The sequence below is a fragment of the Cervus elaphus genome, chromosome 1, assembly GCF_910594005.1.
Source record: "Cervus elaphus chromosome 1, mCerEla1.1, whole genome shotgun sequence".
In the NCBI taxonomy this organism is placed as follows: domain Eukaryota; kingdom Metazoa; phylum Chordata; class Mammalia; order Artiodactyla; family Cervidae; genus Cervus; species Cervus elaphus.
This window is the reverse complement of record NC_057815.1, coordinates 56675628-56786178: the sequence shown is the minus strand read 5'-3', so window position 1 is coordinate 56786178 and position 110551 is coordinate 56675628. Positions and strand designations below refer to the sequence as shown.

General features: G+C 42.0%; 5 protein-coding genes and 1 non-coding gene across 13 annotated transcripts; 1 reads left to right on the top strand and 5 right to left on the bottom strand.

Moving 5' to 3' along the window:
• The first annotated feature begins 18296 nt into the window (after window positions 1-18296).
• Window positions 18297-25975, top strand: AKIP1 (A-kinase interacting protein 1). 4 transcript variants are annotated; one of them, XM_043903730.1, is made up of 6 exons: window positions 18297-18449; window positions 18664-18891; window positions 19365-19445; window positions 21629-21733; window positions 23082-23153; window positions 25543-25975. In XM_043903730.1, the coding sequence occupies exons 2-6, from the start codon at window positions 18670-18672 to the stop codon at window positions 25684-25686; spliced, it is 624 nt and encodes a 207-aa protein (XP_043759665.1). In that variant the 5' UTR covers window positions 18297-18449; window positions 18664-18669; the 3' UTR covers window positions 25687-25975. The 4 variants fall into 4 exon arrangements, with proteins under 4 accessions (XP_043759665.1, XP_043759683.1, XP_043759656.1 ...); XM_043903748.1 differs by lacking the exon at window positions 23082-23153; XM_043903721.1 differs by lacking the exon at window positions 18297-18449 and having other exon boundaries at window positions 18461-18891.
• On the bottom strand, window positions 25969-35293 carry C1H11orf16 (chromosome 1 C11orf16 homolog). Of its 2 annotated transcripts, none has more exons than XM_043903699.1 (8): window positions 35181-35293; window positions 34669-34814; window positions 34336-34520; window positions 32809-32965; window positions 30994-31228; window positions 29703-30359; window positions 26788-27009; window positions 25969-26301 (listed from the first exon to the last, which is right to left on the bottom strand). In XM_043903699.1, exons 3-7 carry the CDS (start codon window positions 34500-34502, stop codon window positions 26810-26812), a joined length of 1416 nt encoding a protein of 471 aa, XP_043759634.1. In that variant the 5' UTR covers window positions 34503-34520; window positions 34669-34814; window positions 35181-35293; the 3' UTR covers window positions 25969-26301; window positions 26788-26809. The 2 variants fall into 2 exon arrangements, with proteins under 2 accessions (XP_043759634.1, XP_043759643.1); XM_043903708.1 differs by lacking the exon at window positions 35181-35293 and adding an exon at window positions 34999-35087.
• Window positions 35294-38119: 2826 nt separating this feature from the next.
• On the bottom strand, window positions 38120-38665 carry ASCL3 (achaete-scute family bHLH transcription factor 3). Its single transcript, XM_043903792.1, has one exon. The coding sequence runs from the start codon at window positions 38663-38665 to the stop codon at window positions 38120-38122; it is 546 nt and encodes a 181-aa protein (XP_043759727.1).
• An 8622-nt stretch (window positions 38666-47287) lies between these two features.
• On the bottom strand, window positions 47288-64980 carry TMEM9B (TMEM9 domain family member B). 3 transcript variants are annotated; one of them, XM_043903770.1, is made up of 5 exons: window positions 64962-64980; window positions 60674-60765; window positions 55530-55638; window positions 52964-53098; window positions 47288-48577 (listed from the first exon to the last, which is right to left on the bottom strand). In XM_043903770.1, the coding sequence occupies exons 3-5, from the start codon at window positions 55611-55613 to the stop codon at window positions 48422-48424; spliced, it is 375 nt and encodes a 124-aa protein (XP_043759705.1). In that variant the 5' UTR covers window positions 55614-55638; window positions 60674-60765; window positions 64962-64980; the 3' UTR covers window positions 47288-48421. The 3 variants fall into 3 exon arrangements, with proteins under 3 accessions (XP_043759705.1, XP_043759695.1, XP_043759714.1); XM_043903760.1 differs by lacking the exon at window positions 64962-64980 and adding an exon at window positions 64238-64472; XM_043903779.1 differs by lacking the exons at window positions 60674-60765; window positions 64962-64980 and adding an exon at window positions 64238-64374.
• Window positions 64981-75402: 10422 nt separating this feature from the next.
• On the bottom strand, window positions 75403-103943 carry NRIP3 (nuclear receptor interacting protein 3). Of its 2 annotated transcripts, XM_043903581.1 has the most exons (8): window positions 103761-103943; window positions 103144-103304; window positions 83153-83314; window positions 82558-82640; window positions 80413-80552; window positions 78887-78939; window positions 78688-78782; window positions 75403-78397 (listed from the first exon to the last, which is right to left on the bottom strand). In XM_043903581.1, the coding sequence occupies exons 1-8, from the start codon at window positions 103804-103806 to the stop codon at window positions 78382-78384; spliced, it is 756 nt and encodes a 251-aa protein (XP_043759516.1). In that variant the 5' UTR covers window positions 103807-103943; the 3' UTR covers window positions 75403-78381. The 2 variants fall into 2 exon arrangements, with proteins under 2 accessions (XP_043759516.1, XP_043759524.1); XM_043903589.1 differs by lacking the exon at window positions 103761-103943 and having other exon boundaries at window positions 103144-103400.
• LOC122703834 lies at window positions 79091-79312 on the bottom strand. The gene has a single exon (XR_006343625.1). It is a non-coding gene; the product is annotated as a small nucleolar RNA U3 (small nucleolar RNA).
• Window positions 103944-110551: the final 6608 nt, after the last annotated feature.

Genomic DNA, 110551 nt, shown 5'->3' with positions numbered 1-110551 from the left:
CAAAGCAACCCATATTCAGTTTGGGGGAGAACGGATACATGTCTACGTATGGCTAGGTCCCTTCGCTGTCTACCACTATGTTGTTAGTTGGCTGTACTCCAATATAAAATAAAAAGTTTTTAAAAAATAAAGCACCCCATATCCACCCTGAAAGTTTTTCCATAAGCTTTAAGACTTTGGGTCAATTTGGACATAAAACAACCTCTGATTTGTAATCTCCAGGGACCCAGCACACCTCAGAAATAGCTATCAGGAGTGCAAAGGGATGAGCTTGTAACTCCCTTTGGCTTTTTACTTTCCTCTTTTCCAAGCCCTCAAAAGGCAAACAGGACTTACATTCACACACTAAGTAACTAAGTCAGCAGTACGAATCCTCATGACTAGTCTTGGCAATCAGTAAAGCATAACAGTGTGTCCCAGGATCACTAATTCCTACATCTCCTAACGCTCAGAATCATAGAAGAAGCTTGTCCAAAACAGAGATTCTGGCTCCAGTCCCAGATCTACTGAATTAGAATCTCCAAAGTTAAGAGACACTAGGCTAAACTTGTTATCTTCGTCACTTCTTCTTAGGGCAATTTTTCCTTAGGAAAAGCCCCTCTGTCACCACACATTCATACAGACTTTTAGAAAGGAATAAAGCAAGATATTGTATGAATTGAAATAGAATATAATTCTTTCCTTCACAGTAAACAACTTACTTGGGCACAACTAACTTTACTGCCTACCTTTGAAAGAAAAAAAAAAAATCCTTAACCTGAATGCTTTAAAAAGTTATTATTACTATATAGTGTTTTAAAAAGTTTAAGATTTTAAAATTGAGAAACTCACAATGTTTTATTATAGAAACACCATAGCACCAATAGGCCACTGAAACTATTTACATTTCTAATTTTTTGTAATTGAGTAAAATATTCCACAATAATAACTGACTAAATACATATTCTGTTAAAAGCTACTTAATTTTTTAAATTGTAGGGGAGAAGAATCACAGATCCCAAAATTGTGTACAAAAATTTTTACACATTGAGACATTAAAAAGCACATTAAAAAAAAATATATATATATATACATATAGGTAAGATAGATACCAGAGTTAAAAACTTCAAAAGCAGTATAAAGTAATATATAAAAAAGTCTTCCTTCCCACTCTTCTCTTCCAGGTACTCTCTCTTCAGGCAATCACTGTAATTTCTTATATATTTTTTCAGAAATGTTCAAAAGGAATGCAAAACTATTCATGTGTGCAGAATACATTTTTGATAGGAGAGGTATCAAAAATATTTTGATATCCTGTATTAAGATTTTCAAAGAGGTTCATAATCTCAAAAAAGGTAAAAAATCAGCATTCTACAGCAAGGCTAAGGGTTTAAGCTCTATCCTTATCTGTTGGTAAGATTAGCAGAATTCAACTTTCAGTCTGTTTGTGACTATTACTATGCACAATTCCAGAGTACAACACAGCTTCAGCAAGCAATGTTGGTTAACATACAGATGTGGTTTAAAAATACCACATCTGTTTGTAAATAACCTCCTGATTTTTATGTTTTTCTCAAACAATCCCTCCAATAAATAGTTCCTTCTGTTGAATGACTGACAATGAAAATCTGTAGGAAATTTCTGGCATACATACACAAAGACAATAGCTATTTTTCTCTAACAACCTGAAAGTTTTCAACAGGGATAAAATAAAGGTTTTATTTAAATCTACATAGAATTTAAGGGGGGAAATTAACTTAGTACTCATAATTAACATACATTATATTTTGAGTTATTAATAAAGATTTTAAGAACCTATCCTTTAAGATATAAATTAATTTTGTCAATATAGTAAAGCTTATTTGGATTTCAGTGATTATGACTTTCTTGTTTTAACTAGGATTTTAACATAAAATTACAAGTAAGTTACTAGTTTGTTAAAGTATTTAAGAGATAATGGAACTGACCTACTTCACTTATCCCCTTTTTCATACTAGAATCTATTTCCCTTGCCTGAATAGTGCTTTTCACTTTCACCTTCCATAGTACATGAAAGATATAGTACATAAAAGCAGGGTTCTTTTTCTATAATCAGCTTACAAATAGGTGCACTCAGTTCATCTCTTTACTTGTTCTGTAATGTTGTTTGGGGTTTTATTCCAAACACCAAGCTATTTAGTATTTATTTAAAGAAAGTACTAGGATAGTTTGACTGATGATGCTGGGTGGGCTGGATCTAAGAGAGAATAAGATGAGATGCCAGGTGCTCATTAGATGGATGACAGACAAGAGCAGGCTCAGAAAGGCTCACTAAGCCAGAAAGTCTCCACACTTGTCTGCTTTGCTGAATGGTCCTTTATCCTTTTCTCAGGTTCTTGAAGATAATTTTTGATTGGGAGATATTAAAGTCTAAGGGGGCTTTCCTGGTAGCTCAATAGGTAAAGAATCCACCTGCAGTGCAGGAGATGGGGTTCGATCCCTGGGTCAGGAAGATCCCCTGGAGAAGGAAATGGCAACCCACACCAGTATTCTTGCCTGGAGAATCCCATGGACAGAGGAGCCTGGTGGGCTACAGTCCAGGGGTCACAAGAGTTGGATACGACTTAGTGACTAAACTACCACCAAAGTCTAAGAACTTAGTGATTTGAAACACTAGTTATCAGTCTTTCTTCCAACGTTATCAGCCTCAGATCTAAGCAAATATCTCTAGATTAAAAAATGATTTGCCCTTGTCACTAAGTTCACTGAATTTTGCCCAACAAGCACCCCTGAAATAACTGTAAGAATATAATATCTTCTAGTCCATATTACTTGCAAAAAAAAACTATAGTAAATGAGAAAAAATTATATAAATATAGCTATTTATCCATTTATTCACTCAACAAGCATTTATTAAATGTCTATAATAAACTGATTTTTATCATGAGGAATAAAAGAGAAACAAACTACACAAACAAGTTTATAATCTAGTGAGGAAGATATAAACAACTAGTTAGAATAAAATAAGTGGTATAAAAGAGACAAAGAAGAGGAAATACAGGAATTTGCATAAGTAGTTGAGATTCTTACTGACAATTGAGGGAGACAGGGCTGGAACTGAACCTTAAATGTTTGTTAGGATTTCTATTTCAATAAATAGAAAAGAAGGGGAAATAATTCAAAACCAAAGAAATTGCCTGAGCTGTGGATGTGAAATAGTAGCTTTAGGAACAATGACTGGTCCTCGTTTGACTAGAGTAACACAGGCTAAAAAAGTAGATTTGGTGGAAAACAGTTTGGCAGTTCCTCAAAAAGTTAAACACAACCCATGGCTGATTCATGTCAATGTATGGCAAAACCCACTACCATATTGTAAAGTAATTAGCCTCCAATTAAAATTAATTAATTATTTTTTTTTAAATGTTAAACACAAAATTACCATATGACCCAGCAATTCCACTCCTAGGTGTAAACCCCAAAGATTGAAAACAGATGTTTAATACTTGTACACTAATGTTTGTAGCAGCACTATTCACAATAATCAAAAGGTAGAAATAGCCCAGGTGTACATCAACAGAAGAATGGACAAACAAAATGTAGTTTATTTATATAATGAAATACTATTTGGCCACAGAAAGGAATGGGTACTGATACATGCTACAATATGGGTGAATATTCAAAACATGGCTTAAGTGAAAGAAGCCGGACACAAAGGTCACCATATTGTGTGATTCCATTTATATGAACTATCCAAAACAGGTAAATCTATAAAGACAGAAAGAAGACTAGATGCTGCCAGGGGCCAGAATGAGGGAGAAATGAGTAAAAGGACTCCTTTAGGGGTGATGAAAATGTTTTGGAACTAGATAGAAGTGATGGTCTTACGACACTGTGAATCTATATAATTAATGCCACTGAAATACTTTGGCCACCTGATGCGAAGAACTGACTCCTTGGAAAAGACCCTGATGCTGGGAAAGATTGAAGGCAGGAGGAGAAGGGGACAACAGATGAGATGGTTGGATGGCATCACCAACTCGATAGACATGAGTTTGAGCAGGCTCCAGGAGTTGGTGATGGACAGGGAAGCCTGGTGTGCTGCAGTCCATGGGGTCACAAAGAGTCGGACACGACTGAGCAACTGAACTGAACTGAAGTGAACTGCACATTTTAAAATGATTAAATTTTATATTGTATGAATTTCACCTCAATTTTTTTTAAAGGTAGATTAAGTGTCTGTGGTACATACTCCAGTGATTACTAATACAGTTCCCTGTCCCCAGAAGTTTATAACATCCACTCACCCTAAAGTTTGGCAGGGCCATATTACTGTTTCAGCAAACAGGCTGTGAGCAGAAGCAGTACATGTCACTTCCTGGCCAACGTATTGAAGAACAGGCAAAAGATGCCATGCTCCCCTTCTCTGCCACATGGACCCAAAACCATGTGAGACAATGGAGAAGACTGTGTCCCTGAGTAAACTTGCCTGGAGAATTCCAGCCCTACTGACCCATGCTGGACATGTCATTTGCTATCTTAAGTCACTGAAATTTTAGGGCCTGCAATGCGGGAGACCTGGGTTCAATCCCTGGGTTGGGAGGATTCTCTGGAAGGTTTGGGCATGGCAACCCACTCCAGTATTCTGGCCTGGAGAATCCCCATGGACAGAGGAGCCTGGTAGGCTGCAGTCCATGGGACTGCAAGAGTCGGACACGACTGAACGACTAAGCACAAGCACTGAAGCATTAGCTAATCCTACTCTGACTAACATAGGGTCAGATCCAGGAAGGCCATGAGAACAATATTAAGAAATTTTAAGCTTATTCTGAAGGGTGTAGTGATACAATATTTTCAAGGAGAAGAGTGACATGATGTGCATTTGAGGAAGATAATTCTGGATGCAATGTGCTGAGTAATCCAGAAACAAAAGCAGTCTGGGTCTCTGGCACACATCAGAAATCACCTAAGGATAGTGAAAATCACTCAGTCATGTCCAACTGTACAGTCCATGAGGTTCTCCGGGCCAGAATACTGGAGTGGGCAGCTGTTCCCTTGTCCAATGGATCTTCCCAACCCAGAGATCGAACCCAGGTCTCCCGCATTGCAGGAGGATTCTTTACCAGCTGAGCCACCAGGGAAGCCCAAGAATACTGGAGTGTGTAGCCTATCCCTTCTCCAGTGGATCTTCCTGACCCAGGAATTGAACTGGGGTCTCCTGCATCACAGGCGGATTCTTTACCAATGAGCTATGAGGGAAGCATTTGAGGAAAATAATTCTGAATGCAATGTACTGAATAATCCAGAAATAAAAGCAGTCCCAAATTCTGGTGCACATCAGAAATCACCTGAGGAGAACTGTAGTCATTTCCTAATTTCTTTGTACTTCTGTAAAGAATAAAATATTTGTCCTCTGGGGGGAAAAAATCATCTGAGGAGCTTTTCAAAATGCGATTATTTGGTCCAGGATATCTCTAGATATTCTGAACCCAGAATCCCTAGAGGTAGGGTCTAAGCACTTATAATTGAAAAATATTATGTGGGAAATCCTAGACTAGAGACTGCAGATTAAGAGTCAAGGACGAGATGTCTAGCTCTGAGATGACCATATTTACATGTTTAGTGAATTCAAATAAACAGTATAAAAAAAATAAATATTTTCTTGACTAATGGAATGATAAATGTTCAGGGAATTTCTGTTAAAATACTAAGTTATTAAAAGGTTACTCACATTAATATTTGTATACTGCTACTAGGAGCTGAATAAAGAATGCTCATTTGGTATGCAGGGACTTAAGATTTGAGGGCTTTTTGTTTACTTTAGTTTTGGCTTGATTTTTCTTTTTAAAACTATGCCATAAAGCCAAATCTTACATTTTTTTTTCTTTTTCCTGTTGAACTGATGTTACATTAAGATATAGGCACAAACATCTCGTAAGTGTTTTAAATCCATCCAATTGTTTGAGAAGGCATACGTGCTGGGCCAAAGAAGCCAAAACATTAGAGCTAGGAATTTTGATGAAGATAATAATTGCTTACAGACCAGCTTGTTTTAACTTGCTGAACAAAGAACACAATTTTATACCACATTTTCATCACAGGTTTTTTTTTTTTTCTGCATAATCACTACTATGTGTAATGAACACTTTGAAAAGGAGATTATTTACAGGTTAAAGAGTAAGGAAGTTATCAATTAGATTCCATCATCTTCAAAATTTCACTTACTCAAACTTTATATTAATTAAAAAAAAACATTTTTTGCTCTCCTAAGCACTGTTTTAAATCTTTACAACCCATTTGTTTAGTGTGCACAGCATAAATCTAGGAACGAAGACACTGTTATTTTCCAGTGCTTCCCTGAGTGCTTCTATAACCTTGAGTGGTCAGTAATTTCTTTGTGATTTAGTCTATTTCTAGGACATTCCTATATAGCAATACATTTCCATCTTTCTCACATCTGAAAGCTGCATTCAGGCTCTGTGCCTATGTCATGAGTTATGCCCTCACCCTTCTCCCATTCAGTTACTTCCATCACTTGCAGACCCCATAATTCGATATTTAACCACTATTTATTAAACACTTACTCCATGACAGGCAATGCATTAAGGGTGGGGATGAGTTCAGTCCACAAGAGGATACTGATGCTAGTTTCCTGACTAACAGAAAGGATGTCTCAGTTATTTTGCCTCTTTCTTCCTCATTTTGGATTTCCTCTTCATTTCCTGTGGAGTATATAGCTGGAAGTCCTAAAAATTAAGGTGGTGTAAGTTCTTAGAATTGGGTTGTCAGTCATTTGGTGATCAGATAGAGCCACACAGTCCAAGAATCAACATCGTTTCAAGACAGAGATAAGAAGTCATGGAAGGGACCAAGGTCACCAATTCACAAGACCAAGATAACTCTTTGTTTGTGGGACCAGTGGTGACTCTAGGTTTGCTCAATCTTTTTGCCCTTACAGCTTCAGCCTCTAAGGCAGAACTCTGTGGACCTCAGCAAGCAATGTTGATTTCTGATTTCCTTAAAGCAGGAAGCCATTCATCTCAACCCCGAAGCCTTCAGTATCAGTGTTCGAAAGCAGGGTCATGACTTCCAACTAAATCTGAACCTTGTAAATGACAGAGAGAAAGGGAGAGTGGGAAGTGAGAAACCTATGTTGGGTGGGGTATTAAGGGGTCAGATTCTAATGGCAGACCTCAAGTTTGAGACTCCAGATCCTGGACATGTGCTCATGCCCCCATGTCACTGTGTTTATATGTCAATCTCTTATACTCTGATCTGTTGCTTGCCCTGAGCCTCACCATTCAAGGCCATCTGATTGTGACCCATGGCCTTGTTCTGCTCTTGGATCATGGATATGCTCCAGTCTCAAAAGCGTATCTTGCTATGGACCCCTGGCCCAGGCCTCATCACAAACTATTTTCTCGTCACCTGTGCTCATGCCATTTATTTCAGTCTCACTACACTTCTTGTGCTGCTTCCTCATTCAATGTTGCCTATAGTTTGGGGCTAGAATTTTAGAATCCTTTCTAACTCATTCTGGCAGGACAAGGGAAGTAAGTAATGATTAGTTTGTTTAACAACAGTATACAGAGTGGACCTAAATTTGCTCACATTTAACGGTAGTATGTACATCAAGTTATTATACCTTTCTGTAGCTCAAGTTTCTCATCTTTAAATTAATACATTTACCACCACATTCCCTCAAAGATATATTTATACTTAATTAAAATAACATGCATTCTGAGGTTACAATAAAGCTATATATAATAAGCTCCTGCATTCCTAACTGTATAATGAGCATTTAAAACATTCTGAAACAAATTGGCTCCCTAAAAGGAAAAAAATGTCGGGGAATTTCTTTTAAATATAGTACACCAGCTATACAAAATATTTCTGAACTGTTATGTAAAAAAAAAATATTATAAATGAATTAAGCAGTGCATACTCTTCAGAAGAAACTCAATGGTGGGTTTTTCTTAGTGAAGAAAGATTTTGAAAATGTTAACAATTGTTCCATAATTTAATAAGTTTTACAAATTCAGACATAATTTCATTGAGCTTTCTGACAGAGATTTATCTTAAGAATCTTATAGGAAAGGAACATTCTAAGTACATTTTATTGGGCTAATTCAGTTTAAGACTTTGACTTTTCTACCAGGGAATTACTAAAACAGATGCATTTTTCTTTTAAAGGCACAAGAATTCTCATTGTGCTAGTTTTATAAAGGGTAGATTCTAAAGTGTCATTAAAAAATATGCTTCTAAAATGTTAAAGAGTTAAAGGAGATTCCTCATCTCAATTCCTGGGAGATGCTGTATCTGGAAAGGGTAAACAGAAGCGAATAGTTTCCTGAAATTGTGCCAAGGCTACATGTCAACTGCCTGGCAGGAAATGCTTTTGGAGGGCCTAGATAAACAGACTATCATCTTTTTTTGGAAAAATCTTCTCCTTTGACTTTTTACAAAGCAAATGTACTGAGTCTAGCATCACGAATACAATAAGCAGAAAAGGGCTTAGAGGATTTTTAAATGATGACATCTTTAGGATCTCTAACAAGTGATTTGTCATTCACTTTTTAAAAAAAAAAAATTATTTTTATTTATTTATTTAGCTGTGCCGGGTCTTAGTTGCAGCACTCGTTGCAGGGTGCAGGATCTTTAGTTGTGGCATACAGGATCTAGTTCTCAGACCAGGGATCGAACCCTGGCCCACTGCACTGGGAGCTCGGAGACTTAACTACTGGACAACGAGGGACGTCCCTGTCTTTCACTTTTAACACACGTGAACCTCATTGCTCAACAAGCATATGCTCAATATGTGGTTGTTGAAATTTTGTGGTAAATTAAATCTTATCTTTCCATTAATTTTCTTTTTTTCCATTAACTTTCATCATGATTTTGGTGAAGTTTTATCTTCTAAGAAATTTTCATTTAGCAGCGGTTCTTAATATTTTAGCATTATACAATATTATTTTCTTGCATTTATATAGCAACTTTTCATAATATTTTATATCCATATTTTAATTTTTATTTTAACATTTCATTTTATATGTGCTAGCATTGATGCTAAGCTACCATTTAGCATCTAACTAAAGTCTCATGAGATGTCAGTACAAAAATTAAATCAAAGATTAAGTCAGACCTAAAACCTATTAGTCTGAAATATTTTCTAGTACATTTCCTTGTGTCCCCACTATGCATCAGATAATTGATCCAAAAATCCTACTATCACATCTACTAAAATAACCCTTTGACCTCACCACACTTTCTTAAACTGAAAAAAGGATGATGAGGATCTACGTGTTGACTCAGAACACCTATATCAGCTGGAGAAAACTCCTACTTTGGGTACAGCCTAGTCAGCTTTTTTGTACCTCCTCTCTCCACCAGCCTACCTGTTCTATTTTGCTATAATCTCATCACCCATCTTCTCGTCCCCTTTTCTCATACTGAAAGCATCCTCTGCCCCACTCATCTTATGCCCAGTCTTACAATGCAAAGCAAAATTTCCCTGGCCCAAGGAACAAACCAGTATGAAATGTGGCATACTTCTCTACCTGCCTGCCTCATCCTCTATTCATGGCACTTCAGAGAGCAGTTGAGCCACTGCAATGATGGGTCCTTCTCCATATTCCACAGCCAACAGCCATTGCTTCCAATATCCACCCAGTCTGCTCCTTCCTTCCCAAACAGAACATCTTTGCCTTAATTACTATTGGATCTCATGGGGAAAAAAAGAAAAGCAAAACTTTGTGTGTAGACTATTTTATGTTCTCTCCACAAAAAAGAAGGGGATGGCATATGACTGGAAAAAAGAGTTACAAAACTGAAAGATATAAATATTTGAGTGTAAAGAGTATATTTTAAATGACATAATCACCCTATTATTTCTTAAAAAAATTTTTTTCCTTTTTTTTTAAAATTTCTTTAAAATTTTAATTTATTTCTACTTCTTAAAGTAGGGTATACCTATAATTAGGTAAACTTAGTACAGACCAGGAAATATAAATAGAGTTTTCTCCAGGACTGGTATACTTCTAACCCTAGAAATTTGGTTTCCTACTCCAGTTGTTAGAGATTCTGGGAATGGAAATAAATCCAAACATCAATACAAAACACAGTCTTCATAAATGACTACTGAATAAAGAGATATTGATGAAAAAATAAATATAAATTTCATCTTCAAGAATATGTAAAAGTAAATCTTGAGAGTTAAGGGTTTAGGATTAACATAAACACACTACTACATATAAAGTAGATAACCAAGGACCTACTGTATAGCACAGGGAACTATACTGTATTTTTTAAATAACATATAAGGGAAAAGAAATAGATATATATGTATACATATAACTGAACCACTTTGCCGTATACCTGATACTAATACATCATTGTAAATCAACTATACTTCAATTTTTTTAAAAAGAGAGAGTTAAAAGTTATATTTTTTAAAGTTAGGAGGTTTACAAAATTGGAAGGGAACAGGAAGATCAATAATTATTTTAAAAGCAGCTGGGTCTGTGAAGATATACACTATGTCAGTTTTTAGGACATGAAAACTCCACATTGGGAACACTCTCAGAATGAGTGAGAAGACTGACAAACCATCTATCCAAAGAGCCACAAAAAATTATCAAAACAATTATCTCAAGATATGGGGGGAGAAATTAACCAGAGGTACACAACAAATTGCAAAGCATTAATTAAAACAACAACTACCGAAACTCTATAAGGAAAGTAGGAATCTGGGACATCAGAGGCTGGTCCCAATTCCCTACCCCCAACTCCAACATGGTGGTTCTATCAGGACAGGATAAGCTATGATGATGGCTTGATTTGATGTCCAGAGTACTGTCAGAAACAAGTGATCTTAGAAAATAAGTGGTAAATGATCATGGAAAATTTATATTACAGCTGACTGAGACTGCAGTAGTACTGTTTGGGGCAAGCAACAGACCAGCCAGAAACTTAAGTGAGATCCAGGCAACAGTCGTAGTAGACCTTCATAAACTCTCACATATAACTGGAGGTCTGAAAGGTGAGTCCAAGCTTATGCACTGACTGAATGGGAGGCCTTGCATATACAGAAAATAAAAGTCACAGCAGACTTGACTGAACTTAAAATGTGTTCCCCAAGTCATATACAGATAATCAGCTAAAGGTAAAGCCACAATCTGTGTGTGTGTGTGCTCAAGTCATGTCTGGCTCTTTGCAACTCCTTGGACTGTAGCCCACCAGGCTCCTTACCCCATGGAATTTTCCAGGCAAGAATACTGGAATGGGTTGTCATTTCCTTCTCCAGGGGATCTTCCCAACCCAGGAATCAAACCTGCATCTTCTGCATTACCGGGCAGATTCTTTATCACTGAGCCACCACAGAAGCTCACACTAGGCTCAGGATATTTAAATACAACCTGTTACCTATCAATTAGCTGAAAATCCCTAGGAAGTCAGGCTTAAAAAAAAAAAACAAGAATTATAAGAAAAACAGTAGCAGATCCAAATCATGAGTTGCTACATTATCTAAAACAGAGGTCAGCAAATTATAGCCCATGGCCCAATGATGGCCCATTGCCTGTTTGTTTGACATAAAGGGTTTTGGGGAAGACATCTACACTCATTCATTTACATATTGCCTATGTCTGCTTTCCCACTACAACAGCAGAGTTAAGTAGTTACAACAGAGACCACATAGCTTGCAAACCTGAAAATATTTACTGTATGGTCCTTTACAGAAAAAAATTTGTTGGCCCCTGATCTAAAATGTTCAGTTTTCAACAAAAAAGTATGAGACATACAAATACAATGGAAAAGGAAGCCCAAATACAGAAAGAGGACCCATTTAATAGAAACTAGCTCTGAGGGGACCTAAATATTAGACTTAGCAAACAAAGACTTCAAGGCAGCTGTTATAAATATGCTCAAAGAACTGAAAAAAATAAACAAGTTTTTAAATTAAAGTATGATGACTCAATAGTAAATATCAATAAAAGATAATGATTACAAAACAAAACAAACAAACAAATACCAGAGTTGAAAAGCACAGTAACTGAAAATTTACTAAGGGACTCAACAGCAGATTTGAGATTGCACAAAAAAAGAATTAGTGACCTTACAGATTAGATCAATAGAGATTATTCCATTTTAAGAAAAAGAAAGGGAAAAGGACAAAGGAAAATAAACACAGACTACCATATGTGTAAGGGGAGCCCCAGAAGGAGGAGAGAGGAAGAAAGGAGTAGAAACAAAGGTTTCAAACTTTCCAAATTTTAGGAAAAACAATCTACATATTCAATGAATCTCAGGTACAATGAACACAAGAATCCACAAAAAGCCTACCAATACCAGCAAGTGAGTTCAGCAAACTCACAAGACACAATATCAATATGGAAAAATCAACTATATTTATATATACTAGCACATAATCTATAAATAAAACCAGGAAAACAATTCAATTACCAGTGACATAAAAAATGGAATATTTAATACATTTGTTAAAAGTGTAAGAGTACACTAATAACTATACAAACACTCCTGAGAAAAACTAAAAAAAAACTAAATAGATGTTTCATTTTCATAAATTCAAAAACTCAATGTTGTTAAGATTACAATTCTTCTCAAATTGATCTATAGATTCAGTAAGGTGATTCCATAAGGTGATAAACTGAACATAAATCATACAATTGATAAAGAATTCTTGTTAAGAATAAGAACTCTTATAACTTGATTTTAAAAAAAATTTTTAATGGAGAACTTTGAGTAGACATTTCATGAAAGAAGAAATAGGAATGGCTAATAACCACAGGAAACCATGTTCAACATCATTAGCCATTAAGGAAAGGCAAAGTAAAAATCACAGTGAGATACTACTTCACATACATTAGAATGACTCTAATCAAAAAGACAATAATGAGACTGAGGAAGATGTAGAAAAACTGGAACCTTAAAACACGACTCGTAGAAATGTAAAATGGTACAGCCACTCTGGGAAACAATTGCTGGTGGTGGTGGTGTAGTCGCTAAGTCGTGCCCAACTCTTGCGACTCTATGGACAGAGGAGCCTGACAGGCTACAGTCCATGGGATTCTCCAGGCAAGAATACTGGAGTGGGTTGCCATTTTATTCTCCAGCCCCTTAAAATGTTAAAACAGAAATTTACCATTAGTTCATTTGCTCAGTCGTGTCTAACTCTTTGAGACCCCATGGACTGTAGCATGCCAGGCTTCTCTGTCCATCACCAACTCCAGAGCCTGCTCAAACTCATATCCATCTAGTTGGTGATGCCATCCAACCATCTCATCCTCTGATGTCCCCTTCTCCTCCTGCTTTCAATCTTTCCCAGCATCAGTGTCTTTCCAATGAGTCAGTTCTTCGCATCAGGTGGCCGAAGTATTGGAGTTTCAGCATCAGTCCTTCCAATGAATATTCAGGACTGATTTCCTTTAGGATTGACTGGTTTGATCTCCTTGCAGTCCAAGGGACTTTCAAGAGTCTTCTCCAACACCACAGTGCAAAAGCATCAATTCTTTGATGCTCAGCTTTCTTTATAGTCTTAACTCTCACATCCATACATGACTACTGGAAAAACCATAGCTTTGACTAGACGGACCTTTGTTGGCAAAGTAATGTCTCTGCTTTTTAATATGCTATAGCAATTTAACTCCTAAGTATCTCCCCAAGAAAAATGAAAACCTGTACCTATACAAAGTCTTATAACCAATCTTTCATAGCACTATTATTCATAATGGTCTCAAACTGGAAACAACTGGAGAATGGATAAAATGTAATATATTAACATAGTGGTGAAATATTCAGTCATAAAAAGGAATGAAGTACTAATACATGCTACAATATGGATCAACCTCAAAAACATCATGCTAAAAGAAAAAAGCCAGACAAAAAGGTCACATATTGTGTAATTTGTTTATATGAACTGGATTGAAAAGGCAAATTTATAGAAATGGCAAGCAGAATAGAGTTTGCCTGGGTTTAGGGGTGGGAGCTAAGACTGACTGCCTATGGTGGGCACTAGGGATCTTTTTCAGGTCATAAAAATGTTCCAAAACTGGATTGTGGTGATGATTGCATAATTCCATGTTGTTGTTGTTGAATTGCTCAGTCATGTCTGATTTTCTGTGACTCCATGCATTTATAGCCCACCAGGCTCCTCTGTCCATGGGATTCTCCAGGCAAGAGTACTGGAGTGGGATGCCATTTCCTTCTCCAGGAGGATCTTCCAGACCCAGGGATTGAACCCAGGTCTCCTTGCCACATCTCCCACATTGCAGGCAGATTATTTACCACTGAGCCACCTGGGAAGCATAATCCCACAAATTAACTAAAATGTATTACATTGTATAGTTCAATAAAGTGAATTTTATAACATGCAAATTATGCCTCAAAGTAGTTTTTAAAAAACTGTAACTGGATTCCAACTATTTATATCTTCTAAATTACTACTCCTTTAATCTCTGATAGCTTTTAAAGTGATAAAACTTTTCACTAGTCATTCCGGCTCTGCAACCAATTTTTTTAACTTCCAGTCAATTTTTAACATTTTGGGAAAGCTACTTCTCAGAAGTTGGATTCATTTTCTTTAATCTATATAGTCAAGATGACAATTTTGATAATGAGTTTCTTTCATTCCCCAATAACCCAATGAGTTGATGTAACCAGGCAAAATGAATGATCTAATGACTCACCAAGTCATGATCTAATGACTAATACTACTTTACAAAGCTATAATGATTCTAAAGCTCTCTAAGTCGGCTGAAGGATTAAAAATACCACCTGTCAGACAAAATGATTTATACATTCTTTGGTATGTACAGTATAACTCATTGTCTAACTGGCATGCTACCCACTTTTGCAACCTGTTTTTAACCCTTTTTTCCCCCTCCCCACAGAGAAAAGGAATTTACACAAAGAATTTACACTGTTCTTCACTAGATTTGTTTTTTCTCAAAAGGTCCCAAGTACAACATCGATCTCTTTCCTCAGATCTCAGGAATAAAGGCTTCCTCCAACTCACCTATTCCCCCAAATATAACCTAGACAAATAACTTCTATGTTATCTGCAATGAATTTATTTTATGAAGAGAGACATCATGAAAGACTTATACCAACTGTTTCTGTCTTCATCAATGACCATATATATGCTCCCCCGATTAGTTCCATTTCCACCAGCGGCTTTCAGGGGTACCTGCCTTGGACTGTGTTTGATCAACAAGGGTCCTGATGGCAGGGCATGGTCCATAATTTTTCCCATCCAATCTCAAAAAAGAGAAAAAGTATTCCCTTAATCTGTGGTTTACAGTATATATATCTATCATTGTGTTGTTTAGTTGCTAAGTCATGTCCAACTCTTTTGCAACCTCACAGATTGTAGCATGCCAGGCTCCTCTGTCCATGGGATTTCCCAGGCAAGAATACTGGAGTGGGTAGCCATTCCCTTCTCCAGGGGATCTTCCTGACCCAAGGATTGAACCTGCATCTCCTGCACTGGCAGGCGGATTCTTTATTGCTGAGCCACCAGGGAAGAAGAATATATCTATATATGTTTATATATTCATAAACATAAAAATAAACACAAAGATCTAACTTCATGTTAATCTTCAGGTTTCAGTTTCATTCTAAGCATCATCTTTCTCATATATTTCCAAATGCTAAATTCTGGGGAAATTAGTTGCAACTGAATATTCCAGTGGTCATGTATGGATGTGAGAGTTGGACTATAAAGAAGGCTGAGAGCCGAAGAACTGATGCTTTTGAACTGTGGCCCTGGAGAAGACTCGAGAGTCCCTTGGACTGCAAGGAGATCCAACCAGTCCATCCTAAAGATCAGTCCTGGGTGTTCATTGGAAGGACTGATGCTGAAGCTGAAACTCCAATACTTTGACCACCTGATGCAAGGAGCTGACTCATTGGAAAAGACCCTGATGCTGGGAAAGACTGGGGGCAGGATGAGAAGGGGATGACAGAGGATGAGATGGTTGGATGGCATTGCCTACTTGATGGACATGGGTTTGGGTGGACTCCGGGAGTTGGTGATGGACAGGGAGGCCTGGCGTGCTGCAGTTCATGGGGTCGCAAAGAGTCAGACACGACTGAGCAACTGAACTGAACTGAACTGATATATAATTTAGATTGGACTAAGTACCACAATATTTTTTTAAAAAATCATGAAAATATAGGTTATTCCTGGGAATTGTATCTCACCCCTACCTACAGTCATTATGAGAACAGATAACAGGTATCTTAACTACCCCTTCCCATTAATTCCTAGGCCATCCTTCAAGGCTCAGCTCAAATGCTTCCTTCCTATGAAACCTTCCTTGATCCTCCAGCTGAACAATATTTATTCGTTCACTTTATCTGGATCATTCTTATGGCAAACAGCTTATGAACAAAATGTTAATATTTTGTTTCTAGCATTACAGATTTTATGTGCATCTCTTTTTAACTCTCCTTTGTATTTTGTATTCTCAACCACTCCTAGGATAGCACCTGGCACATAACACTACATCAATGGAGTACTTATTCTTGACAAGGCATTGTGCTTAGTATTACATAGGAATTTTCTCACAAAATCCTTACAGCAGCCCTATTCATGCATTCAATCCTATTTTCAACCTCTTCTGTGAGGGAGAAAATACTAGATTCACTTTAAACTCAGTAAACAAGACAGATACAGTGCCTGTCCTCAAGCTCACAGTCTACAGCAATTGGTACTGTTGCTGTTCTCTAGTATAGAGATGAGGAAAAGTGAAGCTCAAAGAAGTTATCAATAATTTGTTTGCCTGGAATCACACAACAAAAAAGTGGCAGAGTCCGAATTCAAACTCAGCTCTACAGACTGGATATTCAAGACCCTGTGCATATAACCACTATGTTCTAAAAGAGGTACCTGATAAACACTTACTGAGATAAAGTTTCAGAAAACTCCTACAATGAAAATTATCCCAGAGATAATGAAGATTTCCATTCAATTTCGTTCAGGGAGAGGAAACCAGGAAATGAACAAAAGGGCAGATGGGGTTTGTAGTAAAAGACTCATACACACCTGGTAACTCAGAATTGCTAAACAAGCCATCTGCTGAGGATGCTCAGCACTGCTCAGCTCAGCACTGAGAAAGTCCTCTTAAATTGGTCCCTCCTGAGAGGCGGCGATTTGCTGCGCGCCAGGGTGGTGTAGCCAAGTCATTAATTAGCAATGAGACCTCGTATCTCCTACCAGATAACCAGCAGCATGGAGTGGAAGGTAAGGATGCATAGCTCCTTACTTAAACGTGGGGCGGGGGGGGTTATTCTTGAAAGGTGAACTCCCATGCCCAGAAACGGCCTTCAAAAATGTGTGAGTTGGGGGCAACTAAAAAGCCTGGGAGCCAGCCACCACTACTGAGCCCACGTGCCCTAGAGTCTAAGCTCTGCAACAAAGAGAAGACGCCGCAGTAAGAAGCCCCCACAGGCGATGAAAAGTAGCCCCCGCTGGCCACAACTAAAGAAAAGCTCGTGCATAGCCACAAAGACCCAGTGAAGCCAAAAATAAATAAATAAATAATTTTTAAAGAAAAGAAAATGATGTGAGTGTGTACTTCTCACCGGAGGTGTGAGGAAGCTACCACAAGGGGATTATGAGACCCTAAACACAACCCATGGCATGCTGGAGTCCATGGGTCACAAAGACTTGCACACAACTTGGCGACTCAACAACACACAATGCAGGTGCCCCTGGCCCTGTGGGCCGCCCATCCCAGAGCCCACAGCCTGCTGGACTCCCTTCTCCAAATGCCACTGTGGCACCTGCACTGTTTGGCCTATCCTGGTCATCACCTCAACCAAACGACGTTTCAGAGTAGCGATATCCCAAGACACGGCATTACGAGGTGCCTGGAGGCATGCATATTATTCCCCACAATTAGCCCAACAAGGGACCACCTGGCTTTACATCAGGTTCCCCGCTAGAACGTATTTGGCTCAGACGGTAAACAGTCTGCCTGCAATGCAGGAGACTTGGGTTCGATCCCTGGGTCAGGAAGATCCCCTGGAGAAGGAAATGGCAACCACTCCAGGATTCTTGCCTGGAAAATTCCATGAACGGAGGAGAATAGCGGGCTACAGCCCATGGGGTCGCAAAGAGTGGGACTCGACAGAGCGACTAACACTCTCCCCGCGTTAAGCGGTGGAGACAGTTTCTGAGGGCCAGGTCCTGACCCAGAGGCTCCTGCAGCAAGGTGGACAGACAGCTTCCGCCACCGGTCCCCCCGCCTCGCCCGCCGCCAGACCCCGCCCCCTGCATTCAAGCACCTAACCGCACAACCGGCTCGCAGACGCTGCAAGAAGGCGTGTGGGTCGCAAGCTGCACACTCCACCGCACCGGCCACGCCCCTCACCACCACCGGCCAATGGCCTGCTGCGCCGGCGCAGGGTGTTCCAGAACCAGTCCTCTCTCGCCGACTGTGCGCGGAGCGCATGCGCCTTGAGAGGCCGACTGGGTGAGGGCTCTGAAGCGAGGGGAGGGGGCCATGGAAATGGAGGGAGTGAGAGCGCACGCCTTAGGCCCTGACAGGGCGCTGGCTGGAGAGCGCGTTGGGCGGAGCCGAGGGCAGTGGTCGCCAGGGAGGTCGAGGCTCTGGGTCCGACCCCGAAATGGAGCGGCGTCCGGCGCTCCGCTGACTCGCCCGTGTTTGTGTGTATGTTCCCTCACAGGGAGACATGGAGAGCTGTTTGGTGGCCGCGGCGCTGAACGGGGTGGACCGACGTTCCCTGCAGCGTTCGGCTAGGCTGGGTCAGGAAGTGCTGGAGCGGGCCAAGAGGAGGGCGGTGGACTGGCCTTCGGTGGAGCTTCCCAAAGGCAGCGTGGGGGTCGTTTCCCGGGTGCGGTACTACGGAGAAAGAGGGCCGGCAGCCAGCCCCCAGCGCCTTCTCCCTGGAAAGGTGAGGGCCGGTGTGCTGTGGACCAGCCCATTCATTCCCTCAGCAGCGGCTTGCTGAGAACCAGGGCACGCCACACGCTGGGACCCGAGGGATCCTGTGCTTGCGGAAGCTGCTGTGTATCAGGACAGTGAACCGGAAGGTCTTGAAAACTCTTGACATTTGACAGATTCTTAGTGGGTAGCTTTAGGACACCGCTAGGTACCGCTAGTGCTCGGCTCTGGTTGGTTACTTTTTAACACAATTCTTTGAGGCTATCATCTGATACTCGAGGAGAGCCAACAAACCTTTGTCCTGGAAAAATTGCATCTGTGTGTATTCCTTTTAGAGTTGGAATTCTTTCTCAGTAAGATCCTTTTACTAATTTAAACTTGCAGAGGCCTTTCAAAAAGTAAAAAGGAAGGTATTTCCAAAATGACTTCCTTCTCCAGTAGGGAATACAGATCTCACCTGTGATTTGCCGTTTATTCAAATAGAGAGAAGACAGACACCCGTCCCTCAATGCTTCCTTCAGAACAATGGCTGAATACATGAACTATACGTCAAGTCAGTGTGGGGTAAGTTGGTGTAAGCCAAAGCATACCTCTGATCTGCCTGCTGATGGATCACAAACTGGATTTTTGTAGGATTTAGGAAGAATCTGCACCCAGTCTGTTCACCTGGTCCTGCCTTCGTGGGCAGGTTGTAATTAGTCAAGGATTTACAACAGGCGATAAATCCAGTTTACAGTTCATTCAACAAATACAGACTGCCTAGCTTTAGCTGTTAGGAGATTACAGCAATGAACAGGGCAGAAAAGTTTAGCCCTCACTATTGTTTTTAGATGGGGATGTGGGTGCTTATTTACTGAATTCCAGAGTAAGACCAAACATAAGGAGTTTTTAAAACTTTGAACTAAACTAAATTTTTTTTAAATCTGTAGAATCACTCTAAATTGGAACTGAGTCTGTTTTCAAAGCAAAAATTGAAACAAAATCCCTCCATTAGATTTTAATCTCTTTTCCAAGTCCCTGATAACATAGTTTTTAAGTACGTCCCTTTGGGTCCATATCACTTGTTGGTTACAAAGCTGATTTTGTGGCACAGACACAGTGCCCTCATCAGAGGTAGTGTGGCTTAATGGCAGGGGTGGCATCCCAGGAATCCGACCTGTATTCTGCCACTTCCTGGCTCTAATGCCTTAGGCCAATTAGTTTCTCTCAGCCTTACCTTCCCTGTGGTAAATTGACAATGTTCAAGTCCTTTCCAGCCCTTTTAGTCTGTTTCTTCAGTTTCCACTGAAAGATGAACGCCAGAAAATTGCCATAAACTGTAGCACAGAGGACCTATGTGAGATTTTCGGTCCCATTCATTAAAATGAGTGAACAAAGGTTGTAAAGATACTCTTCTCAAAAGCATACGCTAAGGTCATCTCTAAGTACTTTAAGGGAATGTTGAAGGTGGACCAGCCAACATTCAAGAAAATCACCTGCGTGGAAGGTACTCTGTGTCTTCTAGGACTTAAAACAGACTCTGTGGTCTTGTCCAGCCTAACATTTTATGATTCTTATGTGGGTGTAAGGGTGCTGGTCTCTATGATAGAAGGAAGAAAATACCTCGTTTCTATCCTGCTTTTCAATTTCATAATGAATATTGAAATTAAAAAAAAATAATGTTTCTACATCTTTTATAAAATCCTTACGACTCCAAGAATAGGATTCCAACCAATGAGATACGGTTCAGAGAGTATTTTTATGTTCTTATTCTGTGAAATGGTTTTAGAAAAATCCATAACTTTGGCTCTACTATAAAGTGATGAAGTTAAACACTTTGGTTCATGGTTCAGTAAAAGGAATAATATTTGTCTTTGGTTTGAGGTTTAGCAAATTGATATTCTTCACTTTGGTTTTCAGTTCATGCTTCAGTTCAAGTCTCCATTAAAGAATGGAGCCTCAGAACTCCTTGGCTCTCTAGAGAGAGAATTAAGAACAGTGTTCTGAGTTCATTTTCAGAATTTTGAAGCAGCCCCTAAGTTACATCATTAGATTCATGTCCTGATGCGCTTTTCCCAGCTTCTCATTTTTTTGGTCTCTTGCCTTAAACATTGTCCCTACCCTTTGTTCCAAACAGGCAAGCTTATGATGTCCTCGACATTAGTCACTATCAAGGGCAAGTCTAAGGTTAACTTGGAGGGGGAGGAAGGAAGTAGACAAGGGAAAAAACTGCTTTCTGATCCTTTGGATGATTTTGCCTAAATCAGAGATTACTCCCTCCCCTCCTCCACATGGGGAGAACGACTGTCTAGTGGTTGTATTTCCTGTTGTATTTCTAAATTGCCAACAGATGCACCTCTCTCTTCTCTTGGCCTTGCCTGAGACTTAGTAAACACGGACCTGTTTGTCAGAACTTGTCATGAATAGAGATGAAATGGCTTGTGTATTGATATCAGAGTGAGGATGTTGTGAAAACTGTTTAACCTGGCAGAGAGCATGGTCCTACCCAGCTTGAGTTGCCAGAGTTCTTGCCCTGCAGAGGCAGCAGATGGCAGCAAAGTAATGCCAACTGCAGTTTCCTTCTCTGCAGTCACTTTACACAGGCTAAGATTTGTTACATGACTTAAGAGGCTTCTTGGGAGGGCAGGTAATTTACCTTTGCTCTCTTGCCTCTCTTCTTAACCATAATTTGTCCAAGTAACAGGGTGTTTTTTGAAAATCTGACCAGACTCTTTGGTTACCCAATGTCTTCCACGTTACTTCTCTAGAAATATTACTCATCTGCACCAGAGGAAGGAGGGGCAACCCACGTCTACCGCTATCACAGAGGGACATCGGAGCTACACCTGTGCTCTGATGCAGGGAGTGGTCAGGTATGTATGCTCAGCTGTGCTGTGCCCTCAGCCTCCGAAACTGGGAGGCCCTACATCCTGGAGCTTCTGCTGGATTGTGTTATTGGGTGGCTGGGTGACTCAACATGACAGCACTTTATGGAAATGTTTCTCTTTGGAGAATTTACAGCAGTGGACATGAAATAAGGAGTTTCTGTCCAAAATACACGATTGATGCCACTATAGGATCTTCAGTGACAGTACTGGGCCAAGGGATTCTTGAGCAGGCTTAACAAAAATGCTTCAGATATCCTCTTCTACATCTAGAGATATGAAAGAGACTTTTAATCATCATGTATTTTACCAAAAAAAATGTTTTTTAAATAAAGTTGTGATAAGTATCATATCTTTGGTAATTTCAAAAAAGGAAGTGCAAGGAGGGGGTCTCTTAACAACATCCTTTTCCTAAAGATAACAGTTACAGGCTTCTCACTATGAATTCCCTGTCTTACCACATGTCACTCTGGGAAGTCTAAAAGACTCTACTTGTTGAACTGATTCAACAGGAGTCCTTTGTTATTGTTTCTGGGAAGAGTTGGTTTTTCTTGTTTTTGTTTTTAGGTCCTCTAGTTGCACTCAAAGGTAGCAAACTTAAGTCCAGAGTCTAATCCACAGGTTGGATTCCTGACCTCTCTGTTTTGAGAAGGGATAGGAGAGTGGCCACAGGGATATGAGCGAGGACTGGCTGTGTGCCAGAAGTCCCTCCCGTTTCCCTGGCCTGGGGTGCGAGTGGCAGCACCAGGGCCTGGATCCAGGGCTCCCATTTCTGACCTGATCCAGGCCCCCTTAAGAGCACCTGACCCTAAGGGAGCTTACACGTGTGCAAGAGTCATTTGTACCCCTCCCCTCCCTTCCTATATAATGTAAGTTGATGACTCTAAGGGAAATTGACTTTCTCAGTTCAGTCTCTTCCTCTCTAGTACTCCCACTGCTGGGAGAAGCACAGAAGAGAATTCTATTTTCTGAAAGCCTGTTAAACGTCAGTCCCTTTTGCACTTTAAATCTTTCCTACAGTCTAGTATCCCCAGGTTATAGCCTAGAAATCAAGACTTAAGAGATATTAATCTGTCCCTCTCAATAAATGGCAGGTGTAAGATTCAAACTCAGGTCTGTCTTTCTCCAAAGCCCATGTAAGGATAAAAGGTAATGATGGTAAACATCTGACTAAAAGTACTTCACAGAAATCACTAAAAACCTTAAGAACTTAGTGACAACTTGGAAAACAGTGACAGTACAATCATTAGTTCTTCATTAAGTAGGAAAAAATTTCTCTTTACCATCCAGAAGTCAAAGTTTGGGCCCTCATCAGTGTTTCTACCTCTCTCTTCAGAGAAAAGACGCAGGCCTTAGTGTTGGAGGCATGCATCAGGTGTCAGAGTGTGTGCTGAAGGCATCCCAGTCTGTGAGTACAGAACTTCTAGGGCACCGGGCTTCCCCACCACTGCTGTCCATGAATCAGCTGACCGGGTTATAACAGGGTTCTTTGTGTTGGATCCATATTATTTTTAAGTTGGGATATTTTTACCCTTGGGGAAAGTGTGCAGCATTTTAGTTGACTGTAAAATTATATTTTCATGGTATCCTTCCTTCCCTTGAAATTTCAGAGATAGTGTTTGTGCCTCAACTCATAGTTGTGGTCGGAAAGAATGCAGAGCATTCATAACTCCATTCCTACAGCTCAGCTGGGCTGGCACTGGGCCCTGCTGGAATTTCACCATCTGTTTAAGCAGCAGGAGGGGCCTGACCCTCCTGCTTATGAAGTGAAAACCATGGCTGAAATTCTGAAACATATACATTCAGCTAGATCGGGTTCCAAAACATTGAAAGGAGTTTGTTCCTATTTTCCACAAATGTTTCTGTGTGAAAACATACAATGATGAGTTTTTCAGGATAAAATACTCATTAGTTCATTAACCCAGGGAATCTTCCGGAACTTGGAAGGACTGAATTCTGAGGAGTGGAACCCTGTATGTTGCAGTAGTAGTTTAATTTTTGTTGGTCTACAGTGTACTCCTAGCCTGGATTCAGAATATACTAGAGTTAGTAGCAACTAAGACTATTCTGCTTCTAGTACAAGTTGTTAGGCTTAGATGCCTCCAATACTGGCTGGATGTTGGTAATGCTTTTTTTCCTGATACTCACAGTGTTGAAATCACAGATGCCAATCTTGCCCCTTTTTATGCAGAGCATCCTTGACTTTCTGCCGATTCTAATATAGCTGTATTTCCTGAAACCTTTTCTTTTCATAGTTGATGATCAATAAATAGTTGTGGCCTTATACACATTCACATCACTTAAATGATAAGCCTCCAGTTTTGCAGTAACTGAGCATGAAAGGATATAGCATAAAGCATCTTTGGAAACACTTGGCTTCAAATTCATTTGTAAGATGGGAAGAGAGGAAGTTTCATAAAAGTATAAATATTATCATGTAGTCCTCCCAGCAGAATTCACTGGCCAGTAGTTTGGTCCCCCATCCCCAGGAGTGGTATAGAAATGACATCTTCTGTCTGTGGCTTCTTCTAAGCATTGAGTGAGCATGTAGTGGTCTCCCTGCTGTGGGAGAGAAGCTTTGGCTCTTAATTACAGGTTCTTTTCTGGTTTGTGATTTTGCTCTTTAGCCATTTGAGCTAGGACCTCTCCTCTGCCTGCACATCTGCCCTGACCCTTCGAAGCCAGGCCTGAAGTCTGTCCTTGCAGGATGGCTTGTGCTCAGCTCAGCTCTAAACATAAGTCTTTTCCTTAACTCCAGCTTCCTGTGTTTTGCAGTTTAGATCTTCTTCAACTTACATCCTGATAAATCCATCATAAGTTGAAAATATCATAAATCGAAAGTGTACTTAATATCCCTAAGCTACTGAAAGTCATAGTTTCGCCTTGCCTGCCTTAAACATGCACAGAACACTTATATACCCTGCAGTTGGGCAAAATCATCTAATGCAAAACCTACTTTATAGTGAAGTTTTGAATAGTTCATGTAATTTATCAAATGCTGCACTGAAGGTGAAAAGGAGACCGGTTGTGTGGGTACAGAATGGTTATAAGTTTATCAGTTGTTTACTCTCGAGACTGCACAGCTGACTGGGAGATCGCTCACTGCTGCCGCAGCATCAGAGTAGCCTGCGAAAAGATCAAAATTGAAAGTACAGTTTCTACTGAATGCATATCACATTCACATTATGGTAAAATTAAAAAAAAAAAACAAAAAAACACATGAGTCAGACTGTTGTAAGTCAGGGACCATCTGTATGGGAGAACCAGTCCTCCAAGGGAGGACGTTAGCCAGCCGGCCGACTTGCTGCATGACAAAATGGGATCTATTCATAGTCTCAGCTTTAGGAGAAATGTTTCATTCTAATAATGAATTTAGCAAAGCACACCTAAAAAGAATGCTTTGCATCATCCCACAGTGCCTTGCCATTACTGCTGATCTGTGCTAACAGGTGCCACTGCCTACTTTCGAGCCCCAAAGCAATAGTCATTAGTCTTTCCCTCCACCTGATTCTTACCTTTATACTCCAACCAGTGTGTCCTTTTATGATTCTTCATGTTCCTGCAACATGAAGCATTTTCACATACATTCTTGTGAGCTAATTTTAGCATTAAGGAGACAAGCATAGAGAGAGGGTGAGACCAGCCTGAATGGCAGTCCTGTTGCGTGGCCAAGCCAGGTGTAGAAAGCGTAACCTCCATCTCCCTCGTTAGTGCCTCTCACTGCATCACACACAAGATGCCCTGACAGCACCAGGACATAAAACCTCTAAACTGGTAATATCTGCTTTTCCTTGCAGGCTGAGAACATCTCTAAGGACCTCTACATAGAGGTATATCCAGGGACCTATTCCGTCACTGTGGGTGCAGATGACTTGACCAAAAAGACTCATGTGGTAGCAGTTGATTCGGGACAAAGTGTGGACTTGGTCTTCCCCATATGAAGTTGACCATCACAGGCATCACATCACCTTTTTCTAAGTATCAAGAAGAATAAAGCTACTGTATATTCTTAATATGTACACATCAATCCTGCCTTTAGTGCTGACTGTAGAGGGTCAGCCTTCCTAGGAACTGGAGTGTGTCTCTTTCAGTGCCTATTTTAACTTGAAAGTCCCCTCACCCTCTTCTGCCTGAAAGTAATAATGTAATGATGCTGTCTGAATAGTTTTTACAGCTTGATTTCCAAGCAAAGGTTAATTATGATAATAAAGGGAGAGATTTGGAAATGAAGAAAATTCCTTTTTATTGGCATTAAGAAGGGAAACAAAACGTCACTCTTGTACAATTGAGGCTTTATGAAAAGATAGCAGAGAGGCTGTGGACACGTTTGCCCAAAGCAGGCCAACCATGTTCTGTAGCCTCTGTGGAAGAGGCATCCTCAAGCAGGTCTCACCCGGCCCCTGGCAGGGAGCCCTGGGCACCTCACTCCTGTGCCCCTCAGGACAGGTGAAGATGCTGCTGCTCACTGGACTGTCATCTGTGGCCCTGACTCTGCCATTTCTGCTGAAGGGTGCCTTGTCAGCCACTCTGTAGCTCCACCTCTACTCTTTAGCTTCCTATAAGAGAAAAAAAACAAACACTGAGAGTCTTATGCTGACTTTAAAAATCAGTGACTTTTGATCCTTAAAATTATGAAGTCATTGCTGTGTCCTAAGCGTCTTTAAGCTAGCACACCAACAGTACTGTTGCATCTCAGTTTAACTGCCTAGGACTTCACCTTGTTTTGAACGTAAGTTTTGCCTCAGAAAAGAGGCCAGTATTTTATATGATGAAAACAAAGTTTTAAGTAGAGCTGTCTTAGCATTCCTAGTGAGGACCAGACTCATGGACAGAAGGCCTAGCAAAGCAGACCCATACCCACCATCCTCAGGTAGAGGGGTCACTTAAACAGGGATCCTTGTACCCCCAAGAAGCCAGTGATGAAATCTGTGGGTTCTGCAAGCCTTCTGAAATCATATGCAAAATTGTGGGTTTGACTCCAAAAGATCAAAGAAGCATGGAAAGAGCCCTTCAGAAACCCCTTTCCAGCCATTCTGCTTTACCTTGATCCGTGGGGCTTTTAGTCTAGGGGGAGTTCTGGCCCCCCTGATGTGCAGCAGCACCCTGACTCAGTTTTCTGCGTTCGGCTTCCTTGGGCAGGATCTGCAGCGGCTTCATGCCAGTGACGTCCAGGGCCAGCTCTCCGGGACTCCCCGCTGCAGCAGGTTTCTCTCTCTGCTGTCTGTTGCTCTTCTCATCTTTCTGGGTGCTGCAAAGTCTTATTCCTGAACCCAAAATTCAGTTAGTTGAATATGCTACCATGTTGATGGGGTTAGTCTTGATGACTTGGGTAGGACTAAATCAAGGATCACAGAATCCTTTAACTGTCTGAACCCTGTTTCAGTCATAAGCGAGGGAGGAGAGCAGCATGTCTACTGACAGGAATCCTGCCCCCAGGTTTGTTAGGTTAGGATCAGACAGTGACCTCTCAGCCTGTAACTAAAAGGAGCCAAAAGTGTGGCAGGCAGGGGGGACCCATACAAGAGGATCCTTAGGGGGCAGAGCCTCAGACCAGACTGGCACGTGTTAGTTCTTGGTGGCACTCAAGCACAATTAGGAGAAGCAAAGCAGCACATTTTCTTAAAAGGGAACAAGATCTGGAAGGGAGAGAAGAAAACCTCTGGTGTTCGCCATGGTTTCCAACCCAGCACACATGTCCTTTTACACACTTCATCTCGCTGGTTAGTAAGGCACAGCGTCCGTCTGGGATGAGGGCTGGTCGGGCTTATTCTCTATAGCTTTGAGTGCCGGTGTGGGACTCGGCAGAGGGCAGGCTCACTGATACCATGGTTCCACTCCAAGAATTAACCTTTGCCTGGAGCATAACAAATGGTCCAATAACCTAGAGGAAAGCCAGGCCAAGTACCTGAAGATACTCTATTTCTCTTTATGGCCAATTATTAGAATTTATTTGGGGATGCAGGGTACTTTAGAGAGGATCTGTTTAAATACAGTAATGGGGGAAGAGGCTGAATGTAGGTGTAGGTGGTTGAGTGGTGGAGATAAGAGCAGTGTACACTGGGGCCAGGAAAGATTGGTCTGGACTCAGTTGGGTTTGGAACAGTCTGGATAGAATGCCATGGAGCAAGCCATGGGAATGTAGGCCTCGAACCAGGGCAGGTCTGCGCACCATGGCCCTCTGGTTACCCCACTGGCCTGCCTCTCCATGAGGCAGGGCCTCATCCTATCTCAGTTGCTCCCCACAGGCTACTCCCTGTTGGATAGGTACAGCTTTTCTTTCTCTAAGTCTGTGCTGAAGCAGGAGGCAGTGGAAGCTATGGAGAATTTAACTTGAAAACTCTAGATTTGGGCACTATTTTCTTTATATTATCACTTGTTGGAGGGCACACCTATAGAAACCTGTTTTCAAGCACTTCTTCCAGGGCCTTTCACTGTGAGGAAAGAAGTCCAGGAAGCTCTCCCTGCCCCATCTTGACATTTTCTATACAAAGTGTCCTCTTAGAGAGTGGAGGAAAAGCTCCACTGGTCATAGCTAGATTCCTGTCCCTCTAGTTATTCCCTCTCAGACATGGGGGAAAGATCCCACACCTTGAAACCTAAGGAAGGAACCATCATATAAAATACAACAGCAGTTGGGATTTCTCTGGTGGTCTAGTGGTTAAGAATTCTCCTTGCAATACAGGGGATCCGGGTTTAATCCCTGGTTGGGGAACTAAGATCCCACATGCCGCAGGGCATCTAAACCATGTACCACAGCTAGAGAGTCCATGTGCTGCACCAGGAAAGATCCTACATGACACGATGAAGACCCTGGATGCCACAACTAAGACCCAACACAGCCAAACAAAAACAAATCAGCAACTGATATGTCTATCCCTGCCCACCCCAAAGGCCAGGGATTCAGAGGAGTCACCAAGAAAGTTTCTTACTGTAGAAACAATTTCTCAGCTTCCTGAAATGGAAGACTAATAAAGTCCTTATGCCTGGAGCAAGACTGAAATCCCTGTGGGCTGACAGGTTCTGATTAAGCAGATATCCTGGAAATAGGGCAATGGCTTCAAATGGGGACTCACAGTGAGTCCCAGAGTGGGCAGTCTACAGATCCTTACACCCTTAGCAGTGGTATTCCTTAACCCTCAGTATCCCTCCCCCAGGTTGAATGTTCATTTAGTTCACCAAAGGTGAATTAGTCATCCCAGGGCCCCAAGAATCTAGTCTAGGGCTGGCTAGGGCAAGCCATCTCCTTCATAAAGCTCTGCCAGCTGCCTTAGGCATCTGCTCTTTCTGGGCCACACTGGGAATTTAAATTGCATGGCATGAGGCATTATCAGTGATACACTTCCCTAAACCTACAAGGGCATGTCACACGGGTCTTTGCTTGGGTAGAGGTTCGGGGGTGGCTGCAGATTGCTCACAATGACACTGCCTCCCCTCTCCCTGGTAGAGTGAGATGATTAAGGCTGTGCCTGGTTCTTCCCACTCTGACTTCCTCAGGGGCTCACATGAAGAGTAGGGTCTGATGACCCATGTTTAAAGACCAGTTTCTGAGTTCTCAGGGCCTTGAAGACTCTAATCAACACATGGAGGCATTCTGACTGCGCATGTAGAGAAAAATCACAGCCTCCAAGGAAAGTGAAGGAGGGGAGGGTAGAAGCGGACAATGGCAGTGAAACTAGTGAAAAAAGAAAGTACAGTTGTCAAATAGGGATGCAAAGCTTAGCACCAAGATTGGCCCATCCTTTCTTGTTAGGTCTCCATTTAATCAATAAAGCCCACTACTTTCCTCTTATCACAGCCTCCCTTCAAATGACCACACCCCCCAATGTTACTTCCAGTTTCCATCACAGCAGACACAAGTATCAGATTCCTGAGAGGACCGCCCCCCCACCCCGCAAGGAGGGGGTTGCAGAGGGGACGGGAGGCAGGGGCCTCAGCCCCACCCTAGGAAAAGACCTACCTGGCTTCCCCGGGTGCGGCTCAGGCCCGTTTCTCCTCCAGTACCTCCACTCTGGCTGGCAGAGGCCACCCTGCTTCCTCGGAGACTTCTCGAGAAGGATGGGGTCCGTGTTGACTGTGCTGTCCACCAGCAGCCTCTGAGGGGGGCTCATCTCCAGCTCATTCTCCAAATCCTCGTCTTCAGAAGAGGCGGTGGAGGAGGAGGAAACAGCCATGGCAGCCTGCACTGCCACTTCTTCCTCCTTAGGACTCTCCAGGGGCAAAAGCTGGGCTGTGGGCTTCAGCTCCGTTTCTGGAGGTTCTCTGGCTGCGACCCCTGAGGTCCTGATTAGAGGCCACCAGGTGGGTCCAGCCAGGGGGCAGCAGCAGAGGCAGCCCTGGACCAGCAGCTGACAGCTGGCATGTGGGTAGCAGGGAGCACACAGGAATGGAGGGCTCCAAGGAAGCCCACTGGTGACCAATCCAGCAACCGGCCCCACCAGAGAGCAGCAAGGGGCCCAGACGAGGGGCCTGGGGTACTCCCTGGTGTAAGGCTTGTGCAGCCCGTCCATAGCCTTCTTCCAGACAGCCGGGGGCACCCACTGGACCCCTCTGAGAGGCACTGGCGCTGTCCTGCCATTCCAGAAGTGAACAGTAATTTCTTCTTCTTTGGGGGATGCTATGTAACAGAGAAGGGCAACATTTTGTTACAACCGCCTCCTCCACATCAAGGGTAAGGGTTCTCTTCTCCCCAGAAGCAAAGCCTCAGGAGAGCCCCTCAGCTTTGCCTGCTGTCTCAGGCGCAAGTCTCCCTGAAAAGCCCGCCAGGGACGTTCCTCACCTGCCCCGTGTTTACCTCCCCATCCTGTGCCTCCATGTCTCAGTTTTCTCATCAAAACCAAAATGCCTCCTCAGGTAGGGGGAGGGGAGGAGGAGCCTCCTCTGTGGTTCTCTGAATTACGATGCTGCCTGGCCGGCCCCATACAAGGGGCACTGTATCCTTCCCGGAATGACATGGTGGGGGACCAGTCATGAGTACAGGTGTGACCTCTGGATAACCTCACCACACCATAGGTCAGGTAACCAACATAGACATAGTAGCCTTGGGTGATTTTGCCCTGATAAAAAATATTTTATAATCAGAAAAATATGATTTGTCTATCTGTGGCTACCCTCGGGATGAAGCTGCAAGTGAAAGGGTAAGGATTTCGTCAAGCCCCTAAGACCCCTAAGCTGTAGAGACACCCGCTTTGCTCTTTCCTCAGCCTGATCACCAGCCTGGCTCCTGGGGAGCCCCAGAGCAGCTCCCTTACCTCTCTGGGGGTCTCTTGCCTCCAAGCCCAAGAGAACAGTGCCAGGGCCATAGCGTTGTTGGTCAGGGCCCCAGGGTGCCAGCACCTTGTCCCCAGGTTGCAGTGAGTATTCCATGGTTGGCGAGAACTGAATGACATCTTCCTCAAAGACCACGCTCTGCCGCTGGGCTGGCAGCTCTGGGCCTGTGACAAGAGGAGCCTCAAATTCCACCAGCAGGACCCCCTGCCTCTCCAACTGTGGGAAGGAAAATATTCAGAATAATACCTGGCCTTAGGAAGTACTACAGGGAGCCTCATGGTTCCCTACATCGCCCAGAGCCAGGCTGAGGGTCTCCCTCCCACACAGCAGGGGCCAGCTAGGGAAGGGGCCAGGCCAGGTGCTGCTGGAGCCCATTACGGCAGGGACAGGCCAGCTATGAGGCAGAGGCTCTCCCTCTGCTTCTTGCTGTGGCAGCTCTTGTTTATCACTTCCTGCCTTTCTCTTCCTGTGCCCTTTCTTTTCCTGTTTTTCTTTTCTCCTATCTTTATTTTTGGTCTGCAATTCATAGGAGTAAACTGGGTCCTCTCCATCTTTCCCCAAAGCACCCCTCTTCTCCCAGCCCTCCCAGGTAATGTTGTCCCTGTGGCCTGGACCGGCCAGGGGGTGGGGTATCACCCACAGGCCCTGTCAGGCAAGGACAGCTATGGCTGCTCCCGGGGCAGCCCTGTGCACTGCCTGCATGTCCATGACGGGAGGTGGGGCCAAGGAAGGAATGAACCGCCTGACAGGGAGGGCAGGAGGAATCCTGAGCTAATTAAAAGAACAAGCTGTTTGGAGGACTCAGTATGATTTTTGAAGAGAGATAAAGTGTGGTTACAAATTAACTTTTATCTAGTCACCAGACAGCTATATTTGAGCAAACTCCTGCTGATATTTCATTTGAAATCACATATTAGTGACTGGAAAATGACAAAATGACTTTTGATTGGAAATTCTATAATATATACTTTTTTATAAATCACACTAGTTTTCCCTCTATGGACCCACATTCACAAAGTCTGACTCTGAAAAGAAAGAGAAAAGTCCCAGTGAAGCAAGCAATCACCAAAGTAAAGCCCAGGCCTGGCCCCAGCACACAGGGACCGTGCCCCCATGAGGAAGGACACAGGTGCACGTGAGGTTCCTCTTTCCCTTAGGCTGGTGCTCCTAACTCCACACACCGAATCTTCCTGAACAAAGTGCTTCTACTGTACATTTTCTTCACTGTTACGGGTTGAATTATGTCCCCCCAAAATTCATGTTCATGTCCGAGCCCCTAGGACCTCAAAATGTGTCACACTTAAGTCTTAATGACTTAAGACAAAGTCACACTGAGTATGATTGAATAGAGTGGGCCCCTAATCCAATGACTGGTGTCCTTATAAAGAGGGGAAATTTGAACACAGACATGAGCTCAGGGAGAACAGCGAGTGAAGATGAAGACCAAGTGCGGGGGGATGCTTCTACAAGCCAAGGGGCATCAAAGATTGCCAGCAAACCACCAGAAGCTGGGAGAGGTGCCTGGAACAGATCTTCCCCCAGAGCCCTCAGAATCACCACACCTGGTTCTCTCCAGAACTGAAAGAAACAATTTCTATTGTTAAAGCCACTCAGTTTGTGCCACTTTGTCATGCAGCCCTAGCAAACTGATGCGCTCACTGACATTACATTTTCACTTCCACATCCTGGCCATGGAAGATCTGTGCTTATTTAAGAAACTGAACAGCTGAGGCGTATCAGGTACGACAGGGCCACCCAGAGGAACATACAGGGAGACATGGGACTGAGGGACTTGCCTCTGGAGCAGCCTTTATCTGAGCCCTGTAATAAAAGCCATCTGGTTCCCTTCTTGCCAGGACCCATGTGTCAGCAGCCTCTCCAACTCTTCCCAGCCAGCCAGGCCCCTGCCATGCTGGGTCAGTAATGTGGAGACACGGGTAGTAAGATGCGTATCTGGGGAAAAGCAAATGGAATTAGGGAAGTAGAGAAAAGCGAGCCCTAAAACCATCAAGAAACACATTTCAAAGTTAGGTCTGAGCAGAACCATGGGGTGAACATGACAGTTAAGGTGATATGGAACAGGAGACCCTGTAAAGAGTGGCAATCTGTGACTTCCGGTAAGATAAGGTAAATTGTTGGGAGAGAAAGAAGGAGAGGAGAGTGAAGGGAATCGCTGTTTAAGGCCTGGGAACTGTTTTAAGGTAATCAGAATGGGATTAGCCTTGATACATAACGGGATGGCCAGATTCACTGGTTCTGAAACTAGATAGCAGGCCAGGAAAGCCTTCTTCCAGGAAGGGAAATCCTGAGGCGGTGTGTGGGATTCCAGGAGGAGGTTTGGAGGCTTAGATGGTGATGACAATGGAGCAAAACTACAAGGAGGCTGAGCACCATAGAGTCGGAAGAGAGGAAGAAGTATCTGAGCAGGGGAAGCACAGGGCTGAGTAAGAGGCTGAGGGACAGAGAAAAGGAGAAGCTGGTTCTGGGGACTCTGGTAGACAAAACCAAGCCACAGGGAATTGTTGAATCAGGTTTCAGTTTTCCAGGAAAAAAAAAAGTGTTTATTTTTTGTGGGCAAGCCAGGATACAGGACTGTTTAAACTCTGGCTTTGAAGGGAAATGGTCCACATGGGTGAAACAAGAAAGGGGGCTGTAAGGTTCAAGCCTGGGCAGACTGACTTGAATAGCATGGGACTTGCACAATTTGTATGTGCTTATCAGCTGAGGTTCCCTTCTCCTCTTGTATTCTCACTGTAAACAGCTAACTTTGGGTACCATTCACAAAAAGCTAGGACAACTGGGGGAACCTGAGGAGGGATCTGGTGACCTCACCTCACCTAATTCCTCATATAGGGCCAGGGCAAGTCTCAGAGAAGATGATAAAATGAGCCAGAAGTTTGATAACTGGTGATGCCTGCCTTCTCCCACACATGCCAACTCTGACATCAGCCCCTCTGCTACAAAGTGGGACAAAAGCCATGTCAACCCTTGTCGCTGGGGGTAGAGTTTATTTTTATTTATTTATATTTTGGCTGCACATGGAGGCATGCAGGATCTTAGTTTCCTAATCACGGATCGAACCCGTGTTCCCTGCAGTGGAATCCTGGATGCCTAAACACTGCACCGCCAGGCAAGTCTCTTTGTATTTATTTATTTATCGTGAGTACAGTTGGGGCGATTATAATAACCCAAGGAACTCAGCGCACACGGGTAAGGGACCTTTTCGGCCTTCCCAGGAAGCAAGTCTTCTCTCTCCTGGGCCATTATGTCTCCCACCATCTTGAGCCAAGAACAGAGAGGAAAAAAGAAGCACAGATGGGTACCTGGTGAGGAGGCTGTGCCGGGTCAGCCAGGGTGCTCGGCAGGCGAGGGGGCAGGTGAAGGTGAGGTCCCAGGGAGGAGCGGTGCCGGCCCAGGCAGGGGCCTTCAGGGTCGTGGCCACACTGCAGTATTTGGGCAAAGGCGTCCCAGGCCCCGCGGAGGAGTCCATAGACCTCAGTGAAAATACCTGAGAACCAGCGGCTCTATTACCTGAGCTGCAGCCCACAGCCCAGCAGGGGGCGCCTGGCTCGCGGCTGCGCTCAGCTCTGCGGTTTGCGGCCTCTCCGCGGCCCCACCCGCTCCCACCACGCGCGGGGTGTCCCCAGAATCATCACCTGCCCGGGGAGACTCCGCTCAGGAAATAGGGGAGGGGTTGAAAGAGCAAGAGCTGTGATTTCCCAGAAACCCAGCTGGCAGTCCACCGCCTGCTGGCTGCGTGCTCACTTCACCTGGGTGCGTCAGTTAACGCCCTGGAGACGATCTGTGGAAAGCACCTGGCATCTTTAAGTAGCTCAATCAATATACATTAGTTTTTTTAACCACCACCCCCCACCTCCACCCCAGTTGTAGGGACTTCGGGGGTTTAAAACCATACTTCCTTTTACAGATCCCAGCCCTTGATGACAAACTGACCCCTAACCCAAACCACAGACTTCCCTCCTAACCTGGTCACCTGGAGGATTGACTCGACCGAGCTGAGAGCCCAGGGCGGTAGCCTCCGTAGATGTGCTCAGAGGCGACAGCTGCCACCCAGGGCCCGAGATCACACTCGGCTGGCCCAGCCCAGCTCGGCCCTGTTGGGTGTGCTCCTGCCCAAGCCCACGGTTCTGACCCCAAGAGTACTTACCACAGCCCCAACCAGACTCCTCCACCTCAGCCTGGGTCCCTTCCGACAGTTGGGAGTTCACGGCCTCAGCCCAACCGACTCCTGGTTGCCAAGCAGGTTGCCATGGATACAGCCAGCTGGGCCAGAGGGAGTGCACTGAGCATGTGCGGAGGGGAGACTGGGGCCTTGGGCAGCATGGGCGGGAAGGGAGGGTGGGGGGTTGGTTATTCACCGCCTTTCTGGAGAGTGGTGTTGACAGGTGGTGTTGAGGAGAAGGGCCAGTGTAGCATCAGTTCCCAGAAGCTAAGCTTCTCCACTGCTAAAGAGTCAGTGGCGGTGGGAAGCCCTCCTGGATCTAGGAGAGTCTTGGGAGGGAGGGGGCTAACCCCACAGTCTTAAGGCTGTTGATCTGCCTTCCTCCTCTGTGGGCAGGAGGCTGGAGTGGAGGGAACCCACTGGTTGGCTTAAGGACTCTTAAGATAGAATTTGTAGTTTAAAATGAAATAACCAAAAGCGTGAGCACGTTTGTCTGAAGGACACAGGGCTGCTGAGAAGCAGGTGTGTGGTGATAACTTAGGGTGGTGGGAGTGGACACCGGGGACCAAAGGAACAGAAGTCCAGATTCTGCTCTCATTTGAACATCCAGAGGAGACTGGTATTTGAGGCATCTGACAGCCATTTTGCACATCTGTGAGTGTCTCTACCACATCTATTCCCCCCTTCCACCAGTTCCTGTTTCTGTTGTGAATCTGAGTGGTAGGGAGAGGCTGGCTGTACCCCCTCGTTGATGTGTGTCCACCAGCACATTCCATCCCCTGTCCTCTAAGGCATCGGCATGTCCCCTGCCTCTCCAGTCAGCATGAATCTCAAGACTTTTGTTAGAAATCTTGGTTATAGAACTTATCTCTCCTCCTATACATAAATAAGAAAGCTTATAGTTCTGGGAGCTCCTGACAGTCTTTCTGGGACACTGAAGCTGTTCCCAGAGAGGATAGATTTAAAGAACACAGATTCTCGGTGACAGTGTTGAACCTTGTCTGAACCTGTACCCCTTGCAGTGGGAGTGCAAAGTCTTAACTTCTGGACCACCAGGGAAATCCTCCCTTTTTTGATTGTACCAATTTTTGTTAGATTTTTGTATTGCTCCCAGCCAAAAGCATCCTAAATGATGTCTACCCTCACAGAGCTTAACTTTGCAGCCAGGAGAATGACTGTTGCTCAAAAGGCTGAGTGATTTGGTACACAAAGTTAGAGTCTAAGAAAGACTAGTTAGATCTCTGGCTATGAGAGAAGGATTCCTGAATAAGATAGGTGGGATTTCACTGGTGAAAGGAAAAAGATTATTCCATTCCATCTTGGTAGGAAGCAAGAGCTAAGAGAGAAGGATGCATTTGCAACACGTGATTTTCTTTTTGGAGAGGGGGGAATGGAGTGTCATGGGAAAATCAACGGGAAGGGGCCAAACTGGTGGGAGCTTTGAAAATCAAGCAGATGAATGTCCAACAATGTCACAGTCAAAAGGAAGTTGTCATGAGGTTTGAGCAATGAAGTGACATGAAATATTAGGTTGGCAAAAAAATTCATTTGGTTTTTTCTGTAGCATCGTATGGAAAAAGTCAGACAAACTTTTGGCCAGCACAATACTTTAAGAAAGAGTATTAGAGTGAAAATAGAACCAGTTGAGAACAGAGCCTGAGAGGCCAGGGAGTTAACAGTGATCCAGACACAATGTGACAGAATGGAAATAGAAAAAAAAATACCACCAAATATTTCTTGACACCTACCTGATGTGAGCTCTTTTCTGTGTGCTGGAAATACAGGACTGACTAAGACTTGTCCTTGTCTTCAAGGAGCTCACAGTCTACTGAAGACAGAGACAAGTGTGCAAGGGGAGTCAAAATAGCAGGATGGGAATGGCAAGGAAATATGTGTGCAAAATAAAGGAACAAGTAATGGCTGTGATGGAAAGACTTCATAAAAGATGTGACAGTGTGTCGGAAGTCCTGCCCGGGCTTGGTGACAGATGGGACCTGGGGATTAAGGAAGACAGAAGCGTTGAAGCTCATCTTGGGAACAGAAATAGACATTTTGAAGGAAGACTCAAAGACAGGTGGGATCACTGTCCTTCCCACATTATCTGGCCTAGAGAACCTGAAGAATGATGATGCTATGGACAAAAAAAGGATAATAATAATTTTTAAAAATAATGATTATAAAAACATTATGTGTCAGGTGCTGGTGATCCTCATAATAAACATATGGGGTAGTTGCTGTTACTCTTATTCTTATTCTGTGGATGAAGAACTGAAAAGACACAGGGAGAGGCAGCAAAGTCAGAATGTAAACCGAGCAATATGACTGCAGAGCCTGCCCGCTTAGGCCCTACACTAAGCTACCAGAGGATGTCTGCTGCATGCAGGACAAAGATGATTCTGAAATAATTTCAAATGACAACAAGGTTTTTTAATCACTTTTGCTTTAGCCGCAAAATACTTCCCCATCATGTTATGGGTAAGGTGTAAATTTCTTGCTAACTCCAAGTAATAAAACTCACCAAATTTTGACAAATCAAGAAAGGTTCATTGTGCTGCTTAGCATGAAACATCTGCAAAGTGCAGTAGAGGCATTGACTAGGCATTAATCATCCTTTACATTACTTTTGTGAGTTTCTCACACCTGAGACTCTGGCCAAGTGTGGGAGAAGGGCAAGTTGAGAGGCATAGAGAATTTTGAGGACTCCTGATTCCCTAATGTTCTTGAAAGAAATCACCAAAGCTTAAGAAGCATTTTCTCAGTCTACATAAGATAATGTTTAGTACATCTGAAATCCAAGTAAAACATATCCAGCATCTGTTAGCATTTGAACTATTATCTGCCCACACAAAAATGACATTAAGGAAACTACTGAATAATGTAGGGGACCACATTTTGTGAAAGTGTTTCTATTTGGAAACATGGAATCAAATGATTCTAAAAATGGAGTCAGAGTGGCGGGTGGTGGTTGCCATTATGGAGGAACCTTTCCTGGGATTATTCTTGGTCTCAGCCTCATCAGGGTACAGCAGGGACTGGAGGTAATTAATGTACTTGATGGCAGCTCTGAGGGTTTCCACTTTGCTGAGGCGTTTCTCTAAGTATTCCTCTGGCAGATGATGTCGGAGCTGGGCATAGCCTTCATTGACACATTTCACCCGCTGCCTTTCCCGCTCATTCCTTTTCCGGATAAAGGCTGGCCCGTAGGCATAGTCACACCTTCTGTAATTTGAATAAGGCATTGGGAAGGAGAAGGCACAGGGTTCACCATAATTTTCCATAATCAGGGAGTCACTGGAAAAAGGCAGCAATGGCAAGTTTTCCGAGTAAGGGGATGGCACTGGGCCTTCTGGGTAGACGTGGAACGTGACTATGGGGTCCAGATAGAAGGACCTGGTCAGTGGCAAGTGGGAGGAATCACTGAAGACAGGCAGTTTGTCTGGCATGTTAGAGTAGCTTCTATTGTCCATCATTTCCTCTTTAGCCTGGAAACAGAACCAAGTTTATGAATTTGGCCAGATCAAAAGAGAGCAGATATCGACTTTCTCAGAGATCAGAGATTTTCCTGCTTTCATGAATAGTTTTTGAGTTCATTCTGAAAACTTGATGGGGTTACAGTATTTTGTGGATAGTAAGAGGATTTTTGACGGTACACAGAAACAGCCTGAAATAACATTGACTTGCCTTGTGAGAAAGTTATTTCCTTTCAATTCTCTGTCAATCCTTATGATTGCAAGGTTATATCTCTAGTCTGGTGAGAACGTGTCTTTCACACTATTAAAATGCTTTCTAATCCTCCTCAGATGGAAGCCTTCAACAGGAATAGTATCTAGCTAGAATCTAATAATATTTTACTATTAATTTCTATTTATTGTGAATTATGCTGATTTCACATTTACAGTAGTGAGACAAAGTCTCTTTTAAAAATTAATCTACTTGAGTTAAAAATGTGAACCAATTCACAGAAAAAAAGTAAGTAAACAGCAATACAGGTGCTGTATAGCAGCAATGTAATGAAGATTGTGAAAGTGTATGCAAATACTAACATTTGGGAAACAATGAAGCACCACAGTATTCAAATACATGTTGGAGAAATTACAAACTAGTTAATGATCATGCAACCTCACAGGCATAGCCTTCTTAAATGATACCTGGTATGCCAGAGGCAAAACTGAAAATCGAAATAAGGAATGGTTTGCTCTTAAATATTCACTGTAAGATTGCCTAAATGAGAAACTCCCCTAACACATTTATAACATAATCCGTTTACATATTTACTTAGAACTTCAAACATATTGAGTAAAGTGAACTCTATTTAGGCTTTTTTTTCATGGAACTTAAAGTATTATATTCCAAAAGGTCCCATATCAACACATTCCCTCTTTCTGAATAGATCTGTATCCAGCTCATTTATTACACTACCATTACTTTTTACCTTTAACTGTAGTAATGTGGTCACAACAGATTTCACAGAGACATTACACTTTAGTTGATTCGAAATCAGGGAAGTGCTGAAAAAGAGCATTTTTCTTTCAGTCATTAACTTTCTCAAGTTCAGTCTTGGCTCTGCATCTTCTTAGCTGTGTGTCCTTTGGCAAGTTTGTCTGAAGCACATTTGTTGAGAGATGAAGAATGTACCCAAAGTGGAAAACGAAAAGCCACATGAAATTTAACTGTGGCTTTCAGAAAAGAAGGAAATCTGGCTTTCTTTCTCCTAAAAAAAAAATCAGCCCTAATGTTTATGGGCAAGAGTAGGTAACACTGGCACTTGTTTCTCTACCTGAGTATAATGAAACTCTGCAGGCTGCACTATGTAATGACAGGAGCAGTCTCTCAGCACCAGAATTCAAGTGCAATACAGTATATTATAATTCTTGTGAAAAAACCTATCATGTACGGCTACTGAACAGACAAATGACTCTGGAACCAGAAAGGGCAAGAAGGGATGGGGGTTGGGGGATGAGGGGTGGGGAGTGTGAGCGGTGGGGAGAGTTTAATAAGTTATGGTGAAACAGGCTGGAAAAGGAATAAATGTCAGGAAAAGCTCTTCCTAATAGAGGGATGGGGGTGAAGGAATGAGATAAGTGCCATAGGTCCAAATAAAAAGCAAAACAGAGGAACAGAAAATGAAAGATGCCGAATTACTGATCCAATGGCCTAAAATAACTAATATACAATAAAAATTTCTGGATTACAAACTAGCCAGGATCCTGTCAAAAAGAAAAATTTGCTGAGAGAAAAAGAGTTAGGAAATTCCTGAGCTAGGAATTCTAGAGGGTAAGAGATTTTAAAAAATGTGTATGGCAGAAACTATGAAATTATGGCACAGTGTGTGTGGAGCCCCCGTTTCGACATTCCTGAGAACATCAGAACCTTCTTTCTGCCTGTAGCTAACATGCCAGAACTGCTGCAATAGGGTACCAGAAAGTAGAACAGCTGTCATCAAAGCTAATTCACAAGACTTCTTTGGGTATAGTCATCTTGACTGACAATTTTCATAACATCTTAGGCCTTGATCCAGATGAAATCTGAGTAGTTTGTATATGCCACAAGTAGTTAAAAATCTCTAGGTTTTTTTCTTTAAGTATGATAATGCATTTACAGGAGACAGAAAATACAGAACAAACTTACGTATCGTTCTGTTATACATCACAATTATTTTTTAAGTAGATAAATTAAGATTTTTAGTTGGAATTTCAATAGCAAACTCTCAAATATTAGTAGAATGAATGGACAGGAAAGTAGAAGGATACCATAGACCTTAAAAGCACTATGAACCAGTTCAACATAATTAAGATTTCACACCACAGCAGGACAAATTCTATTCAAGTTCCCATAGACTATAAACTAGGAGACACAGGAACATATCCAAGGAAATAAACTTTCTAGATTTTTTAACAAGACCTTGCAGAATTCTTGGGAAATGAGCTTGGTATCTTTGGAGACACACTGAGGGAGGAACTTTTTCTATTGAGCATTTCCAAAAGATTTACCAATTAATGTAGTAGCATTTGTCTTTTATTCAAAGAAGAAAATTTAACCACAACAGTGATAGAATGAAAAATGCAGCAGTGAGGATCAAGATAGGAAGGCTAGTGGAAACTGGATACATTTGTAGAAACTGAGTAAAGTTTTTAAAAGAGTGTAACATAGGGACTTCCTGGTGGTCCAGTGGTTAAGACTTTGCCTTCAGATGTAGGGGGTGGGGGTTTGATCCCTGGTCCAGGAGGTAAGATCCCACATGCCTCAGGACCAAAAAAAAAAAAAAAACTGAAACATAAAACAGAAGCAATATTGTAACAAATTCAATAAAGACTTTGAAAATAGTCCACATTAAAAAAAAAAAAAAAAGTCTTAGAAAGGAGAGAGAGAGAGAACAACACAAGTTGTTAAGTGCTGGGACTCTGAAGCCAAATACACACCTAGCTAAAAACAAATGCACCTATCTTTTCAGTGAAAGTCTCAGGTTTCTGACCTAGAGCTGTTCTGGGAAATAAAGGATAAGGTCTTAATGATAAAATCCTATGAAATTCTGGATTGCTCTGCTTAGCATTAAAGTTTCAACTTTCTGATACATTATAAATATCTAGCATGTAGAAAACAAAAAGCTACTACTGCACATTATGAATTATGGAATTATGAATAATGGAATGTTAGGGATGGAGAAACCTTAGGAAAGCTTCTCATCCAATCCCTCATAGATTGTTGCAGTTATGAGATCAGAGGTCAGAACCTAGGTCTCCTGACTTTCAAACCCCTAAATCCTTTCTACTCCTCCAGATGATTTAATCAACAGTAAAACTGAATCATTCACCACAGAAGCATATTTGTTAAAGCATATTTGTTAATGGTATAATCAGCTGAAAATAATCATCATTTTTCAACTGTGCCTAGGGATTTTCTTAAAAACCATGTTCTTATTCTCTCCCATGGGCCACTCTGGAGAAGTCTCTTACCTGAATTTTGTTGCCAAGATTCTGTATTTGGGGCTGAATTAGACTTAACCTGATTTATATGTGATCATTTAGTAACAACATGCAAAATAGTTTACAGTTAAACAGAACTGCTCAGGCTGGTTTAGCGATTTTCTCTACCTAATATGTAGATATGACAACATGCAACAATACTAAATAGGAAGTTTGCTTACAAAATTGGACTCTTGTAACAAATTCTTTTCAAGAAGAATGTTCCTCCACTCACCTGGGTTATTTAATTTTATATCAAAATTGCTTATGGAAAATATCTTTAAGTAATAATCTCATAATATGAAAATATTGTCAGTATTTTTAAAATAGAGATTAAAGATGCTAACCAGGAAGGTCAATATGAACCTGCATTTTACTGTATATCTATTAAAATTTTTTCCTTCTAAATAACCTTTTTCAGAGCAATTTTAGATGCACAGCAAAACTGAGCATCAAGTACAGTTCCCATATACCCCCTGCTCTTATATATGTACATCCTCCTCCATTACTAGAATGCCAGCCCCACAGTGATACATTTGTTACAATTGATAATATTGACACATCATTATCACTCAGAGCCCATAGTTTACATTAAGGCTCACCCTTTTAAAAAAAATATTTGTTTATTTGGCTGTGCTAGGTCTTAGTTGTGGCATACGGTACTTTTTTTAAGTTGCTGCATGTAGGACCTAGTTCCCTGTCTAGGGATCGAACCCGGGCCCCCTGCATTGGAAGCATGGGCAGAATCTTAGCCACTGGACCAGCAGGGAAGTCCCCAGGGTTCACTCTTGTGTTATACATTCTATGCAACTTGACAAATGTATAATGATACATATCCACCATGATAGCATCATACGGAATAGTTTCACTGCTCTAAAGAGTCTGTTACACCTATTCATTCCTCCCTCCCTCCAGTACCTGACAATACCTGATTTTTTGTTTTACTTCATAGTTTTTCCTTTTCCAGAATGTTGTATACTTGGAATCATATAGCATACAGCTTTTTCAAATTGCCTTCTTTCAATTAGTAATATTCATTTAAGGCTCCTCCACATATTTTTCACTTGATAGCTCATTTGTTTTTAGCACTGAACAGAATTCCATTGTCTGAATACCATTTATCTGTCTGATATCATTTATATGTAGAATCTAAACTATGACACAAAGGAACTTATCCATGAAACAGAAACAGACACACAGACATAGAGAACAGACTTATTGTCGCCAAGGGAGAGGAGGGTGGGGGAACAATGGATTGGGATTTGGGGATTAGCAGATGCAAACTAATATATATAGAATAGATAAACAACAAGGTTCTACTGTATAGCAGCAGGAACTATATTCAATATCCTGTGATAAACCATAATAGAAAAGAATATGAAAAAGTATATATTAATATAGACACACATATATCTGAATCACTTTGCTATACAGTAGAAATTAACATTGTAAATCAACTATATTTCAATAAAATAAATTTTAAAAATATTCCATTGAATGTACCACAGTTTACTGTCCATTCGCCTACTAGAGGACTTCTTGATTGCTTCCAAGTTTTGGCAATTATGAATAAAGCTGCTATAAACACCCATATGCAAAGTTTTCATAAGGATCTAATATTTTAACTAACTTATATATTAAATGGTCTTCCCTGGTGGCTCAGACTGTAAAGAACCCACCCTCAGTGCAGAAGACCTTGGTTCAATCCCTGGGTTGGGAAGATACCCTGGAGAAGGGAATGGCTACCCACTCCAGTATTCTTGCCTGGAGAATTCCATGGACAGAGGAGCCTGGCAGGCTACAGTCCATAGGGTCGCAGATAATAAATACTGAAGTGTAATTGCTAGATCACATAGTAAGTGTATGTTTAGTTTTATAGGGAACTATCAAACTGTTTTCTAAAGTGGCCATACTGTTTTTGCATTCTCACCAGCAATGAATGGGAGTTCCTGTTGCTACACATCCACACCAAGATTTGGGGTTGTCAGTGATCTGAATTTTGGCCATTCTAATAGGTGTGTAGTGGTATCTCATTGTTTTTTTAATTTGCATTTCCCTGTGGACATGCTAGAGCAGGCTTCTTTAGTAGCTCAGACGGTAAAGCGTCTGCCTGCAATGTTGGAGACCTGGGTTTGATCCCTGGGTCGGGCATATCCTCTGGAGAAGGAAATGGCAACCTACTCCCGTACTCTTCCCTGGAAAATTCCATGGATGGAGGAGCCTGGTAGGCTACAGTCCACGGGATCTCAAAGAGCCAGACACGACTGAGCAACTTCACTGGTGGACATGTGATATGGAGCATTTTTTTGAATACTTATCTGCCATCTGTATATCTTCTTTGATGAGGCATCTGTTCAGGTCTTTGGCCCATTTTAAAATCGAGTTTTTTGTCTTATTGTTGAGTTTCAAGAATTCTTTATATGCTTTGGAAGATAGTACTTTGTCAGATATGTCTTTTACAAATATTTTCTCCCAGTTGGTGGCTTGTGTTCTTGTTCTTGACAGTCTTTCACTAGAACTTTTTAATTTTAATGAAGTCCAGCTTATCAGTGATTTCTTTCTTGATTTGTGCTTTTGATATTGTATCTAGTAAGTCATTACCAACCAAAAGCAAACTAGATTTTCTCCTATGTTGTCTTCTAGTATTGTAGGTTTTTGTTTTGCATTTAGGTCTATGAGCCTTTTTTAATTCATTTTTTGAAGGTTGTAAGGCTTGTGTCTAGCTTAATTTTTTTTTTTTTGCATGTGACTGTCCAGTTGTTCTAGCACCATTCATTGAAAAGACTTTGCTCCATGGTGTTCCTATTGTTGTTTTGTCAAAGGTCAGTTAACTGTATTTATTGAGTCTGTTTCTGGGCTCTCTATTCTGTTCTATTGATCTGTTTGTCTATTCTTTTGCCAATCCACACTGATACTTACTTTATTACTGCAGCTGTACAGTAAGTCTTGAAAATAGGTTGTGTCAGTCTTTCCACTTTGTTCTTCTTAATTAACATTGTATTTACTTTCTGGGTCTTTTGCTTATAACTTGCTGGGATTTTGACTGGGATTGTATTGAATCAAGTTGAAAAGAACTGACATCTTGATAATATTGTCTTCTAATCCATGAACATGGAATATCTATTTAGTTCTAGTTCTTTGATTTCTTTAATCAGTTTTGTAGTTTTCCTCATATATATTTTATCCATATTTTGTTAGATTTATAAATATTTCATTTGGAGGGATACCAATGTAAATGGTAATTGTGCTTTTAATTTCATTTGTTCATTGTTAGTAGAATCAACAGTTAGAACTGGACATGGAACAACAGACTAGTTTCAAATCGGGAAAGGAGTACGTCAAGGCTGTATATTGTCACCCTACTTATTTAACTTATATGCAGAATACATTATGAGAATGCTGGACTTGATGAAGCACAAGCTGGAATCAAGATTGCCAGGAGAAATATCAATAACCTCAGATATGCAGATGACACCACCCTTATGGCAGAAAGTGAAGAAGAACTAAAGAGCTTCTTGATCAAAGTGAAAGAGGAGAGTGAAAAAGTTGGCTTAAAGCTCAACATTCAGAAAACTAAGATCATGGCATCTGGTCCCATCACCTCATGGGAAATAGATGGGGAAACAGTGGAAACAGTGACAGACTTTATTTTTTGGTGCTCCAAAATCACTGCAGATGGTGACTGCAGCCATGAAATTAAAAAACACTTCTTGGAAGAAAAGTTATGACCAACTTAGACAGCTTATTAAAAAAAAGCAGAGACATTACTTTGCCAACAAAGGTCCATCTAGTCAAAGCTATGGTTTTTCCAGTAGTCATGTATGGATGTGAGAGTTAGGACTATAAAGAAATCGGAGTACCGAAGAATTGATGCTTTTGAACTGTGGTGTTGGAGTAGACTCTTAAGAGTTCCTTGGACAGCAAGGAGATCTAACCAGTCCATCCTAAGGGAACTCAGTCCTGAATATTCATTGGAAGGACTGATGCTGAAGCTGAAACTCAAATACTTTGGCCACCTGATGTGAAGAACTGATTCATTTGAAAAGACACTGATGCTGGGAAAGATTGAAGGTGGGAGAGGGGATGACAGAGGATGAGATGGTTGGATGGCACCACCGACTCAACGGACAGGAGTCTGAGTAAGCTCTGGGAGTTGGTGATGGACAGGGAGGCCTGGCGTGCTGCAATCCACGGGGTCGCAGAGTCGGACAGGATTGAGCAGCTGAACTGAATTGAAGGATAGCAATTGACTTTTGTATGTTAACCTTCTATCCTGAAACCTTGCTATAATCAAATCAGTTATTAGCATCAGGAGTGTTTTTTTGCTTTTTAAAAAATTCTTTTGGATCTCCTACATGTTTACAATCATGTCATCTCTAAACAGTGGTAGTCTTTCATCTTTTCTTTCCCTGTCTGAATATCTTTTGCCTTATTGCATTAGCTAGGATTTACAGTATGATGTTGAAAATGAGTAGTAAGAAAGAACATCCTTATCTTGTTCTCCTCGATTTCTAGTTTATTTAGAGTTTTTGTCATGAATGGGTGTTGGATTTTGTCAAATGCTGTTTCTGAATCTACTGATAAGATCATGTCATTTTTCTTCTTTAGTCTGTTGATGTGGTGGATTTCATTAATTTTCAAATGTTCAAAGTCTTGCAAAACTGGATTAAATCTCACTTGGTTGTAGTTAAACTTACATCTTTTAATATTAATAATAAAATCAATAATTTTAGGTTTGATTTGGGAGTTTAAGAAAGCTTTTCACTAACCAAAAACTCCATTTATAGCTCCTAAAATCTCATCCTTATGAAATTAATGTAATTTATTTCTAATACTGAATACTAATTTTTACCAAGAATTTCTTAAAACAAGCACTCCTTCATGCATCTTAAATCCCTCAATTTATCCAAATAATATATGTGTACTTTCAGAGACCCATCTAAGTACCCATGTTCTCTCTCTCTCTCTCTCTCCATATACACACGCACATAGAGATAATTTAGTACCACTGTTTTTTGATTAGACTGTTTAAAACAAGTCTCTCATCAGGGTATAAGTCGTCTTTATATCTTCAAGTTCATCATACAGCAAAAGAGGGAGGAGAGAAAAGTTGGGATAGATACACTGGTAGATGTTTCAAAAATTATTTTTATTGTTACATTTCAAAGAGGACATAGGAAGAAGAAAGCCAGTTATCCAGTAACTGCTACACCTTTCAGAGGGAGGCAACCAGAACTCCAGTCCTAGTTCAAAGCTGCACACACCAGAATCCAAACAGCTGCCTCTCAACCTGACTGGAGGTGCTGACAAACATGTGTATGTCATCCATCCAGGGAGGCTTGGGTTTAAAAGAAACTTTCTTTATTGCAAGTGTCCAAGTCCTTAGGATTCATCCTTAAAGATACCAGAAGATGAGAAAGACCACACACCAAGACTATGTTCAGTCATTAAACTAGCCAGCAGCCAGTTTGTTCTAGGGCGCATTGCATCAGACATCACAGTACCTAAAGAAAATCTGCTTTTTGTGAAGGGCCACCGTGCATTTTCAGATCTAATTTACCATAAAGTGCAGCCACAGGCCAACCAGATGTCTAGATAATACAGTCAGTGCAAAAATTCAAATAGGTAAGTTGGGGCTTTGATGAGGCTCAGTTCAGTTCAGTCACTCAGTCGTGTCCGACTCTTTGCGAGCCCATGGACTGCAGCATGCCAGGCCTCCCTGTCCATCACCAACTCCCAGATGAGGCTGGCATACTGCAAAATATAAATGAATCTTGAAAATAAAAGGCAAAGTCTATCTCCAAAAGTTTGTTTAGTAAGGTGACTTGAGAAAAGTTATGTTAAGCACTTCCCACACATCCCTCCCCTCCTCTGCCAAAAACAAAAAATACCACACAAAAACCCTACCTGAAAATTATCTTGAAAACCAAGTCAAAACTGTGTGGTAAAAAAAGAGAGTGCTTTTTCCAGGTAAAGGACTTCAAGATAATTTACAGGCAGACATATGTTTATTAGTAAAAGTCACAAATAGGAAAAGATTTATTGGCTGACACTGTTTGAGGTGTGTGCTTTTAAAAAAATGCCTTGATTAATACGTTAATGAAAAAACAAAACAACAAGCGTGTTTTTGTTTCCAGTTTTGAATTTTCCAGAAAGAGTTGGCGAAATCAACAGGGCATTAAAACAAAACCCAGGAAAACTCAGTCAATCTTTTCCCCATTGTCTGCCTCATTTCTTTCTAGTCACCGTGAATTCAATTCCCAATTAGCTGAGGACAACATGACGGTCAAAGACAGATTTTCTCTGCTCTTGAACTTGAAGCTTCCAACGCTGCTGGGCATACTCGACCTTATTCAGCACGTTGGCTCGACTGCGGGAGCGGGCCAGCACATCATGGGCATTTGCAAAAGGCTGGTGATCCTGAAAGTGTAGGAATGGAGAACATCAGATAGCATGATCCATGTAAAACACACACGCACAATAGCAATCATCCAGGCACAGAGACTGGAGCAGCTGGACTGTTTAAACAGACCATCTAATTCAGCCAAGCATTCTTAGGCACTCAACACCAGAAGCAGGATGAACTCAACTACAGAAATAGGTGATTCAAATAAAACAAGCAATGAGGAGGTATTTGTGCAATGTTCCCATGAGTCACTATTTCCAAAGACATTTCCCTTAAGAAACAGGAACCAAGCTAAAGACAGTGGTCATTTATGTTAGAGAAGCCTTTCTTGATGAGCTGTGGAAAGAAAATCTATTTGCATGTTAACATCTACAAGTTACAGATAGAGAGTAGGGCTTTTTTTGCCTTGCTTTATTCAATACCATCCAGCTAATCTGTGACTGAGGAAAGACTTGTCTTTTTAATATCCTATCCTGACTCTCATATGTATTAGAATTGTTACTTGCCAGCTTGGGACCACATTCATCTGGGAGATGAGTTGACTGGATCCTAACTTGGTTGTTTTTTTTTTACTTACTTTTGTTTTATTATTTATTTGGCTATGCCGGGTCTTATTTGCAGCATGTGAGATCTTTAGTTACAGCATGTGGGATCTAATTCCCTGACCAGGGATTGAACTCAGATACCCTGCACTGGGAATACAGTCTTAGCCACTGGACCACCAGGATGTCCCATCTTGGGTGGTTTTAATTTCTTCTTATGCTCTCAACACATACACTTAAAAATTTTTCATTCTCTCCATCCCCTTCCCCAATCTGTAATGGACAGAGATACAGCTCAAGTGCTACAATTACCCTCGACTGCTAAGGACAGTAAAGGATTATTACTTCAGCATTTCTATTTGATAAAGTCTTGAATCTTCCATTGCTGAGCACCTAGTAGCTTCCATGTTAGCTGATGCCTGAGAAGAGAGACTATTGCAGGGTCACCCAGGTATCTGGGTAGAAAACCAACCTATCCTGGTCAAAATAAACCAATACCACTGATGTTTGTCGTCATTACACAGGAAACCACCATGCTAATCTATCTATGAACAAGATATAAACACAGCTGCCCAAATGACAAAAGGCATTCAGTACTAATTTATTGCTTTTGTTTGTTTTTCCCTTGATCTCTTTTTCCTGAACTTGAATAAGCAAAGCTTCTAAATGTTCCAACATAGGATATAAGTCACAAGTCAGTGCTCTTAAACTTGGCCTCTTGAAAAGAATATTGTTTGGCTTGTGCATGTTTGCCAAAGCTCTGTTATATACCCAGGGCAGGAGACGGCATGTCAATGGAAAGCTGTAGATAACTGCATAACTATATATATATATGTATACATATATATATATATATATAAAACTATATATAGAACTATATATAAACAGTGTTTTAACACCTGGTCTTCTTTTTATAGCAAGATATTTATATAATGTCAACATTTCAAAGACAGCAAAGAGTTTTCTATAAAGAATCTACCCCTGCCTTCTTTACCAAAATTGCTTCAACTTTTCACTTAATTTAGGGAATATCTTGTACAAACCCTATTCTTTTTTTTAACCTCATAAATGAAAATAATAAAAACAATTCCATAAAGTTCAAATGTTTCAAAGATGTAAGAAAAGAGGTTAGGAAAAAGGAAGACAGATTATTTTGTTGTTGGATTACTGTATTTCCCATGAAAAAGTAAACCAATCCAAGGTCATCTAATAAATAAGCACAAACACAAGTTTTAGCTCCCTTAACCTTGACCTGGTGTCACATCTTGTCAACATACGGAGTTTGTTCAGGGAGATTAAAATGGCACTATACGAACATAGCGCTTTAGTGAAGTTGTATATAAAACATTATTACCGTTGGTTTGTTTTGGCATAAACAGGACTGGGAAGAGGGATGTGCCTTACCAGCAGAGTGCTTCTCAATTTCATAGTCTTTTTATCTACTCTTCAAGGTAGGGGGAGAAACATCTTCTTAAGAAACAAATTAAAAGACTAAACAAACCAGTTAATCCTTTTGGTCTATTTTCTGTCTATCAGAACAAGATTAAACTAGCTGCTCCTGCTCATGTATGCCGGGAGAACTTACATAGAGATTTACCCTTTATATATATTTGCTCTTTTTATACCGGATAAAATTACATTAAATACAAAACATGTTTTAATGTAATGCTTTGATAATAGTAATGACGTGTCATGGATATATGATACAGTAAATATTGTGACAACTTGCAGTGAACTTCTTAACTATTTGTGCTCTCACTTGATCCAAAGTGCTCTACACCCAACAAACATGGAAAAAGATAAAACAGAAATTAACTGAGGATTTAACAAAAGCATGTTTAAAGGAACATAAAGAGTGGAGAACTCTCATCTTGGATTAGCAACAATTGTAGGAATTTTAATTCAACTTCTTATTGTACAGAGTTGTTATCATACATTCATTGCTCTATTTAGAAAACCTCTCTCTACCCAGAATCAGTTTAACAGATATCCAAAAGTCAGCCAGGCCTCTAAAGACAATGTTCTTATATGGTTGACATGTACATAGGATCAGTCCCTGGTGAACAAAATGGTTACTAAGCACAAGGCCCCATCAATCAAATGCCTTTCCTACATGTTTTCATCTACACATCTGTGTGTCCATTTATTTTATGTTCTCTGTGTTAAATTAATATTGAAAGTGACAGTGTTAGTCACTCAGTCATGTCTAACTCTTTGTGACTCCATGAACCATATACCCTGCCAGGCTCCTCTGTCCATGGAATTCTCCAGGCAAGAATACTGGAATGGGTTGCCAGTCCCTTCTCCAGGGGATCTTCCTGACCCAGGGATCAAACCTAGGTCTCCTGCACTGCAGACAGACTCTCTACCATCTGAGCCACCAGGGAAGCAATAACATTGTCTATTTCTAAAGTCAGGAACCTGATATTTAATGCTATAAGCAATGTATATAAGCCAGAGCTTTTATCTATGTGCCTATATGAAATGGTTTGTGTGGTCTTGGACACATAACATTTTTATATGTTAGTAGTTCTCACCTGAGGGTGATTTTGACCCCCAAGAACATCTGGCACCGTCTGTGAACATTTTTGATTGTCAGGATTGGGATAAGGGGTGATACTCATTTCTAGTGGGTAGAGGTCAGGGATGCCACTAGATATCATACAGTGAATACAACAATCATCTGACCCAAAATGTCAATGGGAAATGTCATATGTGAATGAAAATTATATGAGAACAGTATTTGAGACGCTAATGCTTCCTGACATGGAAAAGTTACTCATTATGTGTTGGTTGAATTAATAAAGGATGCAAGGGGAAAAGAGGCAAACAGAGGTGTTTCTATGAAAGTTCTTCACAAAACAAAAATGAAATCTTGCTCAAGTAAGTTGAGTATTCATAATTGATATTCATGAAACAAGCAGGCTCTGTTTGTCGTTATAACTTGAGCCATTCAGTTGGGATCTCTTTTCTCATCTTTTACCAACGGGCCCACAAGCTATTCCAGCGTAAAAGGACTTTTGACTGTGGTTGGCAAGGGTTCACTCCGGCTTTGGCTTTTGAAATTGATTCCTGAAACTCTACTAAATTTTATCCACTTGAAGAAACAGTTCAATAAGGTAATCCAAAATACAAGATAATTTCTAAAAAATATTATATATATAGATATATAATGATGAAATTGTGGAAAATTTGGAAACAAACCCAAATAATGATAAAGACATACTAAATAACAAATTATGGACTATGTCAATTTCTTAGTAGTTTTCAGTGATACAATATTAATTATATATACAAATCTGAATGTGTTTTAAAGATAGGAAGAGAATCAGGAGTGATGATTTTATTTTTCTCTAGAATTCAAGACCACAGATTATTTAAAGGAGGAGGAAAATAGGAAATACAAAACATCAGCAAGTTATCATACTGTTCTTCATTAAGTAAAGAATATCATGGTTTTCATGCTTCCCCCCACTAAAGCCTCTTTGCCTTTCAAAATATTTGGTGATGTTGACAGAAAAGGTGGTAGTTTAGGTTGGAGCCTGGGGAGAAAACTATCTCAGATGCTTTCCTCAACGTAAACCGGAAAAGGTGATGAAAACTGTGCCCCTGATACAGAAAGTAAAAACCTTGTACAGAGCACTCACCAAGGCTCATCTGTCTAAGCCACCATATTTACGGCTTTACAGGGCAATTTCCTCATAAAGAGACACACTAATACTAGACTTGTCTTTAGTTTCTCTGGTTGAGGATGTGCTCCAGCACATGGACATTTATATGGAACTACTCTTCACCTGCACCTTACATCAGATGACGGCAGAGACTGACTCTGAACAGTGAAGCGTGTTAAGAACTTACCCCAACATCATCATCGCTCTGAATCAACTGTGAGTGTCCAAACAGGCGTCTCTTCAGTATGGGCTCAACCAGAGTAAGATATACCATGTACAGAAGTAGAAGGCCCAAAATGGAGAGATAAATTATAATGGTAACCTAAGGGAAATTGAAAATAAGTTACATCTCTATTCAAGCCAAGAAATCAGAATTTTGTATAATAATACTAAAGCCATAGTCAAGACTGACCCATCTGTTAAGCACGCAGGATTTCTATACAAACCAGATTCCAACGTAAGAAACAAACTCAGCTCTTCACCAAAGTATTATTTATAGAAAAATAGGCAAGAAAGCATTTTTTTGTCTTTGGGGCCTTTTCACAAGTCTTCGAAATTCCATCTTCACCTACTACTAATCATTGTTACCACTGCTAGCAAAGCAGTTTTCCTTTTTCACCTGAATACAGTGTCCTGGATTCAACAGCACTGCAGTCAAGACTACTTTCCATTAGGAACCCTAACAGAAAATGTAATTTAGATGAATTTCAGCAGCATACTGTTTTAGATCAATTCAGACATACAAAAATACATTTTAGGCACAAGATTTTCTTGAGATCTTAATTTGTGTGGTGTTAAGCAGTAGAGTGTGACACCTCCCACTAGAACGGCTCCAGTTAAAGACAGACAATACCAAATGTTAGTGAGGGTGTACAGAAACTGAACCCTCATACATTGCTGGTTAAGAATGTAAAACGGTATAGCTGTTTTAGAATACAATCTGGCAGACTCTTTTTTTTTTTTTTTCCTGGCAGACTCTTAAAAAGTTAAATATAAACTTACCTCTTTTAGGAATCTACCTGAGCGAAAGGAAAACATATATCCAAAGCACATACACTGATATTCATAACAGCATGATTCCTAAGAATAAAAATCTGGAAATAATCCAAATGTCCATCAACTGATGGATGGAAAAAGAAAATGTGGTATATTTATGTAGCAGAATGCTATTCAGTAATAAGAAGTAATTAAGTACTGATACATGCTATAGCATGAATAAACCTCAAAAACATTATGCTGTGTGAAAGAAACCAGTCGTAGAAAAGCACACATTTTCTGATTCTATTTATATGAAATGTCCAGATCTAGACATACAAAGCAGAACAGTGATTATCCAGGGCTGGGGGTGGGCTTCTCTGGTGGCTCAGACGGTAAAGAATCAGCCAGCAATACAAGAGACCCAGGTTGAATCCTTAGGTTGGGAAGATCCCCTGGAGAAGGGAACCTGCTCCAGTATTCCTGCCTAGAGAATCACGTGGACAGAGGAGCCTGGCAAGCTACAGTCCACAGAGACGCAGAGTCAGACACAACTGAGGGACCAACACTTTCACTTCAATTTCAGGGCTGGAGGTAGGCATGGGATCAGTGATAAATGGGCATCAGGGATCTTTTGTGGGTAATGGGGATGTTCTAAAACTGGATTTTAAAAAATGGTTTTAAATTTGCTAAAATTTATAAAACTGTACACTTAGTATGAGTGACATTTGGGGATGCAAATTATACATTAAAATTTTGTTAAAAAATAAAAAAGTTTATGATGATTTCTCGACAGGACGGCATCCTGCTGGAGTAGAAGCTCTCTGGCATGGTCAACCACAACAGGAATGTTGTAATTGGTACAGCTGGCCATTCCAGACTCCCTTGAAGCCTTTTTTGGGGGAACAGAAATGGGAAACCCCATATAAAAATTGGGAAAAAGAACTACTAGCTACCATAATAAAGTAATTGAACTCATTAGAGGTCCAAACTGTGATGAAAGTGATCTACATTCCACTTCCTATAAAAGATAAAGAAAGAAAATCTTAAAATCCAGCAGTGATGTTTCCAGGATAGTGTAGTCACTAAATATATAACTTTTTCTAAGAGTTGAGAGGGCAGGAAGAAGGTCTAATTATGCTGCTTTCTCACTAATCTTTGGCATTCGTGGACCAAGGAGAAGCTGGAATGTCTTTCTGGGAAATGCTTATTACACACAGGCCTGCTTCGTGCCATTTCACATGTCACACCCATCTAAGGTGTCCAAATTCATCTACAAAGCATCTCAATGAGGCAGGTGGAGAGTAGGCTTGTTACTCCTTTCAGAGTGGGGGCTGGGGATAAGGAAGAAGTAGGTAAGAGGGTATTGGAGAAGAGGATGGAAGAGCAATAGTTCAGGTAACTAAATAGAATTCCAATGTCCAGCATTTTCTTTCCTGTTTCAGTTCAGTTCAGTTCAGTTGCTCAGTCGTGTCCGACTCTTTGCGACCCCATGAATCGCAGCACGCCAGGCCTCCCTGTCCATCACCAACTCCCGGAGTTTACTCAAATTTATGTTCATTTGTGTTCATTTATGTTCACTGGTGATGCCATCCAACCATCTCATCCTCTGTCGTCCCCTTCTCCTCCTGCCTCCAATCCCTCCCAGCATCAATGTCTTTTCCAATGAGTCAACTCTTCGCATGAGGTGGCCAAAGTATTGGAGTTTCAGCTTCAGTTTAGATACCATCAAAAACTGTTTCAGAAGCAGAAAAGATGGATTTTTTTTCTTTTCTTACCTTGATCGTAACAGAACTTCTTTCTTCATATTTGCATTCACAGCGAAGACAGTATGCTTCTACGTCAGGCCCCCGCACAGGCATGGGATCCACAACATGAAGGCAATCACTGAAAAAAACAAAGATAAAATACTGTCTAAACCTAGCTGGATTTTCTGCTTACACTGATCAAACCTTTCCTGAAATCCAGAATAATCACTGAGCTTACCCAATGAAGTAACATAAGGAACAAATAATCAGTAAGGGAAGTGAAATCATTTCCTCTCAATATTAGCAATTTGGTAAGATCTAACAGTCTAAGATGGAGAAGGAAATGGCAACCCACTCCAGTATTCTTGCCTGGAGAATGCCATGGACAGAGAAGCCTGGCGGGCTTTATTAGACACAACAGTCTAATAAACCGTTCAGTTCAGTTGCTCAGTCGTGTCTGACTCTTTGCAACCCCATGGACTGCAGCACAGCAGGCCTCCCTGTCCATCACCAACTCCCAGAGTTTACTCAAACCCATGTTCATTGAGTCGGTGGTGCCGTCCAACCATCTCATCCTCTGTCGTCCCCTTCTCCTCCCGCCTTCAATCTTTCCCAGCATCAGGGTCTTCTCAAATGTCAGTTCTTCACAACAGGTGGCCAAAGTATTGGAGTTTCAGCTTCAACATCAGTCCTTCCAATAAATATTCAGGACTGATTTCCTTTAGAATGAACTGGTTGGATCTCCTTGCAGTCCAAGGGACTCTCAAGAGTCTTCTCCAACATCACAGTTCAAAAGCATCAATTCTTTGATGCTCAGCTTTCTTTATAGTCCAACTCTCACATCCATACATGACTCCTGGAAAAACCAAAGCTTTGACTAGATGGACCTTTGTTGGCAAAGTAATGTCTCTGCTTTTTAATATGCTGTCTAAGTTGGTCATAACTTTTCTTCCAAGGAGCAAGCGTCTTTTAATTTCATGGCTGCAGTCACCATCTGCAGTGATTTTGGAGCCCCCCCAAAATAAAGTCTGTCACCATTTGCATTGTTCCCCCATCTATTTGCCATGAAGTGATGGGACCAGATGCCATGAACTTAGTTTTCTGAATGTTGGGTTTTAAGCCAACTTTTTCACTCTCCTCTTTCACTTTCATCAAGAGGCTCTTTAGCAAAGCAGAGAGGGTCTTCTTTGCTTTCTGCCATAAGGGTGGTATCATCTGCATATCTGAGGTTATTGATATTTCCCCTGGCAATCTTGATTCCAGCTTGTGCTTCATCCAGCCTGACATTTTGCACGATGTACTCTGCATAGAAGTTAAACAAGCAGGGTGACAATATACAGCCTTGACATACTCCTTTACCGATTTGGAACTGTTGTTCCATGTCCAGTTCTAACTGTTGCTTCCTGATCTGCACACAGATTTCTCAGGAGGCAGGTCAGGTGGTCTGGTATTCTCATCTCTTGCAGAATTTTCCACAGTTTGTTGTGATCCACACAGTCAAAGGCTTTGGCATAGTCAATAAAGCAGAAGTAGATGTTTTTTTGGAACTCTTTTGCTTTTTCAATGATCCAACCGTAAAGATACATATGCAGCAGCTATTTTTCAAAAGTGCTATTCATAGTTTAAAAAATGCCCCTAAAAATCTCAAATGAGACTGAAAGCTACTTAGCAGATCAAGTCATATTTAGACTGTTCATTTAGCAAGTAAAACTGCTAAACTGATTTAAGGTGATCTGGGGCATTATTCAAACACAATTACCTCTTTTACTAATCAACTAACATTATCTGAACTGCCACATGTAGTATATGAATGGCTAATCACACCTAACAGATGGTAAATTATGAAACTCTGAAAACCGAACACCAGAGTAAGAAACAACTACTTTTTTTAAGGAGTCTATTTAAAAAACATGGAGAAGTAGGTTTAGGACAACAAAAATATTTAAAAATGAAAACATTACCTGGCAATAGCACATAAGTCATAATAAAAGGCTGAATGTTTTTGTTGTTGGATGTTGTTTATTTTCTCCCCATTTGCCATTTATTTATGGCTTATGAAAAAGCAATTCTACTCAAAAAAATCTTATTTTCTAGAAGTCTGTCAATTCTAGGAAATAATTAAATTCTTACTCTCCACAGCTATTAAGAGCCCACTACTCTGATCCCCTTCAGCAAAGGTAGGCGAAGCTCTCCTGTCCTGCCGCCCCTCTCGTCACCTGTCCCTTAGGCACTTCTGGCTGCCTTAAGAACTCTTCCACAGCATCCTGTCTCATCCAGGCATCCTGTCTGTCTCACTCTACCCACCTTCTTGGCAGCACCCAATGCGCCAGGGTGATTCTTTCCTTTTGCCCTATCAGAACATACTTTTTTGTGTTCTGTTCCCTGTGAACTGTGGTAGAACAAAGAAAACCCAAAACGGCATAAGTGATCAAAGTTCCGTCAGTTTGCCTTAACAGGTAATTTAATTTTAACAAAGGTAATGACGAAAAAGTAAGTCTCAACTGGCAGAATTTCAAACAAGAGTAAGGTCCCAAACTTACACCATACAAGTGTGTGGTATCTGTTCCAAATGTCTTATGGCTCTCTGAAGACCAGGGGTGTATCCAGCTGGATGCAGGCATAAAATAGATAAAGGAAGCTAAATCCCACTGCAGGGGTATCTAGCTCATAACCATGGAGGGCATGTAGCCCAGAACTCTCAGAGAGCTCACCTGCTGCATGAGGTCAGACTAAATGAATAGCTAAAAAGGATTGGAATAAAAGGCCTCCTCGGACAGTTGTATTTCTGTCTTGCTTTAAATGATTTAAGGTGACCTGGACTATTATTCAAATATGAGATTAATTCTTTCATGAATTAACCAACAACATCTAAACTGTCACAGCGTGGTATATGAATAGCTAATCACACCTAACAGTTCCCTCCCACCTCACCCCACCCATATTTCTCTGAACCTCAGGAAAATGAGATTTCTCTCCTACTTAGTTTCCTAGATCAGCTTCAGAAACCTTAGTCACAATCTTTGGAAGTACAAATACAGTTAATAACAAAGAGATTCTGAGTGCTGTGCAGGATGGGAGAGGAAACAGGAAGTTTGGGTCTGGCCAGTCACTGTAAATACAGAACCCAAATACAGAACTCAGCCACTTTAGGAACTAGGCAACACCTCCCCCTAGTGCCAAAATGATTCATATACATTATCAGCTTCGAATCACACCCCGATACAAACCAGAGAACTCAGACTTTTCTTAAGCTACACGATATAGGTCAATGAAGAATTAAAGCTGACAACAGGACAAAATGGAGGCCAGGAGGTAAATATATATATTTGATATATATATATAGGTATGTTTACCAGGAAGTAAATACATTACATTTACCAGGAGGTAAATACTGGTATTCCCTGGTGGCTCAGTGGTAAATCTAACTGCTTGCAATGCAGGAGACCTGGGTTTGATCCCTGGATTGGGAAGATCCCCTGGAGAAGGGAATGGTGACCCCCTCCAGTATTCTTGCCTGGAGAATTCCATGGACAGAGGAGCCTGGCAGGCTACATTCCATGGGGTCGCAGAGTCAGGCATGACTGAGCTATTAACACTTTCACTTATATATATGTGTATATATATAGTGTCAGATAAGATATCCATATATCTATATATATATATACACACACACATACATACACATACATATAGAGCCAGATAAAATACTGGAAGCCTTGGAAGACTATAACATCTTGATTAGTCATAACTTGCCTACCCTTCTAAAGCCAGTTAAAAACTTTCAGTGACATCTGTGAACCTATCCAGAGTAAAAGGCTAAGCTGCAGACAGGAAGCAAAAGTGAGAAGGAAGAAAAATTCCAAAGCAAGCCTTGTTTTCAGCTGTTTATTTTCAAAGCTCCCTATTTTCACCAGTAACCAGGGATAAATGACATATGGCTCTCTGTGAACCTGGAGTAAAAAAAGTCCATGAAAAGATTAGAGCTAAACACTTGAACAGTGAGTTCATTTGCCACTCAAATAACAAGCATCATACTCTATTACTGATAATAAAGTACACTGATTATAAGTGCTCGATACATTTGGGAAATTTACAGGAGTAACTTATTTGAATTTTCTTTTCATATAAAATAACTTGTGGATATAAAACCTAAAAGAATAGTCATATCACGGTGTAATACAAGACAATTTAAAGTGGAACACAAAAGTTCTCAAGAACACACTTACCAAATGTCAGATTAAATTTAAACGGGAACTTAGGGACTGAACTTCATGGGAAGAATAGACAATGGTATCAAAAAAGCTAAACATGCTCAAAGTCTGCATTTTCTTATTCAAAGTCAGCTTGGAATAGTGTAACCAAATAAGTTTAATTCTGCTTTCAAACTTTTAGGTCTATTTCACTGTGAAATCAGGTACATGTTACAGTATGGTAACATCTGGAGCTATTTTTCTTCTGTGCCTATCCTGTCAATCTTCCATTGCAAACCATAAAATGTCCCAGTCCAGGATAAGGAGCCCACCTATCCTTAAATGACTGCTTACCAATCATTTTATGGCACCTGTAGACAAAGCTATCATTTGTAAGGTTCACTGAGGTAAACACAGAAGACTGCTGGTGACAAGCCAGTCAGGGTCCCAGTCATTGCCAGATTATATACCAAGGGCTGAAAGGGTCGATGACTTGGCATACCTATAACCTACTGGCCCACCAACTGGTAAACTCTGATACCTATGGCTCATTCCCACTCCTTCCTGAGCCTTCTGACACTTTTAAACACAGTCTCCTATATCTGACAATATAGCATCAAAACCCACAAGTTGTAAAAATTATAACTCAGATAAATGAGGCTTGCTTACCTTCAGCTGAGAAGCAAGAAGGGCCTAAATTTAAGGGCACACAGAAGGGTAGCTATGGGGCGTTCAGATGCCACAAACTCAGCCCCACCCCAATGTAAAACCCTGCCTGCCTGGGGCTTTTGGCTACATTCCTTTAGACTTACTTGATGCACTCGGGGTCTTACTCTCACTTTTTCAAATGGAAATGGAATTCAACACTTTTGCTTAAAAATAAATACTTACAAAGAAAACAACACATTGGATGAATATCCAGGGCTAACAGTGACAACCAAAGAAAGAAATGTGACAGGTAATTCAGTAACATGGAATACTTACCAGTCTTTTTGGGATATGTTCTTATTATAAATATGCCCAGAATTATCTTTATAGGGAGGACAGATACATTTACATCGGACATCCTCAGAATTCTGTAACCAAAACAGAAACTTAGTATAGCTTGTTGACAGCTTATCATCAATATTTTTAGAAACTGCAACTTACACATTTTGTTAAGCATCCCCTGCCAAGTATTCTAAAACTCTTCATTTAAATTTTGTAATAACTTTAAGAGATACAAGTTTTTTAAAAAAAAAACCATTGGTAATGCTCATGAATAATTATATAATACATAAAATTATTTTGAAATAACACCTAGTACCTGTGGTTTATTAATCACATTTTCAGTCACGTGACAAAATTGTGCTAATGTTATCACCATCTATCTGCCAGTAGGAAGACACAGTAGACTACCGCTGTGCCTGCAAATAAGAATGTTGATTACCAAAGGATTAGGAAATATCAAACTAAAAATTGCAAAACAAGTCACAATTCTACCCATCATCCTTCCAACCCTTTGGTATAAAGGCACTGATATGGCTAAAGTGAGTTGGGCCAGAGTCCTAAAGAAGGGATGAAGTTTTAGAGGCACTCAGCTACAAAAAAAAAAAAAGGAAGTACATAAAGGAAGTAGCTTCAATATAGCTGAGATCAGTTTGGCATACTCTTCCCAGGAAACTTTGCTTCTAATCCCTGGGAGACAGAGAGGACAACTACTGAAAAAGCAAGTTTGAAGAAGTGAAGAAGAGGTGACTAAATTTATGAATAGAGGGAGTAGGAGATGCTTTCTCAGCGAAGGGGAATCTAATTTCAGAAGGAAGGCAGTGGCTCATTAGTCTCCAGAGGACCGAGCCCAGAACTCCTATATATAGTGGTATGTCTGGCAGAGTTGTTGATAAGTCGTTTACTCATTCAGCAGTTACTTACTGAGCATTTGTCCTGTGCCAGAATTTGTGCAAAAGGAGCTGGATTCAGATAAGTCTAAGACATAGTTCCTGCCCGCAATTAGGACACACCCAAGTAAAGAAGACTGACAAATACACGGTTACAGTAATAAACCACTTAAAGTGATGACAGATATGCAGGAGGTGCCATCAGTGTTTTGAAAATCAGGAGACTTGCTGCTGTCCCTGTTTCTGAAGGGAACTGGGGAAGATTTCAAAAAGAAACCTTGACATAAACAACAAGGACCTGCTATAATAACCTATAATGGAAACAAACCTGAGTTATTTTGCTGTACACTTGAAACTAACACAGCATTATAAATTAACTATATTTCAATAAAAAAAAAAGAATCCCTGACCAAACCTCCCCATCTATATGCTTGTCACTCATCTTTCTTAACTCCTGTATTTAAAGGTATTATAGAGGAAAGCTCCAATTTAAAAAATGCAAATATCATTGTTTTCCCATCATATTAATGTGAATGCCTTCTGTTTCCTCCAGTAATGAGCTAGCTCATCAAGGAGGAAGCACAGGGCAGGTCTGGAGGGTATGGCCATGAGGGGACTAGAGAGTGGCATGAAGATGAAGTAGGAAATAGATGGGTTCCAGGTTGGAAATTTACTATTAGTCACCTCCTCAGATGGTGACTGCAGCCACAAAATTAAAAGACGCTTGCTCCCTGGAAGAAAAGCTATGACAAACCTAGATAGTGTATTAAAAAGCAGAGACATTACTTTGCTGACAAAGGTCTGTCTAGTCAAAGCTATGGTTTCTCCAGTAGTCATGTATGGGTGTGAGAGTTGGACCATAAAGAAGGCTGAATGCCGAAGAATTGATGCTTATGAACTGTGGTGTTGGAGAACTCTTGAGAGTCCCTTGGACTGTAAGGAGATCAAACTAGTCAATCCTAAAGGAAATAAATCCTGAATATTCATTGGAAAGACTGATGCTGAAGCTGAAGCTCTAATACTTTGGCCACCTGATGCAAAGAACTGACTCATTAGAAAAGACCCTGGTGCTGGGAAAGATTGAATGCAGGAAGTGAAGGGGAGGACAGAGGATGAGATGGTTGGATGGCATCACTGACTCAATGAATATGAGTTTGAGTAAGCTCCAAGGGATGGTGAAGGACAGGGAAGCCTGGTGTGCAGTAGTCCATGAGGTGGCAAAGTCAGACATGACTGAGCGACTCAACAACAACCATCTTCTTTGCATTTTTTGAGATAAGATACAGGTAGGCTCCAGTTGAGGAATTTACAGCCAACAAAAACAGGGTAAATAGCCAGTCTTTGTCTCTTACTGAAGGGAATAATCATGGCAAGGACAAAGTAAGGAAAAAATCCTGTCTGATAAGGGAGATACTACACATGCACACAAAGGCTCCTTGGAATCAAAAGTCAGAGGATAATTCCAGGTCACAATCAGTCTTGCTCCTCCAAGAAGCCTTCACTTTTAGATCCATCTTGGCTATGCGTGCACAACCCAGGGGAGGGTCCTGAGACAAATTAACTGGGGGTGGGGGTTGGGGTGGGACGACAAAGCAAGGTGACTGGCCTGAGGGAAGAGGAAGACCCGGAAAACTGCCCCTTTACAAAGGATTTAAACTTCCCAAAAGCCCAATTCTCTCTGAGCTTACCCATGAGCCTTTCCACATGTACTTTAATAAACTTCTTAGTTTACTCTTTACTTTCTGCCTCCTTGCCTGCATTCGTTCTTGAGTAGGCAGGTAATACTAGGGATCCTAGCCGCAACTGTTGGCTCCTGTGGTCCAGTGGTTAGGGCTCCCCGTCTGGGAAACTAAGATCTGGCTTCCAGCTACCGCTGGCAGCTGCTTGCTGCAAGCCTGCCTCTTACTGCTATGCGCGTCAGAAATCAAGGGGATGAGAAGGGCCAAGAAATGGAGCAGGGGAGAAGGCCACAACTTCACCTCGCCTATGGTTTGGATCCTCCCTTACCCACTAAATTATCAAGAAAAGAAGGCAACAAATGGGCTAGGAGATCCTGGAGGGAGTGAGGTGAGGATATGAGGCTGGTGAGAGACTCTGTAGGTCCTTTCTGTGGGGAGGAAGGCTGCCAGGAGAGGCAAGTTCCCACAGTGGGAAGGGACTCTGTTCAGGGTTGAGTTGAGAGGAGTTAGTTCCTAACAGGTAAGACACCTGTGAGCTGGGGGCTTCCCATGCGGGCTTGGGGGATTTTGGAGGGTGGTCCGTGAGGCTGGTGAAGGGTGACTGTAGACTGTCAGAGCTTAAGTGTAAAGCTCAAGTTAAAAGCTCTCAGAGTTGGAAAGGCTGTAAAGTTGGAGGTGGGTCCTGTCGGGGCTGGGAAGGGAAATTTAAGGAGCCGGACATGCTGTCCGGGCCCCGTCTGGATCAGGTGGGGCGGGGTGGGGTGTCAGCGCCGGGGGTGGGAGGGGGTGGGTGCGGGCGCTGTCCACTGTCACGGCTGGAGGGCGGGAGTGCCATCCGGCTGTCCGGAGGGTTTCGGGCGGGGGTCTGCCAGGGCTGTGACGCTAGGGATCGGGCTGGCAGGGCTGGCAGAGGACTGGGGTGGGGCTCAGGTGGACAAGGCCAGAGGCAGCGGAGGCGCGCCGGTCTGAAGCGAAGGCTGGGCGGGACTCACCTTGGCGGCGTCTGACAGCTGCACCAGCAGCAGCACCGACAGCGCCAGGCAGGACAGGCTGAGCATGGAGGCGAGACGAAGGAGGCCGGCCCACAGGGTCGCCATCGCGGCCAGGCCCAGCAGTCGCCACAGCCGGAGCCCCCGAGACCAGCTCCCGGCCGGGCTCCGGCTCGGGCTCGGGCTCCTCCGTCCGCACTTCCGTCTGGGCCCTCGCGTCACGGGCCGCGCCGGGTCAGCTACAAACAGCACTCGCCCCGGAAACGGTTCCCGGTGCGGAGGCCGGGAGGCTGCGCCGTGCCCTAGAAGCTTAGGCGGCCTCTCCCGGGCACAACCTACGCTCGGCGGAGCTTCGAGGCGCTAGGATATCTTTCACCGCACAGAGCAGCCGGGCCGCGGACCGCCAGTGAGCTGGGAGGTCCTCCCATCCAGGGAGAACCCCCTCTCCCGCCCACCCCCCGCAGAACGCCCGGATGTCAGATCCCCAACAAGCCCGCGGTTCACCGGAGCGACCCCTGCGAGGCCGGAGCCGTTCGTTGCCAGCCTTAGGAGGACCGAGTGAGCCCCAGCCTCAGGAATTGCTGAGAGGCGGCTCGTCCCGGCCGGCGCAGGCGGGGTGGGTGCTAAGCTTGGGAACAGGTATGATACTGACCGAGCCATCCCTTCCCCGGAAGCCCACCCGCAGTTAGAGGGTCGAGGGGGTCCTCTCCGGCACTTTGATACTGACCTGCGGCCCACTCGCCTCCCGGAAACCGTTCCCGGGGAGGCTGCTAACAGTCTGTGAGCTGCCTTCGTGGGTGTGGCCTCCGTTTGGGGCTCCTCGCTGCCCTTCCGCTGGGAGCTGACTGCTTAGGCCCGGCCTGCCGCCAGCAACTGGGCCACAGCAGAGGGGCTGGGCCGGGCCAGGCCAGGCTCCGGAAGGTGTGGAGTTGGCGAAAGAATCCCCCTAGTAGCCGCCTCCGCCCAAGATTTCAGAAGATGGGGGATCACGGTGCTACAATCCTGTTCAGGGCGGCTGGCTCCTAATTCAAAACTAGGGGACCGCTGACGATCTTTCCTAGAGCGGGTCATCCTGAAGGATAACTTGGGAGAACCCTGGAGATGGTACAGTTCAGTTCAGTTCAGTCGCTCAGTCGTGTCCGACTCTTTGCGACCCCATGAATCGCAGCACGCCAGGCCTCCCTGTCCATCACCAACTCCGGGGGTCTACCCAAACCCATGTCCGTGCAGTCGGTGATGTCATCCAGCTATCTCATCCTCTGTCGTCCCCTTCTCCTCCTGCCCCCAATCCTTCCCAGCATTAGGGTCTTTTCCAATGAGTCAACTCTTCAGTCTCTCCAATTAAAATATTTTTCAGTTAGTAGTGGAAAGGGCATAGTGGAAAGAATGCCGGGGCTCATCATAGCCTCTGCGGAGTTTTTGAAACATCTTGGTCCAAACACTTCCTTTTTCTGGGCTTAATATTAGGAGATTGAACTCTTATCTGTGGGTTTCAAATTTTGCTTTCTCTAAGCAAATTTGCTTTCTCTAAGCAAAACTTAAAAGTGGTCTTTTCCTAGTTTGTGGAAATGTTTTAATAGATTGAATGTTTTGGGTATTTTTCTCACATGTGATTCTTGTTGCTGCTAGACCAACACAAGAAGCTGTCTGATATTATGCCAAGTATTTTTAGACCCTTTCAGTCCCAAATGGCAAGTGGTGCCCAGTCTCAACCAGAACCAGAATGGCAGGACTAGATGACCTTTCACCAAGGCCCCTCCAGGCTGCCCTGTCACTTTCCTTAATTGTCAGATTTTCTTAGTGGGTATCCTACTGGCCAGTGTCAAATGTGTCTGACTGTGATGCACTTGTGGATTCGTGATTGCTAAAAGCTGTCTCATCAGCAAGTTTGGGATCAGTTTAGGGTTAGCTGTCTAGGTCTGGCATCTGAAGGAGTGCTTTTACTCTTTGGTTGAAACCTCAGAGGCCTTCCCTTTCTTCAGATTTGTTCTCAGGGCTCTGATTGGGGGCACAGAGATCTAGAGGAATACATAGTAGTACCTCAGCAAGTACGCTCTCTGACTTTGTAGCCACTAGCCCCAGGTAGCGACTGAGCACTTGAAGTGTGACTGACTGGAATTGGCATACGCTATAAGTGTAAAAATGTACTGAATTTCAAAGACTTAACATAAAAAACATATTAAAATATCTCATGTTAACCGTAAACTCAATGTTTTTATATTAAGGTTGAAATATTTTGGATTCATTCGGTTAAATAAAACATTAAAACAATTTCACTTTTTATTTTTACTTCTTAAATGTAGCTACTAGGAAATTTAATGTTTATATTAGACATACCTGTTCTAGAATGTAAGATGTGGCTGCCCAGAGTAGAGTGTGACTGTAAGATGATTGGTTGCCTGGCTAGAGTCTGAATGAAGACTCAGACCTGGGTAAGGAGAAGGGGGACAGTTTAACTGGCACAGCTAGAGCCAAGGATTGTAGGGCGGGGGGGGGGGGGGGGGGGGGAGGGTATATGTCACTAAACAATATAATTCCAGGTGCTACAATGGAAGTGGAGGAGTTGGTTCTTGTTCTACCCTGCTCATACCTAGATAGCTCCTACTTTCCCCTTAGGTCAGAGGTCTTCTCAACTAGAAAACCTTCCTTGACTTACATGCATTTCCATCTGTATTTGTGTAGATCTATTTCCTAACCTAATCCGTTACAAAAAATTATGTTTTCATATCTGCCTCTGAACTCCCAACCTCCACCCAAACTTGGCAGAGTCTTTGAGGGCAAGGGTTTTTATTATCTTTGTACCTGGAGACTGGGATAGAGTAAAAACCAATAAATGTTTGTGGGGACCTGGAAAAGGAAAAAGGAATAGAAGAGGCTCCTCTGGTCAGTCTCCAAGAACCAGGTGCCTACAGTACTTGAATCCCTACTTCCCTTCTGACCATTAGAGGGCGATGCTGAGATGCCCTAAGAAGTGCATGTGGGATCTGGGCACCATAGTAGATCAGTCAGTCAGTTCAGTTGCTCATTCGTGTCTGACTCTTTGCAACCCATGGGAGGTAGGAGAGGTAGTAGAGGGGAGACTTCTGACCTAGGATCTTCCTAGACCTTCAGGCCACATCAGGGTTGTTCTGTTTACAGACAAGACTGGCCTCAGTGAGTATGCACTCTTTTCCCTGCTTACATGTGACTAGGTTTCCTTACTCGAATCCATTTAAGGAGTGAAAAGTCCAGGTTCACCTTCCTACCAGGCATGGGCCCTCTCACTTTGTAAAACCTAAAAAATGCCCTGGTGGGGGATGGCCAGAAGAGTGAGAAGAGTCTTCTCTAAATTTAAGTGTGGAAGTCAGAAGGTTAGGAAGCAGACGTGCCAATTTATGGATCTGGGACAGATGTATTTGGGACCAAGGTTTTGCTAGCTCTGTCTGCAGTCCCCTCACCCCCTTTCCCCTCCAGTGCTCACACAGCTCTCTGGCTGCCCCAGTCTTATTTCTCCACCTCATCCTTTCTGATCTACTCAGCCCTTTCTCAGGCCATGGCGGTACAGGAGAACAAATGGAGTCATGCACAGAGTCAATAAGATGGTTTCCATGGACTGTCTCCAGTGCTTACAGCAGGACATACACACGCCCCCAGAAGTTCTTCTGAGCACGCCCTGGGAATGTCTTACATGAGCCCTCTCCTTTACCATATGCATCACCAGGGTGCTGCCTCCTACTTAAGCCCCCTTTAGTGAGATTGTCTGCTGCCTGCCGTGTGTAAAGCCACATAAGTATACCATGCTGTCATTTGCTGGCTCCCACCACGTAACAATACAAGAGGCCAGAATTATATCTGTTCCTAGAGATGCTGGTATCAGCAGTAGTTGACAAGTTACTGGAGTCTGAAACAGTAACACAGCAACACGAGGTTTAGTACCAAAGCAAGGAGAATTTTTAGTTTCTTTCAGAAGGGTGCTAAATCAGTATTCCTGGTTTCCCAGTATCTTACATCTTAACAATACCTGAGGGAAATAGTTCCTTCTCTCTGACTACTAGCATTTTCAAATAATTGAAACACTGTATTCATTTTTACTTTTACTAATATAGTACATTAATTCTTTTGGCCACAGGGAACTCTGACCAGGGATCCATCCTATGCCCCCTGCAGTGGAAGCACAGGGTCCTAACCACTGGTCAATCAGGGAAGTCCCCCATATAGTACGTGTTAAAAATCAAATGGTACTGCACAGCTGACCCTACCCCAGCCCCCTGCACTCTGAATTTCTACTCCCCAGAGGTAACCTTATCCTTTATAACACTCCTTTGGGATTTATCTCCCTATTTCTTAATAGCATCCCTATACTACTCATTCTCAATTCTTCAGTTTGGACTATTATTTTGCTTCTTGATATAGGAAATAAGCTATGTACTTACACTCCAATGCCCTCTCATAAACACATGTATTATTTCTTCATCCTCCATCATGCCTCAATATATCAATATCTATGTTATCTTACTTAGGTAAAATCACTATTCCTTATATTATTATGACTGTGTACATATTTATTCATAGTTGATCCAATTAGCATAACATAATTTCATTTACTTTTTTTGATTGAAATTAGCCATTGCCTCTTTTTCCCAATTTATCCCAAACTCTCAACACTTTCAAACACATCATATTGCCTATCAGTTTATATGTTTTTAATTGAAGACAACCACCCAGGGGTCCATCATCCTTTTTCATACTGGACTAGTTATTCTTTAAGCCTACCACCCAGGTTTTGCCCTAGAATAATTTAATCATTTCTTCTCAATTTCTACCCCTTTTTGTTTTTCTGAAAGATTTCTATCTTCCAACTCTTCCTTGGAATTTTCACATTTCTGTTACTGTGTTTTAAGTTTACTACTTTCTTGACCACCCCTTCCCCTTTTAAATAGCAATCTGTTCCATCTGGGAATACAGCTTACTTCTCTGAGGACATTTCTATTGTTTTGAGATTGTCAGTGGGCTTCCCTGGTAGCTCTGTTGGTAAAGAATCTGCTTGCAATGCAAGAGACCTGGGTTTGATACCTGGGTTGGGAAGATTCCCTGGAGAAGGGAAAGGCTACCCCACTCCAGTATTCTGGCCTGGAGAATCCCATGGACTGGTCCATGGGGTCACAAAGAGTCAGACACGACTGAGCGACCTTCACTTTTCCATGGCTGATTCATATCAATGAAAAAAGAGAAAAGAAAAAAAGAAAAAAAAAAAAAAGAGATTGTCAGTCTTTGTTTCTGGTTTGTTTTTTTCCTATTAGAAGCTTTTTTCTTTGGCCACGGTGTGCAGCTTGCAGGTTCCCTGACCAAGGATTGAACCCAGGTCCATGGCAGTGAAAGCAGAGTCCTAACCACTGGACTGCCAGGGAATTTCCAGAAGCATTTCTTAAATGTTTGAAGAACTTTGACTATCCATTCCTATGTAAGAGTGAGACATTAGAAAACTGGTTGGAAGCTCTGTGTACATAAACAAGGCTTGTAATTAGTAGAACACACTACACTATTTTTCAGACTTTTGGTTGCAAGCCCATTAATGGTTTGTAAAATCCATTTAATCACTTGCAACCAAATTTTTTTCCCTAAATGACAGAGTAGAAAATACTATGTCAGAATACATCACACATAAAAAGAAAATTGTTTTGTGAAACTTTGGTTTCATACACATACACATATATACATCATATATACATATTATGTACTGAGTCAGTTCCATAGAATGGGAATTTCTTACTGTGGGTGTTTTTTCAAAGAAGTTTGGAAAAAATACCACTTAGGCTGCTCAAGGGGATCTCCAGCTGCCAAGATGCATTCTTTTACTTGGAAAGAGGTAAGTTTTCTTTGGAGAAAAATTCTCTAAACTCCTGCCTGCTGGTCTGGTAGCCAATGTTCAGTCAAGTATTTGTTGAGCATTTTCTATATGCTAAGCACTCTTCTAGGTGCTTGGTATATAACCATGTGTAAAACAGATAAAACTTTCTGCCCTCCTGGAAACTGACATTCTAGTCAGGGGAACAAACAATAAACACAGTTAAGTTATACAGTATTTAGGTATCATGCTATGAAAACACAGTAACAGAAAGGGAAACTGAATATAGGCATAGAAATGCTGGAAAGAGGGTAGATGTGGTAGGAGTGGTGAATGTTCTGATTATTTCATGAATGAAGTAGAAAGCAAGGCCATCATCTGAGAAGGCAATGTTAGAGACTTGAGAAGAAAGGAGAAGCTGTGAAATAACTTAGGAACATAGCCCATCAAACTAGAGCCCATGGCCAAATCTTGTTTTTGTACAGTCTCCTAGCTAAGAATAATTTTTATAATTTAAATGGCTGGGGGTAAAAAACTAAAGATGAATTCTAAATTGTGACATGTAAAAATTACATAAAATTCAGATTTCATTTACTTACATGTTGCCTTTGGCTACTTTCTTGTTACAACATCAGAGTAGAGTAGTAGTGAAAGAGACTATATGACTCGAAAAGCCTAAAATACTTACCTGGCCTTTTGCAGAAAAATGTTGCATCTAGCATAAGAAAGTGAATGACTCGCGAAATATGATTGTTGGGCAGTGTTAAGGGCTGGAGAGTAATGGACATGAATTTAAAATGAGGCCAGTCAGCATGGCTGCTGCATAAAAGTAGGCAAAGAGCTGGCTCTGACTAAAACTGTAGTTTTGTGAAGTGAGTGTAACAAAAAGAGGGTAAACCGAGTTTAACGTGTTTGCAAGTGGGAAAAAAGAGGAGTTTCATAAAGAGGCTAGTTATAGGTCCAGTAGTGCATCCAACACAGCCACATATGTCTTTATATTCAAATTCTACTTCTCAAAACACTGGCTTTCAAATTGAACACCATTCTTCCTCTTACTGTTAACTAGTAGAGAAATCATAAAAATGTATCTTTTCATCTATGCAATGCAAAATGGATATACTTAAAAACTGAGTATAATTGGTCATGCTTTTAACACTTGTTCTAAAAAAATGTATGTTTAATCCCCAAACATTGTAAAATATTAAACATTCTGTATGGTTAAAACACGACAAACAGTTTTGAGTTAATGTCAGATAAGAATTTTCTTATTCAATAGCAAATATATAAACAGTGATTTTTGCAAAATTCTCATCGGTCTTTGTTTTCTGATCAGGTCACATTTTTAGCCCAATCTACGAAGTTTGTAATATTTTTCTCATATTATCACAAAGAAATGAGTGGTATGAATTTTGGAACATGACTTCTAAGCAAGTGGATCCTGGTTCACCTCCAAACCAAGCAAATTAATTTAAAAATAGAGAATCCCTCTCATTTAATCAAGAACAGTCAGTTCCTCTTTAAAAAAAAAAAAGAGAGAGAGAAAGGCATATTTAAGTGAATCATAACCACTGACCCAGGGATTTAAGTTGCTTATGAAGAGAGGAGAGAAACTCAGGGAGGTTAGGGACAATGAAAGGTGATAAGGCAGCATTGCAATCAAGCTGCTAGAAGTCTGGAAGATAGAGTTGGTGGTCAGAGAATTGGATACATGAGCCTGAGAGAAGAGAGGGGTTACAGTCTGGGATAATAAACAAGATCTAAGGTATGACCATGAAAATGAATGGCAAGGAATGGTGGAGGATAAAATCAGTGGAAGACTGTTTATTTAAGGAACCAGTATATCAGAGTGTTGAAAAAGTCATCCATGTGTGTAATTAAATCACCAAGAATTAAATCTGGAGTAGTGTTGGGGGGAGTGAAGTGAGCCAAGAGCTGAACTTACTGAAAAAGGAGGGGCAATGACCCAGGGGCTTGTAGACTTTGTGGATGATTAACAACAATGAAGGGACCTAAGTGATATAATTTGATGGCATGAGACTCAAAGCTGGGGAGTTTTAAGGGAAAGCACAGGAAGAAGTGTCTGCAAGAATAGGGTACAAGGAGACCACCTACCCCATCTCTATGACCACTAATAGAACTGTGGGAGAAAAAACTACCTTGAGAGGGCTGCAGCAAAAGCACTGGCCTAAGAGAACAACCACATTTCGGGTTTGGGGACCCAAGTAAGGGAAAGGGGAATCTGATGCTCCACAACGCTGAAACTTAAACCTCCATTTTCAGTAGGATGCCTCTCCTCTCAGCTACCAGTTGTTCTTTTTTCTTTTTTGGTGTAGAATACAGTTGTTCTTGGTGGCTCCAACTAGTTCAGTTTCTCCAGAGAATAAACAAATGAATGACTAAGGGGTGAGGATCTCAAGTCTAACTTTACAGTCTTTTAAGTAATCTTACTTTTTCAGTGGCTCACGCAGTCTTTGGTGATAGATATTTTACCACTATAAAACAGAGCAAATTGAAAATTGTATGAGATGTATATATCAGATACTAGTTATATAGTATGCCTTGTTAATTTAGGTACATGGTGTATATAGGTATACTTCAGTATTGGTGTCCCTTATTGACTGATGCTAGGATTCCCACCCATTTTCCCTTTCCTTTAATTATTACTCTTTTCAATTTCTGGCCTTCCTCTTAGGCCTTACCTGCTGATACCAAGCCTTTATGAAATTCTACCCTCCATGGGGCATACCAAGCTGGATCTTCTTCTTGGCTGCCCTTTCTCAGAACAGGCCCTCTTCATACACCCCTGTGACTGAATTGATCTTTGTGAAACCTGTTCACTTTACTGTACTTTCTATTCCCCAACTGGCTTCTGTATATTACAGAGAAACTATTATGAACCCAGACACATGGGGGATAGTTTTATAGAACTTTCAAAACAGAATAACTGATTCCTCAGTCAGCCCCAGAAACATGGCATTCTCATGTCTTTACCCATTTTCAAAATAAGATGAAAACCACTGTAGCATCCCCCTCCCAAGTACCAGGTCATTCAGTGTATCCAAGGAATTCAGCATTTCATAACAGAATCCCAAGATATCCCATATTAGTTTGCCAAATGATGAAAGCAAAGTTAAATTCCTGTTATCCAGACTCACAGTGCAGAAGGTTTTATATCTCCATTCCCTTTGTCCTCAAAGTCTCTCCTCCAGAAAACAGATCCACTAGATCAGCCATACTCCCTCTTCCCAACCTATTTCTCCTTTTCAGGGCAACTGGAGGAGTTGAGTATATCAGCACTGGAGTATGTGGGTTTCCCGAAAAGTTATGTTTTCATATTAACCACAAATTGGGAGGCTACTTTACCTCTAGCAAAAACAATGCCAGGACTGAATTCCCCTCTCTAATTTTGGTGGCTAGTATTTACTGGAAAGAAAGAACAGTTATCAGGCTACTAGAACCTTTAGACAAGTCTACCTAAAATCAGGTAAAGACCCAGATTTTTCTCCATCCTGCTCAGGCATCTGGCAGCCCCAGTCTTCTGAAACATACCACAACCCTTGAGTAAAAAGGTCTCTGAGAAAACAGCTGTCACAATGCCCACATGCTTGACACCATTTGAAAAATAGCTGCCAATAGGTCATTGACCAGACAAGTAAGGATAAAATTAAACAGTAGCTCAGCTCAGGATACAGTGATAATGGAAAGAAGTAGAAGCTAACAGAGGAGTCCAAGCTAATAGCACACAGACCAGTACAACAGACTGTTATGTCTGTTTTCTGATTTCTGGAGGACAGTAGTAGCCTGCAACTCTTCAAAACTGGATAAAAAGCTCATAATTTCAGTCCAAATTAATGAATCTATGTTTGTAGTGATGGCAATGAGTCAAAAAGAAGCTACATTTTGATTCACAATGCCATTTAACAAAGATGTCCTAGAATCAAAGAAAATTCTGCCATTAGTCATTAGAAATGACTTTGGAAGTCTCCTAATTTAACATAAGTCTCTTTCTAATATTGCTAGGAAATGATCACCCCACCTTTCACTTCCAGTGAAAAAGAATTTATAAACAGTCCATTTAATTGTGCTAAATAGTTATATCTCTGTACAACTAAGCTTTTCCTTCTGCAAAACTGTGAACAATACTAGTTTCTTTGCAGGAGTTGGTAGTCTCTGGTTTAAAGTAGATGCTTCCCTCCAACTGAATCAGGAAATGCCTCTCTACAACCTCCACCTACTGGAAATGTTTGTCCTCTGGCGCCAGGAAGAACACTTTCCACATGACAGCTCTGAAGGCTATCCATGCCCTTTTCTAGATGCTCCACAAATTATATATACATCCCTGTCTTATTAATACCAGTGACATCTACTACACACAGAGTCCTTGATCCTTCTACATATAGAATGTGCAGTCAACTAAACAACAATATCATCTTCACATGAATTTCTGTTATCAAAGTTCTCCCTCCACTGTGTAAATGCAATAGATTTTTTAAAAGTGAAAGTCGGGATGTATTTTTTAAACTCTGTATTTAATTTTGTTGGTTTCATTCTATTAAGGTGATTATGAATCTTGATTCTGTGGCTCATTGTTTAAAGTCAGATTGGTTAAGTCTTTTTACATTTATATTTAGAATAAATGGACAAAAATAAGGCAGAAAACCTTTTGAGGTGGAATGGTAGTATTTTCTGAGGAATGGTAGAAACATAATTCTAGATTGTGATAACCACTGTCATAGGTATAGAATGTTTCTTATTGACTATTTCATAACTACACTGTTTAAGTACTAAAATATTAACACAAGGTAAGTATCTATCATCTGTAAAATGCAGTTATTTGGAATATCATTTAGACATTTAACCACATATTAAGGTTCATTCAATACTTCCCCTCCCCAAACCTCTTATTTGCTTGAACTAAGTAAATATTTCCTTTCTAAATAAATAATGTATAAAAAGTCAATTTCTAAATAAAATTTCTAGAAGTAAATGTTCTCTCACACACTAAGGATCCACCATAAAGGACTGTTGTCACATACAGTGAAATCTTTGAGGGACTCATATGGCAACCACTTTACACGGGTTATCTCATTTGATACCGTGAAGTAAGTACTATTATCACTTCTGTTTTATAGATTACAAAGCCAGGCTCACAGAGGTTCACTAATTTGCCCAAGAACATACAGCTGATAAGAGAAAGCTGAAGGACTAGCAGCAATGGAGGAAATGAGGGCACAAAGCCTTGTGTTCAGAATATCCTGTAAGTGAAACACTGACGCACTGGGCTTCACCTAGGCTCCCCCACCTTCCAGGGGCCCTGACATAAGAGACTGGCAGACAAGCACACGGAGGGGAAGATTTCACTTTATTGTTACATTAATCTCACAAATAAACCCAACACAGCCAGAAACACTGCGCAGCACTGCCAGTGCCAATGCAGAGGCCTGCCAACAGAAGGAGGGAGGACTCCAGTTCGTCTCCTCCATATGCCCAGCCTGGAAAGATTTTCTACTATACGAGAGTAAGGGAGGCTGACATACTAAGCAATCTGTCAATAGACACTTAGAGCTAAGGAACAGGAACTCTTACCAGGTGGGGTCTGTGCAGGGCAAGGAGATAGAAAAGTCAGAAAACATTTGTTCCTCAGATAAGTCAGGCATAGAAATACCAAACGACAAAAACAATATTTTTTTCAAACTCCCTGTATTTTATTTGGACATCTAATGAGGAATGAGAGGGTTACAGTTGGACATGGTTTCTTCTTGCTACTGCCTGTCTTCTGAGCTGTGATCTAGGTGGTCACTCTCTTCCCACACCTTCAATCAGAGGTACCAGTGAGAATTTCCTAGGATTCTGGGAAGAACTGACCTTACCTGCTTACCTAGCCAGCCCCAGAAATGTGGATTCAGTGTTTCCTCAGGAAAATCAAGGAGATAGGCGCTGTCAGAGTAATCAACCTGGCAGTATTTAAATAACATTGATGAAGCTCAAGACTTTCTACAGTTATCTTTAGACATCTTTAGGTACCACTATCAAAGGTTTAAAGCACAATTACTTGGTTAGTGAAATCAAACGATCTGACTACATGGAGTGGGATTATGATACCCTAAGCTCAGATCACCCCAACTGTTTCTATTCCACAACTGGAAAATCACTGACTGATTCTCAGAGGCCAGAAAGATCACTAAGGGCCATCTGATCATCCCCCTGATGCCATATAATCCTGAACTCAAAGGGTCAGATTCAGCGGCATCTTTCTAGTATTTGGGAATTCCTGGCCTTACTTGGTCCACAGGGAATTCAGGATAAACCAGGCCAAGGAACTTCTAACATGCCTCTCTTGTGGCCAAGAGTCGAAGCTCAGACTGGGACTTCCAACTAGGGAAGGAAGAGGTGAATTATTTCAACTCAGTCCTAGGGTGAGAAGCAGGCCAAAGTGGTACCATGAAAGGTGAGGGAGGAGAGTGGAGAGGCCTCAGTGGAAAAGTACCAGGTGCTCCCTGTGTAAGAAAACAAGGGTGAATTGAACAGGCACTGAAGACTGGTAATATGGGGTCACCCCTGTGGAGCATCAGATGTGGCTTCCCCTACTGTGGCTGGGCCTAGTTTTCCATCTTGCTTTCTCTGTAGAAGCTGATAAGAATGGGGCCAGGGGTGACCCAGTGACAACTGGCTACAGTATGGCTGCCTAGCTGTTCAAATGGGGGTCATGTCACCAAGCTCATAGTCTTTAGGGAGCTTCTGAAAAGCTAACAACATCCACAGTTCCAAAGAGCCGTCTGGTAGAAACAGTAGCTGAATACTGGACAAAATGGTTGGTGGGGATATGGCAAAGTCTGAAGTAGGATCAGTGAGGACTTGAGGAACTACTGCTAAGAACTAAGGGTAGACTTGGGAATCTCCTATAGGGACACCCACAGCTGACTGTTTTTCTGATTTTTCTGAGCACATCTCTGACCAAACTGAAAAGAGAGATTCCATTACAGGTATCTATACGTCCAACTGACACCCCAACGGAAGACTTCAAGAAACCCTGTGACCTCTTTGAGAGGGGTCAGGAAGTACTGAGCAGTCAGAAAAAGTTGTCCTTAACACTACCAGCTCCTACCATGCCTCTTTCCTCACACCAGGACAGAAGTGAAGAACTCCCCAACCCTCAATTCCCTACCAGCACGTTTCATTCTCAGATCTCCATCCCAGAAACGTTTCCTTAGGTAGGCATTCCCACCAACTGACTCTATCCTTCTGTTTTGGACCTGCTCTAGGTCTTCTCATCTTCTTTCCCTACTCCTGCTCCCAGCTATTTGAGTCCGAGGCAGACAAATAACAGGCTAGACAGAAATACTGACTGGATCTTGGGGGTATCAACATCTGACAACAATGCCGAGGTTAGTTACTGAAGCCTTCAATTCCATCTCAGAGAGTAGTTAATGTGTTTCTGTCTGTGATTCCTTCTTCCTTCTCCCCTCCAAGAAGTTCAAGGTGAGGATCCACCTCATTCATCTTTATACCTGTGACTTTTAGGCACAAAGATAAGCACCTAAATGTGACAGCTTGGGTCAGGGAACGTTTAGTGGGTGTAGCACACAGGAGGGAGGGCTACCCAGGTCCTCTGGCATCCATCCCAAAGCATATCCTTCCCCCACCCTGCCTTTTTACAAACCCTTACCTCTTCATCCTCCTCTCAAGGCTTAAAGCCACAAATGAAAAAGAACTTGGCCTTGGCCTTGGCTTGTCTGGTCTGAGTTCTAGATGCCCTCTGCCACTGACAGTATATGAGCTTAGACAATTCACTTGTCTCTCTGGTCCTTTAAATGAAATGGTTGGACTAGCCCATCTCTCTGAGTTCTTTCAGTTCAATTCATACTTGAGAAATCAACAAATGAATTAGAAGAGATTCTAATTCAGAGCCATAGGTATCTGCATAAGAAGTAAAGGTCAGGTTCCTGTTTATTACATATGTTAGCTCTAGGAGAAGAAGCAAGTTATCTGTGGAGAAATAGAACCCGGCAGCCCCTATATTTGACTAATAAAAGCAAATTCCTTGAAGAAGCAGAGAAATAGGCCATAAGTGAGACCTGGCAGTGTCAAAAAGATCTATAAATTAAGTGGTCAAAGGAGTAAAAAACAATGGCTATAACCAGACAAGATCTCTAAGCACAGACTAAAGTCTAGAGAGGTCTGGGAGGGAGTGAGCCCCTGGAGCTTCTATTAGAGGGTAGGACTTGGTCCACAGCAAGTTGCTGCTGCATTTGGTTCAAACCCAGTTTTTTCAATCTGTCAACCTGGTATGTGTGCACACGTGCAGACATGCTGGAGGCTGTAGTTATGCTTCTGAAGTGCTGAAATGAGAAAGAAATGGAAGAAATGATACCAAATTCAAAGAAATTAGGCTGAAGGCACGTACAATATGTTTAAAAGCTACTCACTTCCTCCACCACACTATGCAGTATCGATCACTACTCATTCTGAAACACAGGCTACAGAATTGTGTGGGATTATGAACTCGGGGTGAGGAGGGGTGTCATGTGATTAAAAGTCAAAAACAGGATATAATCCAATATTCTGTGTGAGAACCCCTCCAGTTAATGACAAATGGATTTGACTTGACCTGACCCATTCTGGCACTCACTTATCTTCATTCAAGGAAATTGTCTCCACAAAAGGGATTTCTTCCTTGTCTGTCTTTCCCATGATCAGCCGGTGCTTATCCAAGTTTATGATGCACTGAAAACAAAACAGGATCACTGGTTACTGTCAATGATTTCACTGTGTAAGAGAACCCTTACCTCAGGCAAAAGGTACCAATGGGTTAGTAGAACCAATCATACCTTCAAGGATCGGAGAGTCTGCAGACCAAGAGACAAGTTCTTCTCATTATCCTCTAATAAGAAAAAAAAACACCTAGGATTTAACCATTTCCATGTTGTTTAGAAATCAGCCTTATCACCTTTAGGTTCTATACAACTTCCTTCTCTCCCATCCATCTAATAAACATCTATTAAGCATTTCTCTCTTTTTTATTTTGATACAAAACCACTCACATAACCTTTTTTTTTTTAACTCTCTCAAATAATGAGAAAATAGATCATCAACAACCAATGGCAGTTACAAAGAAAAAACACACTACCAAGAATTGGTTTCACACTCAGTAAGGAACACTGTACCTCCCCCTCGTGGCTTATGGGTACAAATAAGAGTACAATACCCACTCAAGAAAAATTCTCTAGCAATGAACCCTGAAATTAAGGAGTCTTAATCTCCTGCCATAAGCCGCTGCTCCATCCGTGAGAGCCGCTCACTTTCTACTGATGGTCACATTTTTGTCACTCCCCTTGCCTCCTCACAAATATTTCCATCTTACATCCCTTAATTCAGTAAGATGGCAAACTTTAAAACACCATTTTTGCTCATAAATGGTTCAGAAACACTTCAAAGCAGCAACAAGCCGCATTAAAATACGGTTCCCTGGCAGCCAGTCATACACGGCTTCTGAATTCTATGAGAAGCAGCTATGACCCCGCCCACCGCACCTGGAGCCACCAGGGTCCAAGTACCTCGCGGTGCCCCTCTGCAGGCCAAACGGGTCCGCGTGGACTGCCTCTCGCCTGCTGGAAAAGTCCGCAGACTTGAGTGTTTCTTATATTAAATAATTTTCCCCAGATCATTATAGTTTGAACTTCCCTGGTGGCTCAGGTGGTAAAGAATCCGCCTGCAATGCAGGAGACCCAGTTTCAACCCTTGGGCTGGGAAGATACCGTGGAGAAGGAAATGGCAACCTACTCCAGTATTCTTCCCTGGAAAATCCCACAGAGGAGCCTGGTGGGCTACAGTCCACAGGATCTCAAAGAGTCGGACACGACTGAATGACAAAATGTGGTAGAGCCAAGATTCAAACCCAGGTCTTCTTGACTTTAAAGGACAAAGAAAGGCCTTTGAACAAAAACCAGGAACTTAGAGTAGTGGGGAATAGAGTACATGAGAGAAAGTACAGGAGTTGGTCGGCAGTTATGATGGGATTTATGGCAAAGGAGTAAGAGGATCTTGCCCTCTACCTCCAACTAGCCCACAGAAATTTCTCAGGAGCCACTTTTACTGGCACACAGAAATTTTTATTTTCTTTCCCCTTGAAATTTTTTATTCTCTGAGTGATATTCAACATGTCTTGAATGTAGCTCAAGGCCCATCTGGTACTTTGGAAGACAAAAACTGGGACAAAGTTTATAGTATAAAAAGTGGAAACCTGGGGTTTTGAAGAAGTCAGTACTTACAGGCCTGAGATCCCATGAGGATTTAGTGGAAGGAGGGAGAGGGTTTACCTTAGGGGTCCACAGGTCCAGTCCCCAATTCAACTCACCAACCACAGCTGCTGGGCAGTCCAGGCGGAGGGAGCCCAATGTGATCACCAGGTGCTCAATCTGGCCCACAACTTTCAGATGCCGGGGTAGAGAAAGCCTCTCTCCTTCATGCTTGTGAGATCTGACATGCTCCTTGAGTCTGCACCAGAGAGCAAATACCAAAATCCCCTTGGCAGAGGTTTCTGATGGAATCTGGCAATGCCTACCTTCTGACCCACAGCTGGAATTTTCCAGGGATTTCCTGGGTTAATTTACCAAAAGAAAATATTAGCCTGCATTTCTTGTTTGAGCACTTTATCCTAATCATGCCAGGGGGTATATAAAAATATCTATAAAGATTTAGCTCCTGTTCTAAAAAGCTATGTCACTATCTGCACTGGTGGCACACACTCAGAGAGTCCTTTTCTGCATTCCAATATCCCCACCTATGTGCAAGGCAGTTTAGTTAACATAGCCATTTACACATCTGTGGCTAAAAGATCTGAGTGGGCAGGTTAATCATAATTTTAGAAGATGCTTTGCTCAACGTCTAATTTTCTCTTTGTTTGTTTTAGTCTTCTTCACTTAGTCTTGGGCTATAAGGTTGGTAGAGGTAGGTACTTACTTGTTGAATGTATTGACACTGGTTAATTCCTAGTTAATTTAACCTGTCTGTCTAGAAGAGAAAGGAAGAACAGCACCAAGGTTTTACACAGTTACGTAAGCTGGTTGGAACAGCCAGCATCCAAGCTATTATGAGTTGGTAGATAAATACTTAATTATGGACTCTCTGTGCCAATACTCCCTGCTTTACTCCATTTTCTATCTTTTGGTGTTACAGCCCATGCAAAAGGAAAATAATTGCAGTTTTATAGATGGTTATTAATTCCTCTGGAATCATGGCAGTCTGCTGCCTAATTATGTACCAGGACATTATTAGTCTTTCTGGAAACATCATGTTGCACTATAGCTCATCTCTTCACTACATAAAAAGGCTCAGGATTCTTCGCATAGGAGCGCTTGTGTCTTTGGACTCCCCCACCACCCTAAATGGCAATGCACAAAACCCAAAGACCCAACTGCAAAGAGTCAGCGGTGAGGGGTGAGAAGGTAGAAACGAGAAGGAACAGGTCCTGTGGGCAGAAGTCACCGATATACAAATCAAGACTTGTGCAAGTCCTGCCTAAGAACAAGAATATTTTTTAAAGTAGCTTAAAATGGGCCATTACATCTACTCCAGTCATTGTTTCAATACAGAGATCTGGGCTGGGGGATGCTTTGTTGTACTTATAGCTAGAGAAGTGGAAAAAGATATTGGACTGATCCTCCCAATTCTGGGCTAGACCTCAGGACCCACCTGGTACTTTGGAGAAAAGAGAAGGAAGAAGAAAGAGAATAAAAGGATGGATTGAGTGAAAAGGAGGAAAGATACAAAATGCCTTTCTCTGACTAAAAAAGAGGGAGAACCCAATTCCAGCTTTTAGAGAACTTAATATATTCAGTATATGAGGTGTCTGCCTCACACCCAATCCCCAGCAGGGGCAGCAGTAAGATCTGATTTTACATGTTATTTGCAGAAAGCAAAGACACTAATCACCCCTGTGATGGTTCAGGCCCAATAGCTCTATTCCACGGTCGGTCTGATGCTTCTTGGGACAGGCAGGGTAACCTCCAGAACTCCAAGTAAGCCAAGGTCAACCACATCCCTGATTCTACTTCTCTGGGCTATACCTACAGGGCAGTTCTTTTTAATTTGCTGTCTGGGAAGGGGACAAATCAGGATCAGGGCATGGCATGCAATGAGTCAAGGATCTCATACTCTCTCATTCCAGAGCCCAGAGGTCTTTGTTCAAAACTTAATTAATGGGAGATAATGCTTCCTGGTGGCTCAGATGGTAAAGAATCTGCCTGCAATGTGGAAGACCCGGGTTCGATCCCTGGGTAGGGAAGATCCCCTGGAGGAGGGCATGGCAAACCACTCCAGTATTCTTGCCTGGAGAATCCCATGGACAGAGGAGCCTGGCTGGCTACAGTTTATGGGGTTGCTAAGAGTCAAACATGACTGAATGACTAACAGTTTCAGTTTCAATGGAAAGCCGGAACTGCAAAACAAATTCAAGCAAAGAGCATATAGCATCTGACTTCCAGTACAAGTGGCTACTTACCCCAGTCTATCCACACAGGCTGAAGAGATGAGGTTATATTGACAGCCTGTGTCAACCAAGGCTTTCACATCCTTTCCAGCACACTGTAGAGAGAAAATATACTGTTCAACAGAAGCCAGAGACGCAAAAGGGAAGAGAAATCCAAAGAGCAAGCAGCAGATGTCACATGAAAGGCAGGTGAGAGCATCCTCACATTTATGGATTGGTAGTGTCCCACCTGTATCCATTGTGGTGTCTCCTTTGAGGGGTTCTTTTTCCTGCTGATTGTAGAGCTGACAGAGGATCCCAAAGGACTTTGGGATGTTTCCTTCTATACACAAAGTGGCTTTTAATTGGGTGTGTGTGGGTATCACATGTCCCTTTACAAATCTGATGAAACATTTAGTCCTTTTCCCCATAAAGGACGTACATGCATACAAAATACTGCATACACTTCCAGTGATGCACACAGTGCCCCCTTAAAACTCATTTATGAATTCCATGATAACATCCACATTCTATACAATTTGGAGGAAAGGGTGCCATTATTGGGATCATATTAGACCTGAATCCTAACTCTGCAGAAAACCTGGAAAAGTTATTATCAGAACTTTACCTGGCAAGAAACCAAAATCATGTCATCATCCTCAGACTTCTTCAGCCCCTCAGTCTTGGCTTGATTGAATTTGTTGGTCTTGGAGGCCCAAGGGACACGACTGCTTCGGAGCTTAGATAGGTTGGTTTCCATGAGGCGCCTCTGCAGAATGTTATGAGGTTGCTTGGGGAACAGAAAGCGGAGGCTTCTTAGTGACAGGCCATGTTCCCCTTCCTCCACTGTTCCCCAGGTGCCATAGAAATAATGAAGGAGCCTCACATAACTGAGGCTCCACCTTTGCCTCTTATTTATTCTTCCCTCAAGTACAGATTTCATGAGTATTATCAGAGCAGGACCTATCAGAACAGTAGACCAACTTCAGTGAATTAAAAAGCAATATGGGACTCTGGGAAATGTGAACAGGGCCAGTATTCCATGGCTAAAGAAAAGTAAGGGACTCTTGTGATTTGTACTACCTGGGCTTGCTGCCTTCCCTTCCCTTACAAGGGCATTTCAGGAGAAAAGTGGCTTTAGTCTATATGGAATAAATATATCTTTCCAGAGGACTTATAAGTAAGGGCAGCTAATTCTCACAGGCCAAAGACACCTTCTTAGCACTGGTTTTCATGAGTTCTGTGTACTTATGTTCCAAGTCTTCCTTCCTCATAGTCTATCTTTTGGACTCAAACGCGTATGCCTTGGTGACCTGGCTCTCTCCTGTGGGTTGAGTCATCCATGGGCTGGATGAGGTAGGAAGACAGGTTATACCTGCTGAATAACCCTCTTAGGAGATACACTTTAGAACCTGGCAGAACCCATGAGAATCATCCTTACCATGTTCCTCTGGACTTCAAGAAGCATAAAGCTCCTCCTGCCATATGCTTGTTTTCCATTCTCTCTCTTAATGTCCCAAAAGTGGAGTATAAAGGGGGCAGAAACTGACCAAGAAGCAGGGGGCTTAATTAGACCTTATATCCATGCCAGGATACCTAATGTTAGGATGCAGAATAAGGAATGTGAATTCAAGTGTGCTCTTTGATAGGGCTTAGAAGAGTTACTAGGGTAGATATAACTACGCTCTACTCTTTCTACTCCAAGTGGCCTCTAGGAAGTGTAAGCCACTTCTTGAAGTCATTTGACCTGAGAAATCTCTGCAGGAGCACATTATTCCCAGTTTACAATAATACTTAAAATCTCTCAGAGGATAGAGCCTTATCCCAAGTTTCTTTGTGACACATTCTAGACGGCATTTCAATTCTAAAGGGAAGAGAGTCACTCCTAGAAGCCCAGAGCCTAGAACCTTCCCCAGCAAGGGGGTAGAACTGGAGAAGTCTTCATTATCCACCATCTCACAGATTTCTGAGGAAGAAAGGAGTCAGAGTCATGACTCACTGTAACCCTGGTGAGGCGAAGAAACAGATTCCCAAAATACACTGATTCTTGGCAAGGCAGATTCTAAATTAGCATCCTTGGGGAAAGGGGGGAGGCATTTAAATGAAAATGAGAGACTCTTAACTTGATAAGGAGCTACAGGAAGTGCTAACTTTGTCAGATTTCCTGACCTGACCCTGGGAGAATGCTTTGCTCTGCATAAGAAACGGTAATTCTTCATTCTTATTTCTTTCACTAATAAGCCTAGATTTATATGAAAGCAGGTGTTTGTTTCTGTCAGATCCATGCTTAGCAGAACCAACTCAGATAAGTTGGATTTGTAGAACTGAAGACTGGAAGGGACTTCAAATGCTGTCTAACCTAGGTCCTCCTAACCTAAAGTTTGTGGCTTTCTTTCTACAGTGGTCTTGCTGAACACCACTTTACCTGGATACTCTAAATCTTGAGAGGAGTCTAATCATCAGACAGATGAGGCAAATGAGGAAGGTTCTGAAATCATTTCCCTTAAGTCATCTCTCTTCTGAATTTTCCTCTTAGACGCCTTCTCCACAGGCTATATATTAATACACACTCCAAGTTCTCATATACTGGGGAGAAAACTCCTCCACAGAACTCCAGACCTTGTCTCTTCAATGCCACATCCTAATCTAATCATGTGATAAGTCATTCAGTCCTGTCCAACACTTTGCGACACTATAGACTGTATCCTGCCAGTCTCCTCTGTCCATGGGATTCTCCAGTCAAAAATACTGGAGTGAGCTGTCATGCCCTCCTCCAGGGGGTCTTCCCAACCCAGGGACTGAACCTGCATTGGCAGACAGGTTTTTTACCACTAGCACCACCTGGAAAGCCCAATCTAATCATACCCTTGTCTTAATTGGCCTTTAATAAAGGTTGAAATCACTATTCTATTTCCTGACATTCTATATTTTTTCACTGAAATCACTTCTGATCCCATGATACCAATAATGATCTCCTAATTTCCAAATCTGATAGACATTTTTCAGCCTTCATTCTCTAGGGCATTTGGCCCTGGTGACTATTCCTTTGTTTAGTAACCCAAAAAGGTTTAAATATAACACATGTTCAATGTAAAATATTCAAATATCACTGAAGCATATACAATTAAAAGGGAAAGCTTCCTCAGCACCTCACCCTTCTTAGTTCCACTCCCTACAAATAAAAACCATCAAATTTAGAAGAATATCCTTCCTTTTTTTGCTGTCTTAGTTCCATGCATGATCTTAGTTCCCAAACCAGAGATTGAACCTGTGCCCCCTGAATTGAGAATGCACAATTTCAACCACTACCAGGGAAGTCCCCCCCAAATTTTAATGCATTTACAAACATAAATAAAGATAGGATCACATCATAATACTATTCTAAATTTTTTAAAATTTTGTTTAATATATGAAAGGCATTTTTCCATGTCAGTACATATAATTATTTTCATTCATTTTTATAACTAAAAGTATTCACAGTATAGTTCAGGAGTTTTGAAAATTCACAGCCAATAAACTCATATGAATCTCAGGGATGCTTTTCTGTAGTCATTTAATTATGCCCTCATGTTTTAAATGACAATGTAACTGCACATTTACCTCTCCTCCCAACCAAAATGTCACTAAAATGACAGTCAAGGAGTTAGAAAGGCCTAAACCTTTCACAAAGAGAATAGTAAACAACAACAAAAACAAAAGAGATGTTGACAAAATCTTGGAATCTAAAAACAGACCAAAAACTGGTAAGCGACCTAGACTAGAGAAAGCTAAATTCTTCACACCATTCTACTTCATGGAACACTAGAGTAGCAGAGGCCACCAGTTGCTAACTAAAATCCATGATTTCCTCTTCTTTCTGGACAGATACGTAGATTATGTTTCCCAGTCTTTCCTGTTAGATAAGGCCATATGACTGAGTTTGGCAAGCAGAATGTGAGGAAAAGTGACACACACCTCTTCTAGGCTTGACTCATAAAATTCTCCTATGCATACTCCTCCATACTCTTCTCCTATTCTGACTGGCTGAAATGGAGATGACCCCTAGGGTAACCTTCCTAGAGGTAACATGTTTAAGATGAAAAGTCACCATCAGCCTGGGTCCCCAAATGACTATATGGAAGAGGGCTATCTTGTTGACCTTTCCACTAGAACTGTTACTTTTAAAACAATAAATTATTACATTTGAACTATTTTATACTTGGGGGTATAAAGCATATATAAGCATATTAAAAAGCAGAGACATTACTTTGCCAACAAAGGTCTGTCTAGTCAAAGCTATGATTTTTCCAGTAGTGATGTGTGGATGTGAGAGTTGGACTATAAAGAAAACAGCACTGAAGAATTGATGTTTTTGAACTGTGGTGGTGGAGAAGGCTCTTGAGAGTTCCTTGGACTGCAAGAAGATCAAATCAGTAAACCCTAAAGGCAATCAGTCCTGAATATTCATTGGAAGGACTAATGCTGAAGCTGAAATTCCAATACTTTGGCCACCTTCAAAGAACTGACTCATTGGAAAAGACCCTGATGCTGGGAAAGATTGAAGGCAGGAGGAGAAGGGAAGGATGAGATGGTTGGATGGCATCACCAACTCAATAGACATGAGTTTGAGTAAACTCCAGGAGTTGGTGATGGACAGGGAAGCCTGGTGTGCTGCAGTCCATGGGGTCTCAAAGAGTCAGACATGACTGAGCGACTGAACTGAACTGATACTTGGGGGTCTAGCTGTAAAAGCAGTTTTCCTACTTAAAAACCCTGGGAAAGCTGATGAATAGAGGTATTAGAAACTACAGTTGGAGGGTACAATTAGGGTTGGAAAGAGATTAATACAAAGCCTGCATGAGACTCCTACTTGACCCAGACAACTGGGAAGAATGACAATACTTTATTCTTTTTTGTAAGAGTAAATAAAAAGATTTTGGTTGGTTGACAGTTTGGCTAGGCTTAGAACAGATTCCTACAACAGCTGAGGACGAGGGTGGAGTGTCCTACTACACCAGAACTGAAGGATATGAGCTTACAGATTGAAAGGGCTCACATGGAGCCTTGCATAATAAAACATACACCAAGATTTCACATCATTAAGAATTTTTGGACTATCACGGATGACAAAGATTCCAAAAGTTTTCAGAGAGAAAAAGAAGATTCAAATACAAAGGATTAGGAATCAGAATTACATAAGACTACTCAATGGTAATAATGGAAGCTTAAAGACAGTGATGGAAGCAAAGTCTGATGCTGTAAAGAGCAATACTGCATAGGAACCTTGAATGTTAGGTCCATGAATCAAGGCAAATTGGAAGTGATCAAACAGGAGATGACAACAGTGAACGTCGACATTTTGGGAATCAGCAAACTAAAATGGACTGCGATGGGTGAATTTAACTCAGATGACCATTACATCTAGTACTGTGGGCTTCTTCTAAGTAAGGACTACTTCTAGTAAGCCCTTCTTCTAAGTAAGGGCTACTTCTAAGAATCCCTTAGAAGAAATGGAGTAGCCATCACAGTCAACAAAAGAATCTGAAATGCAGTACTTGGATGCAGTCTCAAAAACGACAGAATGATCTCTGTTCATTTCCAAGGCAAACCATTCAATATCTCCATAATCCAAGTCTATGCCCTGACCAGTAATGCTGAAGAAGCTGAAGTTGAACGGTTCTATGAAGACCTACAAGACCTTTCTAGAATTAACACCCAAAAAAGATGTCCTTTTCATTATAGGGGACTGGAATGCAAAAGTAGGAAGTCAAGAAACACCAAGCGTAACAGGCAAATTTGGCCTAAGAGTACAGAATGAAGCAGGGCAAAGGCTAATAGAGTTCTGCCAAGAGAACACACTGGTCATAGCAAACACCCTCTTCCAACAACACAAGAAAAGACTCTACACATGGACATCATCAGATGGTCAACACTGAAATCAGATTGGTTATATTCTTTGCAGCCAAAGATGGAGAAGCTCTACAGAGTCAGCAAAAACAAGACTGGGAGCTGACTGTGGCTCAGATCATGAACTCCTTATTGCCAAATTCAGACTTAAATTGAAGAAAGTAGGGAAAACCACTAGACCATTCAGGTATGACCTAAAAAATTCCCTAATGACTATACAGTGGAAGTGAGAAATAGATTTAAGGGACTAGATCTGATAGAGTGACTGATGAACTATGGACGGAAGTTCGTGACATTGTACAGGAGACAGGGAGCAAGACCATCCCCAAGAAAAAGAAATGCAAAAAAGCAAAACGGCTGTCTGAGGAGGCCTTACAAATAGCTGTGAACAGAAGAGAAGCAAAAAGCAAAGGAAAAAGGAAAGATATACCCATTTGAATGCAGAGTTCCAAAGAATAGCCAGGAGAGATAAGAAAGCCTTCCTCAGTGATCAATTAAAAGAAATAGAGGAAAACAGTAGAATGGGAAAGACTAGAGATCTCTTCAAGAAAATTAGAGATACCAAGGGAACATTTCATGCAAAGATGGGCACAATAAAGGACAGAAATGGTATGGACCTAACAGAAGCAGAAGATATTAAGAAGAGGTAGCAAGAATACACAGAACTATACAAAAAAGATCTTCATGACCCAGATATTCACAATGGTGTGATCACTCACCTAGAGCCAGACATCCTGGAATGTGAAGTCAAGTGGGCCTTGGGAAGCATCACTACGAACAAAGCTAGTGGAGGTGATGGAATTCCAGTTGAGCTATTTCAAATCCTAAAAGATGATACTGTGAAAGTGCTGCACTCAATATATCAGCAAATTTGGAAAACTCAGCAATGGCAACAGGACTGGAAAAGGTCAGTTTCCATTCCAATCCCTAAGAAAGGAAATGCCAAAGAATGCTCAAACTACCACACAATTGCACTCATCTCACATGCTAGCAAAGTAACGCTCAAAATTCTCCAGGCCAGGCTTCAGCAACACGTGAACTGTGAACTTCCAGATGTTCAAGCTGGTTTTAGGAAAGGCAGAGGAACCAGAGATCAAATTGAAAACATCTGCTGGATCATCAAAAAAGCAAGAGAGTTCCAGAAAAAACATCTATTTCTGCTTTATTGACTATGCCAAAGCCTTTGACTGTGTGGATCACAATAAACTGTGGAAAATTCTTCAAGAGATGGGAATACCAGACCATCTGACCTGCCTCTTGAGAAATTTGTATGCAGGTCAGTAAGCAACAGTTAGAACTGGACATGGAACAAAACACTGGTTCCAAATAGGAAAAGGAGTACGTCAAGGCTGTATATTGTCACCCTACTTATTTAACTTATATGCAGAGTACATCATGAGACATGCTGGGCTGGAGGAAGCACAAGCTGGAATCAAGATTGCTGGGAGAAATATCAATAACCTCAGATATGCAGATGACACCACCCTTATGGCAGAAAGCAAAGAAGAATTAAAGAGCCTCTTGATACAAGTGAAAGAGGACAGTGAAAAAGTTGGCTTAAAGCTCAACATTCAGAAAACAAAGATCATGGTATCTGGTCCCATCACTTCATGGCAAATAGACAGAGAAACAGTGGAAACAGTGGCAGACTTTATTTTTGGGGCTCCAAAATCACTGCAGATGGTGACTGCAGCCATGAAATTAAAAGATGCTTACTCCTTGGAAGAAAAGTTATGACCTACCTAGACAGCTTATTAAAAAGCAGAGACATTACTTTGCCAACAAAGGTCCATCTAGTCAAGGCTATGGTTTTTCCAGTAGTCATGTATGGATGTGAGAGTTGGACTATAAAGAAAGCTGAGCACCAAAGAATTGATGCTTTTGAACTGTGGTGTTGAAGACTCTTGAGAGTCCCTTGGACTGCAAGGAGATCCAACCAGTCCATCCTAAAGGAAATCAATCCTGAATGTTCATTGGAAGGACTGATGTTGCAGCTGAAACTCCAATACTTTGGCTACCTGATGCGAAGAGCTAACTCATTTGAAAAGACCCTGAGGCTGGGAAAGATTGAAGGCAGGAAGAGAAGGGGATGACAGAGGATGAGATGGTTGGATGGCATCACCGACTCAATGGACATGAGTTTGAGTAAACTCCGGGAGTTGGTGATGGACAGGGAGTCCTGGCATGCTGCAGTCCATGGGGTCGCAAAGAGTCCGACATGACTGAGCGACTGAACTGAACTGAACTGAAAGACAGTGGAATAACACTTTTTTCAAAATCTGAAAGTGAAAGTCACTCAGTCATGTCCAACTCTTTGTGACCTCATGGACTGTAGCCTGCCAGGCTCCTCTGTCCATGGAATTTTTCAGGCCAGAATACTGGAGTGGGTAGCCATTCCCTTCTCTAGGGGATCTTCCCAACCCAGGGATTGAACCCAGTCTCCCACATTGCAGGTAGATTCTTCACCGTGTGAGCCACCAGGGATAACCTAGCTAAAGCATCAATTAAACCTCAGGGAAATTATTTCCCAAGCATCTTCAAGCAGCTTCTGAAGGATATGCTCTACCAAAGAGAGGAAAAACAAACAAAGAAAAAAACACAGGATCCAAGAAACAGAGTTTCTAATAGAGAAGAGAAACAAGAGAAATTCTGAAAATGATGTTGAAGGAAAAGTCCAGGATACTGGTTGTGTAGCAGGCCTTGAGAGCAAACAGTCCAAAATGAAATAGGAGGATAGAGCATTCTAGGAAGAATGTCTCCAAGGGGAGGGAAAAAAAAGAACCTGCTAGATCATCTACAGTTTTAAGGTTCTTGGAGGAAATTTAAATTTTATATAAAAAATTAAACAAAGGGAAAAAACTAGGTAATTATTAAAAAAATAAATATATGAGAAAGGAGACATAATTATGATATAGTATTTGACTCAGCTGTGAATAACATGAATATAGTCATAATAATGTAAGCAGTAAATGCTGATTTGACCCAAAATAGCTATTTAATTGTTACTAACATATTACAATATTAGCATAGTAGGAGAGGGGACACGATGGAGAGGAATAACAGAAGTAAGGAACAGTTCAAAATTTTTTTAAAGTTTTAAATTATATACATGTATTTTTTTTTATAAAAAGTAAATTTTAAAAATATACCCTATACATTAAGAAAGCATATAGCCACAAGAAAAACCAACTTTATGGGGCTTGAATGGAGGTATATTTTTTTCTCATATAACAAGAAGATTGGAGGTAGGTAGCTGCTGGCATTAATTCATCAGATTAACAATTTCAGGGCTATTGTTTCTGTAATTTTCATGGATATTCCCTCATGGTCTTATGATGGGTGCCCCAGCTCCAGGCATTACATCCATATCCAAGGAATGAGGAAAGAAGAGGGGACTCTCTGTCATCTATCCTTTTTATCAGGAAAGCAAAAGCTTTTCCAGAAGTTCCCTCAGCAGTTTTCTGCCTATATCTGCTTGGTCAGAATTCACATGGCCACTTCTAACGGCAATGGAATGTAGATGAATTTAGCTTCTCCATAGAGGAGTCAGATAGATAGAAAAGGGCTGAAAATGGGTGATAATTTAGCCAACTAACAATGTCTGCCAAATTGTGCAAAAACTAAAGTGTATGTACATGTGTGCATATGCATACACATGTACGCATGCTCATACTCCCCCCCACACACCCCAATAATGTAACTTCAGTTCAGTTCAGTTCAGTCACTCAGTCGTGTCCAACTCTTTGTGATACCATGGGCTGCAGCACGCCAGGCTTGCCTGTCCATCACCAACTCCCAGAGCTTGCTCAAACTCATGTCCATTGAGTCGGTGACGCCATCCAACCATCTTATCCTCTGTCGTCCCCTTCTCCTCCTGCCTTCAATCTTTCCCAGCATCAGGGTTTTCTCTAATGAGTCAGTTCTCCACAACAGGTGGCCAAAGTATTGGAGCTTCAGCATCAGTCCTTCCAATGAATATTCAGGACTGATTTCCTTTAGGATTGACTGGTTTGATCTCCTTGCAGTTCAATGCAGATGTAATGTCAGATTATCCTATAACCAACAATCTTAGTACCTATTTTTTTTTTCACATATGCCCTACCTTCTGCATTTTAAAATAGTACATCATCTGTAAACACGTGAGTCTGCAATACAAACACATCTCAATTTATATAACTACTAATGGACATTTAGATTGTTTCTACATATTTGCCATTAGAAACAATGCTTTAATAAACAACATTCCATTTTTCTTGAAACTCTCCTCCACTGGCTTCTAAAACCACTTTTCTGTCTATTCTACATCTATATCATTTATTGGTTCCTTTGCCTCTGCTCATTTCCTAAATGTTAGTGCTCCTGATTGCTCTCCTTGGGTCCCTTTCTCGCTTGACAAAACCTTTAAGGGCAATCTTACCTACTTTCATTTTGTAAATTACTGCCTTTATGATGATGACTCTGTCTCATGCCCAGACCTCGCTTCTGAGTTTCAGACCCATAGAACCAACTGTCTCTTTGAACTTCCCCACTTAGACACCTCACAGGCACTTTCAAACTTAACTTGTCCCACTGATCTTTCCCACAAAACTTGTGCTTTCTTCCATAATCTTCATCTTGGTGAATGAAATTCTGCTGTTTTAACACCTCACAGATTCCTCCCCATTTCTGCTGTTATAGCTAGGTTCAAATAATCTCCTAAAACATTATATCATGGTCTCCTTCTCCTGCAGTGGTCCTCTTGCCAGCTGTATCAAACACAAAATATACAATTTAGTGTTTAAGATCTTCCACTAACTCATCCTGCTTCCCAATCTTACCTTTATTTCCTCCATGAAGGCTTGCTATTTCAGCAAAATGACCACTTGTCACATACTACCTTGAGTAAATCGCTAATCTAAGTATTACTTTTTTTTAATCAGTCTGACATTCTTCATCAGTAATAAAAGAGGTGTGAGCTCCAAAGTCCTGTTCCATTTTAATGTTCTGGATTACTTCCTTTCCACTAACCTGGTAAAATGGCACCATTACTCACCCGCCCATTTTGATTCTTTTGATTCTCTTCTCTTCCTAACTTTCCATCCCAAGTATATCCCAAGTTGGTCCCCAACTTATAACGGTTCAACTTCTGATTTTTCAACTTTGTGATGGTGCCAAAGTAATATACATTCAGTAAAAACCATACTTTGAATCCTGATTTTTTCCCAGGCTAGTGATATGCAGCACAACACTCTCTCATGACACTGGGCAGAGGCAGCAAGCTGAAGCTCCCAGTTAGCCTCATGAACACAAAGGCAAACAACTGATACACTTACAACTCTTTTGGATCTATTCAACCATTCTCTTTTTTTACTTTCTGTATGATATTCAATAAATTACATGAGATATTTGACACTTTATTATAAAATAGGCTTTGTGTTAGATGATTTCGTCCAATTGCAGGGTAATGTGTTCTGAGCATGTTTAAGGTAGGCTAGGCTAAAATATGATGTTCAATAGGCTAGGTGTATTAAATGAATTTTTGACTTAACAACATTTTCATCTTACGATGTGTTTACAAGGATGTAACCCCATCGTAGGTTTAGGATGATCTGTACTGTTGCTGCTTCCTCTGAAATTTATCTAGTATCAATCTACTTCTCCTCATCTTTACTACCTCCAATCTAATCCAAGCCACTGTCATCTCTTATCTGTGCTACAACAGCCCCCTGGCTTGTCTTCCACCTCTTCCTTCACTCTTCAAATCATTCTCTACACAGCAACCAGAGTGAACTTTTACAGATATAAGTGAGATAATACATTCCCTTACTTAAAGCCCTTCAATGACTTTCCATTGTTCTTCAAACAAAATTCAAACTTCTTACCATGGTCTATAGGGCTCAGCACCATATGGTCCTTGTCTATCTCTCCAACCTCCACATACATACCATTATTGTTGTTTGGTCACTAAGGCGTGTTCGACTCTTCGCGACCCCAAGAACTGCAGCATGCCAAGCTTCCCTGTCTGTCCTTCACTATCTCCCACAGTTTACTCAAACTCATGTCCGCTGAGTCAGTGATGCCATCCAACATCTCATCCTCTGTTGCTCCCTTCTTTTCCTGCCCTCAATCTTTCCCAGCATCAGGGTCTTTTCCAATGAGTCAGCTCTTCACATCAGGTGGCCAAAGTATTGGAGCTTCGGCTTTAGCATCAGTCCTTTCAATGAATATTCAGAGTTGATTTCCTTTAAGATGGACTGGTTTGATTTCCTGGCTGTCCAAGGGATTCTCAAAGTCTTCTCCAGCACTACAGTTCAAAAGCATAAATTCTTCAGTGCTCAGCCTTCTTATGGTCCAACTTTCACATCCATACATGACTACTGGAAAAACCATAGCTTTGACTGGACAGACCTGTGTTGGCAAAGTGATGTCTCTGCTTTTTAACACCCTGTCTAGGTTTGTCATAGCTATTCTTCCAAGGAGCAAGTGTCTTTTAATTTCATGGCTGCAGTCACCATCTGCACTGATTTTGGAGCCCAAGAAAATGAAATCCAACAGTTTCCACATTTTCCCTGAAATCTGACAGTTTCCACAGTTCCCCCATCTATTTGCTGTGAAGTGATAGGACGGATGCCATGATCTTCGTTTTTTGAATGCTGAATTTTAAGCCAACTTCTTCACTCTCTTCTTTCCCCTTTATCAAGAGGCTCTTTAGTTCCTCTTCACTTTCTGCCATTAGAGTGGTATCATCTGCATATCTGAGATTGCTGATACTTCTCCTGGCAATCTTGATTTCAGCTTGTGATTCATCCAGCTGGGCATTTTGCATGATATACTCTGCATATAAGTTAAACAAGCAGGGTGACAATATACAGCCTTGATTTACTCCTTTCCCAATTTGGAACCAGGTTGTAGTTCCATGTCCAGTTCTAACTGTTGCTTCTTGTTCTGCATACAGGTTTCTCAGGAGGCAGGTAAGGTGGTCTGGTATTCCCATTTCATTAAGAATATTCCACAGTTTGTTGTGATCCACACAGTCAAAGGCTTTAACATAGTCAATGAAGCAGAAGTATATATTTTTTAATTCTCTTGCTTTTTCTATGATCCAGCATATGTTGATCTCTGGTTCCTCCATCTTTTCTAAATCAAGCTTGTACTTCTGGACGTCCTCAGTTCATATACTGCTGAAGCCTATCTTGAAAGATCTTGAGCATAATCTTGCTAGTGTGTGAGATGAGTGCAATTGTGTGGTAATTTAAACATTCTTTGCCATTGCCTTTCTTTGGGATTGGAATGAAAACTGACCTTTTCCAGTTCTGTGGCCACTGCTGAGTTTTTCAAATTTGCTGGCATAATGAGTGCAGCACTTTAACAGCAATGTCTTTTAGGATTTGAAATAACTCGGCTGGAATTCCATCACCTCCACTAGCTTTGTTCATAGTACTGCTTCCTAAGGCCCACTTGACTTCACACTCCAGGATGTCTGGCTCTAGGTGAGTGACCACACCATTGTGGTTATCTGGGTCATCAGGAGCTTTTTTGTACAGTTCTTTTGTGTATTCTTGCCAACTTTTCATACATTCTATATACACACTCAAAAACTCTTTTCCATTCTAATGCCTTTGCACCTGCCATTCCCTCTGTCTGAAATGTCCTCCCCCTAATAATTCAAATAGTTAGCTTGCTCTCATCATCCAAGTCTCAGCTCAAACATTACTTTCTCAAAAACATCTTCCCTGACCATACTATTAAAAGGAGGTACTCCACCTCTTACTAACATATCCCACTATTTCTTTTATAGTAACCATAAGTTCAGAATTATTTTGCTTATTTAGTTGTTTCTTATTTCACTCCCCCCACTAGAGTATTAATTTCACAAGGGCAAGGGCCTTGATTGTGTTGATCACAGCTATATCTCCAGGTCTTGATATAATACTGGATGAATAAATCTCTATACTTCACTTTTTCAAAAAACTTTTCTTGATCAACATCATCTAGTTCTTACTTTCAGAATTAATACTGAATGAACAAATCTATACTTCACTTTTCCAGAAAGCTTTCTTGATCAACATCATCTAGTTCTTTCTTTCAGAATCCCTTCAATACTCATACATTACATAGTTTGTACTACTTGCATTCCCACTCCTTGAGTGTGGCTTTGTAAATTTGTTTAATTGGTTTATTCTTATGTCTATTGAAATATTGCTTTCCAAGGGCTATCTTCTACTTTCCAGATATCCTTCAAGATACACAGCACTAGTCAGATAGATGCTGCAGGTACTATGGTGGCCTTTTGGACATAGCTATCAAGTCATCTTCCTGACGTGGATCCTGCTTTATGTTTTAGTTCAACAAGGCAACTACTAACCTAAGTAGCACCAGGTTCTCTACTATTCCTGCTAATGTGACTGCTAAACCTTAACCAGCATTTAGGCATCTAAATCCTAAGCAGGCAAGCTCAAATGTGAGGTCTTTATCACCACCAGAAGCTTCTGAAGGAAATGAGCCTTGTGGGCAGTGTTGTATGCTAGGTAGCACAGCTGAGGTTAAATATTAAATATTTCTTCTAACCAGCCTGTAGAGTGGGAAGAAAAGTGAGGTGAGAGGAAGCAGGCTATACTGCAGGATACCAAGGGATCATGATTTAAACAAGAACTTCTAAGGTCACCTTCTCAATCACTTACCTATGCTGTACAGAATCAGCATAGGTAATCTGAATTACTGAAAACTGAATCTGCACAGAATCAGTCTAATAGGTTTCTGTGGTCCATAGGATGGACCAGACTGGAAAATAGAAGAAATTACAGAAGTCTGCCTTCTTTGTAGTATCTACTCTCAAAGGAGAAACCCAAGGTTTCTAGCTAGCAATAGAATACTTAGAAATAGCGGTCAGCAAATATGGCCCACAAGTCAAATCAGCCTGTTGCACACTTTTATAAATAAAGTTTTATTAGAACACAATCAACCCCATTTGTTTACTGTCTATGGCTGCTTCTGCATTATAACAACACAGTTGAGTAGCTGAGACAGAGACTGGCCTGCAAACCCAAAAATAATTACTATATGGTCCTTTACAGAAAAAGTTTGCCAACTCTTGACTTAGAGTATTGTTTAAAATATATATGCTTTGGAGTCAGACAAAGCTGGGTTCAAGCCAGTAAGTACCCTGCAGAGCTTTTGTGAGGATGAAATGAGATGGTCCATATGAAGCATTTGTTGTGTCAGGTATAGAGTAAGCATGCAAATGTTAATAATTATATGTATGTGTATATATGTATTTTAAACCCTCATGTTCAACTTAAAATTGAAGCTGATCACTTTTTTTTCTCTTAAAAGGGCATGAAATCAGCTTACTCCATTTTCATCCTCATGTATAGTTTGTAGACAGATATGGACTCCTGACTTGACTTTCACTTCAAGCCCAATACACATGTTTTCTATCTGGTCTTGGAAATCTAAAGGGGCACTAATTTCTGTGCTTTCTCTTTATTGACAAGCTGAATATACAACATGTGACCCTTTCTACACCATAGAAACACAGATTATCCTTGGGATTACAGCTGCTCAAAATCACATGGGACTCTACCTAAGGCAGTCTATCACATTGCCCCAGGCCTTCTGTGTTCTGTCTCTTTACTTTTGCCTTATGACCCAATAATCATGCTTTTTCAAAGAGAACAGCCTTATTCCTGAGATGGTGGTTTCTCAGTTACCCATGGTGGGCTGCATTATTGTAGGAAAGGATTTATACAGGGGCAGGGAATTCAACCAGATAACCTATAAAGTTCTTATTCTGAGGTTCTATAGGGCATGCTCTGGAAGCAGCTTCCTCTCTATATAATATCACAGTTGACTCTCCAGGGGATGATGAAACTCTAATCAGATGTTGTTCTCCATCACTATTGTCACACCAGGCCAGAGTAGTCACTGCTTCCACTGAACTTCTCTAGCGCTGATGGACTATAATATCTTGATAGCACATAAGCTTCCTGGTGGTATTATTCATCTTCTCATGGAACTATCTATTCAACACCTACACTTGAATAATACACGTTCCAAACTTAACTTGTTCAATAATCAAATTCCTGATTCTTATTTCCTATCCTTAACCTGCACCTCTTAGCCATTTCAGTGTATGACAAACTTTATTCTTCCAATGACTAGATCAAAAACATTAGCGTCATTCTTAACTACTCTTTCTTTCAGGTCTTTAGCCCAACTCTCAACCAAACTTGTCAGCTCTGTCTTCAAAAGAACCCAGAATCTGGTCTTTTCTTGTCCCCTTCACTGCTAGCACACTGCTCTGAGGCACCATCATCTTTACCTAGATTACTATCTAAATGCTAACTAACCAGCTTCCTAACCAGTCTGCCTGCTTACACGCTTGCCCCCTACAGCCTAATTCACACAGTAGTCTGCTTTGTGAAATGTCATGTCATCTCACCTTTCTGCAAAAAGTTTTCCACCAGTTTCCCTTATCAGATTAAATATCTGTACAATGACCTATAGGGCCCTAAGTATTTTGGCCTCCCACTCTGATAGGAGATGTTGTCTCCTATCACTTCCTGTTGCTCATTTTGCTCTGGTCACAATGGCCTTCTTAGAATTCTTCAATCACATCAAGCACAATGATGTTCAGGCCTTTGCACTGGCTGTTCCTTCTGCCTGTAACATTTTTCCCCAAGATATTTTGCTCTCTCATTTCCTTCAATATCTCCTATAGTGTCATCTTACCAGAGATGCCTTCCTTGATCACCCTAGATAAAACAGTAAGGCTCTACTTCATCCTACCTGGCCATTACACTCTCTATTCCCTTATCCTGGTTTATTTTCTCCATAGTACTGATCACAACCTGATATAGTATATATTTACTTGATTTATTTTCTACCTTCTCGCCCACAAGAATGCAAGTTCTGTGAGGGCAGGAAACCCATTTTGGTTCACTATTATATCTTCAATACCTAGATTATGCCTGACATGTAATAAGTGTTCAATAAATATTTGGGGAATAAATAAATAAATTGGTCCTATCCTTCCCCCAATCTATAAACTTCTTGTATAGGTAAACTTTGCTGTTTTCTTCTTTGTGGTCCTAGCACTGTGTCCTGAACACAGCTAGTGTTCAAATAATGTTTGCTATAATTAGGATTTGATCGTGGCTCTGGAAATCTTCAGTTTGCACCAGATCCTGATTTATACTGGTATTTCATGCTCCTCTTCTAAAATTCCACAGTCCTCTGGTCCAAAATCTACAGCATTATGGATGTCTTGTGGCATTATGAAAAACTATAGGGTAACACGCAAGGCTGCCCTCACTGATAGAGATTCTATCAGGAGGATCAGATACTCAGAGTATTCCTTGTTGCTGTTGTGTCTGACTCTTTTTTGATCCCATGGACTGCAGCCCACCAGGCTCCTCTGTCCATGTGACTTCCCAAGCAAGAATACTGGAGTGGGCTGCAATTTCCTTTTCCAGAGGATCTTCCCAATCAAGGATCAAACCTGCATCTCCTGCATTAGCAGACAGGTTCTTTACCACTGAGCCACCAGGTAAACCCGTACTCAGAGTACAGGGCTGGTCATTTCATGGTCGGTTGGCTTTGCTTTATTTCCTTCCCCAGCCTTTTAATTTTAGTGAGTTTTCCTAAAGCATTTGGCTATAAGCAGAAGCAATCATAGATAGGAAAGCAAAACTCTCTTTTTATTGCTGAATAAGTAAGGCTATACCCTGATGGTCAGTACTATTATCATATAGGAAAGACAGCATATTATACTATGACATGACTATTTTTAAAAGTTGAAAAGTCTTCACCTCAATGAGAAGAATATTTATTAATCTGGTAGCTAAAAAAAAAATTAGAATACACAAAGCTCCAAGAGTGATTTTTTTCTAGCTTCATCAACTTGACTAATAATAATAAGTGAAATAAAATATTACTCACTTATATCTCTGATTTTAGTTCTTAATCTAATACACACACACAAACACATGCACACACAAACTGCACAAGATGAAAGGACAAACGAAATAAGAGAGCCACACATAGGAAATAAGATTAATTTCCACAGTAGACTTTGTAGCAGCCAACTACACACAAACAGGAATAGGGCAAAGGCACTTCCCTGGGGCCAAGAGAACAAGACCACATTTGACTGTCTATGCATGCTCTTTGCCAATCCAAAAAAAAAACAAAACGTTGGCAGGCTGGATTCAAATAGTGAATATTATAGAAACAGCATGGTAAAAGGTAGATAATTCAGAATACTCAACAATATAATTCTAATATAGGTCACCAGTATGAAGAAAACAACCTACAATCTTCTCACTAGCACAAACCCCAAAGTCAATGAGAACTAATTCATCCTTTCCCTCCTATCTTCCTCTGGTGCTGCCCCTTCCTTTTCTTGTCCCACTGCTATTGAGTTTGTACTATAGACTTATATTATCAATTTTGGGCTTCAGTAGTGGCTCAGGTGGTAAAGAATCTGCCTGCTTTATACTATGGGACTTATCTAATCAATTTTGGTATCCTCTAAATTTCACTTCGGTGACAGAACATTGAGTCAACACTGGTCTATACTACCAGCTATATCCATAAAGACAAGTGACACAGTACTTCTAAGGTTATTTCTAAGATTATTCAGAGGTTGCAGCATAAGTTCCAAGAAAGCTTAAGCATGCTACTTCACTCCAGTACTCAGAGCTCTTCAAGCCCTATCTCAGTCTGCCTCAACCTCTGTGACTGGTTCTAACTCTTCTGTGCAATCACTTGCATACTCCAGGTGTGAGAAGAGTGAGAGAGTACTAGCTCCCTGGCAGTGGAGGGCAGCCAGGCAGAGAAATTGTGAACCATGGGTTAGGGTCTCACGGTAAATTGCAGTGTGTCACATCCATGGCAATAACCTGCTTTGAGGATGTTTCTTCCTTCTGGCCTGCTGCCTGTTCCATGTTAGCAGCTCCTGTGTGGCTCAACTGAGACAGACTGGAGTCAGAAAAGCAGATGGAATTCTTCCTACACAAGAAGAAGCAGTATAAAGAATGCTTGGCAGAAGAATGGAGAGGCAGTTCCTCAGGGCTAGGAAACTCCTCGACATCCCAGGACAACCAAATGTGAAACATATCTTAAATTCAGCATGAAGTGGGGAAAATTCCACACTTGACTTATTTTCCTATTACTGTTTATTGGCTCCTCAGGCTTCCAAGAACTAGGATTATTTTGGCATGAAAGTGAGAAGATTTGTACCAGATTTGCTAAATGAATTTAGACTGCTGTAAAGTGGAAGGAAGGAAGAAAGACCGTTATCTCTTTTCTGGGAATACATTTCAGTTATCCACCACTCTGAGTTAGCATGAATCAGATTACCTATCCTGTGGCTTGTTCAAGTAAAACATCCTTTAAAAAACACAGCAGGATAACTGAGTAGACATCCCCTGCACATAAATAACTAAAAATAATTCTCTATCACAATGGGGGAGGGCAAATCTGATCTTGGTATCTATGTCTCATTAGAGTTGGTAAAATTTAAAAAAAAAAGAGAGAGAGAGAGAAGTGGATTCAGCAGCTCTGCCCTCCATACCCAACATGTGGCTAGAAATGGCAATTTCAGTGGTGCAGGCTGATACCCCCTTCCCTGACAAATTAAACATTCCAAAAGCTCAAAAATACTGGCAAAATTATACAAAGCATCCACTTCATTTAAAAGACATTTAAATAATGCTTCATAAATTATTGCCTAGATGAATAAAGTGATTATGAACTTCAAGAAAACAAGTTAAACTACAAGAAAATTCCAGATGAAAGTACAAGACTCAACATCAATTTGGTGCAACACCACTACAGTGAATTAAGGAGGGGAGTCAGATACAGTTCTTCAAACTAGTAACCTTTATCCCCCTATAGGATCCCTCCTATAGATAGAGGACAGTATGGTCTTTGAACTCAGACCTTCAGTTCTGGAGTTTCTCCTTCTTAATGCCAAGAACAACCTTGCTAGGAAAAGAAAGAAAGAACTGCGGGAGCCCCAGCACAGCTCCAGCTCCACACATTAGCCGTTGATGAGAGGGAGCAGCCTGGCTTTCTCCCTCTATCCACTCTTTAGGGATGGAGCAGCAGGAAAGGAACATAATGAAGAGAGGTTTGGGGCTCAGGAAACCTTCACGGTCACCCTTTTTTTCTCCCCGCCCCCTCCCGTTGGAAGGTCAAGGGTAGATGAGACCAAAATCAAACGGAGAAGTAGATTTTGCACAGAGGGGAAATGGATTCAACCAAAGCGATCTGGATATGGTGACTGCCCAGAAAGCCCCCTTCCCACTTCGTTCTCTCCTCCTCACACCCACTAGGAGTCACAAGACGGGCCAAGCAGCCTAGGAGGCAGCGGGAGCTACCCTGGCCGCGAGGCTCAAGGCCGGGGCAATCAAACTCGGCACTGCGAATAAAGGAAAGGGGAGCCGAGGGCAAGAAGGCAGGGTCTCTTCTACTCCAGAGGAGAAAGAAGAAGGGAGAAGGGTGCGCTGAAAGGAGGGCGAGCTGGAAAAGCTACTCTGGAATCCCGAGAGAAACTGAAGCAGGGGGATGCTGGATGGAGCTGAATCCCCAACAGAGCACCAGAGACAGCGGACAGCGCTGGAGACGGAGGGGGCCGAGCCGGTGACTCAGTGAAAGCGGCGAAGGGCGGGCCCCAAGAGACCTTACAGCGCAAAGGTGACAGCCGCCGCGCGCGGGGTCCCCGAGGCGGGTGCGGCCGCGGGGGCTCACCGTGTCCTTGGACGAACCCAGCTTCTTGAGGCCGTCCAAGGGCAGCAGGTCGGCCGAGTCCTTGTGAATGAACTGCACGGCCTGCTTCATCCGGCGCTGCTGCCTCAGCGACGCCGCCTCCCGCATGTCTGTCTCCTTGCGGCCGCCCTCGGTGAGGAGCCCTGAGTAAAACATCGCTGAGGCGCCCGCGGCCCAGCGTCCCCGTTGCTCCCCGCTCCCCAGCAGCCCTCAGCCTCGAGCTCCTCCAGCGCAGCGAGAGCCGCGCGCCTCAGGTTTTATAGCCGAGCGTGACGTCACGCGGAGCAGTCAGAGTACGCGCGGGGGGCGGGGCCGGCACAGCGCCCCCAGCCGGCGCGCGGCTCCGCAGCGTTCCCAGCAGCTGCCCACCACCGCGTCACCCGGCTGCGGGGCCAGGGGGGCCGAGGAGTGGCGCTAGCGGGACTGACTCGGAGAGCCAAGAGTCTTCTACGGCCGCCTTACCCAACCGGTCCCTCCCGTTGTAGGTGCTCAGCATCCCCTGGACCGAGATGAGGTGTGTGTGGGGTAGGGGCGGGGGCAGGCAGTTTCCGAGCGGCCTCGCCCACGCCGGCCGCTGCCACCACCTGGTTCCAGCTCACCTGTCCACGCCGTGGCCGACCCCGGGATCACCGACAGCTGGGCCATGCCCGGAGTCCCGCCGTCTGCGCCGCTGCTCGGCTTCACCAGTTCGCACCTTCGCGCTCCTCCTGGAGCCCCAGCGCTCAAATTGAGCCCGGGATCGGGAGGAACGGGCGGCGCACTCTGAAGCTGGGATAGCTCTGATTTTCTCCAACTTCAGATCGGTCCCCACCCACCAGGCCACGTGACTGGGGAGGGGGCAGCCCCTGCGGGCCGGCCGGAGTCAGCCTTCTGGGGACTCTCCTCCTCCCGGTACTCGCGCGTCCGAGCTGGGGGAGCAGGGCCTGGCGGTGCCTGCCCGTCAGCCTGGGGCTGAGGAGTGGCGAGGGTCCTCGCGCGACTGCACACGAGTACAAGTCCTGCACTTGCTCTTCGGAAAACCCGGCAGAAAAGCACGTTTTTCTCAGCCAACACGGTCCAGAGGGTTGTTCACCGGTCTCTCCAGCATGCCCGGGAGCAACTGGAACCCGGTTTTCTTTGTGAATCTGTCATCTTTTCAAGCCTTCTAATGGAGCATTCAGGCGTCCTGGGCCCTGGCCTCGACGCTGTGATTTAGTACAAACCGCGTTTCCAGGCTAGAAACCACCATCCCTACCCTCTACCACCCCATTTCACGAGAGCAGGCATGAAGCAGAAAGATCTGCTCTCTGGAGAAAACCAACGAAAGAAACAGTAACATTTACTGAGCCTTTACTATGTGCCAGGCACCAGAATAAATACTTAAAATTCAGTCTCTCATTGACTCCTGGCATCAGTTTATGAGAGGGTATTATTGTGGGTACTCAATGGCTTCAGTCGTGTCTGACTCTTTGCGACCCCATAGAGTGTAGCACACCAGGCTTCTCCGTTCATGGGATTCTCCAGGCAAGAACACTGGAGTGGGCTGTCATGCCCTCCTCCAGGGGATTTTCCCCAACCAGGGATGGAACCCACATCTGTCTTCATTGGCAAGCGGGTTCTTAACCACTAGCACCACCTGGTCATTATCCTCATTTTACAGACAAATATCTGAGACCTAACTGGTCCCCTGAATGTGCCTTGGTTCTCTTCCAATCCATTGTTTGCTACTGCCAGAGCAATCTTTTCAAACTGCAAACGTGGTCATCTCACATCCCTGATTAGAGCACCACAAAAGGTTTCCTATTGCTCTTAAAGACTCACATTCTTGCCCGATCTGCACCCACCTGGATCTCCACTCTGTACTTCAGCCTCATGATTTTTCTTTCCTGCAGTTCCGTGGAGGAGCCATGCTCTCTTGCCAAATGGCTTACCTTTTTTTTTTTTTTTTTTATGGCTTACCTTTGAATATCCCGTTCCTTCTGCATGGAATGACCCCTCCTACCTTGTGCAGTAAACAGACCCAGTTCCACTATCATATTTTCTAGGAAAGCCTTTTCTGACCTCCCAGAGAGAGTGCACTCTTGCTAATTATAAACTATGCATCTCTCCTAGATATTTCTTTTTTGGTGGTTGAGGTGGGGATGTTATTGGTTGTTTGGTGACTATTTACCTCCTTCATTAACTATAAGCTCCAAGAAGGCCACTGAGTCCATTTTTGCTTACATTTGAATCCCTAGCTCACAGAAGGTGCTCAATAAATACTAGTATAAGTACAGCAAACAGTTAAAGTCTTGTCCAAGTAAAGCTACTGGTAGAGCTGGGATTTTAACCACACTGTCTGCCCCAGAACCTGTGCTGAACTTCCCAGATCCAGAAGAGCTGGGTTTGATCTCCTGTTTCTTTCCTTCAGTTCCTGCCATTAGCACTTGCCCAGAATTCACATACTGCTGCAGGGAAATAAATCCAGAAGGGCAGAAGGCTGCTTATCTGGCCTCAGGGAGGCCCAGGGGATTCCCTGTCCCTCAACATACACATTGAACACACAGTCTCCTAGAGGAGCGATGGGATTGCAGCTCACCTTCTAGCCCCCTGGCATGCTGCCAGCAGTAAACAACAGTGGCTGCCCTGGTCCCTTCTGTCCTGTCTCCTGGATTCCTGCCTGGTCACTTCTCCAAGCCGGAGTCGCCCAGGCAACAGTGAAAGACAGCCTGGCCTTGTCTTTCCAGAACAGGTGCCTCTGAGCTCGGTAAACCATCAGGACAGGTCCGACAATAAGGGCCCCTGGGGCTCTGGCCAGGACAGCTACTTTCCTCTGAGAGGAAGCCAGGCAGGCAGATTCCAATTCCCCATCCGCCGGCAGCTCAGCTCAGTCTTGCAGCCTTTTGTTGAGGATGTCCTGACAGAAGAAAGGGCCTCCTTTCATCGCTAGATTCCCTCCACACCCCTACCCAGAAAACCAGGAGCTGAATGTCTCCAGTTGAATAGGAATTTGTCCATATCAAGTGTTATGGGAAAGTAAAAAGGGCCTTGGCTGGAGCTGAGAATCTTTTTGTGAATGCAGAGCTCTTTGCTGTAGTGGGATTTGTGTTCTGCAGTTGGCTCTATGGCCACAACCATGGTTGGTCACCTCGTGTCTCAGAGATCTTCCTCAGCCAGACTTACACCATCACTGCTGTTAAGCATGGGTCAAGGTAGAAGACCAACCCCACCCCCTGCAAATCCCCTTAGAGTTTCTGAAGACTGTGGATCTCTTGGTAGTTTATCCCATTTGACCAAATGAGTTTGAGCAAGTCACTTCCTACCTCTAAGCCTCAGTTTCTACATTGGTAAAATGGATGCAGTAAGATTGCTTATAAAATTGGAGCTTGTAAACTCTGGCAGGCTATACCAACAGGAAAGATTATTATTAATTCTCCATTTGATAACCTCCCCTGTCCCACTAACACATCTGGGAAAAGTGTAATGTGGTTGTTAAAAGCAAAGTTTCTTGAGTCTGATGCACTAGGTTTGAATCTCTGCTCTGCTACTCACTAGTATGCAACAAGATACTTCACCACTCTGAGTTTCAGCTCTTCGTCGAGAAAATGATGCTGTTGATGTATTTACTTCTGAGGGATGCTATGAAGATTATATGAAATAACCATACACATAGCACACTGTGGCATGTAGGAAGGGCTCAGCAGAAGGTAGCTACCATCATTACCTGAGACAGTCTCAGGATTGCCAAGCCTAAGAACGGGCTCTGACCTATGCTTCCTCCCTACACACCTGAGCATCTTGACCCCTTCCCAAAACCAGGGCCTGCTGGGGCAGGAGCTGGCCCCCTCTCTTCCTCTCTCAGGTGCCTCTGAATTCTGAACTTACCATGTCAAGTAGCTCTGTTCTAAAATCCTCTACATCCTGCCTGGGTTGTTATAGAGAATCTGTCCTTGAAAATTATGCTCAACAAGCTAATGCTGTTTCAGTTAGGATTTTATTCATGTTCTTATTATAAGTGACAGGAAACCTAGTTGAAAACTTCTTAAGTGAAAATGAAAATTTAGCTCCTAAAACTAACACAATATTGTAAATCAACTATACTTCCTTTTTTTTTTTCTTTAAAGAAAAACTTCTTGTCCCTTTAATGTAAAAACGCAGGGACTTCCCTGGTGGTCCAGTGATTAAGCCTCCATGCTTCCAGTGCAGGTGGCAAGGCTTTGATATCTGGTTGGGGAACTAAGATCCCACATGTCACACAAGCAAAAAAAATAAATAAATAAAAGTAAGATTAAAATAAAATGTAGGGATTTCAGGCATGGCTGAATCCGGAGGCTCAAACATCATCGCTGTGTTTCAGCTCTGAGCTGATGCCACTGTAGGCAGGTTCTTCTAGTCTGATGGCTGTCAGCAGCTCCAGGCTTACCATCTGTCCACCTAGAAACTCTCCTTTGGGTCTGCAGGTAACAGGGAGACCTTGGAGAATGGTCTACAGGATGAGTGCTGGGAGTGGGAGGCCAGAAAAATAGATGAGAAGAGAAGAGGAGAAAGGAGAGATAGTCAAGGAATTTCCATCCCCCTTCCCTTCCCACCTATGTATATTTTGCTCTGACTTTGCCCTTGGACACACCCTGGAAGTAATGGTCACTGTCTGCATGTCCTTCACTCCCCATCTCCACCAATGTAACTGCAGAATCCCCTTCCTCCTCTTGTGTCCTGACTGCCACCCCAAATCCCTCTGGCAGGAAGATTCTTCAAACAGCTGTCCACAGCAGGTGTTATATGCCTACCAGTATCTCTGGTTACATTGGTGCCTGCCAGTTGGCAGCCAGCCCTGAAGACTGTGTCGACTTTGGCAGGTTACTGCAAAGACAAGCGTTATTTCTGTCTTCTTCCTTCAGGGTTATTGCCAACATCACCACAGCCTCATTAAACAGGGCTGATGGCAGCCCTGCCAGCATTTTCCAAAGTTGGCTGGGCCTTTTGGATCCATTCCTGTCAGCGACGATTTTGTTTCCTTTCCTGGGATGAGGACAGGCTGTGACCTCAAATAAGACAGCAAAAGAGGGGAGGATGAGGTGGGGGAAAATCTCAATACCTCAAGCATCTGATGGAAAGAGGCTTGCTTGGCGTTTTCTGCTCCTTGCTTGCTGTGGGACCTCAGCCAAGTTACTGAAGCTCTCTGAGCCTCAGTTCATCCATCTGGCCAGGCTCTGTGTGGTTTTAATAAGACAGCATGTAGAGCCCAGGGCCTGGCACAAAGTGAGCCTTCAATAAATATGAGTCCTGTTCTACTTTCCTTGCTTTGCCCAACACAAGTAGAGAACCTGGAGAAAGGGCGCCCTTCACAGGCCAAGGGAGAATTCTTCCATCTGGAAACACCTGTGAAGATGGGGCTTCCCAGGTGGCGCTAGTGGTAAAGAACCTGCCTGCCAATACAGGAGATGTAAGAGATGTGGGTTCCATCCCTGGGTTGGGAAGATCCCCTGAGGGAGGACATGGCCACCCACTCCAGTATTCTTACCTGGAGAATCCCATGGACAGAGGAGCCTGGCCAGCTACGGTCCACAGGGCTGCAAAGAGTTGGACGTGACTGAAGTGACTTAGCACACACACACACCCTGTGAAGAGGGCGAGCTTCTCAGAATGCAGCACAACCTTGGCTTGACGTGCTGTATCCAGATCTTTTTCTGTCACCCCGTCCAGGGTGAGAGGGCCTATCAGGCAGCTCAGCGCACACTGGTTACTTCTGTCTACCTCAGGAGCATGAAGGCCACCACCGCCTTCCGCCTGAGTAACTAAGCATGCTGCTTGGGTGTGACAGTGACAGGCCAGTGGCCCTCGCTGGACAAGCTCTGGGTTTTGGGTCAATGGCAGCAGAGAGGCCAAGGGCTCCATGCTTGGGCGTGCAGACACCTACACACCACACACACTCACACGGCATTCACTGACCTAGTTTCATGCAGCTCTGCACTGCCTGGGGAAGATAAGTCCTTGTGACTTTTTTTTTTAAGTTTTTATTTGGAAACAATTTCAAACTTAACTAAAGCTTGCAAAAATAAAAACAAAACAAAGAACACCCGTATATCCTTTAACCAGATCATTAACATTTTACTCCATTGGTTATATCCATACATATGCCCACACACATACAAACACACACTCAAGCAAAAAAAATTTTCTGAACCATTTGAGGGAAAGTTACATCCATTATGACCCTTTACCACTAAGATTTCATTATGTATTTCCTAGGAATAGGGATTTTTTCCCATGTATAACACAGTACAAATACAAACCTCATACATTTTCATTGGTACAATAATTTTATTTATTAATGTTCCTGTTTCAGTTTTTTCAATTGACCTAATAATGTTCTTTTTGACATACTCCTCTAGTACAGGATCCAGGCTAGGGTCAGGGGTTGAACTTGTCATGTCTCTTTAGCCTCCCTTAATCTGGAACTTGTCCACAATTTTGTCTTTTATGACACTGACATTTTTGAAGAATACAGTCCTCCATCTTTTTATTAAATAACTGTCTTCTAGAGACATTAATCATATACCATACAGTGTACCACTTAAAGTGTATGATTCAATGTTTTTTAATGTATTCACAGAGCTGGGAAACCATCATTACATTCAATTTTAGAACATATTCATCATCCCAAAGGAACTATGTGCCTATTAGCAGTCATTCCTCATTTCCTCCCAACCTCTCCAGCCCTAGGCAACCTGTCATCTACAGGTTCTGTCTCTATGGATTTACTTATTCTGGACACTTCATATAACTACAACACAATATATGACCCTTTGTGACTGACTGCTTTCACTTACCAGTTTCAAGTTTCACCTATGCTGTAGCATGCATCAGTAGTTCATTTATTTTTATGGCAAATACTGCTCCATTGTAAGGATACTATCACAGTTTCTTTATCCATTCATCAGATAATGAACATTTGAGTTGTTTCCTCATTTGGCTATCATGACTAATGCTGCTGTGAACTTTTGTGTGCAAGTTTTTATATGGACACACGTTTTCATTTCTTGGAGTGGAATTGCTGGGTCATATGGTAATTCTGGGCTTCCCTGGTAGCTCAACTGGTAAAGAATCTGCCTGCAATGCAGGGGACCCTGGTTTGATTCCTGGGTCAGGAAGATCCCCTGGAGAAGGGATAGGCTACCCACTTCAGTATTCTTGGGCTTCCCTAGTGGCTCAGACAGTAAAGAATCTGCCTGCAACGTGGGAGACCTTGGTTCGATCTCTGGTTTGGGGATGGGAAGGGCACGGCAACCCACTCCAGTATTCTTGCCTGGAGAATCCCCATGGACAGAGAAGCCTGGCGGGCTACAGTCCACGGGGTCGCAAACAGTTGGACATGACTGAGGGACTAAGCACAGCATAGGGTAATTCTATGTTTAATCTGTGGAGAAACTAA

Bases quoted from the DNA above. Each gene is read 5' to 3' on its own strand.
- TMEM9B (XM_043903760.1), bottom strand. From the start codon at position 64,342: ATGGCGACCCTGTGGGCCGGCCTCCTTCGTCTCGCCTCCATGCTCAGC. The intron at 60,766-64,237 runs GTGAGTCCCGCC...TTTTGGTTACAG, and splicing joins AGCTGTCAGACGCCGCCAAG to AATTCTGAGGATGTCCGATG. The intron at 55,639-60,673 runs GTAAGTATTCCA...TGTTTTTTTCAG, and splicing joins AACATATCCCAAAAAGACTG to TGATTGCCTTCATGTTGTGG.
- C1H11orf16 (XM_043903699.1), bottom strand. From the start codon at position 34,502: ATGGACTCCTCCGCGGGGCCTGGGACGCCTTTGCCCAAATACTGCAGT. The intron at 30,360-30,993 runs GTAAGGGAGCTG...TCTGTTACATAG, and splicing joins GGCAAGAGACCCCCAGAGAG to CATCCCCCAAAGAAGAAGAA. The intron at 27,010-29,702 runs GTAGGTCTTTTC...TTTTGGGTTCAG, and splicing joins GCCGCACCCGGGGAAGCCAG to GAATAAGACTTTGCAGCACC.
- AKIP1 (XM_043903730.1), top strand. From the start codon at position 18,670: ATGGAGAGCTGTTTGGTGGCCGCGGCGCTGAACGGGGTGGACCGACGT. The intron at 18,892-19,364 runs GTGAGGGCCGGT...TTATTCAAATAG, and splicing joins AGCGCCTTCTCCCTGGAAAG to AGAGAAGACAGACACCCGTC. The intron at 23,154-25,542 runs GTGAGTACAGAA...TTTTCCTTGCAG, and splicing joins TGCTGAAGGCATCCCAGTCT to GCTGAGAACATCTCTAAGGA.
- ASCL3 (XM_043903792.1), bottom strand. From the start codon at position 38,665: ATGATGGACAATAGAAGCTACTCTAACATGCCAGACAAACTGCCTGTC.
- NRIP3 (XM_043903581.1), bottom strand. From the start codon at position 103,806: ATGGCCCAGCTGTCGGTGATCCCGGGGTCGGCCACGGCGTGGACAG. The intron at 83,315-103,143 runs GTGAGCCCCCGC...CTGTTCCCCAAG, and splicing joins TGGGTTCGTCCAAGGACACG to CAACCTCATAACATTCTGCA. The intron at 78,783-78,886 runs GTATGATTGGTT...TTTTGTTTTCAG, and splicing joins AGACTCTCCGATCCTTGAAG to TGCATCATAAACTTGGATAA.